We start from the raw sequence: 140,554 nt of genomic DNA, 5'->3' as shown, positions 1-140,554 counted from the left end.
AGAGATGTCATTTGTTTTTAGGAAACAAGAACAGGCAGTGGCTATAGAAGCGCCATTTTACACACATGCTTAGGAGCCCAGTTTGACAGCAGTCTCATTAATTTGCAGTGATATTCACACAGCCCATCATTGTGGAATATTGTGAGTAAGTAAAACAATATCCAAGCGCTCCCCATTGCAGCTGAGTAACTAATGGCCAGATAACTAATGACCACAACTGCTGTGACATCTTTAGCCTGCCCAGCACCAGGGTTTCACCCCCAAAATTCTAAGTGCTTTTAACAGCTCAACAAAACTCATTGAAAACACATTTGGAGCAGTGATATAGGCCAGGTTGCAGGCAGCCTGGACTATTTTAAACTGATTTAGGCCACCTGGAGCCTGCACTTCATTACAACACCAACCAGTTGCAAACTCAAATTAGCTGGCCTGGGAAAAGCCACTAAGAGTTTTTGGGAAAGTTCTCACAGCACAGATCAGCCTTCGGGTTTTTCCATATGAAGCCACAAGCCAAGGTCTCCAGAAGGGAGAGAGTATAATTTTCAAAAAAATGCAGAGTGCCCTCACACTGAAAATCAGACTCCTCTATGGCATCTCCAACTGGAACCTAAAATGTGAGGAACCCAAAAATTCCCACCCCCTTTTGACAGTCTTGGCTGTGGTATTTGTCACCTTAGCCCAGGGGTGGGAAATAATTTTTTGGGGGGGGGGGGGGTGGCACTCCAGGAATTTGGTAAGTGGTTGAGGGCCTCACCCTTCCACCATGTTAATGAAGAAGGTGTGGGAGGGAGGTTGGGTGCAGAAGGGCACCAGGACTTAGGGCAGTGAACTGGGGCACAGGGCAGGGTTCTCTCTAAGGTGTGTGCCAAAAATGTACCTCCCGCCCACTGCCTCAGAAGAGCCATGCAGAGGCTGCTCAGCTGCTCTGTGGTGGGGATATGCTGTGGGCGGCTGCCCCGCTCCAGGAACAGCAGGGCAGACGACATGTGGCCCTGGCCCTAACTTCAGCCCTTCCCCAGGGCTGGAGTTGCAGGCTGCTTCGTGGGCAGCTGCTACTCCGGCAGTCCCAGCCAGAGCCGCATGGCATGCAGCTGCTCCTCCAGCGGCCCCTGCCGGGACCAGAACTGGAGCCACGTGGTGGGCAGCACGACTTGAGCCAGGTCCAGAAACCATGTGGCAGTGGCAGCTGCTCCAACGGCCCTGGCTGGGGTGGGAATTGATCCTACCATGCTGGAGCGTCCCTGCCTGTGGCATGCCAGGCCCCATAGAGCCAGGGCAGCTCGCCAGTTGACCGTAAGCAGTAGCATCACCCAGTAAGGGTGATGTTAACCAGTCACATACCTATTTTGAATAGCAGGTTAACAGTTGTATGTTATTGGTTTAGATTGATTGTGTGCACACATGCGCTAGGTTGGTTTTTATTTGGTCTTTTTTGAGCTTTTAAAAGATTTTAAGTATATTTTGTATTTTATAGGAATACCTAGAATTATTTTTAAATTTTTATTTTAATGATAGTTTTTTTTCTTTTAGTTACTTTATTATTAACAAAGGGATTTGGGGTGTTTATTTTGGGTTTCTCTTTTTATTTTCACTTATTTTATGTTTAAAATTAATCATTTAAGGAAAAAAAAAGTTAAACTTTGTGAAAGCATCAGGACACCCGAAGAGTTAACTAACAAAGCGAAGGCTCTTCAGTAGATACTTGCTGCCGGATAAAGGGTAGCTGTCAGTTTTGCAACCTTGAATAAAGTCTTTGAAAAGATTTAGTGGAATTTTTAAAAAGCTGATTTTATATTTTGTAAAAAGTACTTTGAAAATTTGAGGTCCCTTGCTATGTTTATTATGACAGACTAAGTATTTTAAACTTTCTTGGCTTACCTTTTACTCACTGAAGTTCTGAACTTTTGTTTTTAAAATGATTTGAGACTTCCAAAGAGCTTTGAGCGTGGGGGTGTAAATTGCAAGTTATGAACAAATGACTCATTTAAGTTGCTTACATTTCTAAACTGCTATTCATTTTTATATTTAAGCTTTGACCAAGGTTGGTTTTTTTTCCCCAGCTGAGATCTTTTTTGGCCTGGGCTTTGATAACTTCAGTATTTTAGCAATGTGTAGTTCTATCTTCTCCTTCCATGTTTCAGCCATCTGATCTTAACTACATTTTTTAATAGTGAAAAAACTGAAATGGGATTGTTCTGAGCCTGAAAATAATGAATTGTGATGGTTGCAGCGGCACATTTGTTAGGAAACAGCCATTCTGAAGGAAATGGCTGCAAGGCCTTCTGTGGTAACAAGTCACGGTGTGGAAGGAGGGCGGGGTATCAATAAGCAGATTGCGGGACAAATACAGGACACTGGCACTTAGGATCTGCCATAATAAATCAGCACTTTCACCCACACATCTTTATTAACAGCTCTCTTTGGTCTTGGGGCGGGGAGAATATTCTTTCCTCCATTACATATATCAATCGATTGGTTAGGAATGGGTGGGTGCAATGGTGACACACATCCACACAACCTGAATATTGGTGCGCAAGACAAAACTCAATCCACTCCTGGATGGCAGATCTTGGGGGGAACCCTGGTGCAGGGTCTGGGAGGGGAGTGTGACCTAAGGAGGGGATGCATGGGGAAGAGGAATGGGAGCTGGAGCAGAGGTGCAGGTTTGGGTTACATGGGATGGCGGTGCAGGGAGGTTGGGGCTGAGATGCCAGAGGCAGGCTCTGACTGGGAGACCTTACCTGGGTGGCTCCCAGCCAACAGCCAAAAGTTCCTTAACTAGGGACCCTGCCTTTCACACCCCTGTGCTGCTCACAGCAGCTACAGGGGCCACGTGCAGCAAACACTGTGAGCTCAGGAGAAATGAGGGGGCACGTCACATGCTGCTTGTCCTGCAAACAGGAAGCTATTATTGCCCAGAAATACACCAATGGAAGCTACTGGGGATGGGAGCAGTGCAAGAAGCCTCTGGCTCCCTCCCCCAGGCTCTCAGCATTCACAGAAGCACATGGCCCTGCAGCTGGCTTTCCTGAGTGCTGAGCGGGGGCAGGAACCAGCTGAAGGTCTCGTGGGCCAGATGTGGCAGGTTGGTGGACTGGACGCGGCCCGCAAATCAGATTTTGCACAGCCCTGCCCTAGTCAGTGCTAGCAATTGACTATGCTCATAAAATGGAGCATGGGGTTTTAACAACATTTAATAAATGACTTCAACTTTTTCAGTGTAAGTTAAAGGAAAATTAGTTATCGTCACGCAATTTCCTCAAGATAAAACTTCCTGATATTAATATACTGTGTTATGTCCTTCCAATTTCCCCCCAAACTATCGAGGACTCTTGCCTTTTTGCATGTTTTCCCCATTTGTGTAACATGGGCAAATACAGGCAGTCCCCGGGTTACATGGATCCGACTTACATCGGATCCCTACTTACAAACGGGGTGAGGCAACCCCGCACTAGCTGCTTCCCCCAAGGAGACCAGGGAGACGTGAAGCTAGCGCTCCCCCCAGCATACCAGGGAGACACGGAGTGGCTTTTCTCAGCAGACACCTCAGCTTGAGAATAAAGGACTGAGGGAAGTGAGGTGTGGGAGAATAAAACTGAGCTCTGGAGAAATGTTTGGCTAGAGTTTCCCCTACAATATGTACCAGTTCCGACTTACATACAAATTCAACTTAAGAACAAACCTACAGTCCCTATCTTCTACATAACCCGGGGACTGCCTGTACTCATGTTGATGTTCTGTAGTACTGAAACCTCAGCAACCTCAATACAATATTCATAGCCCCTGAATTCTTGCTGAGAAGGGAGAACAGAACATACAGTGTGTGTGTGTGTGTGTGTGTGTGTGTGTGTGTGTGTGTGTGTGTGTGTGTGTGTGTGTGTGTGTGTGTGTGTGTGTGTGGGGGGGGGGGGGGGGGGGGCTGGGGGGGGGAAGATTGGTAAAATTCTCCTGGAACCAATATTCCCTGTAAGCTCTATACTTGTGAAGCCACACAGGAGAGTTTCAAACACCTCCCAGCTGATTAGCAGAGTACCCACAGCTAGTTTTTTTTTGTTTCTATTGGTGGTGCACAGTCACACATGCTTTGGTGCACATAAAATTGTGGCCATGAATGGAAAATATTAGAGGGAACATCATCTGGAGCATGTGTGGTATTTCTACAAAAGTGAAAACGCCAGTTATTAAATGCATAGTAAAGAAAAAAGCTAAAATGAATTGGTGATTTTAGTGACAAAGGTAATAATCCCAGGGGATTAATGAGCTTCATTAACCAAAATGTCATTGACTATACAGTACCAGGATTTCACAAACTAACACTGAAAGTAAAAAAAAAAAAATAGAAGCTGTTTAAGAGGTTCTACACTTTCCATAATTCAGTAATCATCTTATTTTGTATACATTAATTAATTATTATTAAGTGCACAGCAAAGATCCAGTAAAAAGCTGGACTGAACAAGCTACAAGAAAGCATGTATCTACTTACAAAGTATTTAGAGAGCAATCTTCAGCAATAACCACTTTTTGCACTTGGCTTATTTCTGTTTGTCTCCTTTTTGAAAGGTCAAGTTTGGTATTTTGTTGTGAATGATGCCAGCCCAGATATCAGCAAGATTCCCTGCACCCTACACTGGACACATTCTAATATGCTGTCTCCATTCCTTTAGGTCTGGCACATGCTTACTTTTGTGCATGTAAGAAGTCTAATTGTAGTTAGTGGGAAAAAAAAAAATCAGAGACATATAGGGCTGGAAGGGATCTTAAGTGGTCATCTAGTCCAGTCCCTTGTGCTGAGGCAGGACCAAGTAAACCCATGTAGGCAAAGTTAAATCTGAGTTTGCAAGGTCTGTTAAAATTTGATTACTTTCCTAACCGATTAGTTGACAGATTTTGTCGACTAGTCAATAAGGGGAGGCAGTCCCGGCACTCAGTCTGGCTTGTGCCTGATCACAGCATACCTCCCCAGCTGCTGCTCTGCATTGCACAGCCTAGGGAAGCCGCTGAGTCGGTCCCTGCTCCATGCGTTTCTTTCCATTCAGCCTGGTGTCTGTGCACTGACTCAGTGCCTTTGTGCGTGGTTTCTTTAGGCTGTGCAATGCAGAGAGTTGGTCAACAGGCCATCTAAAGTTTTGCAAGGCTGCTCTGGGATAAGCATAGCATGCCTGTGAATTAGCACGCTGGTTCATTCCTCTCTTGTGGTAGAACAGAAAACCAGCAACCCACATGCTAGGAATGAACTAGTGAGGTATGTCTTTATTCTCCTTCATCACACCGCCAGGACGCTGGCCTCAACTGGGCCTTTTAAAGTTTCCTCTTATCATTAGATAGGGAGGAAGGCTAGGATAATAAACAATGGAGAACGGACTTAGTTGCATTGCAACCATGCCAGCTGGTGGGTAGAGAAATGCAGGGCGAGTCGGAAGGGCCATGCATTGTACTCTGACTATGGAATGGAGGGGATATGCAGAAACACCTGCTGCTCAAACAAGGTCCAGGGTCATTTATGTCAAATCCCTGTCCCCACCCAGCTCTGGGAAGGTACCATCAGGAGCCTCAGAAGTGCATTTCCAAATAAAGCATCTGGAGCAGTGTCTGAAACTTACCTATAATGTTTGGGTGCTGAAGATCTTTCAGAATCTTGGCTTCTTCAGTCAGTCTCTGTTGATAGAGGTTCTGCTGCTTATTGTCACATTTGAGATTAATTTTCTTCACAGCCCATGGGGAACGAGACAAGCCTTTAGGAGATCTGAATGGAAAAAATTCACTCTCAGAGAATGCAGCAGCATCTGATGAAAGATCATCATAGGCCTCTATTGGCCAAGAGTGCCATTAATATCATGATGGTCATATGGTTAATTTGTGGAATTAAACAGCAAGCCTAAAACTATGACAGGGATTTTAAATATCTGTTAATTGATTAGTCAAGTGACCTCATGAATTCTTATTGGTTAGTGGACTATTTTATAGTCCACAGGGGCAGGGCCAGCAATCAGTGAGTTCTGGCTTCAATCCCAAGCCCCCTGCCACTCCACTCTGCTGCCTTTGTATCAGAGGCAGCAGCGCGGGGTGCCAGGTGGGAGCTGGTCCACAAGGAGAGCCAGTTTAAAAACCAGCTCCCCTCACAGACCAGCTGCCAGTGCTGCCGCCTCTGATAAATAGGGCTGCTGCCATCCCACGCTGCTGCCCTCTCTAGTGGGGGCCTGAACTCCTGGACCTGGCACAAACTAGAATTGAGCCAGGTTGCCTGCCCATCCAGCTCCTAATACACTTTAACTGCTGAGCTCCAGCAGGCATAGGTCCCGTCACAAGTCAGGACTAAGCCAGGCTGCTGGCCAGCCTGCTAAAAAAATGTACTGGCAAGGAGGGTGGGGGACTATAGCGTGTAGTCTGTAGCATTCACCTGTACACTTTTGCTTATCGGTTAATCGACTACACTATTACATCCCTAAACTATTAAACTAGATTTGCCAACTTACTAACAAATCATACACTGCACCAGCACGAAGTTTGAGTTCCTTCCATAGGGAGATAGAATAGTCAAGAGCAGAGGGACTCCGGCAGAATGGGGGTAATCCCAGCAAAGCCTCCAACAATTCATGAGCCATGAAAACTAAGTTAGCAGTGATGATGCCAATCTAGGTTCAAGGCATACTGATAAGGCCATATGAGGCATCTTGTACTGCCACTGCCCATGGATACATTTCAGTTTCCAAGACAGTCACCAGCATCTTTCATCAGCATAGAAGACTCCATTTAAAAATCTATTCTAGTGGTATGTGCTCTAAAGTCCCACGTAATGGCCACCCTATACAGGTTTAAGTTCTTACTCTTACCTTTTCATAAGGTAAACATTTACCCCAGTGCCATAACCAAGCTTCTGCATGAAAGGAGAGGCTGGAATAACTACAGAAGCCAATTGTCCGCATGCCCCGTTGTCTGAAAATAAAACACAAGAAAAAAAAATCATTTAGCCTCTCTAGCACTTCCCATCTGAAAAACTCAATGCTCTTTCTACAAGCATGCGAAGATGTGGGTTTGGGTTTTGTTTTTTTAAATAACTTGGAGCTTTGTAGGGAAGAGACATTGATGAGTTTTAGTTTTTCAAAAAAGCTCTTCAATATCCTTTTCTTTGATTAGACGTCAGGAAACCACTCAAAGACATTTGCGTCATGCCATCCTTGGTGTGCATATCACCCAATGAATTTAAAAAAAAGTTGGTGGGTATTTTATTTTCCCACCATACTTAACCAGGGGTCATATTTGAATTAGAGATGTTAACTAGCGACTAATTTACTAGTTGATTAGTGAATGGTTGATTAGTGAATGGAATTCCATTGACTACTTGATGTACATTTCAAAGGCAGATTGCAGAAGTGCCTAAGCGGGGCTCTTGTGCATTTCAAAGCTGGAACTTCGTGTGGAGCCCAGGGACAGCGGGAAATCCTGCTGCCTCTGGGCTCCAGGTGGGCGCTTCTGCTTTGAAATGCACAAGAGTCCCCGCTGGGGCTCTTGTGCATTATAAAGCCAGCATGCCTTATGGAGCCTGGGGGTCAACTGGGGAGTCTGCAGCTGATCCAAGGCTCCACCGGCATTTCGAAGAGGCAGGTTGATTTAGATGGGATTGGTCCTGCCTAGAGCGGAGGGCTGGACTTGACGACCTTCTGAGGTCTCTTCCAGTTCTGATTCTATGATAAGGGGATGGTTGGATGAAATAACATGATCTTGGTAACTAATTGACCATTCATTTCCAGTTGGAAATGGGTCAATGGAGGGATGATAGGAGTTGCTATAGGGAACTTTCTGGGTGTCTGGCTGGTGAGTCTTGCCCACATGCTCAGGGTTTAGCTGATCGCCATATTTGGGGTCAGGAAGGAATTTTCCTCCAGGGTAGATTGGCAGAGGCCCTGGAGGTTTTTCGCCTTCCTCTGTAGCATTGGGCACAGATCACAGCTGAAGGACTCTCTGCATGTTGGGGCCTTCAAAGTATTGGAAGGCTTCAATATCTGAGACATAGGTGAGAGGATTATTCTAAGAGGGGTGGGCGAGATTCTGTGGCCTGCACTGTGCAGGGGGTCAGACTAGATGATCATAATGGTCCCTTCTGACCTTAAAGTCTATGAGTCTATGAGTCTATGAATCAGCTGGGGACTCCCCGGCTGACCCTGGGCTCCACGTGGCGCTGCCTCTTTGAAACGCCGCTGGCTGCGGTGTCCCAGAGGGGCGGCACCCGCGCTGCACCGGGGTCTCAGAGGCCGGGAGGCGGGATGGGGAGCGACTAGGGGGCAGCGGACACACCCCCAGGCCAAGGCGACTCACCTGATCGCTTCTTGCAGGGAGTCTTGAAGCCGGACGCCGGCTCCATGGCCCAGGCCGGCCTGGCGCTGGGGGGACAAGAGCAGCAAGTGACGTCAGACCTCCGGCCCCGCCCCCAGCGCAGGCCCCGCCCCGCGTCCCCGGGCTGACCCCTCGTTGGGGGGGGGAGGAAAGGTTGCCGGGGTCAAGAGAATGGCAGTTACCAGCCCGCCTCCGGGGGGGAGGGGCAGGACTCCCAGGACCCCCCCCCCCCCGCAGGCTCAGGGGGGAGGGGCAGGACTCCCGGGACCCCCCCCCCCCCGCAGGCTCAGGGGGGAGGGGCAGGACTCCCGGGACCCCCCCCCCCCGCAGGCTCAGGGGGGAGGGGCGGGACTCCCGGGAACCCCCCCCCCCGCAGGCTCAGGGGGGAGGGGCGGGACTCCCGGGAACCCCCCCCCCCCGCAGGCTCAGGGGGGAGGGGCGGGACTCCCGGGACCCCCCCCCCGCAGGCTCAGGGGGGAGGGGCGGGACTCCCGGGACCCCCCCCCCGCAGGCTCAGGGGGGAGGGGCGGGACTCCCGGGACCCCCCCCCCCCCGCAGGCTCAGGGGGGAGGGGCGGGACTCCCGGGACCCCCCCCCCCCCCGCAGGCTCAGGGGGGAGGGGCGGGACTCCCGGGACCCCCCCCCCGCAGGCTCAGGGGGGAGGGGCGGGACTCCCGGGACCCCCCCCCCGCAGGCTCAGGGGGGAGGGGCGGGACTCCCGGGACCCCCCCCCCCCGCAGGCTCAGGGGGGAGGGGCGGGACTCCCGGGACCCCCCCCCCCCGCAGGCTCAGGGGGGAGGGGCGGGACTCCCGGGACCCCCCCCCCCCGCAGGCTCAGGGGGGAGGGGCGGGACTCCCGGGACCCCCCCCCCCCCGCAGGCTCAGGGGGGAGGGGCGGGACTCCCGGGACCCCCCCCCCGCAGGCTCAGGGGGGAGGGGCGGGACTCCCGGGACCCCCCCCCCGCAGGCTCAGGGGGGAGGGGCGGGACTCCCGGGACCCCCCCCCCCGCAGGCTCAGGGGGGAGGGGCGGGACTCCCGGGACCCCCCCCCCCGCAGGCTCAGGGGGGAGGGGCGGGACTCCCGGGACCCCCCCCCCCGCAGGCTCAGGGGGGGAGGGGCGGGACTCCCGGGACCCCCCCCCCCGCAGGCTCAGTAGGGGGGGAGGGGCGGGACTCCCGGGACCCCCCCCCCCGCAGGCTCAGTAGGGGGGGAGGGGCGGGACTCCCGGGACCCCCCCCCCCGCAGGCTCAGTAGGGGGGGAGGGGCGGGACTCCCGGGACCCCCCCCCCCGCAGGCTCAGTAGGGGGGGAGGGGCGGGACTCCCGGGACCCCCCCCCGCAGGCTCAGTAGGGGGGGAGGGGCAGGACTCCCGGGACCCCCCCCCGCAGGCTCAGTAGGGGGGGAGGGGCAGGACTCCCGGGACCCCCCCCCGCAGGCTCAGTAGGGGGGGAGGGGCAGGACTCCCGGGACCCCCCCCCCGCAGGCTCAGGGGGGAGGGGCAGGACTCCCGGGACCCCCCCCCCCCCGCAGGCTCAGGGGGGAGGGGCAGGACTCCCGGGACCCCCCCCCCCCCGCAGGCTCAGGGGGGAGGGGCAGGACTCCCGGGACCCCCCCCCCCCGCAGGCTCAGGGGGGAGGGGCAGGACTCCCGGGACCCCCCCCCCGCAGGCTCAGGGGGGAGGGGCAGGACTCCCGGGGGGAGCGGGGGGGTCCCGGCCCGTTACCTGCTGCGGGCCCGCTCGCTGCCAACCGCCGCCATTTGAATCCGCGCGCGCTGCTCCCAGCCCCGCCCGCGAGCGGCTGCGACACGGGGGGGGCGGGGCCGTGGGAGGGGCGGGGCCTGCGGCGGGGGCGGGGGCGGGGCCTTGAGGGGGCGGGGCCTGCGGCGGGGTCCATCCTCCCCCCTGGGTGGGGGGGCAGGGGCCCTCCGCGTCTCACCCACCCGGCTGTGAGCGTGGCTGGCCGGTGTCTCCTGGTCCCGGGGGGGGGCGGGCACAGGGGTGTCTCCTGGTCCCGGGGGGGGCACAGGGGTGTCTCCTGGTCCGGGGGGGGCGCAGGGGTGTCTCCTGGTCCCGGGGGGGGGTTCGGGGTGTCTCCTGGTCCCGGGGGGGGGTCCAGGGTGTCTCCTGGTCCGGGGGGGGCACAGGGGTGTCTCCTGGTCCCGGGGGGGGCCGGGGTGTCTCCTGGTCCCGGGGGGGCACAGGGGTGTCTCCTGGTCCCGGGGGGGGCCGGGGTGTCTCCTGGTCCGGGGGGGGCCGGGGTGTCTCCTGGTCCGGGGGGGTTCGGGGTGTCTCCTGGTCCCGGGGGGGGGGTCCAGGGTGTCTCCTGGTCCCGGGGGGGGCCGGGGTGTCTCCTGGTCCGGGGGGGGGGTCCAGGGTGTCTCCTGGTCCCGGGGGGGGGTCCAGGGTGTCTCCTGGTCCGGGGGGGCACAGGGGTGTCTCCTGGTCCGGGGGGGTTCGGGGTGTCTCCTGGTCCGGGGGGGGGTCCAGGGTGTCTCCTCGTCCGGGGGGGGTCCGGGGTGTCTCCTGGTCCGGGGGGGCCGGGCTGTCTGGGGCGGGTCTTTTCACCCCTTCTCTCGGGCTGTGTCGGGTGTCACAAGGCTGCGGGGAGCTGCAGAGCCGTTTCCACCCGACCCTGGGTCCACCCCTTTTCCTTTCCTCCCCCTCCCCCGCCGTCGCTTGCTTTGGGGGGATGAAACGGGGCCTGTTTTGTCGCAGCCCGGAGGGGCCTTTGGGGGCCAGTTCGACTCAGTGGGGCTCGCGCGACAAGCCAAGACCACGAGTAACTCACCCCCTGGGAGCAGCTGTTTTGGAGCCCTCTTGCTTTGTGGAAACACAGATTTTCTGGAAATTCTTCCAGATGCCAGGGAGGCAGTGTGACCTAGTGGATACGACTTGGGGCTGCCACCCAGGAGAGGTCAGATCAGTTCCCAGCTCTGCCACTGGCCTGTTGGGTGCCCTTGGGAAAGTCACTTCCCCGTACCTCGGTTTCCCCCTTGTTAAACTTGGGTAGCACTGTGTCCAGCGTTGCCCCCTTTGAGCCTTCTCATAGACTCAGAGTCCTGGAGTTTAAGGCCAGAAGTACCCACCGGACTGGATCGTCTATCTGTATAATAGGACACTGACCCCATCCAGGCCCTGGTCACTACACCCAGCAACTGAGCCTGCATCAAAGTTAATGAAACCAACCGGAGACTTGATACGTGACAGGGCACAAGGACCAAGGGCACAATGGCAGGGAAATGGTTAAGTGAGATACTCCCCGAATTCGGGGTGACCCCCAATCGGCTGGTCAATACCGAGGACTCTCCCAGTCAGTTGCGCTCTTGGGTGGTGGAATGGGGATGCCACGAAGGCCGACTCCCTTCTTGCCCTGGCCCCAGGCCGCCAGCTTACCCATGTGTGCAGCTGGGGGGCAGAAGAATCTCGTGAGGCCACTGCCCCCCTGCAGCTCCCATTGGCTGGGACCAGGGAACGGTGGCTAATGGGAACTGAGGGGGCAGTGTTGCAGAGAGGGGCAGCTCTCTGTCTTCTGCGTGGGTCCTCAGACCACTCTGATCTCTGTAGTACGCGAGCACTCGCTTTTCACCCCCTGCCATGTGCACGGGGATCTTCCACCACCTCCTCCCCCCTCCTCCCCCCGTCTCCTGCACCCACCGATGCCTGCCTGAAATAAGGGCTTCGGGACTTTGATCCCAATGAATCCCACGCGGTTGTACAGAACTGAGTTGGTTGGTTGCTCGTTTGTTCTTAACACCTCTCGGGGAACAGGGCTGGTCACTTTATTTGTATTTCAATCAAACCTGCCCTGCTCCCCCAAATCACATGATTCCAGGAGCTGGGACTGAAAGCGAAAACATCAAAATTGCTGAGATGTGCAGTAAAAATCCACACGCGCCGCCAGCACTTCACAAGAGACACTGCAGTCTCGAAGGTATGAAAAAACCCAGGCAGTTTCCTGTTCCTGCAGTACGGAAAAGCGGGCGATTCTGATCCCAGCTTATGTAACTGTGGTTAACATTCTGGTCCATAAAGAGGCCTCACCCTATTAAAACAAAAGGAAAAACTATGTATCACTTTAAAGACTAACAAGGTGGTTTAATAGCTGATGAGTTTTTGTGGGCCAGACCCATTTTCTCAGATCGTATCAACTGGGTCTGGCCCACGAAAGCTCATCACCTATTAAACCATCTTGTTAGTCTTTACAGTGCTACATAGTTTTTCCTTTTGTTTTAGCAAGATCAGACTAACACGGCTACCTCTCTATTACTAGTCACCCTATTAAAAACCTTGCTAAGCTCTTGGCCTCACTAATATCTTCCATCAGTGAGTTTCAGGGGTTGACTATACATGGTGTTAAAAAAACCCAAATAGCTAAGAGGCTGGTCTTTCAATAGTAAACATTTGACACTCTTGTATCTTCATTGAACTGGTCTTAATTCCAGGGCTGCCCACGGGGGGAAGGGGGAGGGGGGCAATTTGCTTCAGGCCCCGGGCCCCACAGGGGCCCCCACGAGAATGTCTGAGGTCTGAGACAGGGAGTGCCAGGAAGGGGTCCCCAAAATGGCTTTGCCCCAGGCCCCCTCAATCTTCTGGGCGGGCCTGCTTAATTCTATACAATGCCATTCAATAATGTCAACCTGTGGGACTCTTTGTCAGAGGATTTTCTGAAGGTCAAGACTATAACAGGGTAAAAAAAAACCATTCATGGAGGATAGGTCCATTAAAAACTATTGACAGGAACGGAGTCCCTGGCCTCAGTTTGTCACGGCTGGAAATGGGCCACAGGGGAGGGATCACAGGATGATTCCCTCCCTCTGGGGCACCTGGCATTGGCCGCAGTGGGCAGACAGGACTGGGGTGGACGGATTGTTTTAGGGCCGTTCTTCTGTCCTTCTTTGCAGTTCTGTGGGTTCCAGTTCCGAGCTCCGTTGAAATCGGAGGGTCTTTCCACTGACTGCAGTGGCCTTCGGATCAGGCCATAAGGGCGGAGACTGAGGGCTATTTTTAATTCTCCCAACATGCAGGAGGAATTCATTGTTCCTCGCGCAGTGGTTTGGAAGGAGCACGGCAGCCACGGAGGACGTCAGTATCGTTTGCTTATTTATTTGACAGGAATAACGTAAAAGAAACGTAAGTGGAAACACGGTGTTGAAATGTTCTCTTAGTCACTCTGTCACTGTCTGTCTCTCTGCCCCCCACATACATGCTGTGCAAAACCCTTCGGCAGTGAAATTCACCTCCTCGCTGGCATGGTGACCACATAGCTGATGGTGTAATCATGCACCCGCGAGGGGTACGCTGGAGGACTCAGCGCTTTTCCGAGGTCCAAGCTTTGGCCACCAGTGTCTTACTAGCCTGTCCTTCCCTTCTAGAGAAAGGCAAAGGCTCGGTTTAGTGTGCTGGGTGCATGAGGACCAGTGGGGATGAACCGCATGATGTGCCAAAAGAAATGTGTCTCTCTTTCTCTTCCATGGGAAGGCGGGGATGGGGGGAGGTGGTTTTCAGAGGAATCCCAAATCTGGAAAGGTCCTATCTCAGCTGTTGTGGGAGTTGGAACCGAATTTACAATGCAGTGCCCAAAACCATCTCTGATGACATCTCCATGTCTTCCTGTTGCACTTTGTTCTGTAGGGGTGGTGTTAGCCAGTGCTTTTTTTTGTAAAAAAAACAAAAACGGGGTGGGGCTGGTCCCTTTAAGACAGGTGACCCAGCTGACTGTCGGACATTTGTATACAGAGATGCCGGTACGCTTCCTTCTTTCCAGGTAAGCTCTGACTGGCGGTGCCAGTACTGCGTCTGGCGGTGCCGGTACTGCATACTGGGCAGTACCATCACAAAAAAGCATAGCTAACAGCTAAGTACTATCCTACTGGTAGTTACGCCCCCCCCCCCGCCCCCGTGGCAGACAGGCAGTGTGCAAAGTTCTACTGACACCCCAGGGTTGTGTCTCAGAGAGGGGCAGTGGCTTAGAGAGGAAATCAGAAAACTGTGGGTTTTTTAGGAACAGGAAAAGACCTTTGGATCCGGTCCCTCCCATCCCACTTGCTTGGACATTGTCCAGGGTACCCCACTATTTGCACCCCCCAATGCAGACCCTAAGATGATCCATCTGCCCACAGCATCTCCCCATTTCCCTTGTATTCAGTCCAGCCTGGCAGCTCTTTCCCCTTTGGGTTTTTGGAACAATCTCTGCAGTCGATGCTACACTGAGAGGCACTTAGGCCAGGTGTACACAGCCAGAGACAGTCGACCTAAGAGTCACAACTCCAGCTACGAGAACAGCGTCGCTGGAGCGGACACACCGTAAGCCAAATTTCTGCGGCATCCCCCCTGCGCAAGGTTGATGGAGGAAACTCTCCCCTTATTCCTCTTTACTGTGGGGAGTCCTGGGGTTGACGGGACACTGTCAGCGGTCCTATATTCATCGAGGAACGAAGGCTGCAGGCCATACTTACGGGGCTGGGGGCTCTATGTTGGGACGTAGAAGCTCTAGCAAAGGTTTGGAGGTCATGATGCATAATCAGCTGGCTGACAGCTCCCTGTGTGATGTTGTGGCCAAAAGGGCTCATGTGATCATCGGATCATAAACAGGGGAATCTTGATGAAGAGCGTGGAGATTATTTTCATAGAATCGTTGAATACTTGAAGTGGAAGGGACCTTGAGTCCAGTCCCCTGCCCTCACGGCAGGATCAAACACCATCTAGACCATCCCCAAAAGGTGTCTGTCCAATCTGCTCTGAAATATCTCCAGGGATGGAGATTCCATAACCCACCCCCCCCCAGGCAATTTATTCCAATATTTGACCACCCTGACACGTAGGAAGTTTTTCCTAATGTCCAACCTAAACCTCCCTTGCTGCAGTTGAAGCCCATTGCTTCTTGTCCTGTCCTCAGAAGTCAAGGAGAACAACTTTTCTCCTTCCTCCATTCTTTTTAGGTGACAAATCTGAGGAATTGTCCCAGATTGAGGTGTCTTTAGAGGAGGTTTTGGAACAAATTGATAAATGTAACAGTAACAAGTCACCGGGACCAGATGGCATTCACCCATAGGAAATTGCAGTACTATTAACTGTGGTTTGTAATCTGTCCTTTAAATCAGCTTCCGTATCTAACGGCTGGACAATAGCTAACATGATGCCAATATTTAAAAAGGGCTCTAGAGGTGATTCTGGCAGTTACAGACCTGTAAGTCTAATGTCAGTACCGGGGAAATTAGTTGAAACCATAGTAAAGAATAAAATTTTCAGACACATGGATGAAAATAATTTGCTGGGGGAAAGTCAACATGGTTTCTGTAAAGGGAAATCCTGCCTTACTAATCTGCTAGAGTTCTTTGAGAGGGTCAACAAACGTGGACATGTGGAATCTAGTGGCTATAGTGTACTTAGATTTCCAGAAAGCCTTTGACAAGGTCCCTCACCAAAGGCTCTCAAATATAGTAAGTTGTCATGGGATAAGAGGGAAGGCCCTTTCGTGGACTGATAACTAGTTAAAAGACAGGAAACAAAGGGCAGGAATAAATGGTCAGTTTTCTGAGTGGAGAGCGGTAACTAGTGGGTTCCCCCAAGGCTCTGTCCTGGGACCCACCCTATGCAACTTATTCATAAATGATCTGGAGAAAGGGGTAAACAGCGAGGTAGCAAAATGTGCAGATGATACCAAACTGCTCAAGATAGATAAGACCAAAGCAGACGGTGAAGAGCTTCAAAAAGATCTCACCAAACTATGGGTACGTCTAGACTACACCTCTCCATCGACAGAGAGATGTAGATTAGGCACATCGAAATTGCAAATGAAGTGGGGAATTCAATGTCTCATGCTTCATTAGCATAAACATGGCTGCCACTTTTTTTCAAAATGGAGCTTTTTTGAAAAAAAAACAACAAAAAATCTGAGCTGTCTACACTGGCCCTTTTGCGCAAAAGGGACTTTTGCCCGAACGGGAGCAGCATAGCATTTCCACAAGAAGCACTGATTTCAGACAGTAGGAAGTCAGTGCTGTTGCGGAAATTCAAGCGGCCAGTGTAGACAGCTGGCAAGTTTTTCCGCAAAAGCAGCTGACTTTGCAGAAAATCTTGCCAGTCTAGACACAGCCACTCAGTGTCCCCAAGGGAAGTTTCAGGGATGACACGATCCCCGTCTGTAAATATCTGCAGAGGGAACACAGATTTCATCATGGCTCTTCAATGGAGCAGGACAAGGCCGTGTTCGATCCAGCAGCTGGGAGCTGAGCCGGGCCCCTGCAGACGAGCAATGAGGCTCATGTCTGAACCGCAATGGGGAAATTAACCATTGGCCAAGGCATCTCATGAGCGTGTACATGGCATGGAGCAGTCCAGTGAGGATTGTCGTAGCTGCTGGAGGCCCCTGCTGGGCTCAGGGCCCATTAGGTCGGGCACTAAACAAAAACATAGAGGTAGCCCCCAAAGAATTTACCGTCAAAAGAGACGAAACAAAGCAACGGTAGGAAGGGAAACTGAGGCACGGAGTGGGGAACTGGTCCCCCAACCGGTCAGTTCCAAGCCTTTGACTGCACTCCCTGTCTAATAATGCTGCTGTTTGAACAGGCAGGGGATCCCAGCAGGCCTTCGGGGCTTACACGGCACGGGCAAACGCTTGGAATCCATCACCTGCTGTCTGCGAGACACCCTTGCTTAGGGGTGGGGCCGGGCTGGGAGCGCTGCGCTGGACGTCTTGCTCTCCAGCTGTCTCAGGAGCAGTCCAGAGTACTGTGCGGCCGCGCCCCGAGCCCTCTGTCTTGGCTGACTGTCGTTGGGGAAGCCAGTCGGTCGGGAGCCAACTCGACTGAGGTTTGGGATCCAAGTCACCCCGGCCCCTCCGCGGGGGAGGCCCTTCGGGATGAATGGGGTTGTGCTACGTGGATTGATGATTATTATCATTAGGTTGGAGGCAGTGGGGATTTCGTCTAGAGGAACGTTACAAGCCAGCCGGTGGGTTCCAGTGTGTAAGTAGCTGTGTTCAGAGCATCCGGGTCGTTTCTGCGCCTGGAGACCACAGGTGCAGCCTAGGGTCCAGCCTAGGCATGGAAGCGACTGCTTATGGGATCATCAGCTAGTGATGACTAGTCGCCCTGCCTCCTGCTGCCTCTATCAGAGATTGGCTGCAAGGGGGGAGCACGAACTGGTGCTGGAGGGAGCCAGCTTAAAAGCCGGTTCCCCCAGCACCGCCTCTGGAGAGGGCAGGGGAGGTCGAGAACAGCCTGCCAGCTTAAAAGCTGGTTCCCCCAGCACCGCCTCTGGAGGGGGCAGGGGAGGTCGAGAACAGCCTGCCAGCTTAAAAGCCGGTTCCCCCAGCACAGCCTCTGGAGGGGGCAGGGGAGGTCGAGGCGCAGCGGGAAACAGCGCAAGTGGGGACCGAAGCCGTCTCTGCTCGTGTCGGTTCCGCTGCGAGTCTGCTTTTGAAATGTACAAGAGCCCCAGTGGGGCTCTTGTACATTTCAAAAGCAGAATCCCCGCAGGCCCCGCGCTCCCGTCAACTAATCAACTATTCGATTAGTTAATTCATCTAAATTGAACAGCCCTGGTGCAGCCATTGGGTGGATCTTCAAACGGAGCTGGACTCTCAGCACATTTGGCTTCCTTGTCTCACCTTGTCACTGACACATGGGCCGGCGCTTTCAGCCCCCGGGGCAGTCCCCCAGCCACTTCTGATTCGCTGGCTCCTTTGATCCAGAGAGACTCCAAAACTGCTCCGTGAACGGCTTCAGAATCACTCCATGCATCCCTGAAAAAGCAGCTGCCTCTGGGGTGGATCAGAGACATCTGCCTGCAGCAACACATTGGGGAGGGAGGGGGAGGGAGGAAATTCCATAGTCAGTGACATGTGAGGCAGGCAGAATTTCATTTCCAGCAACGGAATTTGCTCACAGTGGGAGGGCCGTGCTCTGTAAAGTGTCCCGGCGCAACTGAAAGTCTTCAGCGCTGGCAACCCGGCACCCTGGCATGCGTCTCTAGTGAAGCAACCCACCTCGCAGCTCCTGTGGAGTTTCAGCTTTGTGTCTGTGGGGGAGAGTTTCTATTTTGTCGAGGGATACTGGAAAAACTCCGCCACGTCCAGGGAATGCGTCTGCTCTTCCGACACTGTTTGCAGAAGAGCAGACACGCTCTTTCGGAAACCCCGTCTTCCTTGTTTCACGAGGAAGAAAGGCTCTTCTGAAAGAGGAGGTTTTTCTGAAATTTGGCCCAGTGTAGCCGGGCCCAATTTCGGAAAAGCCTCTTCTGAAAAAACAATCGGAAAAAGGTACGCAAGTTGCGGAGCGCAATTTGCGTACCTTTTTCTGACAAAAAGCAGCAGTCTAGACACAGCCCGAATCTCTTACTTTAAGTGGAAGAAAACGTTTCAAGTGCTCTTTAAACAAGGAAAACAAACGGAGAACGGTTTCCTCGTGTTGCCAGCTCTTGTAATTTAATCGCAAGCTTACAGTGGGTTTTCCTTAAAGCCCTAACTCTTGGGGCCATGTGATTATGAGAATTTCAGCTTTCAATTAACCCCCTCTTCTATTTCTAGGCCTTGTGGTTGCAGAAAAAAAGCTGAAAAATGTGCCTGAAAGGCCCAGAAAACAGAGGACAAAGAAGGAAAAAGGGGGGAAAAAAAAAATAGCCCGCTCATGATTGAGTTGGGGCTGGCCCTGCTTGAACTTGGTGACCTCCTGACGCCTCTTCCAACCCTCATCTTTTACGATTCTGTGATTTTTAAGGCGCTCTCCTGATTTTGGGAGTTCTGAGGTTTGAACGCGGGGGGTTGGCGGTTCGAAAAGTTCCCCCAAGTTCCACCCTCCCTTAAAAACGACTTGCTTACAGAATAAGACCTAACATTACAAACACGGCACAGCCCACGCTTATTTAAAAATGGCTTCACTGACTTCGCTAGTGCTTTTTACGCTGCCCGTTGTAAAACTAGGCACTTCTGATGTGCCCCGGGAAGGCGTCTGTGAACCCCTAAGGAAACACGTCCCCTGGCTTTAGAATCGCTGGTGCAGTCACTAGAACTGGAACAAGGCAAGAGCTAGCTTCCCGTTGCAGCTTTGCTATAGACGAGAAGGATCTGTGAGGGTTGGATCACAGAAATCCCCTGGTGTGCTGATCAAAGCCACTGCCTTTCTGCCCTCTGGGACTCCCCGCCTCCCTGTCCTGCCGGGCCAGAAGCTCCGGTCTCCCCCAGCCGCGGCACAGAATTGGGGTTACCACCCTCCCTGGCAGAGCACCACGGACACCGAACCAGTTCAGCTCAGGGAGGACTCTGAGCACCCGTGCGCCCTCTAATTTTTCCCACCCTTGTGCGGAATAAATTTTATGTGCACTGAGCCACGTGCAGAGGTGCACCACCAGTAGAAAGACAGGCTGCCGGCTGTGGGTACTGGGCTTGATAAACCAAAGTGCTTTTATTAAGTATCACAAGTAAGATTTGAGTAGCTGCAAGTGGAAACAGACAGATCAAAGTAAGTTACTAAGTTAAAATAAACAAAAATGCCAACTGAGTCTAATATACTAAGAAACTTGTTACATGTAAATTCGTACCCTAAACAGTTAATCTTATCGCAGGTAAAATGCTTCAATCAGAGCTGATCGTTATTTGGGCCTGGATCTACCGTTTTTTTCCAGAGTTCTTTGTTGTGAGGTTTCTTCATCAGTACCCTCTTAGGGTGGGCAAGGCAGTTTCAAAGGCCAGCTGAAGACAAACACTGGATTGCTTCCCGTGCTTTAATTAGGCTTTTCCCCGCTAATGGTCCATCCCCTTTGTTTTGTGTCTCCATCCCCATGGAAAAATACCAGATTCAAGATGGAGTCCGATACCAGGTGACAGTCACATGTCTTTCTAGGGCCAGAGTGTGGACTCACATGTCGTATTTCTAACTTCACAGGCAAGAAAGACACATGCACAAAAATAGGCTGTACAGATTCAGTAGATTGTAACTGTAAAATTGATACGTTACACGATGCATTTTGCATAAACCGTCTTTGGCTCAGAAGCCAATTTTCATAAAGCTTGGGGGGGTCATGAAAGGGTCCTTGGCAGCGAATTCCCCCAAGCTCTGAGCACCAATGCGTCCTCTAATTTTTTTTTTCAAACTTGTGTGGAATAAATTTTATGTGCACTGAGTTGTGTGGAAGTGCACCACCAGTAGAAACACAGGCTGCTGGCTGCGGGCAGTTGTGGGCGCTCTGCTAATCAGCTGGGCGGCATATGAATCTCTCCTGGGGGGGCCTCCCAAGTGCACAGCTTGCAAGGAACGCTGGTGGGCCCCCAACATAGAACAAAGTCCAGGAATTAGGGTTGTTTTCTGTGCGAAGGCAGCCTTGCACTACTGCCCACCAGGCAGGAGCGACGGCCTCAGGGACAGAGCTCACTGGATGCCGACGAGCAATCCGCAGCATCTCTTCAAAGGCAGCCTGCCCCCAGCCCCGCTGAGGGTGGGTCCCTGCGGATCTCTTTGAAGCCCATGGCTCCTTAAGAGACTATGCTCTGGAAAACCTGGGGGTGCCATCAGCACCCCCCAGTGCCTCACGCCCGCTGGCAGCCCTGTGGATCCGCACAGTTCCACCCCCCAGCACCTCCCACCCGCTGTGGATCAGCTGGTTTGTGGTGCGCAGGAGGTGCTGGGGGGGGAGTGGGTGGGGCTACTGGGAGGTGGGAAGAGGCAGGATGGGCGCTGGGCAGGGGTGCGGGCTTGGAGGAAGGGGTGAGGAGGGGCAGGGTGAAGTTGGCCCCTGTGATTCTAAATCTGTCGATTTCGCTTCCTGAGGGTTATTCCGGGGAGCTGGCTGAGGCTTCCCGGTGGGAGCCGGGCGCCGTGGGGGACGTGCCCATGAGGCCCATTTCGCGGGCGCGGTGTCGACTGCGCTGGAAGCCTTGCGGCAAGCGGCGGCCACGCGTTCCGGGGGCAGAGGAAGCGGCGCAGGCCGGTGAGACCGAGCTGTGAGAGCTGCCTCCGCTGTGCCAGCAGGGCCGGAGACCATGGACGTGGGAAGGAGGCCGTTCTGCTCGGGTGGAAAGGGGATCGCCTGGGATTGTCCCGGACGTCTCCTCCCTCTCCAGGACGCGGCCAGCAGCGCCGGGGCAGGTTTTGGAGTGGGGAGGCTGAGCCGAGCCCCACACTTACCCCTGCCCACACCCCTCATTTGCCCCTAGCGCTGGGGCTGGTGGCAGGGCTGTGGCTCCGGGAGAGGGAGCCGTAGGCAGGGGGAAGGCGGCCCAGGATTCCAGCAAAGACCCGGATCGGGCCAGGAGTGGAGCCCGGCCATGGGGCCGGGAGCTGGGCTCAGCTGTCCACCCCCTTCTAGGCAGGCAGCTGCCGTTAGACTCCGGGGAACGAATCCGACTGAGCCAGGCCTCCCTCCCGCAGGGCGGTCCTGGCAGATCGCAGGCGTCCACCCGCAATGGGCGCCAGGCAGCCTTTCCATGCGGCTGGGAAGCTGCCGGGCCGCTCCCCGCCCCAGTGAGCGCCCATCTGGGCCCTCCCCCACTGCACAGCTCTGGCAGGGGAACAGGGCGGGGGCCGAGTGAGCCCCATAGCGGTTTACTAACCCATTCTGGGCAGTGTGGGGTTCGCTCCCTTCGACCTGGCTTATGGGCACAGTCGCGCCTGTATCCAGTGAAGGCAGGCAGGGCCCGTAACACGGTCGCCAGCTCTCCCGGAGCCTCCAGGAACTACAGATTGATCCACTGTGAAAGATGAGGTCATTTGCTGAAACCTCCAGGCGTACGCCCAGCTACTCCCGGCCACCCTCGGTCCCTGCGACAGCCAGCAGCTGAGAGCCAGTGCGTTGCCCCCAAGCGGGCAAGGCGGAGCAGAACACCCCAGTTGGTCCCCGCTAACGCCCACGCTCTCGGTGTCGGCTCGGCTGCCCAGGGGCGCTCTGCTCCGGGGCGGGGAGGTCAGGCTCTAGATGAGATGGAGCCTGGGGCTTTCAGGGCCCCGAGCCAAGGCTGGTGAGCGAGTCGAGTGTGGCTGTCGATTTCACAGCTCGTGGGATCGCCTGGCAAAATGGCGGCACCCCCATGGCAGGAGCAGCCCACCAGGGAGCTCAGGAGACGTGTACGCCCAGGGGCTGGAATCCCAGGGACATGTCTGCTCCTGTGGTGTTTGGGCCCAACCGGAGTCAGAAAACAGCCCCCTGCTGGTGGTGGAGTGTAAGGATGTGAACTATTGAGTAACTGACTAGTCGAGTAGTCGATGGAATTTCCATCGACTACCCGACTGGTCGATAGGCACTTCTGTGTTCCTCCCACGGGGGCTCTTGTACATTTCAAAGGAGGACGCAGCACTCTGCATGCAGCTGGGGGCCAGTGGGAAGTCCCCCAACTCCGGGCTGCCTGCGGATGCCAGCTTTGAAATGTACAAGAGTGCCCAGCAGGGGCTCTCGTGCATTTCAAAGCGGAAGCGCAGCATGGAGCCCGGGATCAGCGGGGGAGTCGTGGTCCACTGGGGTCTTCTGGGGAGTTCCCCCACTGATCCCGGGCTCCACACAAATGCCATGGTGGCGTTTCAAAGGGGCAGCGCCCTCGGGGCTCCATGCGGCACTGCCCCTTTGAAATGCCATCACAATGTACCCTCTCTTCCTCCCGCCTTTGCTGCCTCTATCTGATAGAGGGGAATCAACTAATCGACTGGTCCTTAACATCTTTAGTGCGGTGCACCTGCCAACCCTCTTCTGCCACCTCATGCCGAGAGAGAATCAAGGCCTTCGCACAGCTTATCTCGAAGCATTCTCTATGGCCAGACTAACAAAGACACTTGTGTAACCCACGCAGCTCGTGTGGTTCACTGTCTCATGCAGTAGTACTTAGACCACAGCCACAGATACGAACAAGTGACTTCTACAGCCTGGGCTGAGAGCCAGCTGGCTTTTAGCTGAAGTGGGAGAGCAGGGCTACTCAACATGTGGCCCACGGCCTATTGATTTGCGGCCCGTGGGGCAATTTGGGTTTACGCAGGGCTCAACACGCGGCCCGCGGGCGGGATCCTTTGAACGTGGCCTCCACTGGGACCACGCTCCACAACGGCGAGTCACTAGCATGGTCTGCTGTCGAGATGCGTTTTAGTCGTTCCATTCCTGGACTGTCATTGCTCATGAAAAGTGCAGGCCTGTGGGTGGAGATGGGTCACTATTGCGTTTTACGAATTCCCGCAGAACTGCCTTCCACGGGGCCTGCGTGGTGGGTAGCCTTGCCTTCATCTTTGTAGTCATGCCCATCAGTGGGAACAAAGCGATTTGCATAGATTTGCATCTAGATTTGCATATACATGCAACTGCACTGACATTACAGCCCCTCGGTTTGTGCTGTGAGCGCCATAGTGACCCCTAGGGGGCTTCCAAAGGCGAGTGGCCCTGTGGTAGCAGCTGCTACACTAAGCTCCGGAGGTCCCAGGTTCAAATGCAGCTGGTGGCAGTTACACTTGCTTTCCTATGCATTTGGGGGGCTGACAGACATGCCTGGCCCCCGGGCAAGGTGTGGAGTTAGGGATAGTGGGGTGCCTGTGGCCATTTAAATGTCTGGTAGCTGCCACCCCTAGCTCCCTGGTGGGCCTGTGTGTATAACATAATAGCAGCTACTCTGCCGTTTGCAGGATCCTATGGGGGGGAGGTGGGGTTCCCGGGGATGGAGTTGGGGGGTTCCTGGGGATGGGGGCAGGGGATAATTTTAGTCCTTGGCCTGGAAGGGATGGAATTTAAATCCCCCCCCCCTCCATCTCCTGAGCTCTGGCTCAGCTGGGTCTCCTTGGGCAGGGAGGTGAGAGCCGCTGGGGTGAGCGGCTGTCTGGGGGGCCCTACGCAGAGCACCAGAGGTGCAGTTGTTGCTGATGGGGCCTTTAGGGAGAAAACGACCAAGTGGGAGGCTTGGGGGAGGGGAGTTGCTCTCTACCGATGTGATATGTTCCACGTGACCTGCTCTGCTTTGGAGTTACGGTCCCTCAGAGCTGCCCAAGCTACGGGCTGACGGGGCTACCGCCTGGGGCGCCCCCATTGTAGGGGGCACCGTGTGGGACTGCTGGGCCGGGCGGGGGTGGCACCGCGCAGTCTCTGCACTCCGGGGAGCACGAATGGCTCGGGCCGGCCCTGGGTCCCTGAGAAATCATAATGAGCTGATTAATGGTTGTATATGAAAACCCGGTGCCTAATACTGAATAGAATCAGAACTGCCTATTGTGTGTCATAAGACCTATATGGCTCACATGTAGTGGAGATTCTCAGAATCACTGTAACAATTACAGACCTCCCCAGGGCACTGCGCGGAAGCCTCCACTCACCTCATCTCCCAGCAGATCAAACACTAGCGAATGACAACGCTAGGGTGATAACAGATACCCCCAGTCCATAAGCCATGGAGATAGACTCTGTGATCAGAACCTACAAAGTCCAGACGGTCCCGTGAAAAGCTTTGGGCTTCTTGTTAACAAGCAGCATTGAAAGAAAAGTCCCTGGAAGTTAAATCAGGTCTTTGAGGCAGGGCAAAGCACTTATCCCCATTACACAGATGGGAAACTGAGGCACGGCATAAGTGACTTGCCCAAGGTCACACAGGTAGTCTGTAGCAGAGTGGGGGGCTTGATGCCAAGTCTGCCATGATGCAGGCCAACGCCTTACCCATTGAACTGTCCTCCCTCTAAACAGCCCTCATAGAACTGTACCGAGGCTGGAAGGACCGGCCGTCACATTTAAGACCAGTGGTTTGGCACAGTTTGGGCATGGAGCAAATGCCACAAGTTGTATGTAGCCGGTAGAAATTCCAAATGATTTGTTTAGCCATAAAAAAATAGCTTCAGAGCCATTAAAAGCCCATAAACGCTGCCCTTGGCAACCAAACAAACAGCATGTTTCAAAATAGCCATGTTCTTCCCTGGTTTTTAAAAAATATAATTGAGCATGGAAGTGTTCCCTTCCCAGCGGCAATCCACGCCTGCCGTAAGGAATCACAGGCAGCAGAGGGAGCAGCTCCAGCTGTTTGTGCCACAGTCCTAATTTTTCAACCGCCCCCCTCACCCCCTTGGCTGGACCCCTCTGAGAGGTTTTGAAAATATTCCCCCCAGCCAAACACAGCATCACAGCCGGAGCTGCCTTCATGTCACAGCTGGGAGGAGTGGAGAGGGAGAAAGCGTTGATGTGTTGAATGGCTGCCCCAACAGCTCCGTTACTTTTTTTAACAATGGTTGAAAAATGGCAGGAGCTTTCTCCTCTCCCCCCGGCGCCTCCACATATACACAGGAATCGTAGACCCCTAGAACTGGAAGGGACCTCAAAAAGCCACCGAGCCAAGTCCCCTGCCCTCATGGCAGGACCAAGCACCGTCTAGAGCATCCCTGACAGGCGTCTGTCCAACCTGCTCTGAAATATCTCCAGGGATGGAGATTCCACAACCTCCCTGGGCAATTTATTCCAGTGTTTCACCACCCTGACAGGTAGGAAGTTTTTCTGAATGTCTGATCTCAACCTCCCTTGCTGCAGTTCAAGCCCATTGCTTCTTGTCCTGTCCTCAGAGGCCAAGGGGAACAATTTTTCTCCCTCCTCCCCGTGACGCCCTTTTAGGTACCTGAAAATGGCTCTCCTGTCCCCTCTCAGTCTGCTCCTTTCCAAACTAAACAAACCCAATTCCTTCAGCCTTCCCTCACAGCTCATGCCTGGGTATGACACGCCAGCTCCGAGCCCCATTTACAGCCAAAGGAAACCTGGCTGCAGAAAACAGTAATTTTTCTTCTGTGTGTGGACAAAAAACAACAACAAACTTTTGGTGTAACTGCTTCAAAGACCCTTTTCCTTTGTGCTGTGCATCAGGTCTTATCCCACGCTCACCACCACACCGGCCGGGCATTTCTTGTCGTGTGTTAGGCAGTGGGGCTACAGCTCTGCCCCATAGATTCCCAAGGGCGGGCAGAGACCTCAGGAGGCATCGAGTCCAGCCCCTGCCCAAAACAGGACCAACCCAACTCAATCAACCCAGCCAGGGATTTGTCCAGCCGGGACTTAAATACCTCTAGGGATGGAGATTCCACCCCTCCCCAGGGAACCCAGCCCAGGGCTTCCCCACCCGCCTAGGGAAATCGTTTTTCCTAATCTCCAACCTAGACCTTCCCCTCTGCAACGTGAGCCCATTGCTCCTTGTTCTGCCACCTGCCCCACTGAGACCAGCCTCTCTCCAGCCTCTTTGGACCCCCCTGCAGGGAGCTGCAGGCTGCTCTCAAATCCTCCCTCGCTCTTCTCTCCTGCAGACTAAACAAGCCCAAACCCCTCAGCCTCGCCTCCTAGGTCATGTGCTCCAGCCCCTGAATCATTTTGGTTGCCCCCCGTTGGACCCTCTCCAATGTGCCCACATCCTTTGTGTAGTGGGGGGCCCAGAACTGGACACAATACTCCAGATGTGGCCTCCCCAGCGCCGAAAAAAAGGCATGTTTGTGCAGGGCAGCATGTTTTGGGTGGGACTGGTTTGAACAGGCCAGCCACACGCAGGCTGTGCCGTGTTGTTCGAGAAGGCAGGCCAAAGATGCTCCAGGGTGGGCCTTCGTTCCGGGGGGTCGTTCATCACCCAGCCTGGGACCAGCCCCCAAGAAGGTTTTGTCTCCTGCCCCGGTGAACGATGTCCCGGGATAGAATTACCCCCCGGCGCATCCAGAGCAAAGAAGATGGCGCCGGATCCGATAGTTCGTTGGCTGGAATTCAGCTACCTCAATGCCGCGATGATGGAGCCCCCAGCTCCATCCTGTCTATGGCCAGATCTGTGTCTAGAGCCACCGCAGCGCCCGATGGATACTGACCTGGGCCCGGCGGATGTCTGAAGACAGCCAAGCGCTAATTCCACCGCGCAGGCCAACGCGTTCCTCGTCCGTGGGAAAGACGCGAACGCCGCCGAGCCAGCGGCTCAGAGGGGGGCCGATGTCGTCAGTCAGCGCTGGATGGCTCCTGACCAGCTCTCCTCTCCGTCCGCCACAGCTTCCGGGCTCCATGCGGGAAGCGCTTGGCAGCATCCAGCTTTGCTGAAGGTCACAGAGTTCCACGTGCCCAGGCCTTTGTGATCATCTGGTCTGGACGACACCGGCCAGAGACTTCCCGGCAGAAATCCCTAGAGCAGAGGAGCTTTCCGACAAGCATCCCCTCGTGATGTACAAATGGCCAGGGATGGAGAATTCAACGTGCCCTCTGGTAAACTAGGGAGGTGGTGGAATCGCCATCCCTGGAGATATTTCAGAGCAGGTTGGACAGACACCTGTCAGGGATGCTCTAGATGGCGCTTGGTCCTGCCGTGAGCACAGGGGACTGGATTTGATGACCTCTCAAGGGCCCTTCTACTTCTAGTGTTCTACCAAACTGGGAAGATTAAAGCGATGGTCAAGCTATGTAATCATCACGGTCCCTTCTCACCTGGTTATCTATGCCACCCGCTAAGGAGTTACAACACCGTACACCAGCCAAAGGGCTTTGTGCGAAAGTCATGGCACAGAACTCTTAGAATATAAGAACGGCCAGACGGGGTCAGACCCAGAGCCCTGTCTGCCCTCAGTGGCCAATGCCAGGTGCCCCAGAGGGAGGGAACAGAACAGGGAATCCTCACGTGATCCCTCCCCTGTCACCCATTTCTAGACAAATGTAGGCTAGGGACACCAGTCCTACCCATCGTGGCCAATAGCCATTGATGGACCTAACCTCCGTGAATGTATCTAGCTCTTTTTTGAACCCTGTTAAAGTTTTAGCCTTCACCACATCCTCTGGCGAGGAGTTCCACAAGTTGACTGTGCGCTGAGTGAAGAAAAACTTCCTTTTGTTAGTTTAACACATGCTGCCTATTCATTTGGTGACGCCTAGTTCTTATGTCATGGGAACAAGTAAGTAACTTTGCCCACGCCTGTCATGATTTTATAGACTTCTATCATACCCCCCCTTAGTCTCCTCTTTTCTAAGTTGAAAAGTCCCCATCTTTTTAAGCTCTCTTCCTGTGGGATCTGTTGCAAACCCCTCACCAGTTTTGTTGCCCTTTAACTCTTGTGGTTTAACTAATGCCACTTTAATGCCAGGAGGCAGAACCAAACCAAATCCAGGAGCATCTACCGCTTGAGCTACAAACCAGCTGGCTCCTAGCAAGCGCTGCAGAGCAAACTCATCCTCTCGCTGTCCGTGGTCTCTGCCGCTCCATGGGCCGGCGCCCCAGCCCAGCAGGCGTGTGGGTTACATGGGACAGAAGCAGAGGAGGAACAGCTGCTCCTTTTCTGTGCTGCCGTGTGGGCCCCGGCGGGGCAGGGGGAGGGGAGCTGGTGTCGACGCGGGGCGGTATCCCCCACCCCCAGGCTGTCCGCAGGGCCAGGTGCGGCGTTGCGGTGACCTCCGCCGGCGAGGAAGTCGCACAGCGTGGAATCCCGACTCCCTTTGCCGTCCCCGGCAAAGCGCCACTTGGCAGCAGCAGGGACACGGAAGGACTGTGGCAGACTCCGTCCTCACGCCTGCTCCGTGGCCTGAGCCTCCTCTGCCGCCTCGCTCCAAGGCTGAGCCGGGACACGCCTCGATAGAGCCCCACCCCCACCGGGCTTGGCATTGGCGGCTGCCAGAGACGGGTCCGTCCAGCTGGTCGAGCGGCCCTGTCTGGCCCGGAAGTCTCGGGCGCTCTGATCATTGGATGTCGGGTCCGTGTCTTGCTGCCTCTGTAGCCCTAGGAGGTCCAGGGGCCTAGGCACGTCGGACGCCTGACCCACAAGCCCACTGGAGCCAATGCGGGTCCTCCAAGGCCGAAGGGAATGAAGGTCTGGTCCAGTGATGCCCGTTTCTTAGGGACTGTGGCGCTGCCGGGAGGAGATCCCCAGAGCTAACGAGAGGCCACGGCACACCGCCCCCTAGTGGTGAAGCAGGGGAGGGAGGTTAGCGTGCCTGTGTGTTGTGTGGATGTGCGTGTGTGCGTGTGTGTGTATGTGTGAGAGGTGGGTGCTCCTGCTGCATCCAATGGTATTTGTAGCCTCGTTATCACAGGACACGAGGATACGGGGTCAAAATCGCCATTGAAGAGAACATAAGAAGAACAGGCGAACGGCCAAAGGTCCATCTGGCCCAGCGTCCTGTCTGCCCACAGGGGCCAATGCCAGGTGCCCCGGAGGGAGGGAACAGAACCGGGAATCCTCACGTGATCCCTCCCCTGTCACCCATTCCCCGCCTCCGACAAACTGAGGCCAGGGACAGCTCCCTGCGCAGCCTGGCTATGAGTCAGGCTGCCCTCCCCGCTCCAATTACAGACCGTGACTCACTGCAGGATATCAGCGTGTTCCCACCCTCTCACCCCGGCTCATTGCCTTGGGAAAGGCAAGACCCAGCAGCCCGCTCCAAGAGCGTGGGGGGCCCTTATGCCCGTGTGCTCGCCAGACCCCTTCCTGAGGCTGGGGGGGGGGGGGAGCGCGAAGAAGCCCTGGGCTTCCCCACCGCCAGCTGGGAGCAGAGACGCAATCTCGCGGGTTTGCCGTTCGCCCCTTTACGGGTAGGTCACAGGTTTGACTCCTCCCCTGCCGGCTAGCCCCGGTGTAAGTCATTGATGAAGAGATTGTGGAAGAAATGTTAATCTCAATTACTTGAGATTACTTGAGAGAGTGTGGAGAAATTGGAAAGGGTCCAGAGAAGAGCGACGAGAATGATTAAAGGTCTAGAGAACATGACCTATGAAGCCAGGCTTCATGAACTGCGCTTGTTTAGTTTGGAAAAAAGAAGATTAAGGGGGGACATGATAGCGGTTTTCAAATATCTAAAAGGGTGTCACAAGGAGGAAGGAGAAAATTTGTTCCTCTTGGTTTCTGAGGACAGGACAAGGAGTAATGGGCTTAAAGTGCAGCAGGGGAGGTTTAGATTGGACATTAGGAAAAAATTCCTAACTGTCAGGGTGGTCAAATATTGGAATAAATTGCCAAGGGAGGTGGTGGAATCTCCCTCTCTGGAGATATTTAAGAACAGGTTAGATAGACATCTGTCAGGGATGGTGTAGACAGAGCTTGGTCCTGCCTTGAGGGCGGGGGGCTGGACTCAATGACCTCTCGAGGTCCCTTCCAGTCCTATGATTCTATACTTGAACTGATGGAGCATGGTGATCTTGATTAAAAAGAAAATATTGATGGAAAAAAAAATTGTTGACAGCTGCTCTGGCAGCCGGCAGGAAAGCAGCGTGGCTGCCCTCCAGTTCCCACACGGAACCGCTGTCTCTTAAGACCTGTCTTCCCCCGCCGCCCCGCGGGTCTGGCGTGCCTGTGGGTCGGCCTCTCTCTGATTTCACAGCCCTGATTTCAAACTACGGGAACCACGTGGGGGTGAATCCGACCCAGCAGAGAGGCCACGGATTGACCAGGCTGGGAAGCCCAAACAGCCCCCTCCCCGGTAGCGGACGTTCCCTCTGAGCTCACAGCTGAAGCAGAGACCGTGGCTAAGGCTGGCTCGAGGCCGAGGCTCCAGGTTGCCCGAAGCGAGCGGTGCACAGGGTTCGGGGTCTTCCCAGGTGGCTGTTACTCTGAGCACGGTTCATCACAGCCACCGTGGAATGGGCCGTGAGATCCTCGCCAAGCGGCCTGCCCACTGCCCAGCCGTGGTGCGGCGCCCTCCTCTGAGCGCACACGGGCGCCCGTGGCCAGGAGGAAAGCAGAGCCGCAGCCGCGTGGCCAGCCGGGGCCGGGGCGCGTACGGTATTGACATGGGAATCGAATGCAGCCACGTGGTGCATATGAGCGTGTCTCCCCCTAGTGGCCGACTACAGCATTTGTAACAGCTGGCTGCTTGCAGCCACAGGATGGACCTCCCTGGTCCGGCACCCTTCGGGCCTGACTGGGTCCCAGATGCAGGATTTTGCCAGATTGGGGAGGTCGTTTCTGGCCCCCTCACTGTCTCGCCTAGTCTTGGCTTGGCCGCTGTTCTCCTGGGTGGCTCCCCACCTGCTGCTAACCCTACTGCCGCTGCGGCTCCCTGCTGGACAGACGTGTGCTGCGGTTCCAGGCCCTGATGGGCAGCCACGGGCCATGGCTCCTGGCCCCCCCGGGCCGCCGCCCCCATTGCCGCGGCTCCCAGCCCCACCAGGCAGCCACGTGCTGGGTCTCCCAGCCCCACTGCTGAATGCTGGGTGGCCCTGTCAGCAGCTCGCTACAGGCAGCCCTCTGCACTGCTGGCCCCGCAGGGCTCCCTGGTCCTCTGACATGCATGGCAGAGCACAGACGGTTCTGGACCAGGGAGTCCGGTTTAAAGAGTTCCCATCTGTAGCTGAGCTATACCCTTAGCTGAAACAACTCTGGGCTCTTCGTATCTGCGGCCACAACCAGCTATTGAAAAATCTAGCATGGAGAGAGCTGGCACTGGGCTTCCATCAGGCATCCGGCTGCACCCACTCGGTGCCGTGAGCTCGCAGCGCCGACGCCTAGTGACTCCCCGCGGGCCCCTGACGTCTGCCTGCAGCTCCCCGTGTCGGGCAACCGGGGGGCGCTCGAGAAGAGCAAAACAACGTTTATTTCTCTTATACAAGGAGGGAGGCGGCGCAGGCTGGGCTGGCGAGCTGGCTTGCTAAATTACACAGCCGGCTACGTCCGTCTCCGGCCAGTTGAAGTGCCGCGGAGTCTCTGAGAGCCAGGCACTGGCCTCACGGTCCGGTCCCGCTCGCCCGCGGCAAGATGAGGAGGCCCAGCTGCGGTGGGAACACCCAGGGGTGTTACCGGGCGGGGGAAAGGGGAGCGGTTATGGCTTTGCATCCTTAACTTTGGTCTAGAAGCGAGAGCCTGAGACAGACAAGGCAAGGGGGGGGTGTCTGCAGGAATAACTAACTTTACCCGGGACAGTGGGGCACACGGGACGGGAGTCCCAGCAGCTCTGCAGGTGGCGGCCTTGGCTGGGGCAAAAGGCAGCGGCGGAGAGGCCCAGGCGGCCAGGCTAAGGGTATATGGGTGGCCACGGCAACAGTTCCCGCAGTGCCCCTCTCTCTGGGCGCAGGCCCCTCTCCGGGGGACGCTCTGGCCTCTCGCCCGTGCGCTCATGGCGTGAGGCATTTGACTCCGGCATCCTCGGCGTGGCCGCAGTTGGTCTTCCCCCAGCTGGAGAAGCTGCACTGGAGCAGGCTGTCCTCCGTTCCCTTGCAGGCCACATCGTCCATCCAGATCCGCCCCGTACCTGGGGAAACACGGGGACAGCAAGGTTAGCTGCAGCGCCCGGCCGCCTCCTGCGGGGAGCCCCCTGCAGGCACCGCCTGCCCTTCCTTGGGGCTAAGGAATTCAAGCGCCGAACCCAGCGACGTGCCTTCTGCAGCCATCAAGGCACTTGGCGCACCGGGTCGGGCTGCCACGATCGTATCACCGCGTGGCACGTGACTGGGTTTTAAAGGGAGCGGGTAGGTCATTGCTGTGCCCGGGGGGGTGTTTGCCCCAAAGTCAGTGCAAAGGGGGCCGTGTGAGGTGTCAAATGAAAGCCTATGCTCTGCTGATTCTGTGTGTGCTGCCCGTGTGCGTGTGCGATGGTTGTACGTGGAGGTATGAATATGGGCTCTGTGCTGGTGCTGGCCGGTTCACTGCCTGAGACCGAGCAGTGGGCCTGGACTTCCTGTCCAGTGAATGACTGTGCTAATTAGCCCGGCTCCAGGGACAGCGGCTCTCAGGGTGGCCAGTACACACCTGAGGGATGCCTCTGGAAACCTGCAAACCAGCCAGGGCAGAACGGCGGCTGACATGGGAAACACAGACAGGTCACTTGGCCATGTGACCCGCTCCAGCGTGGGAGACACCAGGAATGGATATAAAGTGCCATGTGGCCGTCCCCGTCTTGTCTTCAGTCTTGCTCTTGCTTCCGGATGCAGCCTTGCGAGGGACCGAGAGCCGGGGCGGATTGCTGACCCGTCTGGATGTGCACCAGCTAGCAGTTTGTAACATCTCTGCTGAGAGCCTGCATCGAGAACTGGGAGATTCGATGCATGTCATGTATTCTCCTAAACAACCTCACTCTCGTGCTTTTCTTCCTTTTGTTAATAAACCTTTAGATGCTAAAGGATCGGCTCAGCGTGATCTTGTGAGTAAGATCCAGAGGGTAAATTGACCGAGGATCTGTGGCTGGTTCGTTGGGATCAGGAGGATCCGTTCAGGTGAGATTGGTCCTAGAACCCCTCACCGGTGTGTTAGGCCTGAGGCTGATTGGGGCTCAGGGAGAGCTGGGGTGTCTGAGGGGTTTTGTTCATGAAGCTTCCTGCTGGCCAGATTCCTGCGTTCCTCTTTGTGATTTGCTCTTGCTGGCGCCCGTATTAGGAAGGCGGGATAAAGGACCCGCTGAGTGCGGGGTAGGTTCTAGAGTGGCCGAGGGGATACAGCATTTGCCTGGGGTGTACAGGGTTGGGTGTTTGAGTCCCCCCCACCCTGGGAGCAGCCAGACATGCCACCCCCGGGACGGAGCTGGCTCCTGCATTAGGAGGGCAGGCTAAGGGACCCGCTGGAGATGGGGTGGACTACGGGATAGGGCGTCTGCCTCTGGAAATGGAGCACGCACTTGATCTCGGAGCAGGGAGACCCCCAGAAAGCCAGGCCCTGCCCATCCCATAGGCCCCTCATGTCCCTGCAGAGAAACGCACCTGAGGAAAGGTACGTGCTCCCCCGCTGCAGACGGATGCTGCCTCTTTAAAGGCACGAAGGCCTCCCACAGCTCCGGCCGCGGGAGCCGAGCCTGCTCAGATGCGACTGTTTGGCCGGCTCAGTGGGGCATTTCCTAGAATATGGGGCCCGGATCAGATTGTTCTTTTATTACAACCGATCGGGGGAGGGGGCACTGCCTTTGTTTTCTTTGTCATTGGTTTGTCCCCCCTGGCCGGGGAGGAGCCGCTGATCCATCCCAGTCCAGGGAAGGAAATGGACGGCGTTAACAGCAGAGATGTGTTACTCTTGGCCCCCGTCACCTCTGGGCTACGCCAACAGCTGGCGGGCGGCGCGGGGTCCTTCCGCGCCGCATGGGGCTTGGGGAGCATGCCAAGAGGAAAAATTCCCGGCGTGCCGCCATAAATCACCGTGAGTGCGGCCAGATGTTCGGGATTAGCTTCCCGCAGCCCGAGCGGATCGGGGCTGATGGGCGGAGGGGGGCGCTGTGGGGGGAAGCTGCAGGTGTGAAGGGGTCGGGGGAGAGGGGGAGGAAAAGGACGGCTGAAGCAAGATGCACATTGGGGGGGTAGGGTCTTCCGAGCTCTCCTCACATCGCGTGTTCTGTGGCTTTGGGTAGGTCGGAGGCCTTTGGATTTCAAGGGCGTTCGTGTCAGGACCCAGCTGTGAAATCAGGAAAACACTATTTCCTAAGGGTGCCAAATCCCACATCATTAGTTAACCGGTGATGGGTAAGCGGTAACCAGTATGGGTGATGCTTCCCGGTTACCTGGTTACTCATTCACACCCCTACTATTTACCTCTTTCCAGGGACTGGCGCACTCTGCTGCCATACACCAGCTTTGTGCGTGCGATGCTTTCTGGGCTCTACGTACAATTGACACAGCCTCATCTCTGTGGCTGATTCTGGGCTGCGTTAACAGGGGTGTGGCGAGCCACACGAGGAGTCGTTCTTCCGCTCTGCTCCGCGCCGATCAGCCCTCAGCTGGAGTCTTGTGTCCAGTTCTGGGCCCCACAGTTCAGCAAAGATGTGGAGAAATGGGAGCGGGTCCAGAGAAGAGCAACACAAATGATGCAAGCAGGAGTGGCTTGAGGCCGGCTGCGGCAGCTGGCGCCCCAGGTGGATGGCGCGATCGGTGTCCCTGCCTGCACGACCATCAATGGCCGTGATGTAATCACGGGGCCGCCCCTGAACGAAAGGTCTTAAGAACATGAGCAAAGACTGAAAGAATTGGGTTGGTTCAGTTTGGAAAGGAGAAGTCTGAGAGGGGACGTGATAATGTTTTTCAAGAACCTAAAAGAGTGTTACAAAGAGGAGGGAGAAAAATTGTTCCCCTTGGCCTCTGAGGACAGGACAAGAAGCAATGGGCTTAAACTGCAGCAAGGGAGGTTTAGGTTGGACGTTAGGAAAAACTTCCTACTTCTCAGGGTGGTGAAACACTGGAATAAGTTGCCTGGGGGGTTGTGGAATCTCCATCCCTGGAGATATTTCAGAGCAGGTTGGACAGACACCGGTCAGGGAGGGTCTGGATGGTGCTTGGCCCTGCCATGAGGGCAGGGGACTGGACGCGATGACCCCTCGAGATCCAGTTCTAGGATTCTATGACCCTTCCACTGGAGAGGGTGGTGCACTCTGTCACCCTATGCCAGCTTTGTGCATGGGATACGTTCTGGGTTCTCCGTACAATTGACACCCCCTCTTCTTTGTGGCTGACATCCCAAACAAAGAGCCCTGGGTCTGAGGCCGGAGGGAATTACGGACGGAAGGAATCCAGCCGCGCTTTCCCCTTTCCTAACTGATTTTTGAGCATCCCTTTTGTTGGGCCTTTTGCACCTGCACTTAGGCCGGGGTCGGCTGGGAGCAATAAGCAGGGGCTGGAGAGACCCTTTGTTCAGAAAAGGTTCAGAGAAGGGCAATAAAAATGAGGAGGGGTTTGGAAGGGTTTCCATATGGAGAGAGAGTCAAAAGACGGGGACTTTTTAGCTTAGAAAAGAGGAGCCTAAAGGGGGATAGGAGAGAGGTCTATAAAATCATGCCGGGGGTGGAGAAAGTGAATAAGGAAAAGTGATTGACTTGTTCCCATGACATAAGAACTAGGGGTCACCCAATGAAATGAACAGGCAGCAGGTTTCAAACAAACCAAAGGACGTTTTTCTTCACTCAGCGCACAGTCAACCTCTGGAACTCCTCGCCAGAGGATGTGGTGAAGACTAGGATTTTAACAGGGTTCAGAAAAGAAGGTAGATACATTCATGAAGGTGGCTATTAGCCAGGATGGGCATGGATGGTGTTTCTAGCCTCTCTTTGTTTGGAAATGGATGACAGGGGAGAGATCACGTGAGGATTCCCTGTTCTGTTGTCTCGTGCTGAGGCACCGGGCATTGGCCGCTGTGGGCAGACAGGACTGGGCTGGATGGGTCTTTGGTCTGACCCCGTCTGGCTGCTCTTATGTTCTTATGTGTGTGGGGCAAACTTCCATGATCGGTAGAAAGACTTTCACTGGCTTCCACACGCTCCGGATCCAGCCCAGCCCCGGAAAACAAGCCCAGCGCTCCCGGCAGTACTGCTGCAGGGGCACCTACAAGCTCCCGCTCAAAGCAAAGGCCCGGTGCTAGGAGCTGCAACCCCCCGCCCAAGCGAGGGACGGCCCTTGCCCTACATGGTTTCCCTTCTGAATAGGTGGGGTAGAAAGTGACTCAGTGGGGTCACACAACCGGCCAGAGCCAGCAATGACCGTCTCACGGGAGGAACAGCCTGGTGCCCTACCCAACCTGGTGCGCTGCCTCTCTGTGTGTTTTCCCCTCTGTCACTTCCTTTGTTCCGGAGCCTGCCGAGAGCGCCGCAGCCAGAGCAATCGAATACCCCGCTTCAGCCGGAGGTCTGAACGAGCCGGCTCTTGGATCGCGCCCTGGGACAACACTGACACAGGAGACAGCCAGGTGGCTGGCTCCCTCCAAACCAGCGCTGTGCCGTGGCCCTGGGGCCGGGCCAGACGCGCTCGGCGGCCAACAGACGGGGTGCCTGCCGGGCCGCGACATGCGGCACCCCTGTGTTTGTGGGTGCAGTGAGGGAGTTGGGGGCGGCGTACCGGGGTTGGGGCGTTGCGCAGCTGTGTCTAACAGGGTTGTGTTTCCGGTTGCGTGAGCGTGTGCTCACAGGCAGCTTGCCCAGTCCCTGTGTGAGGAAGCGGGGGAGCTGTGGGGGCGTTGCACGGAGAGGACTGGGGCGCAGTGACCCTGGCTATTACTAGGGGAGGAAGTTTGTTGCTACAGGGAGCAGCACAAAATGGAGACTCCAGTGCCCGCTGAGATGGCACCGGGGTCTGGCCAGAGGCCAACGGGCTGCAGAGGGAGACCCGGGCGACCGGCCCGGCTGCTCCAGGGGAGAGCAAAGGGGAGGAGCGGAGAGGCGGGGAAGAGGGGCCCTGAGTTCCTTGGCTGGAGACAAAGGCTGGAGAGGGGCTGCTGGGCGGGGGGAGATGGGAGGCTCAGCTGGAAGAGGGCGAGGGAACGGGACAGCGAGGGGCTCCGAGCCCACCCGGCCGCAGGGGAGACTCAGCCGAGCTGGGCTGAGGGGGGCCAGACCCACAGGCCTGAGGGCTCCTGCGCCGGGTTCAAAGCTCAACAGACCTTCCCGCGTGAGGCTGGCTGGGAGGCGCTCCGGCTGGAGCCCAGGACTGCGCTAGCCCCTCTGGGAGGGGGGTCTCCGGGGGTCCAGAGCGAGGGGCTCCCCGGGAGGACCCACGGCAGAGACAGGCTGAGGTGCCATCCCAGGAGGCGGCAGGGAGGGCCCCAGGAGAGAGCGAACCCGCCGCGAGGGGCTGTCGCACCGGAGGGGGTTCCACCCGGGGACCACGCGGGCCACGTGAGGCCGGGATACCCGGCCAGTGGAGGTTCAGAACAGGTTTGGCAAGCACCTGTCGGGAGGGGGGGGAGGGTCTGGATTCACTTGGTCCTGCCCCCGTCCCTTCTAGTTCTAGGAGTTAGGGGGCAGGGTCTGTGTACGGGCGGGGCCCGGGGCCCGGGAAGAGGGCAGGGATGTAAAATCCCAGTGAATTAGCTAGCTGGTTGGGTGCGTCTACACAGCAGGGCTACGTCAATTGCGGAGCGGCTTTCGGAACTGGGAGCGTTTACACTGCACCTGTTTCGCCATAGAGCCCTCCCCCCGCCTTCCCTCCCTCCTCGTACAACGCGGGGTCCCGGAGCCGGAGGAAGCTTTCCTCCAGCATGACAGGTTTTCGGCATTATTTCGAAATAGCTGCCTGCTGTGCAGACGCGGACGAAGCTATTTCGGAATAGTGTTGCCGTGTAGACGTATCCACCTAACCCGGCACCGATTTAACAGGGGAGGGGGCGGAGCTGCTCCAGCCCAGCAGTCAACCATAACCTAGTAGGTGGGGTCAGAATCTCTGTGTAGATGGGCTGTGCGTGAGCGTGTGTTGGGGGGTTGTGTCGGGTGTGGACGGTGGCGTGTTTGCAGAGGCTGTGGGCATACGGGGCTTCCGTGCATCGCCGCGTGAGCAGTTGCGTGGCTTGTGGGAGAGGAAGGGGACCCCCTAGGTTCAGTTCTTGAGGTGGCCTTGGGAAAAATCATAGTCCCTCTGTGCCTCAGTTTCCCCATTCACGGGGGTGGATCACAGCACTGCCCTGCCACGCCCCCTCACTGTGGGGGAACGTGCGTATGGACTGTGAGGTGCTCCGGTCCCTGGGTCATTTTCTTCACGTGTGCCTTCCTGCATGAGTGGGAACCAATGTGCCTGCGTCTCTTTCTACTCCTTCCCACCCCTCGGCTGCCGTGTCTGAGGACCACGGGGCCTCGTCTTGCAGGGTCATTGGTTGTGTCAGCTGTCACTCGACTCGACAAAGCTTCACTTCTTTGCTGCCAGGAGCGGGCGGAGCTGATTGGCCGACGGGCCCGTGCGCTAAGTCTGGGGTGGGGGGGGGGGGATCGGGTTCAAACAGGGCCTGGAGCAAAAGCATCCCAGGCCTGAGGTGGGTGAAGGGCTGCAAAGTCCAAACTGCGCCCGGTTTGGCCCGTCCCTGGCGCAGCGTTTTCCGGAGGCACACGTGCCTGTTTCCTTAGCTGGCGTGTGCTCCGGAGGGATGGGCAGGGTTTGCGGCTCGGCCCCTGGGAACCGCCGGCTCCTACTGCTCTGTGTTCCAGCAGACGGGGGTGTCTATGGAGACTGTCACCTGTGCACGGCCAGGCATTCAAAGGCAGGCGTCCGTCACCTCTGGGGTCTGCCAAAAATCCCCTGGCAGCGTCCCCCCCGCAAAGGGAACTGGACCATCAGCAAGGCTTGCTGCACAAAGACCATGTGAGCAGCGGCGCATCGGCCCCAGGGGGCTGATTTCAGAGCAAGAGCTCCCGCAGGAACCCTGGTCAATATCCCGGCGGGGCAGCTGATGCCAGGCTAAGTGATACTTCCTGCCCCAAGCCGAGGGCTGGATGGGATGGGATTACCCGCCAGACAGGATGTGGCTCGTCCCTAACGATCTGTGCCGAGCCGAGCGGGAGGCAGGAAGCAAGAAGCCGGGGGGATCGGCAGCCAGTATCGGCTTCCCCCCATCCTCCTCCTCCTCCCCCGGCCCGTTCAGAGCGGGGAACGTCTCAGGCGCACTTTTCCCAGGGCAGAGGGCTTGACAGGCAGGGTGAGGGCGTATGCAGGAGAGGCGCCGGGGGAAAGGGCTGGGCTGGAGACGAGCCAGGGATCTGTTTTCACATCATCCTTCAGGCAAAGGTCAAAATATTTGCAGACACCCAGGGGCTGGGATGAGGCAGGCGCGAGAGCCAGTCCCAGATGAAGGCTCCCAAGCCAGCGGAGCATCCTTTGGCGCACGCGCTGCGGATAATTGGCCGGGTTTTTCTGGAGGCAGGTTTGGTTTATTTTCTGCGCTGCTCCCTGCGTATCCCCCAGAGACATCTTGGATGGTGATGGGTTTCCCAATGCAGGGAGGGCAAAGCAAAGCCGCCTTGAGACTGATTGGCTCAGGAGATGGGGGGGATGTTCCTGCTAATCATTTTTATCCATATGTGTGGGTTTTTCCCCATCTGTGTGTGTGGGATAAATTTTGTTCGGTGCAACGGTGCATGAGCAGATGCGCACCACCACTAGAAACTCTTAACCGAGCTGTGGATGGCATTTGACTCTCTCCTGAGTGGCCGCACAAGCTCCCGGCTTACGGGGAATACTGGTGGGATGGGGGGGGGGGGGCTTTAGGCTGCCACTGGAAGTGAGTGACAGAAAGATTGGGCTGTGAGGTGAGCGAAGGAGCACAGCCCTGCACAGCTGAGAGCCACTGGCAGCCTCGGCAGAGAAGCCCAGGGCTGAATGGGTGGAGGGTGATTAAAGGCCCGGTCGTGGGTGGCTGCTGGTCAGGGGGATGCCGAGCAGCAGGGCCCATGGCGGCCCCTGGATTCTCGCTAAGACGGGCCCCCCGGTGAGTGGTGGGCAGCTTGCCGACTTACCTTGCCCGAACCTGGCCATCCTGTACACCTCCTCGGCGCCGCGGAACCCCAGCATCCGGCACGCCACGTCCCCGTCCTTTTTGTCCCAGCCGTCGTCGCACACCGTGCCCCAGCGCCGGTCGTAGAACACCTCCACCCGCCCCTCGTGGGGCGCGGAGCCGTTCACCAGCCGGAGCAGCGCCTCCTCAGCGCCGCCTGTCGGGGGCAGAGACGGGCACAGCACCGGGTGAGCATCAGCAATGGGGCCACCCCTCCCAAGCTCTCCCCTTTCCGGACACCCCCAGAGCAGAGTGACCCCCGACCTTCTGGCTGGGGGGCGAGCCGGCAGCATCCCTGCGGCTTACAGAGCCCAGCGTGCCAGTGAATTGCCCGGCACATCTTCCGCTGCCGGGCCCTCGCCTGCACCCACTGACGTCAACAACCGCGACCTCCATGGGGCATCCGTGGGGCTCGCCGGAATCGATCGGCAGTGGAATGCCGGCTCCGCACAAGTCAAAGGCAGAACTTCCAACGACTTTAATGGGAGTCAGGTTTCACCTGGAGCAGGACTTTTCCTTTCTCTGCTCCCTTCACTCCCTTTCTCCGGAGCCCTCCTCTCCCACTCCCGTTGGCTCAACTGCGGCCTAGTTGGCAGGGGACAGTCCCAGGACCACAGCAGAGAACTCCACCCAAGGAAAAGACCGTCTTAGGCAGAGCCTCCGCAGGGCTATGATAACCAGTTGAAATAAACACCCCCCCGATCCCATTATCTGGGGTTAGAAATGGATCTGATTTGAATGGCAGAGAAGAGGCTCCGGGCAGCCGGATTCTCTGGGGGACTCGCTCATCCACGTTTGATTCCATGGGCCCCGGAAAGTAGGAAACGGAGATTTTTTTTTCTTTTAAATTGCAGCTGGTCCACACTGTTTTCATGTGAATTTTTTTTTCCAATGGGGCTCTATCAAAACGGACACGTCTACAGGAAATGCTGACACCATTGGGGAGGGGGTACTAAAAAAGGTTGTGGTTTTTGTTTGTTTAAAAAAGTCATTTTTCAGCCAAAAACATTTTCAGATCCCAGACATTTTCTGTCAGACCAAACCATTTTGCCCAGCTGACCTCTGGTCAGAACCATGTCCCACCTGGTTTTCCTCTCACACCTTGACCTCAAGAAGGACTGCCCCTTTAAGAAATGCGATTAAAAGGCTTTTTGGGTTGGCCACGGCTGCTGCAATGGAATGCTAAACCCTATGACATAGTTTGGCCACTGGGAGGCACTGTGTGTAATGCTGGCAGAGCAGTAAAAGGACCTGATGATGAACAGCTCCAGTGTGTATAAGCAAGCTCTGCAGTCAGTCCTTATCTCGTACAGGAGCATGGCATGGTGTCAGGAGGAAACTAAGAACCAAAGCAGAAAGAAAACAGCAACACACGTTCACGTGCCACTTTTGAATGCCCCAGAGAACTTCAGCTTTGATAGACCTTCCGATGGACAGACTGGAAACAAGACTTTGCAAGATTTCTCGTTGCAAACAAGTTCCCCACAGAAAATGGAGAGATTCAGGTATCTTCTCTCATTTGTACTCGCTTTCCCACAGCACTCTTCTCTCATTTGTACTCGCTTTCCCACAGCACATCTTTAAATCCTTTTACTAAAGACAGTCACAAAGGCACTCTGAAAGGGTTCTGGCTATAAGAAATGGATTTATGGATGAGCATTTTTCACCAGAGAATTCAAGAACCGGGATAGGGGGTGGGAATGTTGAATATTTCATAAGAGCTCTGTATACCTTGGCTGAAAACTGTTTGTAGGAATGCAAAACATTAAAATATCAGAGACAGGCTGGCTGCTGGGTTCACAGATAGAAACCTTTCACAGCAACTACAACTGAAGACAGGGTTATCCTTAGCCACAGCTCTACGGACAGCACAGCAGTCAGGATCCATTAGTTGAACAAAAGTCAGGAGCAACTTGAAAAACTTGGAAGTAGCTTAGAAGTTTGAAACAGAGTTTTAAAAGTCCTTGTGGTAAAACTCCCAAGGCAAGGACACAGAGCTCCCAGGTTGAGGGAGACAAACTCCACCTGACATGAAGAAGGTTTGAAAAAAGTCACATCCCAAGCTATGATGCACATCCAGACAGAAGCGCATGGTGTGATACATGCACAAAATGTGGACATTCTGCAGTTGCTTGCTGCACCAAAGCAGCCAAGGAGTTGATTCAAACTGAGTCAAGTTCTTCTTCACACAGGGCACAGTCAACCTGTGGAACTCCTTGCCAGAGGATGTGGCGAAGAGCAGGACTTTAAAAGGCTCCAGAAAGAACTAGACAGATTCATGGAGGTTAGGTCCATCAATACTTATTAGCCACAATGGGTAGGAACAGTGTCCCTGGCCTCTGTTTGTCAGAGGCTGGAAATGATTGACAGGAGAGGGATCATGTGAGGATTTCCTGTTCTGACATTGGCCACTGGCATTGGTCGGAAGCCAGGGCACTGGACTAGATGGACCTTTGGTCTGGCCTGGTGTGGCCGTTCTTATGTTCCTGTTACCGCACTGGATACTAGAGTCATTGTTTCTGGAACCTGTCACCTGTGATGACGGATCCTGCCTACAGACTGAAATTGAACAGTCTTGGCAAGACTCTTGACTTTAAAACCGGCTGGGGTGCTGACGTCACAGTCACCTTAGAAGGGACTTACAATCCCCTTCAGGCCCTCCCACAGAGCCGAAGTCACCGGACACAGCCATGGGCCAGGATGTCAGAGAAACCCTGAAGCTTTGCATTCAGCATTCCTGCGACCAAAACCCCACAAACCCACAGCCTGTTCAGCCACAGCACGGCAGCCAGAAAGGGTCTAGTGGGGAAAGATGGAAGAACTGAATGGAACTTTTCAGCTTAGAAAAGAGGAGACCAAGGGGGAATATGATAGAGGTCTATAAAACCATGAGTGTTGTGGAAAAAGTGAATAAGAAAAAGCTATTCCCACGATATAAGAACTAGGGGTCACCCAATGAAATGAATAGGCAGCAGGTTTAAAACAAACCAAAGGAAGTTTTTCTTTACTCAGTTCACAGTCAACCTGTGGAACTCCTTGCTGGAGGATGTGGTGAAGACTAGGACTTTAAAAGGTTCAAAAAAGAGCTAGACAGATCGGGACTTTTTTGCGGAAAACAAATTTCAGCTGTCTACACTGGCCCTCTTGCGCAAAAGTTTTTCGGAAAAAGACTTTTGCCCGAACGGGAGCAGCATAGTATTTCTGCAAAAACACTGACAATCTTACATGAGATCGTCAGTGCTTTTGCGGAAATTCAAGCGGCCAGTGTAGACAGCTGGCAAGTTTTTCCGGAAAAGCGGCTGATTTTCCGGAAAAACTGGCCAGTCTAGACACAGCCGTCGTGTTCCTTCCCCCTGGGGCATCACGCATTGGCCACTGTGGGCAGACAGGACTCTAGGCCGGTTGGACCTTTGATCTGACCCAGTCTGGCTGCTCTTATGTTCTTATGGAACTGTTGATGATATTGGACTTTTGAGAGGGAACAAACCAGCTTATGACACAATGCTGCGTTGTACCATGTGCCAACACCCTTCCCAACCTTGAAAGAGAGGAGTTGCAGGTTTATGCAAATACAGAGGGCCTCATGACCTGGTGGTAGTAGACTATTTATCCAGGCATGCAGGAACAGTGTACTTGAACAATATAACATATCGCCGTGGTATTGGAAGAATGACGCACACTTCTGCCCACTGGGGTAGTCCAGAACAACGTCTGCTGGACAGCTGACCCACTCGTCCTTGGAGCCAAATTTCAGTCACCCCCCAGCAAACGGAGAGACTGAGACAGCTGGACAGACAGCCAAGAAAAATCCCACAGTGGGAAGATCCATTCCCGCTCTTCTGAGTCACGGCTTGACGCCGCTCGCGGCGACTGGATACCGTCCAACACAAATCCTGATGGGCAGGCGATTCCACATTTCTGTTCCGACTTCGGAAAAAATTCTCTCTCCAGAGTGGTCTGCGGTGCAAAGAGTCACCAGGTCAGAGAACAAGGCTACCAGAGAGAACACTTTTACAACCTGCGTCACTCAGAGGGCTGGAGATGGTGTTCCTAGGACCAGGGAACCATGTGCGTGCCCCGCAGGATGGAGAAAAAGGATGGGCCAATCCCAGCGGGCCTAACACCAAAGGATCTGGCTCCCGGATCATGTGTCATGGAGGCCAAGGGTGGAGAGTTCGTCAGAAACCAGCAACCTCTCCCGTTCGTTCCTCCGGAAGAACAAGCAACAACGCAAACTCCACCGATGGTGGAGATGGACCGCATGGACAGTCCGTTGTGGCAACGAATGGACAGCCATGGGCTCATGTGGCTGCATGGGGGGACACGAGAGCCATTTTCAGGTATCTAAAAAGGTGTCATAAGGAGGAGGGAGAAAACTTGGTCATCTTGGTCTCTGGGGATAGAACAAGAAGCAATGGGCTTAAACTGCAGCAAGGGGGGTTTAGGTTGGACGTTAGGAAAAAGTTCCTGTCAGGATGGTTAAACCCTGGAATAAATTGCCCAGGGAGGTTGTGGAATCCCCATCTCTGGAGATATTTCAGAGCAGGTTAGAGAAATGTCAGTCAGGGATGGTCTAGACAGTATTTGGTCTTGCCATGAGGGCAGGGGACTGGACTCGATGGCCTCTCGAGGTCCCTTCCGGTCCTAGTGTTCTATGATTCTATGTTCGGTTTGGGCAATTAGCAAAACAGGACGGTGCAGAGACATTTAACTGACCGGTCTTTACCGGGCTTCAAAGGCTCCGTGAGCGTGTAAATCCCTTACTTGAGCGAGCCTCCTCCTTGCCTGGCAGAGCATTAAAGGGTCTTATGATGAACACAGCTGGGGTGTATATGCTAACTCTCTGGCTAGTCATCACCTGTCACGCTCAAGGAGATCGGTGCTTCCCGGGGAAACCAGCGGGCGTCAGACATCTTGAAACCATTCGCGCTTCAGCTCTGAGGACACCCGGCGAGCTCGTGGTTCTGGGAGCACCGGCTGTAGGGCCTCGGGTCCTCTTGCGAAGCAGCTCTCAGCCCAAAAAGAGGATCGTTTCTCGCTGCATCTCCTCTGTGGCTCGCAGGCTTGTGCCTTTCGCTTGGGGCATCTCTTCACTCCCGGGCCACCGTCGCACGCCACCGATGGGGCAGCTGGGTTTCAACCCACAGCCCAGCTGGAGGGGTTTGGCATGTCCAGCGGCTGGGTGTGGCCACAGGCAGGCCGGGCCCCCGAATGCCGGGAGGCGCCCACTCGAATTGTCAAACGGAAGAGGAACGGGAAGCACGTTGCCGACCTTTGCGGTTGCAAAAGTGGCACGTGTCACCGGCCCGAGTAGGAGCCCCAGTGTGGCCGTGGGACTCGCATCGGCAGGGATGGCTTAGCCCTGGCTACGAGGTGCCCCTGTGCCTCCACTTCGGCTACAGGGGCTGCTCTGCTGTTGGTCCTTGGAATGGCTCGGCGGGAGCTGCCGTGAGTACGTGAGCAGGGGAGTCACCGGTGGGACAGACACAGCTCAAGTCGGCGGAGAGCCTGAAGCAACGGCTCCTAGAGGAGGGGACCTGCCCCGTGCACCTCAGTGGGGCGCAGGCCCCCAAACGCCAGAGCTCCAGGGCCCTGCACCAACAGCGGACTGGCAGGAGCAGAGGGCGGTCTGCCCGGCTCAGCCCATCAGCAGAAACATGCCAGCAGCTGGGGTCACCCCGGCTTCTCAGTGGGGCTGGGGCAGGCAAGCAGCTTGCTAGAGCCACAGGGCCCTGGCGTTGCAAGCCCAGGGCTCTCAAGAGCCATGGTCTGGCCTTAAGTGGGTTCTGCGCCTCCCAGGGGAGCAGGCTGGGTTCCATCCTGAATCCCTGACGGCCCCAGAAACGCACCCCTGGGGGCAAACAGGGATGGTCAGCGGGGGAGGGGAGCACCAGACATGGCCACTGCTACGCCCCTTCCCCGCCCCATAGCAGTGCAGGGATGAGCTCTCCTACCACTGCATGAGGTGCCAGGCGGGTGTCTCTCTGGTGGCTGGCTCCTCTCTCCCATGGGGAGGGGGCTATTACCAGCATTCCCTCTAAGCTGAGCACCTGCATGGCTGCGCACTAAATGTTTTAGGTCTGCCCACATCGTTTTCAGAGCCACACAGCAATGCTCACAGCTCCCCTTCCTGCTAGAAGGAGACTGGGGTGAGGCTGCCCTGGCTGGAAGGAGCCTCGTGCGGCTGCCACTTGACTCCAGCTGGAGCCGGAGTCGCCCGTGGGGACTGGGACCGGGGTACTAAAAATAGCACCACGGCCCCGGCTCCAGCCCTGCAAACTGCTTTCCATGTGGAAGGTAGAAAGTGAGGGAAAGGGCAGGGGGAGAACTAAGACGAAGGGGGGTGGGGAGAGGAAGGGGCTTGTGCTGAGGGGAGGTGGGGCAGGACAGGAGAAGAAAGGGGCAGGCACCAAGGGGCAAGGTGGAGGAGAGACAAATGCCAGGGGGCCAAGAGGAGACAATGAGAAAAAGGATGGGAGAGGGGAAGGGAGGGAAGGTCACTAAAGGGCTGAGGGGAGGGAGAAGGGCAGGAGCCAGGACAGCAGAGGAGGAGGACGGTGGGGGGGTAGCAGGCACCAGGGGAGCAGACGGGGGAAGGGTGGGCGGGAGATCTGGCAGCAGAAGGGGAGGTTTATAACTTGGGTGCCACCTGAACAAGCGCCCGTGGCCTCGATACTGGTGCACAAGCCCCGGCTCCCTCCGCTCGTGGGTGGAACGTCCTAGCGGGACCTGGGATTCGCTGGCACCGGCAGCCCGCGAGGGGGGCGCCCTGCATTGGGTGCGCCCTGCGCACCGGCCAGCCCCTGCCGTCCCCTGAAACCCCTCCCCAGTGCATGGGGCTTTGCTGTTTCCCTTCTGCACCAGGCCCAATAAAACCCCGAGAGCCCCCTTCCTTTCGCAGGCCTGTTTTCACGGCCCCAGGGATGCCTCAGCCCCGCCCCAACAGCCCCGCCAGGAGGGAAACCATAACGGAGAGAAAGAAACCCGAGTGGCTAGGACAGCAAGGGCCTGGCTCTCGGCAGCCGCCCCCAGAGCGCATCGCCTGCAGGCTGATGGGGCCCGTCTGCCTGGGAAGGAGGAGGACTGAAGAGGCCGCGCCCGCAAGGGGAAGACTTTCTGCGGCCATGCCTTGACTCCTCTGCCATTACGGTGCGCAGCTCACGGCTGGCTCTTGGGTGTGGCGCTCCAGGTGGCCAGGGGGCAGCCCCAGCCCAGAGCACGGGACAGCGCGGCCCGAAGCCCAGCAGCCCCGAGGCCCTGCGGGCGGCTGTCCGGTCCGGCCAGCCCCCCAGCCAGGGCAGAACGCTGGGAACGCGGGTGGCGGGGGAAGGCAGCCGAAGCTCCGCCCCTTCTGCCCAAAGCCACGCCCTTCTCCTGAGACCGTGCCCCATTCACAACCTTTCTCCTAGGTGCGGGCTCCAGCATCACCTTGGGCCAATTCGGCCCCGCTCCTTCCTGGGAACTCCCCCCCGTCCCCATCCACCCCCTTCCCTCTGTGCCTCAGTGGCACAGAATAGGCTGACCTCATTCTGCCGGCCTCCAAGGAACCGTGGCCCCTGCTGGCAGGGCAGGCCTCGAAGGGGGCTGTGTGGGCCTCAAAACCCGCAGTGCAGGCACCCGTAGTGCGTCTACACAGCAGGGCTTCACTCGAAAGAAGCTACACAAACTAAGCGACGTCAATTGTGTCTAGGGTTGCCAGATGGTTTAACCAAAAATACTGAACACCCTCCCACCCACAAAAAACCTCTGTTGAGAAAAAAAAGGGGGAGACCAGAGTTGTTGAGAAAAAAAGAAAAGAAAAAGGACCCCGAGAGTTATAAATAAAAAAAATAAAAACCCTAGCATGGCCCCTTTAAGAAATGCCTTTGAGGTTTTTTGGCCCTAACAGGCTGCGGGCAGCAGTACGACACCTTGTCTTTCTGTTCCAGGCCTGACAGCTCCCCTGTGGAACCAGGTAAGAACCCAGGATTTTCTCTTCCAACTTCCCTTATTCCTTGCACAATCAGGCTACGTCTACACTGGCATGATTTTCCGGAAATGCATTTTCGGAAAAGCACGTTTGGATTGGCAGGATGCTTTTCCGCAAAAGATCGTCAGTGTTCTTCCGGAAATTCAAGCAGCCAGTGTAGACAGCTGGCAAGTTTTTCTGCAAAATCACATGATTTTGCGGAAAAACTTGCCAGTCTAGACACAGCCTCAGGGTTCCTGGAGTCGGAGTAAGAACTCCTCCGGCTTGACAGCATTTTGACATTATTTTGAAATAGCTACCTCAAAAGAACACTAGTCACTTTGAAATAATCTTGCTGTGTAGATGTACCCTCCCATGTTAGGGGGAGAATAAAGAAGTAATTCCTCATGCCTGTACCCATAGCAGTATTTACAACAGAGCATCAACAGGGCCTACAGACCCGCCTTAGGAGAAGCACAGCAGGAATCAAGCCCTGGAGAGCGGCTGCTTACCTATTTCGCCACCTCGGTCTCCCTTCTCTCCTTTCTGGCCTCGATCACCTGGGAAACAAAAGAAAGATCCTATCAGGCAGCGATGGACTGAATGCCTCACAGTGCAAGAAAGCTGGTCAATTTCAGATCTAGTAAAATGCCTCCGGCTCAGAAACCCAACGGCTGTCAAAGCCAAAAGGCATTGGGGAGAGAACATTCAGGACATGATAATTTCTGGAGCCGTTTCCTGTTTGGCAACGAGTGTCAAATGGATAAAGCCTAGTGCTTCATTTCTTTCATCTCACGTGCACTCACACACACAAGTGTATATTTACCGATAACCCACGGAACTCACCGCTGCAGGATATGATGGACGCAAACAGGTCACACAAACTAAAAAGGCTTTGACGGTTGTATGGAGAAGAGCAGCCACAGAGGCTACAAATGCCAGCACATGGTACGAGGAGGTCCTAAACTGATTGCCAGCTAGGACGAGGAAGAGATTTCTCTCCATGATGCGGCATTGCACAGTTAGATGTCTGACCGGCATCCGCACCTGCCTCTCAAGTACGCCGGCTGGACCACTCTTGAAAGAGGGTCCTCAGTCATAATGCAGCATCTTTCCTCTCCAGGAACTTTTCAGCTACGTGCAAACAGCAGCCCCTGCAGGACCCAACAGTCCTGGGAGGAGCAATTTTGCCCTGCTGGAACACTGAGGCAAACCTAAATGCTTATAAAACATGCTAGGGGCTCCTTAAGGCAAAATGCTGAGAAAGGGTGAAATTCACCTTGATCGGGCCCGCTGGGGACCTGGCCTTCCTTGGACTCCTGCTACTTTCCTCAGTGTGAATTCCATCGTGGGCCGTGGTGCTCACTTGCCACGGGTCTGGGTTTCATGAGCACGTGCTACGGCCCAATGCGTATGCACATCAGCAGGGCCCGGGCACGCCAAAGGAGAACCCCGGGCCTCGTGCTAGGGAAAAGGGGTGGCGCTTACACTGGATCAAAGCTGGTGCAAAGCGGCAGGAGCTCAAAACCTTTCAGGATCTGGCCCAGTCAAGAGCGAGGGGCCCCGCTTAACTTCCTGGGAAGGAGAAAGGCCGGGCTAACCATGCTGAGCTTGCAACCTCTCGCCCTAGCGACCGTCCACACTGGGAATGTAACACTTAGGCTACGTCTACACTGGCATGAATTTCTGAAAGTGCTTTTTAACGGAAAAGTTTTCCGTTAAAAGCATTTTCGGAAAAGCACGTCTAGATTGGTAGGATGCTTTTCCACAAAAGCACTTTTTGCTGAAAAGCGTCCGTGGCCAATCTAGATGCGGTTTTCCGCAAAAAAGCCCCGATCGCCATTTTCGTGGTCGGGCCTTTTTTTGCGGAAAACACTACTGTGCTGTCTACATTGGCCCTTTCGCGCAAAAGTCTTTCAGAAAAAGACTTTTGCCCGAACGGGAGCAGCATAGTATTTCCGCAAAACCACTGATGATTTTACAGGAGATGGTCAGTGCTTTTGCGGAAATTCAAGCGGCCAGTGTAGACAGCTGGCAAGTTTTTCTGGAAAAGCGGCTGATTTTGCGGAAAAACTTGCCAGGCTAGACACAGCCTTAGTGCCTGCGCCATTAAGAATATCCTTTTCACCAGGGAACAGCTGTCAGCATCCTCACCCTGCTACCAGGTGGCTGCTGCCAATGATCGTCTCTGTCCCATGGAGAAGGCAGCAAGGCACAGCTACGTACGCCTGGGTGGGCCGGTGTGATTTCACCGCCGCAGAAACGTTGGGGAGAAAGGAAGGCAGAGCGAACAGGGGGCACTTCTCCAAGGGGTGGTCAGTATTTAGTTATCATCTTGGACCTCTCCCGGCCCCAGGGGACCACAAGCAACATGAGTCACTAGTGCGATGCTGCTGCAGAAACAGCAAACCTGATTCTGGGCGGCGTTAACAGGCGTGTGGTGAGCCAGACCCGAGGAGTCGTTCTTCCGCTCTGCTCTGCGCCGATGAGGCCTCAGCTGGAGGATTGTGTCCAGTTCTGGGCCCCACGTTTCAGGAAAGAGGTGGAGAAATTGGAGAAGGGCCAGAGAAGAGCAACAAGAATATGAAAGGTCTAGAGAACATGAGCTCTGAGGGGAGGCTGAAGGAATTGGGCTTGTTTTCTTAAGAAAAGAGCAGACTGAGAGGGGACAGGGTAGCAGTTTTCAAGGACCTAAAAGGGTGTTACGAGGAGGGAGAAAAATTGTTCTCCTTGGCCTCTGAGGACAGGGCTTGAACTGCAGTAAGGGCGGTTTAAGTAGGACATTAGGCAAAACTAAACTAACTAACTAAAATATCATAGAATCGTAGCTGTATCGTCTAGTTCCTGTGGTGCTGAGCTGTGTGTCGTATCTGTCTGGGGGTTGGGCTGCCCTCCTTCAGCAACCATGTCCTCACACTGCCGTTTGACCCCCTTCCCTGTGCCCGTGGGGACGGACAGGCTGCGTCCCCTTCTCTCTGTGCAGCGGGACACCCCAGAACGCCTTATCCCTTGTGCTGCTGCTGCTGCTCTTTCTCCAGGCTTGTCCCCAGGGCTCCTCCAGAGGCACGATGGGACGGCTGCCCAGGGTTCTCCCAGCTTGCTCCCATGGTGGGGGTGTGGATCCATAAACACAGATGACGCAGGGCAGCGGGCTGGGGGAAGGGTGCCAGGTCATGCAGCCCATCTGTGCTGTTGCCAGTGGGTCAGAGAAGAGTGTCACAACTCGGCTGACACAACACAGCTGTGGCGAACGGTGGGAGGGAGGCTTGCATGCGGAGCAGCCTGCTGACGCATGGGGCTGCTGGTGCCTGGCAGAGGTGTGGCAGAGGGCGAGGCGGAGCAGGGTCAGACCCCTCTTCCCATGCCTTCTAGGGATGTGACCTTGCGCTGGAACAACTAATCGACTAGTCGGTGGAATTTCCGTGGGCCAGTCGATTAGCCGAGAAGCGGGGGACACTGTGGAGCCGCAGCGGGGCTAGGTCCCGGCCCCAGGAGCTAACCCCGCTGCGGCTCTGTCTTTTAACCGTACTAAGAGCTGGCAGGCTCTTCAGACGTGTAAGGGGCTGGTGTGCAGTGGGGGGGAGGAACAGCAGATTCCCAGCTCGCGCCTGGTCCCTCCCGCTGCGCTTCTGCTTGTTCAACGTCGTCGGGGCGATGGTGATCCCGCCTCTGGGTGTCGTGTGTGCGCACCTGGAGCAATAGACAAGCATGTTTTCTTGGGGAGGCCGGGTTTTGTCCTGCAAGTCAGGACCTTCATCCGTGGGCAGCTGGAAGGAGCAGCCCCCGCCCCGCCCCGCTTCTGGACTGGCCCCGCAGTGCGTAGGATGCAGCGTCGCTGGGAGGTTCCAGGGCAGCACGGGGAATTGACGGGACTGTATTAGGGATGTAAGTGACCAGGCGACTATCCCATAAACACAGGGGTGGGCAATGTTTTTTTGCTGGGGGCCACTTTGAAAATTTTTGGAGTGGCCCCGAGCTGCATAGGAAGGGGCGGGGCATCAAGCAGAAGAGGCGGGGTCAACATATTTCCGGGTTCCCCACCCCAGACAGGGATTGGTCTGGGGGTGAGGGAGCGCCTTTGCCCCCACCCCACGTTCCCCCCAGGCCCCCGTGCCCCTGGCATGGGAGGAGACTTCCCCCGCTCCCCTGCCCCATGGCCAATCAGCGCCTGGGGGCGGGGGAACACGCAAAACTTCCTCCCGCCTTGCCAGGAGCACACGGCGCTTTGAAGACCGCGAGCTGCTCGCAGGGCGGGGGCGGAGCGGAGAAGGCTTCACGCGCTCCCCTCCCCCCCTCTCCGCAAGGCCTAATTGGCCTGGGGGCGGGGAAGCAGCAGGGCCTCCGCGGGCCGGATTGGTGGGCTGGTTTGGTGGGCCGGATTGGTGGGCCGGATTGGTGGGCCGGTTTGGTGGGCCGGATTGGTGGGCCGGTTTGGTGGGCCGGATTGGTGGGCCGGTTTGGTGGGCGGGCCGGTTTGGTGGGCCGGATTGGTGGGCCGGTTTGGTGGGCCGGATTGGTGGGCCGGTTTGGTGGGCGGGCCGGTTTGGTGGGCCGGATTGGTGGGCCGGTTTGGTGGGCCGGATTGGTGGGCCGGTTTGGTGGGCCCCGGATTGGTGGGCCGGATTGGTGGGCCGGTTTGGTGGGCCGGATTGGTGGGCCGGTTTGGTGGGCCCCGGATTGGTGGGCCCCGGATTGGTGGGCCGGTTTGGTGGGCCGGATTGGTGGGCCGGTTTGGTGGGCCGGATTGGTGGGCCGGTTTGGTGGGCCCCGGATTGGTGGGCCCCGGATTGGTGGGCCGGATTGGTGGGCCGGTTTGGTGGGCCGGATTGGTGGGCCGGTTTGGTGGGCCGGATTGGTGGGCCGGATTGGTGGGCCGGTTTGGTGGGCCCCGGATTGGTGGGCCGGATTGGTGGGCCGGTTTGGTGGGCCGGATTGGTGGGCCGGTTTGGTGGGCTGGATTGGTGGGCCGGTTTGGTGGGCCGGATTGGTGGGCCGGATTGGCCCACAGAGGCCCTTTTGCCGACCCCGGTTAAGCATAAGCTTATCAGACAGTCGCGCAGTGACTCCACTAGTTGCTTCCCCCCTCTTGCTGCGTCTATCAGAGGCAGCAAGGGGGCGGGGGACAGGAGCTGGTGCTGGGGGACCTGGCTTGAAAGTATAATGAGGGACCAGGCACGAGCCGGGAGCCAACCACTGCCCTGTTTTTAAATGCATACGTTGCATCATACACGCTCCAGAAGCGGGGCGGGGGCTGTTCCTTCCCGCTGCCCGCGGATGAAGGTCCTGACTTGCAGAAAAAACCCAGCATCCCCAAGATGCACTGAAAACGTGCTTGTCTATTGCTCTAAGTGCGCACACATGACACCCAGGCTGTGTCTACACTGGCCCCCTTTTCCGGAAAAGGGATGCAGATGAGACAAGTCGGAATTGCAAAGGCAGCGGGGATTTAAATTTTCCCCGCTTCGTTTGCATGAACATGGCTGCTGCTTTTTTCCGGCTCGGGACTTTGCTGGAAAAAAGTGCCAGTTTAGATGGGGATCTTATGGAAAATAAAGCCTTTTCCGAAAGGTCCCTTATTCCTGATTTTAAGAGGAATAAGGGATCTTTCAGAAAAGGCTTTATTTTCTGAAAGATCCCCGTCTAGACTGGCGCTTTTTGCCGGCAAAACCCCGAGCCGGAAAAAAGCAGCAGCCATGTTCATGCAAACGAAGTGGGGAAAATTTAAATCCCCGCTGCCTTTGCAATTCCGACTTGTCTCATCTGCATCCCTTTTCCGGAAAAGGGGGCCAGTGTAGACACACCCAAGGTATGTCTACACTGCAGAGTTTTTCCAGAAAAACAGCCGTTTTTGCGAAAAAACCACACATGTCCACACTGCAATTGCATTCGTTCAACGGAACATTGGAAGAACGTAGGGGTTTTGCTGACAGCGGTAAACCTTTCTATGAGGAAGAAGCCTTTCCCCAAAAGAGCTCTTTTGGAAAAAGGCATATGTGGATGGGGAAGAGGTTTTTTTTTTTTCTTCGAAAGAAGCGGCCTCCAGGAAAAAGCACAGATGCCCTGGTGGTCACTCCCTCCACAGCAGTCAGAACTTAAATGCGAGATAGCGTCCAGTGAGTGTGGACATCTCTGGTTGTATCTAGACTACAGGGATTTTTCGAAAAAAAGTGGCCTTTTTTCAAAAAATCTTTACCTGCATCTAGACTGCTGCCACGTTCTTTGGGAAGTAAATCGAAAGAACACGGCAGTGTTTTTGATCGCGGTAAACAAGGAAGAACGCCTTCCATTTTACAAGGAAGAATGCCTTTTTTTGAAAGTACTCTTTTGAAAAAAGGTGCTATGGAATGCAAACTGTGCTTTTTCGAAAGAGAGCATCCAGACTGCCTGGATGATCTCTTTCAAAAAGGCGGCTCGCTTTTTCGAAAGTACTGGTTGTAGTCTAGATGCTCTTTTTCGAAAGAGGCTTTTTCGAAAGTATCTTTCGAAAAACCTCTTTCGAAAGAAGCTTGTCGTCTAGACATACTCTCTTTCAAAAAAGCACATCGCGTTCTCGTACTTTTGCTGCGTGGACCCTTTCTTTCGGAAGAAATTTTTTCGGAAGATCTCTTCCGGAAAAAGCTTCTTCCGAAAGAAACCTGCAGTCTAGACATATCCCCAGAGACAGGATCACAATATTCCCTATTAAACTCCTCCCCTACTCTGCCCCTCCTACCAGCTGGCAGGTGACGGTGGGCATGTCTACACTGGGGAGTTATTCTGAAATAACACAGCGAGCGTCCCCGCGACCAAGCCCACTATTTTGAAATAAGGGGCTTGTTATTTCGAAACACAAACTCCTGCTTGTGAAGAGGAATAGGCTAATTTTGAAGTGGTTATCTCGGGAGTTATGATTTCGAAATAACCTGGTGGGGTAGCCATCACCAGGAAGAGGAGGAGCAAGAGGAACGAAAATGTCCCACCAAACTTCTTGGTACTTGCCACAAACTACAGTAAAACTCCAATTGTCCGGCATCCAGTGGTCTGGCACTCCCAGTAGTCCGGCACCAACTGGAACCCGGAAGTGCTCCGGCCAGCCGGACAATTGGAGCTGCTCCGCTCCGCCGCTTGTCCGCCACTCGTCAGTTCCAGCAGCGGCAGCGGCTGACTTGGGGAAGCGGCAGAGTAGAGCCGCTGGGGTGCTGCCGGGTTGGTCCCGCAGCGCCGCCCCTCATGCCCCTGCTCAGCAATAACGACTGCAGTCTGGGGGGTGGGGCGCCCGCTCCGCTCCCGGAAACTCTCGGTGGCAGTGCGGGGCTTCCCCCACCTTCCTGCAAAATAGTGGAGGGTTCGCCTCTCACCGTGCCGTTCCCCGCCCATCTCCCGGATCCAGTGCGGGTCCCGGCAGACCCATCACAGCCCCCCGCTGGAGTACTTCCGATACTCTGGCATATCCGATAATCTGGCACCACCTAGGTCCCAAAGGTGCCGGATTATCGGAAGTCTACTGAACCTAGCTTTGGACCGAGGCCTGGGCCCGTCAGCACCGATGCTGCTGGTGGTTTTCAGGCCCGTCTTTGACACGTCCTTCTATTTGGTCTCGGTGTGATCACAACAAACAAAACAGATGAGCTGCAATGAAAACCCCCCGTTAGCTGGGAGGCGCTGGGAAGGCGATCGCTCCCAGGGGCTGCCTCAGCTGCATCCGACACGAGAAAGCTGCGTGAAGCCTGCTCTGCTGATGAAAAGCAGATGAGCGCGGAATGGAGAACGGCAGGAGAGAGGCCTGCGACGCCGCTAGTCAGCATGGAATGTGTGTTACTGGGACGCTGACGGCGGGTTACAGACCGAAATCCACAGGCGGATTCTCTGTCATCCCAGGTCTCTGGCTCCTTCGCATTTCAGGGTTGTGGGGGAGAGGGATAGAATCCTAGACCACTACAACTGGAAGGGACCTTGAGAGGTCATCGAGTCCGGTCCCCAGCCCTCACGGCAGGACCAAGCACCAGCTAAACCATCCCTCACAAATGTCTGTCCAACCTGCTCTGAAATATCTCCACTGATGGAGATTCCAAACTCCCCAGGCAACTCATTCCAGTGTTTCACCACCCTGACAGGTAGGAAGTTTTTCCTAATGTCCAACCTAAACCTCCCTTGCTGCAGTTTCAGCCCCTTGCTTCTTGTCCTGTCCTCAGAGGCCAAGGAGAACAATTTTTCTCCCTCCTCTTTTTAGATACTTGAAAGCTGCTCTCATGTCCCCTCTCAATCTTCTCTTTCCCAAACGAAACAAGCCCAATTCTTTCAGCCTCGCCTCCTAGCTCATGTTCTCTAGACCTTTACTCATCTTTGTTGCTCTTCTCTGGGCCGTCTCCAATTTCTCCACATCATTCCTGAAGTGTGGTGCCTAGAACTGGACACAATACTACGGTTGAGGCCTAATCAGTACAGAGCAGAGCGGAAGAATGACTTCTCGTGTCTGGCTCACAACACCCCTGTTCATGCCTCCTAGAATCAGGTTAGCTTTTTTTTGTAGCAGCGTCCCCCTGTTGACTCATACTCTGACCCCTAGACCCCTTTCTGCAGGGCTCCTCCCTAGACAGTCGCTTCCCGTTCTGTATGTGTGAAACTGATTGGTCCTTCCTAAGTGGAGCACTTTGTATTTGTCCTTATGAAACTTCATCCTATTGACCTCAGCCCATTTCTCCAGTTTGTCCAGACCATTTTGAATTCTGACCCTCTCCTCCAAAGCACTTGCAACCCCTCCCAGCTTGGGATCATCTGCAAACTTAATAAGCATCCTCTCTATGCCAACAACTAAATCGTCGATGAAGAGATTGAACAGAGCCGGTCCCAGAACAGATCCCTGCGGAACCCCACTTGCTAAACCCATTGAAAGCTTCCTGGCCTGAAGAAACCAGTGCTTTGATTGACCCTCATTGGACCCTCATCACAGGACAGCCTCTCTGTTACTCCAACACTGAACACACTTTTCTGCAGCACCTCACATGCTTCCTGTATATACGTTAGAGCAGGTTCATATTTTTCCATTGAAACCTTATTTTTTGGACAAAAGCCATCCTTTTTAGTTAAACTATTGTCAGTTCCTTCAAAATGTCCAGGTTTGGGTTAATAAATAAATAGATCCGTAGATAAATAACCGCCCCCCGCCATTTATTTTTGAGAATGGCCTCTGAGGATAGAACAAGAAGCAATGGGCTTAAAGTGCAGCAAGGGAGGTTTAGGTTGGACAGTAGGGAAAAGTTCCTAAATGTTAGAGTGGTCAAACACTGGAATAAATTGCCCAGGGAGGTTGTGGAATCTCCATCTCTGGAGATATTTAAGAGTAGGTTAGAGAAATGTCTAGAGTTTAGACGGTATTTGGTCCTGTCGTGAGGGCAGGGGAGTGGACTCGATGACCTCTCGAGGTCCCTTCCAGTCCTAGTATACTATGATCCTATGTCCATTGTTTTGATTCTTTCTCATTTTTTACATGCTGCTCTCTAAGCAGGGCTGGTATAGTGCCCCTCCGGAGAAGGAACCCAGCAGCTGGTTAACAGTGTGCAAGAATGCAATGCAAGAGGTTAGCCGGATGACAGCTGGGGTCCGTTAGCAGCACCTCCTGCAAGGATTCGAAGGGTAACACACCAAGGAGGCGGAGAAGCGTTTCGATGAATTCGAGGAAAAGGAACTAGAAGCAACGGGGGGACCCAAACTGCATCTCAGGAAATGTTTTCAAAGACTGAGATCTACTCCCAAGTGGGAAGAGAAAAGTCTGTTCCGGGGGAGACAGGCACCCCAATTGGCTATGGAATTTAAAATGAGACGATATAAAGTCCAGGGAGAAATAGCACATTTGGAAGAGGATCGATAAAATAACCTAATTAAGTCTTTTTTTTCAACTAACTAAAATTCAGCCATTACCAATCACTCCAGGAAATAGTCATAGAGCTTGGTCTTCACACAGAGTTGTCCAGTTTCAAAGACCTGTTCAAATGCTCACTGACTAATTAATCCTCCCAACACCCCTAAGAGATAATATTAGAAACGCCAATTTAAGGTGGGAGAAATTGAGCCACGGGGATGGGGGAGTAACTTACTCTCCTCAAATTCCCCTTGAAGTTTCAAGTAGATATAATAATCTCCTCTCCTTGCTCTCAATTGCTTGGTAGTGCTGCTGTGCACTGTTAGAAAGGTTGTGGTGTTCCACCCCAGAGGTGGCTGCATTTAAACGTAGGGTGATCTACCAGTCAGCTAAAAAGTGATACGTTTTCTAAGTGTTTATCTACCGATGCTAGAAGTAAAATAATAAGGTGGGTGAACTAGAGTGCCTCATATCGAACGAGGCTATTGATACAATAGACAGCACAGAAACTTGGTGGAATGAAGAGAATCAATGGGACCCAGTCATACCAGGGTACGAAATAGAGCGGAAGGACAGAACGGGTCATGCCGGTGGGGGAGTGGCACTATGTGTGAAAGAAAGCGTAGAAACAAATGAGTAAAAATCTTTAATGAACCAAAGTGTACCATAGAATCTCACTGGAGAGTTACTCCACGCTTTCATAATAAGAATATAGCCATAGGGATATGTGACCAGCATTGCTAAAGATATTTTGGCCTTGGAAAGGGTTCAGAAAAGGACAACTAAAATGATTAGGGGTTTGGAATGGGTCCCATATGAGGAGAGGCTAAAGAGACTGGGACTTTTCAGTTTAGAAAAGAGGATACCGAGGGGGGATATGATAGAGATCTATAAAATCATGAGTGGTGTGGAGAGGGTGAATAAAGAAAAGTTATTTATTAGTTCCCATAATAGAAGGACTAGAGGACACCAAATGAAATTAATGGGTAGCAAAGTTTGAACCTAATAAGCAAAAGTTCTTCTTCACACAGCGTGTAGTCAACCTGTGGAACTCCTTGCCAGAGGAGGCTGTGAAGGCTAGGACTATAATAGAGTTTAAAGAGAAGCTAGATAATTTCCTGGAGGTTAGGTCCATAAAAGGCTATTAGCCAGGGGATAAAATGGTGTCCTTGGCCTCTGTTTGTCAGAGGCTGGAGAGAGATGGCAGGAGACAAATCGCTTGATCATTGTCTTCGGTCCACCCTCTCTGGGGCACCTGGCGTTGGCCACTGTCAGCAGACAGGCTACTGGGCTGGATGGACCTTTGGTCTGACCCAGTACGGCCGTTCTTATGTTCTTATGTCATTAGAGAGGTTATTAAAATTAAAACCCCTCAGTGCTAGCGGGGAATTTCAACTATCCCCACATTGACTGGGCACACGTAACCCAGGACGGGATGCATAGATAAAGTTTTGTGACACCTCAAATGGCTGCTTCTTGGAGCAGCTGGTTCTGAGAGGAGAGGCATAAGAGGAGAGGCAAGTCTTGATTTTGTCCTAAGTGGAGCGCCTCTCATCAAAGAAGAGAATATAGTTGGACCACAGCATCCCTGTGGCAGGAAAAACACCACAGCAGCCCAGCACTTGGCATTTAATTTCAGAAAGGGGAACTACACACAAATGAGTTAGACAGAAATTACCCGGCACCAGGCCAAAAGTAAAATCCCTGCAAGCTGCATGGGAACTTTTCAAAGACACCGCAATAGAGGCTCAACTTAAACGCACACCCCAATTAAAAAATACAATAAGCAAACCAAAACAGTGTCACCGTGACTAAAGAACCAAGCAAAAGAAGCAGCGAGAGACAAAAAGGCATCGTTTAGAAAGTGGAAGTTAATTCCTTAATGAAGAAAATAGAAAGGAGCATAAACTCAGTCAAATGAAGTGAAAAAATATAATTAGGAAGGTCAAAAAGGAGGTTGAAGAGCAGCTAGCCAAAAAATCAAAAAGGAACAGCAAGAAGTTTTTAAAGTCTCAGAAGTAGGAAGCTGGCTAAACAACCGGTGGAGCCCTGCACGATCGAGATGCTAAAGGAGCACTCAAAGATGATACGGTCATTGTGGCGGAACTAAATGAATTCTTTGCTTTGGTCTTAACGGCTGAGGATGTTGGGGAGATTCCCATCTGGAGCCATTCCTTTTAGGTGACAAATCTTGGGAATTGTCCCAGATTGAGGTGCCATTAGAGGAGGTTTGGGAACAAATTGATAAATTCAACAGTCACAAGTCCCCGGGACCAGATGGCATTCACCCAAGAGTTCTGAAAGAACTCAAATGGGAAATTGCAAAAATACGAACCTCAGGCTGTAACCTATCAGAGTCTGTACCGAATGATTGGAGGATAGCGAATGTGATGCCAATTTTCAAAAAGGGCTCTAGAGGTGATCCCGGCAATTACAGGCCATTAAACCTGACTTCAGTAGTGGGCAAACCGATTGAAATTATAGTGAACAACAGAATTGCCAGACACATAACAATTTGCTGGGGAAGAGTCAACATAGTTTCTGCAAAGGGGAAATCATACCTCGCTAATCTACTAGAGTTCTTTGAGAAAGTCAACAAGCATGTGGACAAGGGGGATCTAGTGGATATAGTATACAGCCGGTCCCCAAGTTACGAACGCATCAACTTACAACTGTTCGTATTTACGACCAACCTCCTATACAGCTGGAACCCGAGTTACGAACAAAATGTGCACTTACGAACAGCGCGGCTATACGTAAGTGAACGTAATCCAACTTACAAACAGATTGAGTTACGACCCAGCGTTTGGTATGTAACTCGTTCGTAAGTCGGCGACTGGCTGTACTTAGATTCAGAGCCCCTGCACGGATACAAAATTTGTATCCGTATCCGTATCTATATCCGCAAAAATGAGCTGCAGATACAAAGTGGATAGCCGTGTATTTGCAGGGCCCTGTTTATATTTTCAGAGTCTTTGACAAGGTCCCTCACCAAAGGCTCTTCAGCAAAGTAAGTTGTCATGGGATAGGAGGGAAGGTCCTTTCATGGACTGGTCACTGGTTAAAAGACAAGAAAACAAAGGGCAGGAATAAAAGGTCGGTTTTCAGAATGGAGAGAGGTAACTAGCGGGGTCCTCCAGGGACTTGTTCTGGGCCCAACCCTGTTCAACCTATTCATAAATGACCTGGAGAAAGGGGTAAACAGGGAGGCGGCCAAATTTGCAGATGGTACAAAATACTCTTGAATCCCAGGCAGGCGGCACATATAGAAGGATGGGGAGTAAATTAGCTGTTGCCACTTAGGAGGGAGAGCGTGGCGTCCCTGTGGCTAGTTCTCTCCGTGTGCGGCTGCGGTCACAAAAGCACGCAGCGTGCTGGAAATCTCTACGCAGGGGATAGCTAAGAGGAGAGAGGGTCCCTGTCAGCGCTCCCTCTCCTTTGTTGTGTCCGTCAGTCCGGTGCACAGAAGCCCCCACCCGAGCAGGGAGGGCGCCGAGCGGAATCCCAGATTGCCACGGATTTCAGTGGGCTTTGGATTCTCGGTGCTTTGGGGATGGCTACGTCTGGGGCCAAGCTCAGTTTGCTGGCTGCTGAGTCCCCCCCGCTTCCGGCAGCGTGCAGCTGGGCTCCTCCCCCCCCCACCTTGTCCAGGGGGCACCCTGGCTACAGCGCAAGTCAGTGCTGCCTGGTCTGTCGAATTCGTCCGGGAGGTCTGAGCCAGTCCTACGGTGGCTGTGGACCCACAGTATCTCTCGCAGGCCATCGCTGACCCCTGCCTGCGTGGGGCTGCCGGCCCTGGACTTGCTGAGTCTGAGAGACGTGCTGCCATCGTTACTTCGGCCCTGAGGGCTGGGGAGGCCTGGCCCGGTCCGGGCGTGCTGAGGGCTGGCTGGGAGTAGGGTTGCCAGGTGTCTGGTATTCAACCAAACAGTCCGGTTTTTGGGCCCTTTGTCCGGTAAAAAAATCGAGAAAATTCCAGACACGTGCAATATCCGGTATTTTCTGGTTTTCTGGCAGGGCGCCCGATGGAAGCCTGGCGGGGGCGGGGGGAGTGGCTGGGAGGGGGCGCGATCGGCGCCGGGAGCCTCTGGTTGTGTGTGATGTGGGGTGATGCCTTGGGGAGGAGGAGAAGCCCCGTCCCTGCTCCTGAGCAAGCGCGTGGTGGAGCCGTAACTGGACTACTCGCGCTTCGCCGGGACCGTGCGTGGGACGGGCAGTGCCCTGGGATCTGCATGCGCCCGGGTCAGTTCCACTCTCTGTCGGCTGATTCTCTCCCCCCGACTCTGCCCCCGGCCAGCCCCACTGCCCCCGACCCCCTCCCGGCCAGCCCTGCGTCCTGCCGGCCGGTTCTCCTCCTCCCGATCTCCCCTGGCCAGCCCCACTGCCCCCGACCCCCTCCCGGCCAGCCCTGTGTCCTGCCAGCCAGTTCTCCTCCTCCCGATCTCCCCTGGCCAGCCCCGCTGCCCCCGACCCCCTCCCGGCCAGCCCTGCGTCCTGCCGGCCAGTTCTCCTCCTCTCGATCTCCCCTGGCCAGCCCCACTGCCCCCGACCCCCTCCTGGCCAGCCCTGCGTCCTGCCGGCCAGTTCTCCTCCTCTCGATCTCCCCTGGCCAGCCCCACTGCCCCCGACCCCCTCCCGGCCAGCCCTGCGTCCTGCCGGCCAGTTCTCCTCCTCCCGATCTCCCCTGGCCAGCCCCACTGCCCCCGACCCCCTCCCGGCCAGCCCTGCATCCTGCTGGCCAGTTCTCCTCCCAATCTCCCCTGGCCAGGCCCGCCCCCGACCCCCTCCCGGCCAGCCCTGCGTCCTGCTGGCCAGTTCTCCTCCTCTTGATCTCCCCTGGCCAGCCCCACTGCCCCCGACCCCCTCCCGGCCAGCCCTGCATCCTGCCGGCCAGTTCTCCTCCTCTCGATCTCCCCTGGCCAGCCCCACTGCCCCCGACCCCCTCCCGGCCAGCCCTGCGTCCTGCCGGCCGGTTCTCCTCCTCTCGATCTCCCCTGGCCAGCCCCACTGCCCCCGACCCCCTCCCGGCCAGCCCTGCGTCCTGCCGGCCGGTTCTCCTCCTCCCGATCTCCCCTGGCCAGCCCCACTGCCCCCGACCCCCTCCCGGCCAGCCCTGCGTCCTGCCGGCCGGTTCTCCTCCTCTCGATCTCCCCTGGCCAGCCCCACTGCCCCCAACCCCCTCCCGGCCAGCCCTGCGTCCTGCCGGCCGGTTCTCCTCCTCTCGATCTCCCCTGGCCAGCCCCACTGCCCCCGACCCCCTCCTGGCCAGCCCTGCGTCCTGCCGGCCAGTTCTCCTCCTCCTGATCTCCCCTGGCCAGCCCCACTGCCCCCGACCCCCTCCCGGCCAGCCCTGCGTCCTGCTGGCCAGTTCTCCTCCTCCCGATCTCCCCTGGCCAGCCCCACTGCCCCCGACCCCCTCCCGGCCATCCCTGCTTCCCGTCCCTCCCCCCCCGGCCAGCCCTGCTCCCCTCCTGGCTGCTCCCTTCCTGTCCCTCCACTGACCCCCTGATCAAGTGTGTCCAGTATTTTTTCTGAAGCTACCTGGTAACCCTAGCTGGGGGAGGCCTGGCCGGTCTGGGAGGTGCCCCGGGGGCTGGCTGGGGGAGGCGCGGCATTATCTAGGTGTTACTGAGGGCTGGCTGCCCCTGGCCCCGCTCCTTCCGCCCAAGGCCCTGCCAAGCCCCTATCCAGGGCCCGGCGCAGTCTGCCGCCAGCCCTGCATCCCACCAAGCCTGGCTTAGGAGGGTTTGGCCGAGAGGTCAGGTGACAGACTATGGCTCTGCCCCACATAAAGGGTCGGAGGGGCTAGATCCTTAGACTGCTTGTAGCTCCGCCTCGTCTAAGGCCCTGAGCCCCTCGACTGCTGTAGCTTTGTCCTGTATGAAGCTCCAGGCTGTCCACACTGACTCTGGCCATTAGGCCACACAGCCCTGAGGGAAAGCACAGCCATATTGGCTGTGACCCTGAGGCCACACCACCCTGAGGGGTTGAATGGACTTATCCGCAGGTCTGGAATGACCCCTACGTTATCCCAAATAGGGGCAGGAATGCCTAATGACATGCTGGAGCTGAGAGTGTTGCCGCACCCCCGGGCGTGAAGCGGTCATAACAAACACCAAACACACGGTTTCCATCATCCGACCCCCACTATACACGTTGCTCCGGCCCCCCGGCAGGAGAGGTGGTAGGGGGTGATCTGCGGATTCACCCACGGGCGTTCTGAGAGGGGTGGCTCGGGTGGACTTGGGCTGGGATAGATATTGTGGCCTTGTTGCTGGCAGGGAGTGGATGTCGGGGCTTTGCAGGCCGGCCTCCCGCTGGGGCGGAAACCCAGGACGTGGGTTTGGGCATATTCCTCGTGCAGCCTGTTTCTTTACCAGTCCTGGAGCAGAGGTGGTCCCAAAGGACATGCACACAGGCCCCTCTGTCAGCCCACAATGCCGCCCAGCGCCTTAACTCGCTGCTGCTTGCCAGCTGCAACACTCCCGTCCTTGGACGTGCACTACAATGCGATCCACAACGCAGCCCTTCTTCAAAGACTGACCACCGCACCCTGCCAAGAACAACAGCGTGCCAGACTTTGGATAACAACACCCTATGGTGGCCCCGGCCAGAACCAGCTCACGTTTCTGTTTGCTGACATTCCTAAGTCAAAAACTCAGAATGAGTTCTAGTAACAGCTGCCAAACTCCTGCACTTGTTAGCGTTTCCATCCAATTCCTCCACGTGGGACAGGCTGTGGAGGGGGCGTTTTTTTATGAGACCTTAAAGGCAAGGTCTTATCTGTGCTGTGTAGTTACTCAAAGACCCGGTGGTGCTACTAGTAAGAGAAGGGATTTGTCCCAGTGATCTCAGCTAAATTTCCCCTCCCCAGTGCAGAGTAGGGAGTCCTGGCTGACAGTGTTCCACCCCAGAGGTGGCTGCATTTCAGCAGTGACATGACTTTCTTATGAAAAGACACAGAGGAAAAGCATCGAGTTCCGTGAAAGGTTACTTGTGCAAAACACGAGCCCTGCTCACCGGAAGGTGGAACGGCATTCGTGCCTCACCAGGCCTGCTTCTTCTGAGTTCCAGCGATGCCTCCAAAGAACAACAATTCCCGCCAGCCCGCGTGGTCGTTGATTGGCGGTGCGGCTGGACCCGTTCCCCAGAGCTGAACGCCCCAGAGCTGAATGCTGAAAGCCAGCCGTGGAAGCTGGGGCCTGCTTCGGCCACCTCTGAGCCTGAATCTCTCGGAGGGACCATTGGGGGGTGACAAGCAGAAAGGGCCCCTGTGTGAGGACTTGGGGGGGTCCGGTCGGTTTGTTCCATGATGGGTACAGCGGGGTGGGTTTGGTGCTGCAGTGATACACATCTGGAGGCCCCCAGGACAGCTAATGCACAAGGAGCAGCGGGGCGCCCCACCCCATACCGTCATAGCCACACCTTCTATGGGTAACAGGCCAATTCGGACTCTATGGCCTTTTCAGCCGCTCCTCCCGGCCGGCCAATGGCATGCAGTGAAACTAGGAAGGAGGAGGGGTTTGGCTCTGGCTTTTTAGGGCATGTGCCATGTGTGCCGGAGTGTGGGGGAGTCCCTGGGCCCTGCACCTCCATCCTCAGGCAGAGGGGACTCTCAGGCGGCAGGTAGAAGAGAAGGTTCATTCCTTGTCAGGGACACAGCGTAGCACAGAAGTGATGTTACTACAGGAACCAGAAGCAGATGGTACAATCGACTTGGGGAGAGGGGACCCTAAGCCAGCCCAGAGTAACTCACACACTCCTCAGGCCAGTCCCAGCCCTGCAGGCAGCCCCGCCTGCTCTCCCTCAGTGAGAGCCACTCCCGTCATTCCCATCCCCCGCCGGGCACCGGTGCAGTGCCCAGGGAAACTGAGGCACACACCTGAGGTTACAACAGAGCAGCACAGGACAGTAGGCTCCGTGTACAATATAACACACGAGCTGAGGGACTACAATCCCCACTTTGTCACACCCTGCCTTCTGGAGCTGCCCATCGCGAACGGGAAAGTTGCTCCGTCCCCCGACCCATTGAGACAGAGGGTGAGGTAGTCCTGGTCACGCATCCTCCATCCCCGGCCTGCACGTGGGTCCGTGACCCCTGCAGGGGACCAGGCGGCTGGCTGAATGGCAGACAACACCATCTAACCGCCGGAACAGCACATCAAAGATGGCAACGTTCACCTAACGTCAGCCGGCCTCTTCTAGGGGCCGGATCAGATGAAAGAGACTAAGCCCAGGGCAGCAAGACGCCATTGACCACAGAGGCCCCAGGAGGCCAAATTTTCCAGCAGCCCAGGACAATCAGAGACCAGATCCAGGTGAATTTAACCTAATCGCTTACTCCCCACTGGGCAAAGTGCTGTTTTGCCCCTACAGACTGTGGGTGTGCTGGCCAAGCGACAAATCCCCCCTGCATCTGACAGCCCATTAGCCCCTCATAAACCCAGCACCCAGACTCTAAGATGGGGCGGACAAGATCTGTCCACATCCGGCCCACCAAGTCTTTTAATCTGGCTTATGGCCTGCCTTTGCCGCACGGAGCCACACTGCTCAAAGTGGCCGGCTGCTCCCTGTGGCTCTCTGCACCGCAGGGAAGGGGGAGGCTTCATGTGCTGCCTCCGCCCCCAGCAAAATCTCTCAGCTCCTGTTGGTTGGAAACCGGCCAATGGGAGCTGAGAGATTTTGCTGGATGTGGGGTCAGTGCAGCACAATTTCTCAGCTCCCATTGACCAGTTTATGGCCAATAGGAGCTGAGAGGTTTTGCTGGGGGCAGGAGTAGCGCAGCACAATGTTTCAGCTCCCATAGGCCAATTTCTGGCCAATAGGAGGTGAAAGATTTTGCTAGGAGCGGGGTTAGTGCCTCCCCATCCCCCACCCACCACAACACAGGGAGCCACGTGGAACAGAGCATCTGGAGCTGCTGGCAGGCAGGGGAGCCTGCCTGGGAGAGCCGCTGGCTGGGAGCTGCTTAGGTAAGCGCCTCCCAGCCAGAGCCTGCCTCTGGCACCCCACCCTTCCCACACCCCAACTCCCTCCCTGATACAGCCCCCCCTCCTATGCCCCTCCCCCAGGCCAGAAACCTTCTCCTGCACCCGGACCCCTTCCTGGATCCCGCACCTCAAGCCCTTTCTCCAGATCACAACCCCCCCCTTCACCCAACCTCCCTCTCACACCCCACACTCCCTCCTGCACCCAGTCCCCTACCCTGAGCTCCCTTCTGCACCCAACTTCCCTCCCCTTCCCTAGAAAAGTCTGGTCCTTGACCACTTACCAAAATCTTGGAGCACCCCCCCCCCGCCAAAAATGATTGCCGACCCCTGATCTAAGAACATAAGAACGGCCGTACTGGGTCAGACCAGTGATCAAAGCCAGGTGCCGTGGAGGGTATGAACTGATCAGGTGATGTTTGAGTGATCCATCCCGTCTCCTGTTCCCAGCATCTGTACCAGGATGAAGATCCCACAAATAGCTGGGTGGAGGGGCAAGCAGATCTGTGCAGTGCAGGGTTCGTGCACGTTTCCTGCCCTGACAACCACGGCTGAAATCCAAATGATCCTTGGAAAAAGTCCCCTTCCTGTCCCCAGCCCCACACGCGACCCTTGGCGAGAGCCGGCCAGGGTCTAAGATGCATTTGGCAGGTAAATCAGCATCTCTCAAGCCAATCCTCGTCCTGCTATCTCTGCACGAAGGAGGCAGATTCCTAATCGCCCGGCCCTCACATGCACAAAGACAGTCGACTTCCCAGCAGGCAGACTTGGCCCGCACAATGTGGGTCCCTGCTCAGGCCTGTAGCAGTGACTACGGACCGGTTTAAGGAAACGGAATGGCCCCTGTAACACAGCCGGAGACGGCGGGGCATGGGCCGAGGCGCTCTTTCTCCCGGAGGAGGAGGAGGGGAAGGGCAGGCCCTCCACCAGGAGCGACCTCTGGAAGGAGTTTCTCAAACCTTGTCTTGAGCACACAGAGCTTAGCCTGCTGTGAGAAAAACAAACCCCGTCTGGCTTGGCAGCCTTCCCGGATCATAGGCTGCGATTCCCAGGGTAGTGCTTCCCGACAGGCCCACGCTGAAGTCGTTAAGTCACATACGGGACAGTTTGATGTGTTTGTTTTATGTGCGCAGGTTCAAACCACAACGCTAATCCTGTTGTCCCATCCACAGGCTGCGATTACTCATTGGACTCCAGTCTTGGAAAGCAAAGCCGCTCCTTCCGCTGGGCAAACTCCGTGTTCACACAGATTCTGGCTTTGAATGGTCTATCAACTTGGACAAACATTTACAAGGCCGAGGACTCAAAAACTGACACACACACAAACTGCCTCTCTCTCTCTCTCACACACACACAAACTGCCCCTCTCTCTCTCTCTCTCTCTCTCTCTCTCTCTCTCTCTCTCTCTCATACACACACACACACACAAAACTGCCTCTCTCTCTCTCTTTCTCTCTCTCACACACATACACACACAAACTGTCTCTCTCTCTCACACACCACAAACTGCCTCTCTCTGTCTTTCACACACACACACACACACACACACACAACTGCCTCTCTCTCTCTCTCTCTCTCTCTCTCACACACACACACCACAAACTGCCTCTCTTTCTCTCTCTCTCTCTCTCACACACACACACACACCACAAACTGCCTCTCTCTCTCTCTCTCTCTCTCTCTCTCTCTCTCACACACACACACACACAACTGCCTCTCTCTCTCTCACACACACACACACCACAAACTGCCTCTTTCACTCTCTCTCTCTCACACACACATACACACACAAACTGCCTCTCTCTCTCTCTCACACACACACACATACACACACAACTGCCTCTCTCTCTCTCACACACACACACACACACACACCACAAACTGCCTCTTTCACTCTCTCTCTCTCACACACACATACACATACAAACTGCCTCTCTCTCTCTCTCTCACACACACACACACACTCTGGCAGGGGTGTGCAGGAAACATGTGCCTTTAATAACATACCCCAGAGCCCGGGGGGGGGGGGGGGGGGGTGCGAGCCTGGGACTGAAAGGAAAGTTAATTCAGCTTTGCTTCTCGATTCCCTTTGCCTGTGGAGCCAATGAGAAAAACCGACCATCCCTCGTCCCAGAAAGGAGAGGAAACCGCAGCCCAGAGCCATCGTGCGGCTTGCTGGGAGAGGCCGAAAAGCGGTTTGTGCGGTCGGCTTCCGGCCGTGCCACCCCATCCCACCCCACCCCGTCGCCAGCACCTTTCGCCACACTGAACGCTGAAGCCCCCGGGAGTGGCAGCGCTGTGGGAAGAGGCGCGGGCTGCGGCGATCGGCCCACCCACCGCAGGCGAGTGGCCGAGGGTTCCTGCTTCGAGCCGAGCGCAGGCCGAGAAGGCAGCCAGCTGTGTCCGCACAGCCCAGTGCTGGCTCCGTCCGGCCTCACACAGACACACTGGGGCTTACGGACTTGTGGTTCCTTTCGCACGAGGAAAGCTCACGCTGCCCAGCCCAGCCTCGCACAGACACACTGGGGCTTACGGACTTGTGGTTCCTTTCGCACGAGGAAAGCTCACGCTGCCCAGCCCGGCCTCGCACAGACACACTGGGGCTTACGGACTTGTGGTTCCTTTCGCACGAGGAAAGCTCACGCTGCCCAGCCCGGCCTCGCACAGACACACTGGGGCTTACGGACTTGTGGTTCCTTTCGCACGAGGAAAGCTCACGCTGCCCAGCCTGGCTTCGCACCACGGGCGAGGCGAAGCGCCAACGTGGCCCGAGAAGCGCAGGCGTCCTGGGAAGGCGAGAGGACGCTGAGCAGAGGCGGTCGGGGTGGCAAGGCAGAGAACTTGTCAAACCGGGCTGGGACCTGGTACGTGGTTGCCACGCCCAGGTGTCGAGGGGTAGCAGGCGGCTGGTGCACCGCACCCGTATGCCCCGCCAACGTTCTAATGGCTAGCTGGGTGCCCCCACACGCCCCCTGCCTGTCCCTCGGGGCGGCCTTTCGTGCCCCAGTCACCAGAGATGCCAAAGCCACCGCTGTGATGGGGTGAGGGGTGGCCACCTGTTCCACTTTCTATAGGAAGGACAGTCCTGGATGCGGAGGGTCATGATCTGAGCCTCCTGAAATCTCTCCGGGGCTGGAGCAGACACTGAGTTGTGACACGGTTGGAACAAGGCAAAATCGTGGTGCCCCGGATCTTCCTGGAAGAGTCAGGAGGCCCTCTGCTTGCTTGCCTGTTGCATGCACTGCCCTTCTGGCCTGCAAGCCCACCTCTCCTCACAGGTTGGCAGGACGCTGAGTCTCCAATATCTCCCCTGCCATGCCGCAATGCATCGTGGGGGCCACGAAACGTGCACGGTGCTACTCAGTCAAGGGGGCATTCCATGCGGCTACACAAAGTTCTGTCCCTCCAGCCTGATGCATCTCACCCATCAAAGCCCAGGGCTCCTGCATGGCCAAATACCCACAATGATCCCACCGCAGGCACCAGCTCAGATGCACACGTGCAAGAGGACTCCAGCTGATGGAGAATTTCTCTCAGCTGCAGTCGTATTAGTGCTTATCTCCTCTATGGGCCAGGAGAGGGTGACACCAGCAAACCGGCAGAACCCTCTTGCCTGTGCTAAGCCCATTGATGACAGCTGAATATTTCCCCGGCCAGCAAAGCCCCGGCTGCTTCGCCACCACATGCTGAGTGACTGGCAGGTGAGGGGCTGGTTCCATCTGCAGCCTGTCACCAGCTCTGACATGCTCAGAGGGAGGTCCTGGAGACTTTTCTCCACGCCTTCCCTGGCTGGAAAACAGCCAGCCCCGAGGAATTCTTCCCTCCCTCTTCTAGAGAGACTCAGAGCTGGAGAGGAAGTCGTCAGTGGCATCTATTGCAATCCCGTCTGCTCTTCTTTGGTCGTCTTTGGACATTGACACGAGTATCCTCTGCAGGAAAAGCTCAAAATGTGCGAGGCCTCTCAGCTCTCCTGTTTCATAGTATAAACTCAGGGTCTCTGGGGTCAGGAAGAATTTCTCCTCAGGGCAGGTTATTCCATAAGTGGCCACTAGAGGGCGTCTTTCACCTTCCTGGCTTCTCTTACCCCGATCCCCACGGGGGATACGGTCGAACGAAGATTCGCAACGTCAGCGACGTTACTTGCGCAGCTGAAGTCGAAGCAGCGTAAGTCGAGTTTTGGCGCCGCCCACACGGCGGGAAGTCGATGGGAGCGCACTCTCCCTCCGCCTTCCCTTACTCCTCGTGGACGCAGGGTGACCGGCATCGACGGAGCGCCCGTCTCCGCCCGAATTCGCCTGTCCTCACTGGACCCGCCCATTCGAAGCCCGGAAGATCGGCAGCGGCCAGCTTCTCTGTTGTGTGGGCGTGGCCTTAGAGACGAGACTAAACGGTACTGTGGCCATTGCTCGGTTTCGGCCTATTTGTGTGAGAGGTGTGTACTGCGTGTCCTCAGTGTGGGCGTCGGGTATGTAAGGCAGGGGAAGGCTCCGCCTCCCCAAACCGCCAGGCATGGCCCCGCCCACGCTCCGCCCCCAGAGCGCCTGCAGAGTGTTGCTACCCCCAACGCTTGCCTTCCCCGTGTTCTGGGGCTGGAGAGGCAGGGCCAGGCCAGGCCACGTGGCGCGCCCTCTTCCGGGGCTGGGGAGGCTGGGGCAAGTGCGCAGCTCCCCTCCTTTCCCCATGGGGGGCAGGGCCTCAGAAGAAGGGGCGGGGCTGGAGGTGGGGCTGAGGGGCTCGCCTCCCCCAGCCGTGCCTTCACCAACCGCCCGTGCTTCTGATCCCCGCCTGGCCCCGTCTCCCAAAGCAGGAAATAACAGGTCTCCCTGGGACCTTTCTGTGGGTGCCTTTGGCTTGAAACGAGGACACTTGTGCGCCTCTAAGCGCGGCGCCTACCTGCAAACGCAGCAGCCATGTTGGGTTTTAGGGCTGCAGTACGGGGTTACACAGAAACACGCGCACTGGGAGACTTGACTTTTGTTCTTTCTTGGCTTCCATAAGCTAACAGAAATACCCCTGGAAGCCGAGAGGGCATGTTTTGGAAACGTACCAGTGTCTTACGGGTGTTTTTCAAGTTGACGGAGTGTCAATTTTCAGACAGGCTACCTACTCATTTCCTCTGCTAAAACGGGACCATAAATGCTAGTTCAGCCATGGCAGCAAAATAACGGTTTCGGCTCCGTGAGCTCACACCTGGGTTTAACCTGGGATAGAGCGAGCTTCTTCCAAACCGCAAGGGACCAAAAAAAGAGCCCCAGGCCGAGGTTAACGAGGAAGTGTGCTCGTGAGAATGCCCCTCCCCTCCCCTCCCGTCCCGAGGGATGTGTAAAAAGCCTGATGCCGTTCCAGGTGGGAAAGCCGGCTCTGTGCTACCAGGCCCCGAGGGAGCACACTGGTCCGTGGGTATCTGGTGTAGACAGCACTGGGGGCCAGCAAGTCCCCCAGAACCGCTGGCGCTAAAAGGTCCCTGCGTAGCGGGCGGTGTGAGCTAGCCATCAGAACGGGGGTGCAGGGGGATGCTGGGGGCTTCCTCCAGAGAGGCTCTCCCCACCCCCTCCTCCGTTCATCCTCGCTGACGGCTCCGCTCCCAAAGCAAACAGCAGCCCCCGGCTCCTCCCTTTTTAGGGTCCCTCCCCCTTCGATGGCACAAGGGGCCCCTCGGAGTCCAGCCCCGCTGGCTCCCCCTGCAGTGAGGGGAGACCCCCGTTACCCCTTCTCTGGCAAAGGAGTTTAACCCTCTCCCTGCCAAACTCCAGACCAGAGCAATTCGCCTTCTGGATTTCGCGACTCGGGGTTTCTGAGCTCAGCCCCTGGCGTACACGGAGGGTGGTGAGGGCTGCCTGGGATAACCCGAGGCTGGGGCCCTGACGCAGCAGTGAGAAACCAAAGCGCCTTTGGGGACTGGCGGGGGAGGATTATTCAGGATCTGGGAGCAGGGAGGAGGCAGAAGGCCAGGGTGGGGTAGATCAGGAAGTCCATGTCAGTGCTGGTGCCGGAGCATCCCCGGAAGGCAGTGGTGTTTTATGGGAACGCAGAATCGGGCAGATCCTGGCCTGGATTTGGCCTCATTCAGCCCAGGTTTTACTGGCCTGATGCTCAGCACTCCCAGTTCCCACCGAAGCTAAGGGCGAGCAGCAGGTGTTCAGCCCCTCTACTAATCAGGCCTTAGGAGGGGTGCACGGAGCTATCGTCTCTTCTGCGTTTGGCCAGCAGGGGTCGCTAGAGCTGATACGTCTTGGACAGAACCAGACCCTCTGCTGCGCCCGGAGCATGATCCCTGAACGGTGCGTTTAGCCAGCAGGGGTCACCAAAGCCAACACGTCTTGGACAGAATCAGACCCTTTGCTGTGCGGCTGGAGCATGACCCCTGAACGGTGCGTTTGGCCAGCAAGGGTCACCAAAGCCAACACGTCTTGGACAGAACCAGACCCTCTGCTGCGCCCGGAGCATGACCTGTGAATGGTGCGTTTAGCCAGCAGGGGTCGCCAAAGCAGACACGTCTTGGACTGAACCAGACCCTTTGCTGTGCGGCTGGAGCATGACCCCTGAACAGTGCGTTTGGCCAGCAGGGGTCGCCAAAGCCAACACGTCTTGCTGCCCAGAACCCCCCTGCTGCACGGCTGGACCATGACCCCCGAACGGTACCTTTGAAGCCCCGCATCCCAGTGGGGCCAGATGGGCCAAGGTCTCCCTGGTCTCCTTTCAGGCCGGGCGGTCCCAGAGGCCCTCTCTCTCCAGGGAGCCCTGAATCGGGAAAGAACAACAGGCAAGGTGTTGGAAGCCGAGCCGGCGAGAGCAGGAATCCCGCAGGCCGCACGCTAAGCGGCTCTGCTGAGCCCAGCGACAGTGCACCCACTCACCCCATCGTCCTGCTCACCCAAATGCCCTCGCTGGCCCTGGTGGGGCAGAACTGCCCACGGGCTTGTGCTACAAAGCCCATGTGCAGCCCCTATTCCCTCAGCATGCTGTGGGGATCTGCAGCCAGGCTTCTAATCAGAGCCTCTGGGGCGGGGCCTGCAGGTACGTCTCCAGCCCCAGGCGCGACATTTCAGCGTCCTTCCTGGAGGTGTGGCTCGGGGCAGAGCCCCCAGCCTAATGAGATGGGGCAGCCTCCCCTCAGCCCCCCGCAGTGTGTGGTGCTACCGACTCCAGAATCCACAGGCGGCCCCAATCTCCCGGCTCCCTCCCACAGCCTCCCTAGAGAGCCCCTAAAGAGCCGTGTCCCGCTCCAGGTGATGTGTTCCTGGCTCCTTGCAGACAGCCGGTGCCTGGGAACCGGGGTGTCTCATCCCCCCCTGCATGCCTGTGTCCCGGTGGGCTGAGGGACCCGGCAGCTCTCGGGGTGGTGGACGGCCCCCGCACAGGGCTAGCACAAGGACAATGCACCCTCTGCGGGTGTCCGTGGGATTTAAGCATTGCCTGAGCCTTGTGCTAACCCTCCGCACGGGAGAATTTAACCCTCAGGGCCTAGGACTACGGCCAGGGAAGTCTCATAGATGTAAGGTCAGGAGGGACCCGCAGGATCGCCTAGCCTGGTACCTGCTGCACATCGCAGGCAGCAGAACCTCACCCACCCGCTCCAGGAGGAGGCCTTGGGCGGGGGGTGTAGCTACTGCCTGGGGAGGCAAACTCCCTAGCCTGTGGCCCCGCCCAGACTCCACCCCTATTCTGCCTGGCCCCACCCCTCCCCACTGCCCCACCCCCTCCTCACTGTCTCCCTCTTCTCCCTGCTCACCCCTTCCAGCCGCATCCTTGAACCCATATGTAGCAAACGAGATGGGGGAGGGAGACCCCCACACCTTTAAAATGTCGTTCTAAAGAAAATGGACCCTGTTTTCCTCTGCATGCCAGACTGTGCTGACTGGACTTGCAGAAGGTGCCTGATCAAAAGCCCCAAATTTGGGAATAAAAAAATGCCAGCCCCAGGTTTTCTGATATACCCTGAAATTTGTCTGAGATTTATTTGCGAAAAGTTTGTAGTAAGGGCAAGTCAGTTGTCCGTCTGAGTACAACATTAAATATTAGGACATACACCAGGGCTGGGCAAGATACCTCTCGGCAGACCTGGCCCGCCAAGCCAGAACTGGGATGACCCAAAACACCTGGATACGTTTGTACCCAGCCAGGCCGGTCGCTCAACGGGGCTCCGAACCGCTCTGGTCTGATTCAGTTTGGTTCTGGAGATGCAGGAGTTCTGGGCTCTCTGTTTCAGCCCCGATGGCTCTCAACCTTCCCGCCAACACACAGACATCTACTTAGATGGAAAAACAGGTTTTCCTTTTGGCTGTGGCTGAATTTCCCTTGGTTTACATTTAAATTAAGGGGGAAGGATGTTCCCTGAAACTTGAAAAAGTTCCATGTAACCCCTAAGAAAGGCCCAGATTTCCAAGACCCCCATGATCCCAAATTCCCCTTCCTCAGCCCTCCGGCACCCCATGTGCGGCTGGTTCCCACTGCCTTTGGTTTTCTCCTCCCTCAAACTCTTTGTTTCCTGCCTGTGCACCCGCTGTTTAGTAGTTAGTGGCTGTGGGCTGCAAACCCCAATTGCGCAGGCCTGTCCGGCACGTGGCAAGCGGATGCTAGTTTGTGTACCCGACGTTGCTCCTCCAGGGAATCAAGGCGGCGTGGGAGGAGATCAAAGGGCCACGCCGGCAGACGGGCAGATGAAGGCTCCCCCGGGGTGTCTCTGGGCATGGGGGAGGGGTGCCTATGGCGACACAGAGAAGCGGGAGTTTGTTTAGCTCTGCTCCCAACTCAGCGTGGCCACTGGCAGAGGCGTGGCGGCATTGAACGGCGGTGATTGGCTGATGGTGACTGACACGCTCCTCCCCTTCCGCTCTGGAATCGGCAGTTCCAGAAGCGGCTTTAAGACGGGGCACCCTCCCTCCCTGGGATGCCTGTGGGGACGGCTGACGGCCCCGGGAGCCTGCCCTGTATGCGCCAGCTCTAACTGAGTGCCCACGCTGTGGGGCAGTGCACGTGGTGCACCCAAAGGCGTGCCCCCCCCCCATTACCTGGCTCAAAGGAAGAAGAAAAGGGAGGGGACTAAGGAGGGGAATGTGCCCACGAGCTAATATGGCCCTGATTTTCCCAGGTGGCGATCTCTGAACGCCAGCCTCGCAGCACCCCATGGCTCAAGAATGGGATTGTTGCTCCTAAGTTTGTGGAAGGATGCAAATGAGGGGGAGAGGAGGCGTCTAGGGTGGCACAGCTAGGAGTAATAATTAGCCCTCATGTAATGTTTCTTTTTTCCCCTAGGCGGGCTGGCAGCTATACCCTGAGTCTTACAAGTGGGGAAACTGAGGCACAGTAAGGGGCAGCGAGTCGCCCAGGTCACCTGGCCAATCAATGGCAGAGCTGGGAATAAAGTCCCTTGATGGCCAGTGCAGCTTCTAGGTCACACAGCAAGGCCACTTGCTCGGGCTGGGGCTCTGCAAACCCACCCAACGGTTGTTACAGCCTTGTCTTCACTCTGCGGAAGATCAATGCTGCCGCGATCGAGCTTCTGGAGTTTGATTTATCTGGTCTAGTTAAGACCCACTAAATCAAACTCAGAGTGCACATCCCTCCCACCCCTGCTGGGGGCCGGTACTCCTGCTCTCGCGAGGAGGAAGGGAAGCCAACGGGAATGTTTGTTCCTGTCGGCCTCTCGCCATTTTGTGTTACCGGGATTTATGACTTGTGTAGTGCTAACAGCATCCCACAGCCCATCGAAATTGATGGGCGTTTCCTGGAGGCCTTTTGTACATGGTCTCTTACCTCTCAGTCCAGGTAAACCAGGGACTCCCGGTTCGCCTTCCATTCCTTCATTGCCTTGGTCTCCTTTCGGTCCTGGAGGCCCTGAAATATGACACACAAACATGGTTAGCGGCTTCCTTGAGACAGAGCCGTGGCTTCGGCAGAGGGATGCAAGTACAGGTCCGTCCTTAGCTATCAATTATTATTTAGCAAATGCCCAACAGTGCAGGAGGTGCGGAGAGGACATGGAATAAAACATACAAGTGCAGTAGCTGAGATGAGTTTACCATGTGCCTTCTTCCCCGATTCAAAGATATTAAGGCCATGAGCATCTCATCTGACTTTCTGAATTGCCCAGGCCACAGAATTTCGCCTACCCTGTCTGAGATGCCTTTTCAGAGATGGTCAAAGTTCAGAATTCCAGTGCCAGAAGTACTTGTGACATGGCAAAATTTATTTTCACCCGAATTGGAATGAAAAGTCACAATGTCATCATTTTCTGAAAAAATATCTGGCCAAATTTGTTTCGGAACTATTTAAACCTCCGACGCAGGGGAATCCTCTCTTCAATTTCATCGTAACAGCTACGGAGGAATTGGTCACGGAAACGAAAACGAGCCATAGTTTAGGTACAAGTGATCACAACTGGATCACATTTGTTACATGCGAACAGAATAAAGCCCCACTGTATAGCTGGTGATATAAAAAGCAGCAATTTCACAAAGATGAGAACAATTATGAGCCAAATCAGTTGAGAGAAAGAATTTGAACAGAAAAAATGGGCATGATCATTAGGAACTGTTTAAGAATATTTTACACGTCCCCAAAAGTCACAGTTCCACAGTAGACAAGGAAGGTACTGCATAAAACTAACTAACTAACTAACTAACTAACTAACTAACTAACTAACTAACTAACTAACTAACTAACTAACGAGACTTAGAAGCAGAATGAAGTGAAAGTTGCTGCAATTACTTTTCATAAAAATCTTATATAACAAATGGAAGAAATGGCAGTTGACAGTAATGACTCTAATAAGAAACTAGGATTAGGAGCAAATTGATAAGGAAAGCAAAGAGATACAAGGAGACATCTATAGTCAATAGAATTAAGGACAATAATGAGTTTTTAAAGTATATTAGGAACCAGAGGAATCCTAGCCATGGGATTGCTGGATGAAAGTGACAGACCTGACAATAATAAAGCTAGAAGAGTTCAATAAATATTTCTGGTCTCTATTTGGACAAAAGCCAGGTGATATTTTTAGCTCAAACCATGATCTGCTTTTCATTCCAACAGCAACCAAGGAGGAGGTTAAGCATCACACACTAAAACTCAATCTTTTAAAATCGGCATGTCCAGGTAGCTTGCATCCAAGAGTTGTAAAAGAGCTGGCCGAGATGTTCTCCCGCTCATTTGCATGGATTTTCAGTATGTCTTGGAACACTGGGGAAGTTCCTGAAGGTGGCAAGAAAGTGAAGATTGTGCCTTTCTTTAAAACAGGGTAAATGGGACCCAGGGTAAATGGGACTTATTGGTGTGCCGCACTTGGGATAAGAGTTACATGGATTCAACTAATAAAGAATGAAAGGAAGGTAATGTAATTGGTGCCAATCAACATGGGCACCTGGAAAACAGATGCTGTCAGACTAACTCGTTACCTTTTATCGATGAGATTGCTAAGTTGGGTGCTAAAGGTCACAGAGAGGCAATAAGGCACTTAGAGTTCCATCAGGCCTTTGACTTGGTACCATAAGACACATTGATTAAGGAATTAGAGTGATATAAACCCAACTAGGTGCATTTCCAGTGGCTGAAGAACTGGCTAATGGATAGGTCTCAAAATGTGCCTGTAAACAGGGAATCAGCTTTGAGCAGGGATCTTGATGCACACCTGTTTTTGGCCATGCATTAACATAGAGAAGTGGAAAAATTCTATTACCTGACCAGGGACTTGAACCCTGGACTCTCAGAGTAAGAGTCTGATGTACTACCAACTGAGCTTGCCAGGCTCACCTGTTTACTAATTATCTGGGAGGAGACATCACGGATGGAGTTTGCAGACACTACAAAGCTGAGATCAGTGATAAATAATGGAAATAACAGGCCGGTGAGGCAGACCAGCCTGGATCCGGTGGTTGGCTGGGTAGGAGCAAATGAGGCATGTTTTAGTAGAGCCAAATGTAGACGTATGGAGCTTGGCTATACTTAGCAGATGGGCTACTCTGGCCTCGGAAAGAGGCATTCTGCAAAGGACTTGGGGGTCATGGCGGATCCTCAGCGGAACATGGGGTGTCTGTGTGATGCAACGGCCGAAAAGGATCCTTGGGTTCCTAAACAGGGGAGTTGTGATTAGGAAGGTTATACTGGCGCGGCACTGGGCATTGCTAGCGAAATGGGGAGGAGGCAAAGGTTTAACGGGCTCCGCTGGCTGGAAGATGAAGGTGGGCAAATTCAGAGTGGAAATAAGGAGATGCAACTTTGAACACCGGGGATGGTCCAGCACGGGAGCAACTTACCAAGGGCCACAGTGGAGTCTGCATCACTAACCCATGAAGACGGAACATTGTTTCTGAGAGATCCGCTCTACTTCAAGCAGGAAATAACTCGGGGACGTTCTCCGGCGTGGGAATCCCTGTGAGGAGCGCGCCCGCACAGCCGCGCACAAAACAGGCTCTGCCTGCCCAGCTCCGTTGCAGAGCTGTGCGGCAGGAAGGTGCGTGGTCCGGCAGGTGGCTGCTCCAGGCTGGGGCCGGCTGAGGCGGTGTGTGTGGGGGGAAGGTTACATGATGACGGGGGGCCGCTCAGGGGACCAGCTCTAGCTCTTCCCCAGGGCTGGAGCCGTGGCCAGGGCCCAACCGCGTGGCAGAGGCCCATAGCTGGAGTCAGGCTCTGGGGTGGCTGTGCCTGGGGCTGGGGCACCCTGCATCTCTTCTCCCCCCCCACCCCTCTCTTTTGTCCCGCAGAGCCCCCTGTTTCCCCAACCCTCTGTTGCACCTCCCCACCCCCAGCACCTCAGTCCCCGCAAACCCTGGGCGCTGGCAGCAGCTTCCCTCTGCCCGAGGTGGAGCAGCCTGGGGCAGTCTCTGCCCACACAGGCTGCCCTGGGAGTAGCGCTTCCTGGGGGGGGGGGGGGGGCAGTGCTACCTGGGAGCAGGGTATTGAAGGGGAAGGGGAAGGGGAAGGGGAAGGGGAAGGGCAGAGCTATGCAGATATTAAAGGGGAAGGGCGGAGCTATGCCAGTATTAAAGGGGAAGAGGAAGGGCAGAGCTGTGCCAGGTATTAAAGGGGAAGAGGAAAGGCAGAGCTATGCTAGGTATTAAAGGGGATGGGCGGAGCTATGCCAGGTATTAAAGGGGAAGGGCCAAGCTATGCAGATATTAAAGGGGAAGGGTGGAGCTCTGTAAATATTAAAGGGCAAGAGGAGGGGCGGAGCTATGCCAGATATTAAAGGGGAAGGGTGGAGCTATGCCAGATATTAAAGGGGAAGGGGAAGGGCGGAGCTATGCAGGTATTAAAGGGGAAGGGCGGAGCTATGTAAGTATTAAAGGGGAAGAGGAAGGGCGGAGCTATGCCAGATATTAAAGGGGAAGGGGAAGGGCCAGGCTATGCAGATATTAAAGGGGAAGGGCGGAGCTATGCAAGTATTAGAGGGGAAGGGGAAGGGCGGAGCTATGCAGGTATTAAAGGGGAAGGGCGGAGCTATGTAAGTATTAAAGGGGAAGAGGAAGGGCGGAGCTATGCCAGATATTAAAGGGGAAGGGGAAGGGCCAGGCTATGCAGATATTAAAGGGGAAGGGCAGAGCTATGCAAGTATTAAAGGGGAAGGGGAAGGGCGGAGTTGTGCAAGTATTAAAGGGGAAGGGGAAGGGAGGTGCTGTGCCAGGTATTAAAGGGGAAGGGCGGAGCTATGTAAGTAATAAAGAGGAAGAGGAAGGGCGGAACTATGCCAGATATTAAAGGGGAAGGGGAAGGGGAAGGGCCGAGCTATGCAGATATTAAAGGGGAAGGGCGGAGCTATGCAAGTATTAAAGGGGAAGGGGAAGGGCGGAGTTGTGCAAGTATTAAAGGGGAAGGGGAAGGGAGGTGCTGTGCCAGGTATTAAAGGGGAAGGGCGGAGCTATGCCAGGTATTAAAGGGGAAGGGCCAAGCTATGCAGATATTAAAGGGAAAAGGTGGAGCTATGTAAATATTAAAGGGCAAGAGGAGGGGCGGAGCTATGCCAGATATTAAAGGGGAAGGGTGGAGCTATGCCAGATATTAAAGGGGAAGGGGAAGGGCGGAGCTATGCCAGATATTAAAGGGGAAGGGGAAGGGCCAGGCTATGCAGATATTAAAGGGGAAGGGCGGAGCTATGCAAGTATTAGAGGGGAAGGGGAAGGGCGGAGTTGTGCAAGTATTAAAGGGGAAGGGGAAGGGAGGTGCTGTGCCAGGTATTAAAGGGGAAGGGCGGAGCTATGCAGGTATTAAAGGGGAAGGGCGGAACTATGCCAGGTATTAAAGGGGAAGGGGAAGGGCCGAGCTATGCAGATATTAAAGGGGAAGGGTGGAGCTATGCAAGTATTAAAGGGGAAGGGGAAGGGCAGAGTTGTGCAAGTATTAAGGGGGAAGGGGAAGGGAAGTGCTGTGCCAGGTATTAAAGGGGAAGGGGAAGGGAGGTGCTGTGCCAGGTATTAAAGGGGAAGGGGAAGGGCGGAGCTATGCCAGGTATTAAAGGGGAGGATGATGAGCATTTCAGCGAGGTGGAGAAACAGCGGCTCGGAAGGCAGGACCTCTGCTTGCTCTGTGCTGCGTCAAAGTTCTCGGCGAGGGGAGATTCTCCGTGGGCACAGCTCGGCCGACACCCCTCAGTCCTGGCCTGGAGACCCCCTTTCTCTCTGCGGTTCCAGCCCTGTGAGTCAGAGACTCCTCCCCGCTGCTCTGGTTTGTGGTCGGGGTCTCGCTCCCGTTCTCCCACGCTAGCCCCGGGGAGCCGGGTCTGGGCTGCCAAAGCTGCCGGGGACCAGTCGTTTGCGTAACCCAGGATCTCGTCCCGGGGTTCACAAACTAGATCCAGGCGTGGGAATCCCTCCGTTGGCTTGTGGAGCTCGAAACAAGGAGCCGTCACAGAGCCGGTCACTGGACCCAGATTTGATCCGGCCTGCCTGTCTCTTTGCGCCCTGGGGTCCCCACACCGGGTCTGGAGCCAGGAAATACCTAGTGAGGAGGCTCAGAACCGTCCCCACGGCTGAAGCGCTCTCTCTCTCTCTCTCTCTCTCTGCACTCTGCCGGCTCCGGCGTGGCTGGCTCCAACGTCCCTCGTGCAGCAGCGGCTCCATAAAGTTCCACATGGCCTCGCATTACAGGAGAGCTGGGAATGAACCCCGGGCCCTGCCCGACTTCCGTGAGGCTGGAGAGACACGTCTGGGCTTCTCCCCAGCGGCACCTCGAAGCGGATGTGTGCTTCTCCTTTCATGCTAGACCCTGTCACAGGTCCCAACCTCCCTTCCGCTCCCCGGTTCCCCCCGGCGATCTCACGCCCAAGCTCCCCATGCTGCGAACAGGGGCCGGGGGGACAGGACGGTTTGGTTAAAGGCGGATTCCATGTGTTCAGAGCCAGCGTCTTGCTTTCATTCTAGTCCAGACCCTCCCCGGGGGCGAGAATCCAAGTAACTGAGATGAAATGGACAGGGTCTCAGAAAATTACAGGATTCAGATGTGGGGGGGGGGGGGGGGGGAAGGAAGCACCCCACTCCCCGTCTGCTCCTCCCCAAGGCAGGAGTTGGTCTTTAGACCACACTCTGGTGCCCCCCTATTGTGGTGGGGCTAAAAGAAGACAGTGGACAGGACGAGGGCAGATGGAGGCCCTTGGAGGGGGGCAGGAGGGATGCCCCAAAGCGCTGGAATGAGTCCTTGACTGCTAGGCTGCCCACAAAGGGACCCCTCAGCAGGGGTAGAATGCAAAGCCTCCTGCTCCAACAGTCACCCAAAGGGAAATCTCCTATTCTCGCCAGCTGCACAGGGTCTTTGACACAGGGGTGGGCAGTTCTGACTTCATCCAGTAGAGGGCGCATGCACACCTGCCCATGCCTCTGCAGGCACAAGGACGTCGTAAAGGGGGAGGCGAGGCAGGGAATGGGGATAAGGAATTTCAGACCGATATCGTCAGCCGTCTAGAAGCATTTGCCGGCGTACGCAAAAGCAAGTCTGCCTAAACTCCTGGCAGGTCACCACCACACACACGGGCTATTTCAGGAGAGAGACATGCCCAGATGTACCCCTGAAGGAGGCTGAGCTAGCCAACCGCCGTCTAGGACACCGGGCCTGCGGTAAATGGCAGCCCACGAGGAGTGGACACGTCACATTATTAGGGTGGCGCAGACACGGACCACGGAGACCAAACATCCTTGCGAAGAACCATAGAGGCCACGGAAAATTTCCAGAAAAACGACACTTAAGTCCACACTGCAATTGTGTTCTTTCCACAGAATGTCGGAAAAACAGAAGGGTTTTTCCGACAGCTACGAGGAAGAAGCCTTTTTGTGAAAGAGCTCTTTTGGAAAAGGCGTGTGGATGGGGAAGAGGGAGTTCTTTCGCAAGAAGAGGAAAGAGGAAAAAGCACAGGTGCCCCGGTGGCCGCTCCGTCCATCGCAATCACAACTAAAATCATAGAATCATAGAACCACAGAGCTGGAAGAGACCTCAGAAGGTCATCGAGTCCAGCCCCTTGCCCAAGGCAGGACCAATTCCAATTAAGTCAACTCAGCCAGGGTTTTGTCAAGCCGAGACTTAAAAATTTCTTGGGATGGAGACTCCACTACTTCCCTAGGGAACCCATCCCAGTGCTTCCCCACCCTCCTAGTGAAATAGTATTTCCTAATATCCAACCTGGACCTCTCCCACCACAACTTGAGACCATCGCTCCCTGTTCTGCCATCTGTCACTACTGAGAACAGCCTCTCTCCATCCTCTTTGGAACCTCCCTTCAGGAAGTTGCAGGCTGCTCTCAAATCCCCCCTCACTCTTCGCTTCTGCAGACTAAACAGACCCAAGTCCCTCAGGCTCTCCTCATAAGTCATATGCTCCAGCCCCCTCATCATATTGGTTGCCCTCCACTGGACCCTCTCCAATGCGTCCACATCCTTTTTGTAGTCAGGGGCCCAGAACTGGACACAATATTCCAGATGCGGCCTCACCAGAGCCGAATAAAGGGGAATGATGACATCTCTGTATCTGCTGGCAATGCTCCTCCTAATGCAACCTAAATGCCATTAGCCTTCTTGGCTACAAGGACGCCCTGTTGACTCATCTCCAGCTTCTCATCCACTGTAACCCCCAGGTCCTTTTCTGCAGAACTGCTACTTAACGGATTGGTCCCCAGCCTGTACCAATGCTTGGGATTCTTCCGTCCCAAGTGCAGGACTCTGCACTTGTCCTTGTTGAACCTCATGAGATTTCTTGTGGCCCAATCCTCCAATTTGTCTAGGTCACTCTGGACCCTATCTCTGCCCTCAACGTATCTACCTCTCCCTCTAGCTTAGTGTCATCTGCAGACTTGCTGAGGGTGCAACCCATCCCCTCATCCAGATCATTCATAAAGATATTGAACAAAACCGGCCCTAGAACCGAACCTGTGAGCGAGCATCCATTCAGTGCGGACGCTGTTGAAAAAGCAGATCATTTTTCCGTGGCACTATGGCAGTGTGGATGTTCTCTTCGAGAAGAAGTTTTTTCCGGATGATCTCTTCCGGAAAAGCTTCTTCCGAAAGAAGGCTGCAGTCTGGACATGGCCAAACATGCTCTGCTAATTGGCTAACGAGGCCGTTGCGGGGGAACGTCTCCGCCCGCTGAGCGAAAGACGTTGCCCCGCCAGCTGGCAGGGGCCGGAGGTTGCTCCCTCCCTGTGGTGCCGGGGGCGTGGGGGGCGCGCCCTTACCCCGGATCACGGAGAGGTTGCGCAGGGCGATGGCGTGCTCCCAGTCCTTCAGCCGCAGGTCCTCGGTCACGTTGTTGAGGATGGCCAGCTCGTGCTTCAGCTGCCGCTCCATGGCGATGTGGATCTGCCGCATCTGCCGGGCGTCCTCCGTGGCGTTGCTGATGCGCACCTGCAGGTCCTGGAGGCGGGCGTGGTGGACGCCCACGTCGTAGGAGAAGGTCCGGTTGAGGGTGCCCACCGCCCCGCCCACCTCGCTCAGTTGCTCGCCCAGGCTTTCCACTCGGGTGGCCAGGTGCGCCAGGAGGCTGCTGTGGTGCTCCAGAAGCAGCCGGCTGCTGTTGCCCTCCACCGAGAGCCTGTACGTCTCCATCTGGGCCACGTCGCCCTGCTGGGTCAAGCTGTCCCGCAGGCCGGCCACGGCCTTGTCCGTCTGGCCGGCCTGGGCCTGCAGGCTCCACAGGAAGCCCTCCAGCTTCTGCAGGGAGCCCGTCATCAGGAAGAGGGAGTCCGAGTGGTTCTGCAGCAGGTCCTGGAGCCGCCAGACGTGCTCCAGCACCTCCCCCTTGAGCGGCAGCTGCAGCAGCTTGAGTTGCACGTCCCGGAGGCTCTCGTTCAGGCGGTTCACGTGCCCCGTCAGCGCCTTGAGGTCCTCGGGGGAGCTCTGCGGCCTGGACACTGCAGGAGAGAGAGAGGAGCCGGGCGTCAGAGCGGGCCGGGCGTCGGAGGGGGGCACGCGGCCAGCTGCTGGGAATGGCAGCCCCGTCCCCTGGGGGCAGGAGCTGTGGGTCGCACACTGGCCAGCCCCGAGGCACCTGGCTGCGGGGGAACCCATGACAAGTTGGGGGGGGCTAAGGCAGATTCCTGCCCCCCCGGGACCACATCCTGGAAGTGGCCGGCTCCTAGGTGGGGGGCCCCTGGGGTTCCATGCGCTGTCCCCGCCCTGAGCACTGGCTCCACACTCCCATTGGCTAATTTCCAGCCAATGGGAGCTGAGGGGCGGGTCTGGGCCTGCAGGCAGGCTGCTTGTATGCCTCCTCCGGGAGCCGGACCTGCAGCCTGGTCCGTGGGGCCAGGAGAGGCAGGAAGCTGCCTTGCCCCCCCTCCCCCCCGCCCCACTGCACGGGACCCGCTGGAAGTGAGCCCCTGCCCAACCACAAGCACCGCTCCCTGCCCCAGCCCTGAGCCCCCCAATGCAGAGCCCCCTCCTGCACCCCAGACCTGCCATTCCTCCCCCTTCCCCCGAGCCCGCACTCTGGGCAAAAGACACAATCCTGCTGGGTCGCGGCAGCAGCAATTTCCTCCAGCTGGGGCGTGAGAAAAACCCGCTGGGCTGGGAACACAAAGTACCAGGCAGCGGCCGCTCCGCAATATGCCCACTGGTCTGCCAGGCCCCAGGACACAGGGGCCCCCAACACGGCTCTTCCTCACCTCCCTGCTGCAAATCCACCCGGATCTAGGAGTGTGCAGGGGACCCTCAGCGCCTGGACCTACCCCTCCCACCTGTGCCTGGACCTACCCCTCCCACCTGTGCCTGGACCTACCCCTCCCACCTGTGCCTGGACCTACCCCCTCCCACCTGTGCCTGGACCTACCCCCTCCCACCTGTGCCTAAACCTACCCCCTCCCACCTGTGTCTGGACCTACCCCCTCCCACCTGTGACTACCCTCTCCCACCTGTGCCTGGACCTACCCCTCCCACCTGTGCCTGGACCTACCCCCTCCCACCTGTGCCTGGACCTACCCTCTCCCACCTGTGTCTGGACCTACCCCCTCCCACCTGTGCCTGGACCTACCCCCTCCCACCTGTGCCTGGACCTACCCCTCCCATCTGTGCCTGGACCTACCCCCTCCCACCTGTGCCTACCCCCTCCCACCTGTGCCCTCCCACCCATGCCTAGATCTACCCCCTCTCATCTGTGCCTAACCCTACTCCCTCCCATCTGAGCACAGACCTACCCCCATCGGCCACAGTCCCTCTTCCCTAGACCCCCGAGGGTTGACGATCGGGATGAGGGGGGACTGGGTGGGAAATGCACGTGATCTCCTTCGGCCATATGGGACTTGCCTGGGAATGCCCTGGCGTCTGGCTGGCGACCCACACGTCGCTGTAGGTCTCAGCTGAGAGCCTGGAACCGCCCCGGGCTTGGGGCAAGGCTCCATGCTGCATGTGCCTGGCAGCCAGCCTTGCCAGACAGCGGGGGGCGGGGGAATGGGGAGGGTGTGGATGCTTTTGGGCGGCAGAGCACAGCTGGATCTGGATTTAGTTTTCCTGCATTGAACCTTCTGGCTCTAAACCCACCGTTTCCTCTCCCCCAACGGCGCTATAAACGGCCCGGCCTGGCCCTTTGTTTTTGGCCTTTAATTGCCGCACAGTCGGGTTCCCTGGCCGGCCAGGAAACCGGGACCGGGACTGAGAGCTGCGCTCTGTGATCGACACCAGCAGCTGGCTCCGAGGCCCGGGGAGCGGAGTGTGGGGCGCCCCGGGAGCAGCCACCCCTTGCCACCGGAAGCAGAAGAGCTGTCAAGGTGAACGCGCCCACTTGGGATGTGAGGGTTTCAATCCAGCCCTTCTGGGGCGAGTCCTTGGCTTTCCCCTGCAGGCCTCTCGCATCCTGGCGGCAGCTCACTGGCTGCAAGAGGAGAAGGATCGAGAGGTGAGGCCTCTTTCTTCTGCAGCGGGAGAACTTAACACAAGAACATAAGAACAGCCAGACGGGGTCAGACCAAGGGTCCATCCAGCCCAGTCCTGTCTGCCCACAATAGCCAATGCCAGGAGCCCCAGAGGGAGGGAACACAACAGGTATTCCTCCCCTGTCATCCACCTCCAGACAAACAGAGGCTAGGGACACCATTCCTACCCACCCTGGCTCTCAGCACTTGATGGACCTAACCTCCATGAATCTATCTAACTCTTTTTTGAACCCTGTTAAAGTTCTAGGCTTCACCACATCCTCTGGCGAGGAGTTCCACAGTTCTCTGTGAAGAAAAACTTCCTTTGATTTGTTTTAAACCTGCTGCCTATTAAACGCCAGTTCAGTCCCATACAAGTGCCAGGCATGTGTAGTCAAAGTCAGAGATGCCCTGACCTCACCCAGCGAAACACCGCTTGGGCCAGATTTACAGCAGCCGAGCCCTCTGGCGCCCAAGGTGGGATGCGCCAGGGGTCCAAATGCGTGTAAGTCGGAGCAGTCCAGGGCTGCTCTAATGCCTGCAGCTGCCCCAGGACTCTGCCTCGCACCACATGCTCAGAGCTGCTCCGCTCGGGAGCATCTTGGAGTGGTACCATCGTCCCTGAGGGTGGCAGCTGGCATCTGCACCGGGGCGGGCAATAAGCCTGAAGCAGCTGGCCAGGGTTAGCCCTTGGTGGGCCACTTTTTTCCGAAAAAACCCTGTCGTCTGGATACACCCCCAGCTGTCTAATTGCACACACAAGAATGACACACGCACCGACACAAGTTAAACAGAGCCAGCGGGTTGCGACATGGAGATTGACAGGGGACAGGAAGTAATTTGCTCAACACACCTTTGAGCAATGGACATAAACGTCCAGGGCTCGACAAACTATAGAATCTACTTGCCCGTGGCGAGTAGATGGCTCTTGAGCCTGCGCAGTGCGGGGCTGGCGAGCGGCTTTCGCCGCCGTTTGTCAAGCCCTGTAAATGTCCATCAGTCCATTTCGTAAAGCCTGGGGTGGGGGTTGAGCCATCAGAGGGGATTGCAAAGAGGCTGGCGAGAGGCTGTTCTCAGGGGTGATGGGTGGCAGAACGAGGAGCAACGGTCTCACGTTGCAGAGGGGGAGGTCTAGGTTGGAGATTAGCACAAACCATTTCCCTAGGCGGGTGGGGAAGCGCTGGGCCGGGTTCCCTAGGGAAGGGTGGAATCTCCATCCCTAGAGGTGTGTAAGTCCCGGCTGGACAAATCCCTGGCTGGGTTGATTGAGTTGGGTTGGTCCTGCTCTGGGCAGGGGGCTGGACTCGATGGCTCCTGAGGCCTCTGCCAGCCCTGGGGTTCTAAGATGGCCTGATGGCCTGAAACAGAAAACCAGCGAAAGGAGCCGTTCTGCGCCGCCATCGCGGGCTCTCCCAGGGCAGGGCCCCCGGAGGAGAGGCAGGCTCTTCTTTCCAGCTCTGTGAGCCCGCGCTGGATCCTGCCTGCCCAGGGGCCGTATTTTGAGGGGGAGATCCCACGACAGGGAGCCAAGAGCGTACACGTGTCTCCGACCGGCTGCAGAGTAAAGGGGGAACAAAATGGCTCGGCGTGCGGGTGTGAAGTGAGAGTGAGCTGCCAGGGAGATGGGCTGCGGGGCGGGGCAGAGGGCAGGGGACACAGTCTAGGGGTCAGGAGGGACTTTTTTGCCCCGGTCCGAATGGCGGAGTCTGAGGGGGAAAGTTGCCTTCCCCTGCAGGGCGGGGGCCAGGTCACTTGCAGGTTTGAACTCGTGTCGGCGGCGGAGTCTCTGCAACTCCAAGTCTTGCCATCAAGATTGGAGGGCGTCAGTAACTCAGCCAGCGCTCGGGGCCTCGCACAGACGTGGGCGGGTGAGGTTCGGGGGCCATGACAAGCAGGAGGCCGGACTTCGCGATCATGAGGGTCCCTTCTGGCTTGAAAGTCTCAGAGTCCAGAAGACAGCGTGGGAACCGGGCTGCATGTGCTAAGCAGGCACGTGAAGCCTCTGTGGGTGGGGGCGTGGGGAACCCACACCATGCTCCCTGAAGGGGCGGGGCTAAGTGTGGAAGGGGCAGGGCTTGGTGAAAGAGCAGGGCTCGGCGTGGAAGGGCAGCGCTTTGTGTGGAAGGGGAGGGGCTTGGTGTGGAAGGGGCAGAGCTTAGTGTAGAGGGGGTGGGGCTTGGTGTGGAAGAGGCGGGACTTGGTGTGGAAGAGGCGGAGCTTTGTGTGGAGGGGGTGGGGCTTTGTGTGGAAGAGCGGGACTCGGTGTAGAAAAGGCAGGGCTTGGTGCGGAAGGGGAGGGGCTTGGTGTGGAAAGGGCGGGGCTTGGTGCGGAAGGGGCGGAGCTTTGTGTGGAGGGGGTGGGACTTACATAAGAACATAAGAACGGCTGTACTGGGTCAGACCAAAGGTCCTTCTAGCCCAGTAGCCTGTCTGCCGACAGTGGCCAGCACCAGGTACCCCAGAGAGGGTGGACCGAAGACAATGATCAAGCGATTTGTCTCCTGCCATCTCTCTCCAGCCTCTGACAAACAGAGGCCAAGGACACCATTTTATCCCCTGGCTAATAGCCTTTTATGGACCTAACCTCCATGAAATTATCTAGCTTCTCTTTAAACTCGGTTAGGGTATGTCTACACTACCACCCTAGTTCGAACTAGGGTAGTAATGTAGGCAACCGGAGTTGCAAATGAAGCCCGAGATTTGAATTTCCCGGGCTTCATTTGCATGTTGCCGGGCGCCGCCATTTTTAAATGTCCGCTAGTTCGGACTCCGTGCCCCGCGGCTACCCGCGGCACGGACTAGGTAGTTCGGATTAGGCTTCCTATTCCGAACTACCGGTACACCTCATTCCACGAGGAGGAATGCCTACACTAACCACCCTAGTTCGAACTACGGTGGTAGTGTAGACATACCCTTATAGTCCTAGCCTTCACAGCCTCCTCTGGCAAGGAGTTCCACAGGTTGACTACATGCTGTGTGAAGAAGAACTTTATTTTATTAGTTTTAAACCTGCTACCCATTAATTTCATTTGGTGTCCTCTAGTTCTTCTATTTAGGGAACTAATAAATAACTTTTCTTTATCCGCCCTCTCCACACCACTCATGATTTTATAGACCTCTATCATATCCCCCCTCAGTCTCCTCTTTTCTAAACTGAAAAGTCCCAGTCGCTTTAACCTCTCCTCATATGGGACCCGTTCCAAACCCCTAATCATTTTAGTTGCCCTTTTCTGAACCCTTTCCAAGGCCAAAATATCTTTTTTGAGGTGAGGAGACCACATCTGTACACAGTATTCAAGATGTGGGCGTACCATAGTTTTATACAGGGGCAGTAAGATATTCTGGGTCTTATTTTCTATCCCTTTCCTAATAATTCCTAGGAACGAGGAGTACAGGTAGTTCGGAATAGGAAGCCTAATCCGAACTACCTAGTCCGTGCCGCGGGTAGCCGCGGGGCACGGAGTCCGAACTAGCGGACATTTAAAAATGGCGGTGCCCGGCAACATGCAAATGAAGCCCGGGAAATTCAAATCCCGGGCTTCATTTGCAACTCTGGTTGCCTACATTAACCACCCTAGTTCGAACTAGGGTGGCAGTGTAGACATACTCTAATAGATTAGTAAGACAGGATTTCCCTTTACAGAAACCATGTCGACTTTTGTCCAACAAATTATGTTCTTCTACATGCTTCACAATTTTAAGGGGTGGGGCTTTGTGTGGAGGGGGTGGAGCTTTGTGTGGAAGAGCGGGACTCGGTGTAGAAGAGGCAGGGCTTGGTGTGGAAGGGGTGGGGCTTGGTGTGGAAGGGGTGGAGCTTTGTGTGGAGGGGGTGGAGCTTTGTGTGGAAGAGCGGGACTTGGTGTGGAAGGGCAGGGCTTGGTGTGGAAGGGGCAGGGTGGGGCAGCCAGACCTGCCGGACTGCGGCGTGCCCCCTCCCCAGCCCTCACAGCCATGCAGTGCTCTGGCAGAGATTTAAAGGGCCCGTTGAGTAGCAGGAGCCCCTGAATTGCCAGGCCCTGGGGCACCTGCCCCCTTTGCTCACCCCTGTGGGCAGGCCTGGGCACATGTTACCCAAGGCTCCCGCGGAAGCCGGGGAGAAGAGCAGTGCTCTGCCCTCTGAGAGCGGGCCCTGCCTGCCTCCACAGGGGCGGTGCTGCACGGCAGGAGCAGCGGAAGCAGGGAAGCTGGTGATTCCGGAGCCTGGGCGCGAGTCGGGCAGGAAGGGGGTCGACCCCTTGCTCTAGACCCAGGCTCGGGATTTTGTGCCTTGCTCTCCAATTCTATTTCTCGTGCCTGGCGCGGGAGGGATCCAAACCAAACCTCCCCCGTACAAACATCCAACCTTTCCCTGGGATTCGCCTGGCCGGGAGCCACGGGGCCTGGGAACTGCTTAGCAACTCGCCCGCGTGTTTATAAAAAGGAAGCAAAACGAAATGAGGACATTTGGTTCAAATTACAGAGTGGGGCCTAGCCATAGAGAGGCTATGTTTGTGTGTACACACACAGACACACACACACAGATGGATTTCCAGGGTTCTGGCTTGGAGCCACCCCCGGCCAACACCCTGGGTGAAACTCACAAACATTTGGAAGGTTAATAGGGGAAGGGATTTATTGACTAGGATATTGTCTGCAATATGATGGATGGGTTTTAGACAATACTTAGCAACGGAAGTGCGTGTGCGTGTGCGTGTGCGTGTGCATGTGTGGGGGGGGGCAGAGTGCCTGCTGAAATTCTAGCTGCCAGCTAGAATTTCTGGATGGTCTTCTGGCCGGTTCTTGGGGAGGAGCCCCCGTGTTTACAAGTCCGTGAGGGGAAGGCTGTTGCCATAACAGAAAGGAGTCATGTATCTTCCCAGGCAGCAGCACAATGGGGAAAAAAAAGCTTTTTCGTTCATCATCCGCTCTCCTGGCCACTGCAGGGTTCTCCCTTAAGGGATGCTCTGGTGTTGTTTGTGCAGTCCGGTCTGACACGTGCCAAGTCATGAGACTTCTCCAGGGAGACCGTGCTGAATGCCGAGATCTTGCTGTGATGAGAATCCTTGTCTCTAGCTGAATCAGAGGGCACGGTTACTGTGTCAGCCCGGGTGTGACCAGTGGCGGGCTGGAGAGGGTGTTTTCTGGTTAGCTGAGATAAGTGTGAAGACCCGGACCTGATAAGCTTCAAATGTAGATAAGACGAAGAGCTTAGTGACTGGGCCTGCCTGACATCATCTGCAAAGCCACTGGTCCTTACATGTTCCATACGATGGCCAAACCAATTGTGTCCCAGAAGTAAAGACATTAGTAACGAGGGAAAATGCATATACTGTAAACCCATCCAAGATCCACCTTTGACACGGGACGAGGGGAAGCAGTAGACGTGCTATCCCTCCACTTTAATAAGGTTTTAGATATTGTGGGAGTTGGAAAAAGTCATTGCAGAGCCTTTGGCCATTATCTTTGGAGATCAGGAGAGATCCTGGATGATTGGAAAAAGACAAATGTAGTGCCCATCTTTAGAAAAGAGAAGAAGGACAATCCAGGGAACTACAGACCAGTCAGCCTTACCTCAGTTCCTGGGAAAATGGAGGGGATCCTTAAGGAATCCATCCTGGATGCACTTGGAAGAGGGGAAGGTGATCAGGAATAGTCAACGTGGATTCACAAAGAGCAAGTCCTGCCTGACCAATCTGATTAGCTTCTGTGGACATGGGGAAGTCGGTGGATGTGATACATCTTGACTTTAGCAAAGCTTTTGATACGGTCTCCCACAATATTCTTACCAGCAAGTTAAGGAAGTATGGATTGGATAAACGGACTGTAAGATGGCTAGAAAGGTGGCTAGATTGTCAGGCCCAACAGGTAGTGATCAACGGCTTGATGTCAGGTTGGTAGACAGTTTCAAGTGGAGTGCCCCAAGGATTAGTTTTAGGGCTGGTTTTGTTCAACATTTTATGAATGACCTGAATGAGGCATGGATTGCACCCTCAGCAAGTTTGCGGATGACACTAAGCTAGGGGAAGAGGTAGACAGGCTAGAGGGCAGGGATAAGATTCAGCATGACCTAGAAAAATGGGAGGATTGGGCCAAAAGAAATCTGATGAGGTTCAAAAAGGACAAGTGCAGAGTTCTATCCTTGGGACGGAAGAATCCCAAGCATTGGTACAGGCTGGGAACCAACTGGCTAAGCAGCAGTTCTGCAGAAAAGGACCTGGGGGTTACAGTGGACGAGAAGCAGGATGTGAGTCAACAGGGCGCCCTTGTAGCCAAGAAGGCGAACGGAATATTAGATTGCAGTAGAAGGAGCATTGCCAGCAGATCCAGAGAAGTGATTATTCCCCTTTATTCAGCGCTGGTGAGGCCACATCTGGAGTATTGTGTCCAGTTCTGGGGCCCCCTCTACAAAAAGGATGTGGACACATTGGAGAGGGTCCAGCGGGGGGCAACCAAAATGATTAGGGGGCTGGAGCACATGACCTATGAGGAGAGGCTGAGGGACTTGGGTATATTTAGTCTGCAGAAGAGCAGAGCGAGGGGGGATTTGAGAGCAGCCTGCAACTCCCTACAGGGGGGTTCCAGAGAAGATGGAGAGAGGCTGGTCTCAGTGGGGGCAGATGCAGAATGAGGTGCAATGGTCTCATGTTGCAGCGGGGGAGGGTCTAGGAGGGTGTGGAAGCCCTGGGCTGGGTTCCCTAGGGCGGGGGTGGAATCTCCATCCCTAGAGGTGTTTGAGTCCCGGCTGGACAAAGCCCTGGCCGGGTTGATTGAGTTGGGCTGGTCCTGCCTTGGGCAGGGGGCTGGACTCGATGGCTCCTGAGGCCTCTGCCCGCCCTGGGGTCTGTGACGCTAAGACTGTCACATGCAGCCTCCTCATTAGCAAACTAGGCACTTACAACCTAGATGAACCCACTGTAGGGTGGATCCACAACTGCTTGGAAAACTGTTCTCCGTGCGTAGCCACCAGTGGTTTACAGTCAGGCTAGACGGGACGGGCCAGAGGGATCGGTCCCACCTCTGCTTCCACTCAGTATCCTTATCACCGATTTGGATGACAGCGTAGAGAGTGCATGTACAAAGTTTGCTGATACCCATCTGGGAGGGGTGGCAAAGGCTTTGGAGGACAGGGTCATCATTCCAAATGAACTGGACCAACTGGAGGAATGGTTGGAAATACACGGGATGAAACTGCACAAGGAGAAATGCAAAGTACAGCCCTTAGGAAGGAGGGAGGGTGCAGTCGCACAAACAGCTGCCTAGGAAGGAGGGCTGCAGCAAGCGGTCTGGGGGTGAAGGCAGGCCACAAACTACAGAGGAGCCAGCCACGTCAGGGTGTGGCAGAAGCAGCGGGAGCGTGGTGAGAAAGACAGAAGTCCTTCTTCCGCTCTCCTCTGTGCTGATAACACTTTGGCCGCAGCGTCGTGTCCGGGTCTGGACACTGCACTTTGAGACAGACGTGGGCGAACGGGAGGGTGTCCAGAGGACAGCAAGAAAGATGGCTGAAGGTCCAGGGACCAGGACCTCTGAAGAAAGACTGAAAAAGTCCGGAGAAGAGAAGGCTGGAGGGGACATGCTAACAAGCCGACCGTTATCATGAAGAGACAAGCGATTCATTCTCTGCGTATCCAGGGAGCACAGGACAGGAAGGACTCGCCTTCGACTGAAGCAAGACCAATGTAGGTGGGACATTAGGAAGAACTTCTTCACTGTCTGGGTGGTTAAATGCTGGAGCAGATGATCTCGGGAGGTTGTGGAATCTCCATCCCTGGAGATATTTCAGAGCAGGTTGGACAGACACCGGTCAGGGATGGTCTAGATGGTGCTTGGTCCTGCCGTGAGGGCAGGGGACTGGACTCGATGGCCTCTCGAGGTCTCTTCCACTCCTACATTCGTATGATTTGACAAGACATGTAGAGTGTGTCGTTGTATCTCCCGGTAGCTAAACCCCTGGGCCCAGCCCAGAGCTGCTACACACCTAATAACGAAACGTCACAATGGTCAGATCAGGTCAAACCAGAGGCCCATCTAGCTCAGTATCTTCTGACAGTGGCCAAAGCCAGATGCCCCAGAGGCAGGGAACAGAACAGGGAATCCTCATGTGATCCCTCTCCCGTCTCCCATTTCCAGACAAACAGAGGCAGGGGACACCATCCCGACCCATCCTGGCTAATAGCCATTGCTGGACCTAACCTCCGTGAATCTATCTAGCTCTTTTTTGAACCCTGTTAAAGTCCTGGCCTTCACCACATCCCCTGGCAAGGAGTTCCACAGGTTGGCTGTGCACTACATGAAGAAAAACTTCCTTTGGTTTGTTTGAAACCTGCTGCCTATTCATTTCATTGGGTGGCCCCTAGTGCTTATATCGTGGGAACAAGTCAATAACTTCTCCTTATTCACTTTCCTCACACACACTTTTATAGACCTCCATCCTTCCCCCCCCCCTTCGTCTCCTCTCTACTAAGCTGAAGAGTCCAAGTCTTTTTAATCTCTCTTCACATGGGACTTGTAGGGTAAACTGAGGCAGTCCATGGTATTTTGCTAAGTACCCCGATTCAATCCTAAATTTGAGGCAGGCCTGGGAACACACAGCACAGGCCTGTAACATGACCCTGGTCGCCTTGGCAACCACATTCCAAGAGGGCCTCACTTGGAAAAGATACTGGCTGGTACCAAAACAAACTTTGTTAAGGTTAACGAGTTGATTTGTGCTCACTGCCTTCCTTTAATCCTGGATAATGGGACCAAGGACCACGCCAACGCGAGGCAGTATCCTCCCGCAGTCGACGCATCATACTCCAGTAGACAAAGTTGCTATTGAAATGTCTGTCTTGTTTATGTTGGCTTCTTTAGCTTGCTGGGAATAACTACTTGTATTAATGATAAGATGTTTAATTGGCGATGGGCGGAGATGTTATGTAATCTTCATAGGTTAATGGCTTACATGCTCATTTCGTCTTGCAGCTAGAACCAATCAACTTGCTTCTCCTCCGTCCATCTGCTGCCTATATAATCTATTGTAATGTTTTGTTTCACCTGTGTTCACCAGGTTAACCCCTGGCTGTCACTCCACCAGCGCTGGGTGTGTAATAAATCCTCTGACTTGTTTTCACCTGCATCCAGAGTTGTCCAGACTTATTCCCTACAGGACTTGTTGCAAATCCCTCATCATTTTTGCTGTCCTTTTCTGAACGTCTTTCAATTCCAAGATAGCTTTTTTTGCAACGGAGCGACCTCATTTGCACGCAGGATCCAAGCTGTGGGCGTCTATGGATTGAGAGAGAGGCAGTAAGATAGTCTCTGTCTTGTTGATTCCTTTTCGAAATGAATGAACGGAGGTTTCTGGAGCCCAGAGAACTGGATGAAGTTTTCTCCCGGAACTTGGAGAGCTGAGTGGGGAAGAAGGGGAGGGAATCCCCAAGATTTACTGCCCTCTGCTTATCGTCCTGGCCGAGGCGTGGACACCATGGACTCTGGTTCTATGGAGACCCAGTCTGAGTTTCTCCTGAGATTCAGTGGCGCTATGATCACATTGACGCCAGCAGCAGTGAGGGCTGCCCGTCCACACCCAGAGCGATACGTACAGCTCTGCCCGGGCAGGATAGTCGGAGGAGGGTGCTTCACTCCTATTGCACAGGGAAGGCACAACTGGAAATCTTGGGATCAAGCAAAGTCTGGGATGGAGAGGTTGGGTATCTGAAATTTGAAAGAGCATCAATTCTGCATGAGCTGGAATCTTGGGATGAAGGGGGTGGGTGTTTGAGATTTGAAAGAGCCTCGATTCCGCATTAGAAACGAGCCTCCGTCTGTCCGTCCGTCCGTCTTGCTGGCTCTCAGTCCCCCAACTGGCCCATGTGTCTCTCTGAGACCCCGGGAATGATTGCCCCGGGAAAGACAACAAAGTAAAACTGGGCGGCGTGTCCTCCCCACCCCAAAACCCGCCGAAGGCCAACAGGCTGAAACAGACAGGGAGGTGCCAGGCCCGGCCCTTGCGAGGCGAGGACCAGCCAAAAACACATTGGGAAGCTTTCAAGAAATTAAAACACCTCATGGCTCCCTTCCCCTCCCCCTCTCAAAACAACAACTCTCATATCTCCCAAATGCCTTGTCTCATTTGCCTCAGACTTTCCACAAAACATGTCCCCTGGCATGGGACCATGCATGAGACGTTACAGATGGATTGATTTAGTTTGGGCTGAATCAGAAGGAAGTGCGGGGGGGGGGGGGAGGGAAGCTGACCACAACTGGGTTTCTGTGGCAGAGCGAGGTAACCCACTGGCAAAATGTGCCCCTTTGGAGGCTGGTCTGTTGCAGGATAATAGCCAACTGCCACTAGCTAGCAGGGCAATTCCTGTAGTTTGAGGATGGAGATCCTGGCTTCAGACCCTGAAGAGGGACATCACGCTGGTTTTTTATCCTTGCCATGGGGAGCTTAGCACCTCACCGCAGCACCTGCGGTTCCTCAGGCTGGGATAAATTACAGAGGCTTCGAATCCTTATTCTTCAGAGCAGGAGACCAGCAAGGGGGTCAGGAAGGAATGCCTCCTGCCTGGCCGTTCCTCCTGAAATCAGCGCCCAGAATCCCACTGGCTTTGGATCGGGACCGAGGAACCGCTCTGCGGGACTGGAGGAGCCCCCCATTTCTAGCCGTGAGGACTTCCCAAGCACACGCGTGGGGAGGGAAGGTCGGGGGATCTACCGCAGAGAAAGGACCTGCTCTTCTGAGCTGTGACGGCCAATCCTCCGGCTCCAACAAAATTAAAGAGCAAGCAAATACATCTGGAGTATTGCGAACAATTCTGCTCCTCCCCCCGTTACAGAAAGGATGTGGGCGCATTGGAGAGGGTCCAGCGGAGGACAACCCGAATGACTCGGGGGCTGGAGCACACGACCTACGAGGAGAGGCTGAGGGATTTGGGCTTGTTTAGTCTGCAGAAGAGAAGAGCGAGGGGGGATTTGAGAGCAGCCTGCAACTCTCTGTGGGGGGTTCCAAAGAGGCTGGAGAGAGGCTGGTCTCAGTGGGGGCAGGTGGCAGAACAAGGAGCGATGGGCTCACGTTGCAGTGGGGAGATCTAGGTTGGATGTTAGGAGAAACTATGGTGAAGCACTGGGATGTGTTCCCTAGGGAGGGGTGGAATCTCCATCCCTAGAGGTGTTTCAGTCCCGGCTGCACAAAGCTCTGGCTGGGATGATGGAGTTGGGCTGGTCCTGCTCTGGGCAGGGGCCTGGACTCGATGCCTCCTGAGGTCTCTGCCCGCCCTGGGATTCTGGGATTCAAAGTTCACAGCAGAGCAGAGAACTCCCAGGAAAAGGGTTTGTAGCGGGAAGACGGGTCGATCCCGCAGGGCGGAGGAGCTGGACAGAGGCACGGAAAGCACCAGGCCCACAGACACAAGCCGGCGGCTTGGAGACAGCACCAAGATGCATCACGTGGCCAGACGGGAAGACAGCGTGTGCGAGGCAGCCCCCGGCTCAGTTGCAATGAGGGCGCGTGGGCCCTGCACTTCATCAGGCACTAAGCAGGGTTTGGTCCTGGTTGGTACTTGGGTGGGAGACAGCTCCAGGAAAAATAAACAGGGGTAGTGGTGACTCACTAGGGGGCACTCCGCCCCCCAGGTCTGTTTCCTGGGGGATAAGTAATGCCGAGTTGGGGGGATGTGATTTACGAGGTTTACCGGAGGCTTCCTTTGTCGACCGCGCCGCGTCTAGACTGCCGCGCTGTGCCGACAATCAGCTGATCCGGCACAGCGTGGCGGCCATTTTTATTTTAATGCAGCTGGGGATATTTAAATCCCTGCTTCTTTGACTATGCCGAATAAACTATTTTCCATGGCTCCATCGACAGAGCCACGTAGCCTGAGAGGAGTATGAGAGGGGTCAGATGGGATCAGACCAAAGGCCCATCCAGCCCAGTCCTGTCTGCCCACAGGGGCCAATGCCAGGTGCCCCAGAGGGAGGGAACAGAACCGGGAATCAGCCAGTGATCCCTCCCCTGTCATCCACTTTCAGAGAAACGGAGGCTGGAGACGCCATCCCTATCCACCCTGGCTCACAGCCACTGATGGACCTAACCTCCTTGGATCTATCTAGCTCGTTTTTGATTCTTTAAAGTCCTAGACTTCCCCACATCCTCTAGCAAGGAGTTCCACAGGTTGACTGTGCGCTGAGTGAAGAAAAACTTCCTTTGGTTTGTTTGAAACCTACTCCCTATTCATTTCATTGGGTGACCCCTAGTTCTTATGTGATGGGAATAAATAAATAACTTTTCTTTATTCACTTTTTCTATACCAGCCATGATTTCATAGACCTCTGTCCTATCCCCCCTTAGTCTCCTCTTTTCTAAGCTGAAAAGTCCCCGTCTCTTTAATCTCTCTTCGTATGGGACCCGTTCCAAACCCCTCATTGTTTTTGTTGCCCTTTTCTGAACCTTTTTCAATGGCCAACAGATCCCTTCTGAGATGAAGCAACCTCATCTGTACGCAGTACTCACGATGTGGGCGTCCCGTGGTTTTATACAGAGATGAGATATTCTCTGTCCCTTTTGGAATGACTCCTACCACGCCGCTTGCTGGTTTGCTGCCGCTGCCCACGGCGTGGCTGTTTTCGGAGAACTCTCCACCGTGACTCCAAGATCTCGCTCTCGAGTAGTTTGTCGGGCAGCAGCCCGGCCACGACTCCCCGAGCGCCGGTGGGGCTGTGCTGGTTCCGTGCGTGGGCGTCTTCCAGCCCTGCGCTGGAATGGAAGGTGCTATAGAAAGAGCCGACCTCCCCTGTTTCAGTATGCCACTCTGCTTGCCCTGGCACGGCCCATCATGCCCGCCTGGGGCCGGACACTGAGAACCCTCATCTCCCCGGCAAGTCCATGGCTTGAGGACACCGTGGGGCTGCCCCATAGGTGCTCAGCCCCCTGCAGGGCCATTCTGCTTCTTGACAGTCACCAGCTAAGCCAAGATTTGAACCCGGGTCTCTCAGGGCAGAAGGGGAAGAGAAGTCGTACCACCTCCAGATGGGGGCGAGGTTGCCGACAGCGGAGGCAGGTGGAACAAACCCTGATGGAAGGAGTAGCCCCTGCTTAGCTGGGCAGCCGTCTGTACCCCCCTGGGCACAGGGGGGCTGCAGAAAATGAAACAACTAGAGCCCAGCATGGCCACTTGCCTTTCGGGGCTGTCTCTGCAGGCCCCGCTGGGGAGGAAGGACACCCAGCCCGCTGGTGGGGCAGGGGAGACCGTGCGTCTGCACGCCACGACCACAGCAACTTCAGCGCGAAAACGCCCTGGTGATGGGGGGACTAGAACTCAGAACCGTCCGGCTTCCACAGGCCAGGCCAGGCCAGGCCAGGCCCCTGCCCCGCCACTGGGCAGCGCCGCCTGAGGCCGTGGTCCCCCGGCCCGCACGTTACCACGTGTTCCGCGGCAGAGCGTGGGCGAGACAAGCCTTTGGGACGAGAGGAAGGTGCCTGCGGGGGTCTTCTGCGGTTTGGAGGGGAGGCCGGGACACAGCATCTCCTCAGCGCCCGTTCGTGCACACACCGCAGTGGCGGCGCGCAGCACGGAGTCACTAATTCGGCTGCCACGCCTCCTAGGGAGCGCTGCCCAGGCCCATCGGAGCCCTGCAAAGCGGCCCGGCCCAGGCGACGACAGGCGCAGAGCAGCGGCAGGTCCCCAGCCCGGCTCGTAATTCCATTAGGCTAACGTGCCACATGGCCCGGTTCAGCGCATCCCGCCCAGAGAGCTGCTTTGATCTCTCTGGAGCCAGCCGCAGAGCCGGGCGCCAGCGCGGAGCAACAGGCGGCGAGGCAGCCTGGCGGCCGGCGGGACACGCTCTGCCAGCGAAGCGAGCCAAGCCTGGGGCTGAGAGCCTCGCCCGGACCTCCCATCCGGAGAGCTCCCAGCCGGGACACAGGGACAGCCCAACGCCGGGGCAGGACGGGGGCGGGCAGCTGAGCCTGCGGAGAGAGCAGGGGGGAAGCGCGGCAGGGCACAGGGGGAACCAGGGACACCCCCAGTGCAAAGGCGGGGAACTGAAGCCCTGGGGACCCCGGATGCAGCCCTTTGCCACCCCGTCCCGGCCAGACTCCCCAGCCGCGCTCAGACCCCGCACTCCCACTCCGCTCCTGCACCCCCCTTTCTATCTGACCCCGCACTCCCACTCCGCTCCTGCACCCCCCTTTCTATCTGACCCCGCACTCCCACTCCGCTCCCGCACCCCCCTTTCTGCCTGACCCTGCCCCCCACTCCGCTCCTGCACCCCCCTTTCTGCCCGCCCCTGCCCCCCACTCCGCTCCTGCACCCCCCTTTCTGCCCGCCCCTGCCGCCCACTCCGCTCCTGCACCCCCCTTTCTGCCTGACCCTGCCCCCCACTCCGCTCCCCCGCTCCCCTTTCCACCCAGACCCTGCCCCCACTCCATTCCCGCACCCCCCTTTCCGCCTGACCCTGCCCCCCACTCCGCTCCTGCACCCCCCTTTCCACCTGCCCCTGCCCCCCACTCCGCTCCTGCACCCCCCTTTCCGCCTGACTCTGCCCCCCACTCCGCTCCTGCACCCCCCTTTCCACCTGCCTCTGCCCCCCACTCCGCTCCTGCACCCCCCTTTCTGCCTGACCCTGCCCCCCACTCCGCTCCTGCACTCCCCTTTCTGCCTGACCCTGCCCCCCACTCCGCTCCTGCACCCCCCTTTCTGCCTGACCCTGCCGCCCACTCCGCTCCTGCACCCCCCTTTCCACCTGACCCTGCCCCCCACTCCGCTCCCCCGCTCCCCCTTCCACCCAGACCCTGCCCCCACTCCATTCCCGCACCCCCCTTTCCGCCTGACCCTGCCCCCCACTCCGCTCCTGCACTCCCCTTTCTGCCTGACCCTGCCCCCCACTCCGCTCCTGCACTCCCCTTTCTGCCTGACCCTGCCGCCCACTCCGCTCCTGCACCCCCCTTTCTGCCTGACCCTGCCGCCCACTCCGCTCCCCCGCTCCCCTTTCCACCCAGACCCTGCCCCCACTCCATTCCCGCACCCCCCTTTCCGCCTGACCCTGCCCCCCACTCCGCTCCTGCACCCCCCTTTCCACCTGACCCTGCCCCCCACTCCGCTCCCCCGCTCCCCCTTCCACCCAGACCCTGCCCCCACTCCATTCCCGCACCCCCCTTTCCGCCTGACCCTGCCCCCCACTCCGCTCCTGCACCCCCCTTTCCACCTGCCCCTGCCCCCCACTCCGCTCCTGCACCCCCCTTTCCGCCTGACCCTGCCCCCCACTCCGCTCCCACACCCCCCTTTCCGCCTGACCCTGCCCCCCACTCCGCTCCCGCACCCCCCTTTCCGCCTGACCCTGACCCCCACTCCGCTCCTGCACCCCCCTTTCTGCCTGACCCTGACCCCCACTCCGCTCCTGCACCCCCCTTTCCACCTGCCCCTGCCCCCCACTCCGCTCCTGCACCCCCCTTTCCGCCTGACCCTGCCCCCCACTCTGCTCCCACACCCCCCTTTCCGCCTGACCCTGCCCCCCACTCCGCTCCCGCACCCCCCTTTCTGCCTGACCCTGCCCCCCACTCCGCTCCTGCACCCCCCTTTCCACCTGACCCTGCCCCCCACTCCGCTCCTGCACCCCCCTTTCCGCCTGACCCTGCCCCCCACTCCGCTCCCACACACCCCTTTCCACCTGACCCTGCCCCCCACTCCGCTCCCGCACCCCCCTTTCCGCCTGACCCTGACCCCCACTCCGCTCCTGCACCCCCCTTTCTGCCTGACCCTGCCCCCACTCCGCTCCTGCACCCCCCTTTCTGCCTGACCCTGCCTCCACTCCGCTCCTGCACCCCCCTTTCTGCCTGACCCTGCCCCCCACTCCGCTTCTGCACCCCCCTTTCTGCCTGACCCTGCCTCCACTCCGCTCCTGCACCCCCCTTTCTGCCTGACCCTGCCCCCCACTCTGCTCCTGCACCCCCCTTTCCGCCTGCCCCTGCCCCCAACTCCGCTCCCACGCTCCCCCTTCCACCCAGACCCTGCCGTCCATTCCGCTCCCGCACCCCCCTTTCCGCCTGACCCTGCCCCCAACTCCGCTCCCATGCTCCCCCTTTCACCCAGACCCTGCCCCCCACTCCATTCCCGCACCCCCCTTTCCGCCTGACCCTGCCCCCAACTCCGCTCCCATGCTCCCCCTTCCACCCAGACCCTGCCCCCCACTCCGCTTCTGCACCCCCCTTTCCGCCTGATCCTGGACTCCCACACTGCTCCCGTGCCCCCCTTCCCGCCTGACCCTGGACTCCCACACTGCTCTCGCGACCCCCTTCCATCCAGACCCTGCCCCCCACTCTGCTCCCGCACCCCCCTTCCCGCCCAGACCCCACCCCCCACTCCGCTTCTCGCTTGTTTTCCTCCAGTCGGCCCCTCGTATTTCAGCTGAGTCCTTTCCCCACCGGCCCTCGGGATGCTGCCCTCGCCAGGCGGGTCTGCGAAAGCAGGTGCTTCGAGGGGCCGAGGGTTTGGCGCATTTAGACCCCGGCGTTTGCTTGGGGCACTGGACTCAGCGCCCATGTGTCTCTGTCAGGCCCTGTGGTTCGCCCGTCTTCCTCCCCCCTCTTTGGGGAGCAGCACTAGCCCCGTTCGGAGGCGGTGCTGGCACAGCCCCTGTCCGAAGCAGACTTAAAAGCTGGGTCCCTGCAGCCCCGTCTCCGCAGGGGGCAGGGGAGGTCGAGGCGCAGCGGGAAACGGCGCGAGCGAGGACTGAAGCCGACTCGGCTCACACCGGCTCTGCTGCCGTTCTGCTTTTTGACTAATCGAATCGGTGCTGGAAATCCCATCGACTTCGATTCACTCATCGAACAATTTCACAGCCCCCGTCCACAGCCGTACACCTGCTCTGGGATCAGGCTGGGACGGCCAAGAGCTCGGGGAAGCTCTCCCCAGGGGCAGGAGCTACCCTGAAAGCCGCTGCCTGCCCAGTCGGGCTGGGAGACAGGACACAAGGGGGCCAGGTACCTTCCCACTTGCAGCCCTGCCTCTCCTGCCCTGGGATTCCTTTTCTGGGAGGGCTGCACCTCTGATTGGAGGGTATCCAGCCCCCCCCCCCCCCCGCCCCCCAGCCGGGCTGCTCCAGCGACGAAAGGAACGTCCGTTTGGACCAAGAGGCGAGAATCGGATTGATCCCCCGGACAGGGTGCCTGGAAGGAGGGACCCTCCCACAACGAGGGGCGGGAAGCAATGTTGTTCATCTGCAAGCCGGCAGGAGACGTTATTCTCTTTGCAAGGCGCTGGCACCTCCGAACCCCCCTGAATCCTTCGCCGCTGATCTCACTCGTCCTGCCGAGGTCCGAGCCGGTTGGCTGCTTGGAGGAGACTTCGCCTCGCCCCCGGGGAACTCGGATGGTCCGGGGGGAGTTTACGCACACGTCAGTCATGTGCTGCTCAGAGGTGGGGTGGTCCCCTCTGTGTGTTCTTGGGCCCGGCCCGTCTCCTTCTGGTCTGGCTATGGAGACTGAAAACTCTCTTAGCAGGGCCTGCTTCTCCGGGTGTGCACAGAGCTCTGGGCTAGGCACTGGTCACACGCTGCCCTGCATGGTGCTTAGCGCTGTGAGTTTAGCACACCGCGTTGTCCTGGTAAATTCACAGAGGGTAGGTCCATCAATGCTTATTAGCCAGGCCGGGTAGGGATGGTTCCCGGTGCTGTTCCCTCCCTCTGGGGCGCCTGGCACTGGCCGCTGTGGGCAGACAGGACCCGGGCGGGTGGCCCTTTGGTCTGACCCCGCCTGGCCGCTCGCAGGTTCACATCTCAGGGGTGGGCGAGTGTCCTCTCGCTACACGTTCTAGGTGTTTTAGGAAAAACGGCGGTGGGGCTTGGAGCTATTATTGTGATTAACCCTGCGTGGGATTCTGCACCCGGAGACGCTGGCCCCCTTCTCAAGGAAGCTGCGCTAACGGGCTGCGTCAAAAGGACCGAGGTTCCAAGGCCACGAGAGGAGGCCGGGTGAACTTCCCTGAAGGTGGCGTTCGCCTCCAAAGATACCCTGGCCACTTGGAGATGCGCCGTCTGTCAGCTGCCGGCCAGCGAACGCTGCTCCCCATCGGTTCTCGCAGGCCACCTTCCGCCACGGACCTCATTGCTCTTTGGGGACAGCCTTTGCCACGCGCAGGCCACGAGTTCCAACGGGTGCCCCCTGTGGTCGTTGGCCCATCAAGAAGAGAAGAGCCTTCTACTGCTGCCAGCTAATGGAGTTACTCCTTCCAAAGACGTGGCTGAGGTCTGTGATTTCAGCGCTGACAGTCTCAGGCCCTATCCCCGCTGAATGTGGAGAGGGAGTTGCTCTGGGCAGTGCGGGGGAATTCCCTCGGGGGATGGTATTCTGGTAGGCGGAAAGCAGGCAAACCCTTCCCCAAACCCTTTGAGATAGGCTGGGGCATGGGGGGGAAGCCGTGGGCCAGAGGTGCCCAAGAGAACAAGGCTGCATGTCGCGTGGTAGGTCCGTGGCGGTTTGGGGTGGAACGCGGAGTCCAGATGTTCAGCTCCGTCTCTTAACAAGACCCTCCGTGGGGTCAGACCCGGGGGGGGGGGGGGGGGGATTTCCAATTCTAGAGGCCTTGTTAGTCTGGCAGACAAAGGCAGAACAAGACCCCCTGGCCGGAGCTGGGAACGAATCAAGCAGGAAAAACGTCGATTTGTCCCCGCATGAGCGGCCGCCCACGGCTGTGCCGGATTCCCCCACGCTTAGAGTCATTCCACCGAGGCAGACGTCACCCTAACAGACTCCCCCACGAGCGGGGCTAGCCGCAGGAACCAGCGAGCGGGCTCAGGAGGTCGGCGCGGACAATGACTCCCCCCGAGCCCTAAGTCTCTGGACCCTGCTGTGCCGATCTGACTCACTCTTCTCCTTCTCTGCCGTTTTACGAGTCCCTCGCTCGCCTCTCCGCAGACCCACACAGATGGGCTATGGCGTGCCCAGAAAGGAACTAGCCTCGAGAGGCCTGCAAAACAGGAGAGTAAAAGCCGGCCAAATGTAAAAGCAGCCTAACTCGCCCGCCTCTTGCATCCTGTTTTGCAAAGCTCCGAATGGAGCCGGGATATTTTTAGCAGTTTGCTCATGCGCCTGTCCCATTACCCGGCGCGTCTGGAGAGTCACAAGGGCCAGGCTCGTGCCAGGTCCAGAACGGGGCCCTCCCCCACGGGGAATCGGCAGCATGTGCCTGAAAACACCAGGGAGCCAGCGTGGGTTTGCGTAATTCACGCTGCTGTTATTTACGAGGTGGATTTTCACTACAATGAAACAGCCGAGCCGAGAGCCCCACAAGCAGCTACAGACGGAGCCTCGGTTGCTTGGCAAGGCCACACCCCCGCTTTTCGGAGTGGGTGTCTCGCTGAGTGAGAAACGTCCGCCCAGGGAAGAGCGGGCCGGAGCCCTCTGGCTCCCTAGACCAGCGATTTGCAAAGTGTGATCCGTGGGTCACTAATGCGCCACAACTGGCTTGCAGGTGGGCCTGGGGCTTGGGGCTTCCCTCCTCACCCCTGCCCCACACTGGTGCTCCAGCTCTACCCCCCTCCCTCCACAAGGTTGATGCACCAGCTGTGTGTGGGGAGAAGCCTCAGATCTGACTTGTGGGGAGAGGAAGGGGCCACGCTCCCTGCGGGGTTTCCTTTTGAAATGTACAAAAACCCCTTGGGGCCCTTGTACATTTCACAGGCTCCGACGCTGCAGGGAGCGCGGGCCAGCGCCCCGCTGGGCTTCCGTTTTTCAGCTGTAGCAAGAGCCCGGCAAGAGCTCAGGAAATCCCATCGAGTGTCCGATGAGTCAACTGAACTGGAGCAAGAGCCTGCCCTTCGCCATTCAGATAATGGAAACTGCGCGGATGAGACCTCGGCTGGAGTCTTGTGTCCAGTTCTGGGCACCACATTGCAGGAAAGATGGGGAGAAATGGGAGAAGGTCCAGAGAAGAGCCACAAAAGGTCTAGAGAACAGGAGCTCTGAGGGGAGGCTGAAGGAATTGGGCTTGTTTAGTTAGGAAAGGAGAAGTCTGAGAGGGCACATGAGAGCAGCTTTCAAGTATCTAAAAGGGTGTCACAAGGAGGAGGGAGAAAAATGGTTCTCCTTGGGTGCTGAGGACAGGACAAGGAGCAATGGGCTTAAACTGCAGCAAGGGAGGTTTAGGTTGGACTTTAGGAAAAACTTCCTGCCTGTCAGGGTGGTCAAACACTGGACTAAATTGCCCAGGGGGGTTGTGGAATCTCCATCCCTGGAGATATTTCAGAGCAGGCTGGACAGACACCTGTCAGGGATGGTCTAGATGGTGCTTGGTCCTGCCGTGAAGTCATGGGGCTGGATTCAGTGACTTTGAGGTCCTCCCAGTTCTGGTGCAGGCACAAAGAGATGGCAGCCGAGTCCGCGCCCGGGGCAGGTGCCTGGCCTTTGCAGCGGCAGGAGGCAATCAAGCGGGTTTTTCTCAGTGCTGTAATTCGAAAAGGCCGCTCTCGGCCGGCTCGGGGAACGGGTCAGCGGGAGAGCGATCGCCACGCTTGAAAGCGCCGCGGATGAAAAGCCCCAGTGAAACACGCCAAGCCCTTCGCGAAGGAAGGGCCCGTTGCTTTCCTGGAAGGCCGGGAGACGCAGCGAGCGGACACAGCTGCGGGAGGACAAACAAGAGGGGCTGGCGCGTTGCCACCGGAACTGGAAGGTTGCGCCGGGCAGGGAATGGGACGGAAGGCCTGGGGAGAGGGTTACCGGGGTGACCCAGAAGACCCAGGGACAGGATGTTTTCTTGGAGGATCTCGTCTCCGCGTGAAGACTCCGTCCCTGCTGGGATCTGAGCCCGGGGCCGGCTCCAGCGTCTAGTCAGGTCTCCGCTGAGACCGTGCCCAGAGAGACCGTCTAGGACCGTTTTCACTGCGAGGCTGCTTTCGGCAAGCTGGGCACCTGCTCCCCGGAGGCACCGTGTCCCCCCGCGTCGATCCCCAGCAAGCTGGGCAGGATGCAAGCGCCTGGCCAATGGCGCTCTCGCCTCCTCCTAGGCCCCCTCCGGGCCATCTGCTTCCCTTGGCTTGCAGGGGTGACTCCCAGCCAAGATCGTAAATGCTCTGGTATTAGCGGCCGTGAGCTCGGCAGCAGGGTCCCGGCCAGGCAGGGGCTCTGACCCTCCACGTTGGCCAAGAGGCTGATGTCAGCCAAAGAGGGCAGAAGGGCCCGTGGGCCCATCGGAAGGAGAATGCCTTTCCCAGAGAAACGGCCACACCCACCAGACCCCAGAGGATTAGTGTTTGCCGACCTGCGTAGGACCAGGTGGGACCAGCCTGCCAGCCCCACACGCCATCCTTTCATGCTTGCAAACCTCCCCTATTTACTTACCTGCTCTAGAAGAGAGGCTCCCAGATGGATTTTTGCAGCTTCCTCTCTACAGCCAAAGGGTTTCCTTTGGCCCAGGATTTTTCCTTTGCTATCTCCAGAGTCCCCCAGAAACTTTCAGGAGAAGGGGAAGTGATTTGCTTGTTCCCATAACACAAGAACTAAGGGTCCCCCAATGAAATGAATAGGGAGCAGGTTTCAAACACACCAAAGGACGTTTTTCATCATGCAGTGCACAGCCAACCTGTGGAACTCCTTGCCAGAGGATGTTGTACAGCCAGGACCTTAAGGGTGTGTCTACCCAGCACCCAAAATAAGATACGCAATTGGCACTACACAAATTGCATAGCTCATTTTAAGTCCATTATTTTGTCATTTGGCACAGTCTACACAGCGCCAAATTTCAGAATAAAGTGCTATTTCGAGCCGTCCCGTACTCCTCGTACAAAGAGGTTTGCAGGGATGGCGAAATAGCACGTCTGCTACCTTTCAAAAGACACGGGGTAGCTATTTCTGAACGCCGCTCATATCCCGAAATGGCTCTGCTGTGTAGACATAGCCTAACGGGGTTCAAAGAAGAGCTAGATGAATTCCCGGAGGACAGAGCCCTCCCACGTATTCGCCTGGGAGGGTGTCCCTGGCCCCCGTCTGGCAGAGGCTGGGAATGGGCGCCAGGGGAGAGATCACACGAGGATTCCCGGTTCTGTTCGCTCCCTCTGGGGCGCCCGGCACTGGCCACTGTGGGCAGACAGGACATGGGGCTGGATGCACCTTTGGCCTGACCCTGTCTGGCTGCTTTTAAGTTCTTAATCTTGATCATCTGGTCTGGCCTGTGCACCGCCAGCCACGAGCCTCGCCCCCCCCACTCCCGTGGCAGGCCCCCGACCCCCGGCCGAGTGACCGAGTCCCTCAAATCTTGATTTAAACACCTCACCTTCCAGGGAATCCACCCTGGCTCTTGCTCAAAGCAGCCAGCGGCCCAGGCTCCAGAGACAGGCCAACCTCCCCCGCCGCCCGCCCCGGCATGGGGCAAAATTCCTTCCTGTCGCCTCGCCCTCACAGCCCCTCCCTTCCACCCCCAGTAGGGCCTTTCCCTGAGTCGCGCTTGGGGGCTTGTCACAGGGCGCTCCCTCCCCCGGGGCTGCTGCCTCCTGGCCTGACACCCCCCCTTGAGGTCACTCTCTCGCCACCTCTGTGGGACTCAGTCCTCCAGCCAGGTCACAATGGGGCTTCCCCCTCTGAGTCTCACTGGACCCTTCGTCCAGGCAATGCCACCCCATAGGGGGTCAGGGGGACCCAGGCTCACCCACTCTCCGGCGTGCAGCCAGGGATTGCTTGGCCATAATAACCCCTCATGGGGTGCTTATCTCACTAACTGGACCCTTACGCAGCCTCTTTCATTCTTTCCAGGATGGGGTGGCATGAATATCCCATTGTTCCTGACAAGGTCCAGTCCCTGGTAAACACGGGACAGAAGGCTGGAACTCAAGCTGTGCAGAAGCCTGTTTGTTTGCACCTGTCATTTTGGTAGGTGTTTTCATTAATTCAGTAAAAGCTCCTGCTGGAGATGGATTGATTCCATATAGCATGGCAGAGACAGGGTATATATATATTTATTAAAAAAATCTAATGATTTCTCTCTTCCCTTCCATCTGCTTGCTCTGTCTCTCTCACTCTCCTTTTGCTTCTTTAGCAAACTGATGTCAGTTCCTTTAGGCTTCTGCTGTTTGGTTGTGCTCACTAGGGGTAAAATTCACCTTTTACACACAGAGCCAGCACCATGCCCTATTCTGGGAAGCCAACACTCCTGCATTTTGTTTTGCTGCGTGGCTGGGGCCAAGTGTTCAAAGACAGCCTGTAATTTTGAAGGCCCAAATTCAGACAGAAGGAGGCAGGCAGCTTTTTAAAGTTGCTTAAGTAACACCTTCACCATGTTTGAACTCACGACGTTCTGTGCCAAAGCACAGGTCTCTACCACTTGAGCTAAAGGAGAGCCTCCATTTGTAGTCAACAAAAGTTGGCTTTTCTCTGCTATGCAAACCAGCCACTCTAGCAGGGCACAATACATACCTTGCCGGTATGTGACACGGAGCACTCCCCTGGTGAATGCAGTGGGTGTGGGAGAGCACTCTGCAATTTTGAAAGCCTAGTTCCTGCGGATAAGTGTCTTTGGTAAACAGCAATCACCAAAATTAGAAGCCACCTTTAAAAACGGGAGTTTTAATCTCGTGATCCCCAGTTCACTGGCCTTCTGGGCAGGTTGTGAGAATGAATTCATCTGTCTGAAGAGCACTTGGAGAGCCTCAAATGAAAGGTCTTAATTAGGTGTTTTAATTAATGTAGGACACAAATTCAGTCCGGCCAATTCCAAATATTTAGAACACAGGCCTCAGTTCCCCCAAAACCACAGCTTGAGTTAAAAATCAAGAGCTTATCAAATAAATCAATTGGGAGCCTTTTCGTCTGTCTCCCAGTTTCTGAGGGTATGTCTAAACTGCAGAGTTTTTTCGGAAAAATGAAAAAAACCTTCACTTACGTCCACACTGCAATCGTGTTCTTTTGAAAAAAAAAATCGAAAGGACGGAAGGGTTTTTCCGACATTGGTAAACCTCTTTCTACAAGGAAGAAGCCTTTTGGCAAAAGAGCTCTTTCGGGAAAAGGCGTGTGTGGACGGGGAAGAGGGATTTTTTTAGAAAGAAGAGGAAAGAGGAAAAAGTACAGGTGCCCTGGTGGCCATTCCACCCATGGTAATCACAGCTGAAATGCGAGAGAGCGTCCATTCAGTGTGGACGCTATCTGTCCAAAAAGCAGATCGCTTTTTCGATGTGCTTTGGCAGCGTGGACGTGCTCTTTCGGAAGAAGTTTTTTTGGGAAGATCTCTTCTGGGAAAGCTTCTTCCGAAAGAAGCCTGCAGTCTAGACGTAGCCTGAGTTACATTTACAAGTTCTTCTCTGCCACCATGAAGGATAGAAACACCCTTTGTATTTTGTTTTCTCTACGTGAAAGCGAAGGATCTCACATTATCATCTGACGCCAGGAGCCGGGGCTTTAAAGAAAAGTGCTAGTGATCATGACAGAATTGTGAGCGTGCGTGGTGGCGTCATCCGTCCCCTTCAGGGAAGTGCTGCCTACTGGTCAGCCCACCTTACCACCTGGCACGGCTCTTTAAGAGTTGAAAGGGCTGATTATAGATATAAGGACCGGGGAGATATTGGGAGAGAGCGACGAAGAGTCCTGTGGCACCTTATAGACTAACTGAAGTGTTGGAGCATAAGCTTTCGTGGGCAAAGACCCACTTCGTCAGATGCATGTAGTGGAAATTTCCAGAGGCAGGTATAAATATGCAGGCCAGAATCAGTCTGAAGATGACGAGGTGGATCCAATCAGGGAGGATGAGGCCCACTTCTAGCAGCTGATCTGGAGGTGTGAATTCCAAGAGAGCAGAAGCTGCTTTTGTAGTTAGCGAGCCATTCACAGTCTTTGTTTAATCCTGAGTTGATTGTGTCAAACTTGAAGATGAACTGTAGCTCAGCAGTTTCTCTTTGAAGTCTGATCCTGAAGTTTTTTTGCTGCAGGATGGCTACCTTTAGATTTGCAATTGTGTGTCCAGGGAGATTGAAGTGTTCCCCTAGCAGTGGTCTCCAACCATTTTACACCCAAGATCACTTTTTAAGTCTCAGAACAGGCGAAGATCTACCGCCCTGCCCCTACCTTGAAGCCCCACCCTCTCTATTCTCCTGTCCATCGCTTGCTATCGCCAGTCCTTATACACTCTGCTAAACAGTTTATTTTTAAATGATGCAATATATAAAATTAAAATCACATGTTTATAGTTATGAAATAAATGGTCTGTTTTTAATTCATGCTATTTAAATGTCAAATGAAGCATTTACAATTATACATTTTGTTTTCTGCTATTTTGTAAATCTAAAATCAAGTCTTGATAATTAGATATTTTTCTTCTAATAACAAAGTCTCAGTGTGACACCTGTGACTGAACAGTATCTGCCACAGTCAGCTGGCTGGGGTGTTTCAGCCTCCCCACCTCCCAGCTCCCACCATTCCTCGCAGCTACTCACCTGAGTTGTTGCTCGGTGAGTAGCTGCTCCACAAATGAGGAAATCTAATGTAAATGTACTGTGCAGGCGCGCAGTTCAGAGAGGGCTCAAGAGCTACTCTTAGAGCCCCTGAGATCGACCGGTAGATCGCGATCTACTGGTTGGTGACCACGGCCCTACAGGTTTTTATATGTTGCCATTCCTAATATGTGATTTGTGTCCATTGATTCTTTTACGTAGGGAGAGAGGAAACCTTTCCGGGAACACAAAGGTTTGGAAAGGAAACCCTGTTTCCCTGTTCTCCAAGGGGACTGAGAGCCCTGTAGAGACTGGCTTAAATGCAGCCCTGTCCCCCCGCAACATGGAAAACTGAGAGAGCCGTGAGGGAACGGGGGACCCAGCGTAAGGCGCAGGCTTCGGAGGAAACCCGGCATATCTTTTGTTTCATTGGCACTTTTCAATCAGGGCCCTTTTGCACGAGCTTTTCTACTAAGCAACCCCAAGGAGGAAATCTGGGCCTGAAGGCGCCTGAACAGAGCCAGTGGCTTTCTGAGAAGGGAAACTGAGGCAGGGAGCCCATGCAGTGCCACTCTAACTCGGCAGGGGGCGTGGAAGGGCAGATTTCAGGGGTTGCCTGTCTATTGGGGCCACACTGGGGCTAAAGCCACCTGGAAGAAGGGGGCCTTGCACATCCCATGGCATGACAAAGGGCAGCAGTAGCAGGAGGGGTGGCGGAAGGCCAGCGCTAGCTGGCCCACTCCTGCACCTGTCTGACCCCAGGTAGCTGCTCCTTCAGACTGCAACAGAGGCAGCATGCGGCCTTGGGGGCTCTGGCCCAGTCCCAAGGACCAAAGCAATCCCAGGGAAGGGGCTCGGCCGAGGCTGCTTCCCCGCCAGTGTGGAAGAGGGGTCAGTGTTTTCCTAGGCACCCAGCCTCATGGGTGTTTGCGTTGTGGGGGCCGGACTTGGGGATGCGCCTCCGTTCACACGAGCTGTCGGCTCACTTGAAACTCCTCCCAGCGGGGACTGAATTAAAACCACGCACATGACTGGCATGCGGCCCCCCCGCCTTCCACGAGTCCCCTCTCCATCCCAGCATCCCGTGCAGACTTTGACAGCAGGCAGACCCCCCCCCCCCCCCGCAGGCCGCCTTGCTCTCCTCTTGTCAGCACTGAGAAAGCAAAGCTTATTTGGAAGGCAGAAGGGTGCAGCATGGACTTGGGAGGTGAGCTATAAGCAGAGCTGTGCTTGCACGCCAGTCTAGGGATTTTGTTCCCATCCATGTGCGGAATAATTTTATACACACCACACCATGTGCGAATGTGCACCACCAGCAGAAACAAAGCCTAGCTGTGGGCGCTCTGCTAACCAGCTGGGCAGCATTTGGATTTCTCCTGAGCCACCGCACAAGCACCCAGCTTACAGGGAACCCTGGGTCGCCACCCAAACAGTCTCTTAAGTCATGCTCTGGTCGGGGGAGGCTGTGAACAGAGGACGGAAGGAAGATATGGGTTGGATTTGTTCAGAAACTACTGAAGGACGCATGCTCTATCTCTGCTTCCATTTAAGTACCAAGTGTGTGAGCTGGACCCTCTTTGGACCGAATGAAACTGACGCAGACGTGTGTGTCAGTGAACCTATACTGTGACCGGCCAATGGAGATTCTCCTTGGGCTGAGGAGATCTGGGATTCCCAGTTGCTTTCCCCCTGGCCCAAGCTAGTCCTAGCAGCAAGGCCTCAGCCCAGACCCCGCACTGCCCCGCAGAGCCGTGAGGGGCTGCCTTCCCCACGGAGGCCATTTCCCGCTTGCTATCCTCCGAGACGTGTGTGGCCACAGGCCAGACCAACGGCCTCGCAGTGACCCCGCATGATGCCCCTTGGCAGAGCTGAGGGCAGGCATGTGCTCGTGATACCTGCTGGCACAGGTGCCAGGCTGCTAGAGGGGTAACAACCTACTGCCCACCAGCCCGGCGGATGGAGCTCCTCCTGAGGTAGTGGTCAGGTTAGCGGTGCGGCTCATGCCTCAGGCTGACAAATGGGGTTGGCACAAGCCAAAGGAAAGTGCCCCCTACGGTTTGACCCCCCCGGGTTTTCTCTGGAGCTTCTGAGCCCAGTGCTGGGCAGACTTGGTCCTTGCTTGTGCCCCGTAGCCCTGTGGCTCCGAGTCGCGGGCGAGGCAGCTGAAAGGCACCCCGAGATCTCTCTGCCGGTGACCAGTCCTGCTTCTTACGGGGGCGCTGTCCAAACCCACCACAGCGAGGCCCAGCCCGGGCGCTTCTCCAGAGCCGGGCGGAGTCGGAGCTCGATTTCCGTGGCGCCGGGGTTGGGAGGCCCCGCGGCTCTTGGCAGAAGGCCCCTCCAAGCGAGGCCTGTCTTCCAAGGGTCAGCGTGAAATCAAAGGCTCAGACCTCCAAGGGCTGCCTGAGAATTTGGCTCGGGGGACCGGGACAGGTCAAGGCTGCTCATTAACCCCCCCTTGGCATGCCCCGGCCTGAGGCGACACGGCCCACCCAAGCCAAGCATGACTCACGCTGGGCCTGGGTGGACACTGTGTACGGTTACGGCCACGCTGCCAAGCCCTGGAGGGACCGCAGGCCCCGGGAGACATGAGGCGGGGGAGATTAAGGGCTTTCGGAGGGAAACCGCTGAGGTGCTCCTGGAGGGGAAAGTCCAGCATGGCTGGGAGGTCAGGAACGTGGCCACAGAGACGCCAAGGAGGGAGGCAGCCTTTAGCTGGTGAAGCCGCCTTTGAAGTCAGCCGGCGCGGAGGGAGTTCAGCTCCCTGCAGGTTTTGGGGGCTCCAGCCCTCAGTAAGGACGTGGCCCACCCGTTGTGTCCTGCCTGGCTCCAGCGCCAGACGATCCCAAAGCACTTGACGAGTGTGGCGGCGTCGGGGTCCCCGCCTCCTGCACCCCATAATGGCACCAACAGACTCCCCCAGCCAGTAGAATAGAGGTGGTTTATTGCTTCTCCAGGATACAGCACAGCACAGATGTAATCTGGTTCCAGGGCAGGCCTAGGATGCCTCAGCCCCCTTGAGATGGGGGAGCCTGGGCCCCTAAATCCCAGCCCCTTCCCTAGGCTGCTTCCTGTATGATTCCAGACACACAACTCCCAAACTCTCTTCCAGCCCTGCCCCCCAGCCAGGTGCTGGTCTCGCCCTCCTCCCTTTGTCTCCCTCCCTGGGAGGCTGAGCCGGGGTGTCTGGGTTAATCCACATTTGGGAGAGTCAGTGAGAATCTCCCATCCCAGCGCAGGGAGACCCGGGTCACAGAGCAGACAGCCCCCCACTACGTCACAACGAGCAGTAACTGACCCAGGCTCTCAAGGGCTGTGGGAGGGAGAGATTATCGGTATCCCCTGCAGAGGAAGATGGGGAAACTGAGGCAAATGGCGACCTCTTTTTTTTTTCAAAGTGATGAGCCCAAGAGGAGGCAGCCAGCCAGGGGTAGGGTCAGCAATCGCCCCTAGTTGTCAGCAGCCCGTCACCCGACCAGGCCCAGGTGTGGTCGCGAAAGGCAGGGCCCAGGTGTGGGGGCCGAGGGCTGCCCCGTGTGACGATGCAGCGGGAGAGAGACACACGGAGGGCAGCCCCCGCTGGGTACTGGTGTCAGAGGGACCCGGGACTTGGTGTGTGTGAGATTCCCAATCACAGACTCATAGCTCACTAGCACTGGAAGGACCCTCGCGAGGTCATCGAATCCAGCCCCCTGCCCTCACGTCAGGACCAAGCACCGGCTAGAGCAGTGTGTCTCATCCAGTGGTACGAGTCCCTTAGGGGTACTGGAGAGAAGTCTGGGGGGTGCGTCAACACAACTGAAATTTGGAGAAAACGGAATGTTTGTTTTAAGTTTTACAGCGCTTTATTATTTTTGTAATTTTGACACCCAAAAATTTCATCACCCGCCTGGCTACGATTAAGTTGTTTAAACAAATGTGTTGCAATGGTAGAAAAAATTGTTTTGTATCTGAAAACTGTAGGTACTGGGGGTACATTTTTTTTAAACGGGGTACTTTATAAAAAAAAAGGTTGAGAAACACTGCTCTAGACATCCCTGGCAGGTGTTTGTCCAAACTGCTGTTCAATATCTCCAGGGATGGAGGTTCCACAACCGCCCCAGGCAACTTATTCCAGTGCTTCACCACCCTGACAGCAGGAAGTTTTTTCTAAGGTCCAATCTCAGTTTAAGCCCATTGCTTCTTGTCCTATCCTCAGAGGCCAAGGAGAACAATTTGTCTCCCTCCTCCTTGTGGCACCCTTTAAAATGCTTGGATCTTAAATAATAAAGCGCTCTCATGTCCCCTCTCGGTCTTCTCTTTTCCAAACTAAACAACCCAATTCTTTCAGCCTTACCTCATTGCTCATGTTCTCTAGACCTTTCATCATGTTTGTTGCTCTTCTCTGGACCCTCTCCAATTTCTCCACATCTTTCTTGAAATGTGGTGCCCAGAACTCCACATAATACTCCAACTGAGGCCCGATCAGTGCAAAGTAGAGTGGAAGAATGACTTCTCGGGTGCGTCTACACTACACCCTAAGCTTGGAATAAGCTTCAAAATTATGGGGACGGTGACCAAAACCCTGAGGGGAGTGGGAAAGTCAGATACCGGGAAGAAATGCAGAGAGGAAGGAGCGAGAAAGGAGGTCCCCAGTTTTGAATGGAGAAGATAGTGCAATCAACTGGTTACCTGAAGTGTTTGTACACTAATGCGAGAAGCCTGGGCAACAAGCAGGAAGAACTGGAGGCCCTGGCCCAGGCCAAGAAATATGATTTAATTGGGATAACAGAGACTTGGTGGGATGACTCGCATGACTGGAGCGCTGTCATGGAAGGGTATAGATTGTTCAGGAAGAATAGGCAGGGGAGAAAAGGAGGAGGAGTTGCACTATATGTAAGAGAGCACTATGATTGCTCTGAACTCCAGTATAAAGAGGGAGAAAAACTTGTTGAAAGTCTATGGGTCAGGTTTAAAGGAGCAAACAGCAGTGATGTTGTGGTTGGTGTCTGCTACAGGCCACCGAACCAGGTGGATGAGGTAGATGAGGCTTTCTTCGAACAACTGAGCGAAGCTTCCAGATCGCAGGCCCTGGTTCTCATGGGGGACTTTAATCACCCTGACATCTGTTGGGAAACCAATACGGCAGTACACAAGCAATCCAGGAAGTTTTTGGAGAATGTTGGGGATAACTTCTTGGTACAAGTGCTGAAGGATCCGACCAGGGGCCGTGCGCAGCTTGACCTTCTCCTCACAAACAGGGAGGAACTAATAGGGGACGTAGAGGTGGGTGACAACCTGGGAAGCAGTGATCATGAGATGGTAGATTTCAGGATCCTGACCAAAGGAAGAAAAGAGAGTAGTAAAATACACACCTTGGACTTCAAAAAAGCAGATTTTGACTCCCTCAGAGATCTGATGGAAAGAATCCCCTGGGATGTTAACATGAAGGGGAAAGGAGTCCAGGACAGCTGGCAGTATTTTAAAGAAGCCTTATTGAAGGCACAGAAAGAAACCATCCCGACGCGTAGCAAGAGAGGCAAACCTGGTAGGAGACCGGATTGGCTTACAGGGGAAATCCTTGGTGTACTTAAGCACAAAAAGGAAGCTTACAGAAAGTGGAAACTTGGACAAATGACTAGGGAGGAGTTTAAATGTATAGTTCGAGAATGCCGGGGGGTTATCAGGAAGGCGAAAGCGCAAATGGAGTTGCGACTGGCTAAGGATGTGAAGGATAACAAAAAAGGTTTCTACAGGCATGTCAACAAAAAGAAGGTGATCAGAGAGGGTGTGCAGTCCCTAATGGATGAAGGAGGTAACCTAGTGACAGAGGATGTGGGGAAAGCTGAAGTACTCAATGCTTTCTTTGCCTCTGTATTCACGGACAAGGTCGGCTCCTGGACTCCTGTGCTAAGCGACGCAAGATGGGAAGAAGATGGACAGCCCTTGGTGGGTAAAGAACAGGTTAGGAACTATTTAGAAAAACTAAACGTACATAAATCCATGGGTCCAGACTTAATGCACCCAAGGGTACTGAAGGAGTTGGCAAATGTCATTGAGGAGCCTTTGGCCATTATCTTTGAAAAGTCGTGGAGATCGGGAGAAATCCCGGATGATTGGAAAAAGGCAAATGTAGTGCCCATCTTCAAAAAAGGGAAGAAGGACGATCCAGGGAACTATAGGCCGGTCAGTCTTACCTCGGTTCCTGGAAAAATCATGGAAGGGATCCTAAAGGAATCCATTTTGAGACACTTGAATGAGAGGAAAGTGATCAGGAATAGTCAGCATGGATTCACAAAGGGCAAGTCGTGCTTGACCAATCTGATTAGCTTCTATGATGAGGTAACTGGCTCAGTGGACATGGGAAAGTCAGTGGATGTTATATACCTTGACTTTAGCAAGGCTTTTGATACGGTCTCCCACAATATTCTTGCCAGCAAGTTAAGGGAATGTGGATTGGATAAATGGACGGTAAGATGGCTAGAAGGCCGGGCCCAGCGGGTAGTGATCAACGGTTCGATGTCAGGATGGCGGTCGGTTTCTAGTGGAGTGCCCCAAGGTTCGGTTCTAGGACCGGTTTTGTTCAATATCTTTATTAATGACCTGGATGAGGGGATGGATTGCACCCTCAGCAAGTTTGCAGATGACACTAAGCTAGGGGGAGAGGTAGATACGCTTAAGGGCAGAGATAGGGTCCAGAGTGACTTAGACAAATTGGAGGATTGGGCCACTAGAAATCTCATGAGATTCAACAAAGACAAGTGCAGAGTCCTGCACTTGGGACGGAAGAATCCCAAGCATAGTTACAGGCTGGGGACCAACCAGTTAAGTAGTAGTTCTGCAGAAAAGGACCTGGGGGTTACAGTGGATGAGAAGCTAGATATGAGTCAACAGTGTGCCCTTGTAGCCAAGAAGGCTAATGGCATATTAGGATGCATTAAGAGGAGCATTGCCAGCAGATCCAGAGATGTCATTATTCCCCTTTATTCGGCTTTGGTGAGGCCACATCTGGAGTACTGTGTCCAGTTCTGGGCCCCCTACAAAAAGGGCCCCCTACAAAAAGGATGCGGACGCATTGGAGAGGGTCCAGCGGAGGGCAACCAAAATGATTAGGGGTCTGGAGCATATGACCTACGAGGAGAGGCTGAGGGACTTGGGTCTGTTTAGTCTGCAGAAGCGAAGAGTGAGGGGGGACTTGATAGCAGCCTTCAACTTCCTGAAGGGAGGTTCCAAAGAGGATGGAGAGAGGCTGTTCTCAGTAGTGACAGATGGCAGAACAAGGAGCAATGGTCTCAAGTTGTGGTGGGAGAGGTCCAGATTGGATATTAGGAAAAACTATTTTACTAGGAGGGTAGTGAAGCATTGGAATGGGTTCCCTAGGGAAGTAGTGGAGTCTCCATCCCTAGAGGTGTTTAAGTCTCGACTTGACAAAGCCCTGGCCGGGTTGATTTAGATGGGATTGGTCCTGCCTAGAGCGGAGGGCTGGACTTGACGACCTTCTGAGGTCTCTTCCAGTTCTGATTCTATGATAAGGGGATGGTTGGATGAAATAACATGATCTTGGTAACTAATTGACCATTCATTTCCAGGTCAATGGAGGGATGATAGGAGTTGCTATAGGGAACTTTCTGGGTGTCTGGCTGGTGAGTTTTGCCCACATGCTCAGGGGTTAGCTGATCGCCATATTTGGGGTCAGGAAGGAATTTTCCTCCAGGGTAGATTGGCAGAGGCCCTGAAGGTTTTTCGCCTTCCTCTGTAGCATTGGGCACAGATCACAGCTGAAGGACTCTCTGCATGTTGGGGCCTTCAAAGTATTTGAAGGCTTCAGTATCTGAGACATAGGTGAGAGGATTATTCTAAGAGGGGTGGGTGAGATTCTGTGGCCTGCACTGTGCAGGGGGTCAGACTAGATGATCATAATGGTCCCTTCTGACCTTAAAGTCTATGAGTCTATGAGTCTATGAGCTTATTTTGTAATTTGGTGCCGTCTACAAAGCACCAAATTTCGAAATAACCCGCTCTTCGAAAACGTCCTTTACTCCTTGTGGAATGAGGCTTACAGGGATGAAACAAAGGGCTTATCAGAAGACGCGGAATATCTATTTCAGGATACTGGAAGTATTGCAAAATAGGACCGCAGTGTAGACTTACCCTTCGTGTCTTGCTCACAACATTCCTGTTACTGCCTTCCAGAATCACGTGGGTTTTTTTTTTTTTTTTTTTGCAAGGATCACACTGTTGGCTCATATTTAGCTTGGGGTCCACTCTGACCCTCGATCCCTTTCTGCAGGACTCCTTCCTAGACAGTCGCTTCCCGTTGGTTTAAGTTTTCCCAGTTTCGGAGGTTGGAACTTAACGGCTACGTCTACACTGGCCCCTTTTCCGGAAGGGGCATGTAAATTTCAAAGTAGGAATAAGATCCTCTGGAAAAGGGCACTTTTTCCAGAGGATCGGGGCCAGTGTAGACGCTCTTTTCCGGCTTTTTTAAAAGCCGGAAAAAAGCGTCGGACATTTTTATTTTATTTAAATGCCGCGGGGGATATTTAAATCCCCCGCGCATTTCCCTACTACGACTCATGAAATTTACATGCCCCTTCCGGAAAAGGGGCCAGTGTAGACGTAGCCAACTTGATTTACAAGTTTGATTCTTATCAGGGAGGAATAAATAGAGATATCAACTGGTTCCCACAGGACCTTCCACGTCCTAATGACTTAACCAACCAACCAAGCAATAGGTACTTATAGAGGCGCAAATTGTTCTTATTGGCCTCTTGTAACATGAACAATCCAATTCACTATTTTTTTCTCTTTTCCCCCCTTCCCCCCACTCCCTCCCCACCTTCCCTTATTTATTCTTGGATCTGGACTTCTAATACTCTAGTCATCTGAAGCAGTGGGCTGTGCCCGCGAAAGCTCATGAGACCAGCTACATGTCTTGTTAGTCTTTAAGGTGCTGCAGGGCTATTTGTTGGTTTTTAAGTTTTTCCAGCTACAGACGAACCCGGCTGCCCCCTGAAGCTTCCCTCTGTGTATGTGTGAAGGCACCCCGGTGCTCCTCCTATCCCATCCTGGTCCCGGTCCTGCTCCTGGAAAAGTCCCTGTTTGAGCCGGAGCCTGGCTTTTAGAACCTCCCTCACGCTGCTGTGAGCTCAGGCAGACGGTACCCAACCATGAGCCGCTTCGGGAGCTGCATCCCCATCCCCTCCCCGGAGAGGGAGCCGGGCGAGCGGCGCCGTTACCTGCCAGGATGAAAACGCCGACGAGGATCAGGAACACCAGCAAGTAGAGTCCGACCACCGCGTACCTCAGCGCCGCGATGGAGCCCAGCCGCCCACAGCGCCCCAGCGCCCTTCTCCTTCCGCCTGGACCTGGGGGGGGATACAAAGACCTGTGAGGGACAGAATCCTCCGCCTCTCTGCTCACCCGGCCCCGAATAACGGACAGTCTGGGCGAAAACCGGACTCCTGGCAACCCTACTCGGAGCGGGGTGGGGTGGAGGTGGAGCAGAGACTGTGGCAGGGGTGCGGCCTGAGTCCCACGCTTAGGACCCTGGGGGATGTTGCTAGGCCCTGGACCCCCCCTCGGGCTTTCAACCCGGCCAAGCCCCCAGTGCGACTAGGCACCTGATAGACGGACTTTGCACCGTTGTACGGCTGCGGCCGCTTTCCCGTTGCGCTGCTCTCCCCCAGGTGGCTCGTCTCTGTCTGCCAGGGGCTGGGGGGGCCTCTTCTGGGCCGTGGGGCCGCTGACCCACAGACAAAGCAGTCGGGGGCCGCACACAAGTAAGAAAAAAAATCCCCACTGATGTGGCCGCTCCCCACATCGGGACCTGGGGGCGGGGGACACGTGAAGTCTCCCGCCCTGTTAGGGCAATGCCTGGAGGGATCCGCCCACCGTTTTGACTCCCGATTGGCCGGGGGCGGAGGAGGGCAGCGTGGGCCGGGGGCTGGACCAAATGGCTTGGTGGGCCCGGCCTGTTATCTTGCACCCTCGCCATAGTGTCTAGGAGACGGGCCAGGGCCTGTTGCGCTAGGCGCTGTACGAACGGGACAAAAAGACAAGCCCTTCCCCAGAGAGCGTACGCCCCACAGAGCCACAAGGCACCACAAATGGGGGGGAAAGGGGGGACCGTCTCATTACGTTGCACCTTCCGTCCTTCAGTGTAGCAGGGACTGGACTTATCCCCGGGTCAAGAATTCCCCCATCACTGTGGTCACCATGACAACACCCGGCTCTGACCTAGCGCCGGCGCTCGTAGGTCTGAAAGCTCTGTGCACGGGCGCCTGCCACCCCATTGTACAGAGGGGGAAACTGAGGCACAGGACGGTGACACGACTTGCCCAATGCCACCCCAGTGGTGCAAAGGGGACTGCAGCCCTGCTCTCCAAACTCTCATCCGGAGCTCCTGAGGCCTCCCCGCAAGCCACCCCAGCCATTCGCTAGCCCCTTGCAAACGCCCCGAGCAGCCTCACGCCAGGGACACGCAGCGGGAGGGCCCATTACGCAGGCCAGTCCTACCCAGTGCTACCCCTCCCCCGTCGGGCTGTGGCCGGATTCGGCAGACGTGCCGGGGTGCCCCCCAATCCCGCCGGCTGCTGCGCTAGCGGGCAGGGCTTGTGCCTGGGGAGAGCAGGTGTCTGGTTTTCACCTGGAAAGTCCACTCAGAAGGGGGTCGGGCCCCCAAAGTGCGGTTACTGCAGCCCGGGGAGGCGCTGGGACAGCCCCTCCCCAGCCCCTCCTTGGCCGGGGCCACCTCCTGCCGGCGTCGGGTCGCTGCAGTGCCCGGCGCTGACACAGCAGCCGGGTCCCGCCTGTGCCTGGGACTAGCACGGGCCAGGCCAGGGGGGCGGCTGGGGGAGAGGGTCAGGATTTAGCCCTGACGGAGCAGTTCTGTGGGCAAGGAGGGGTGAGCTGGGCCGAGCCGAGCGGTGCTTTCTGGCCTTGGAGTCATCGAATCCCTGGGCTGGCTGAGACCTCAGGAGGCACCGAGTCCAGCCCCTGCCCGAAGCAGGACCAACCCAACTCAACCATCATTGTCTTGGCATGTGTCCGACTCAGGGCTCCCCCTCATGCTGGCAGGCCGCCCCACTGAGCAAGCAATCAGACCCCCTGCCACACACAGTCTTCCCCCACCCCCGTCCAAATCACAGCCACCAGCACATCTGCTTTCCTGGGCTCCCGGCAGCGGCCGGAGGTTCTCCCCAACGGCAAATGTTCACCTAATCGAGCAAGCCAAGGAGTTAGGCTGAATCGCGGCTCCGATCCGACCCTCTGCTCCTCTGGCTGGGACGGTCCCGGGGTCCCAGGATCCCTGGGATCAAAGTGGCTCTGAAGCCGGCGAGAGATTTATTTCCCTTCAACTGCTCCTCAGAGTAAAGAGCAAGGGAAGGAGGGAGGCAGCCAACAAGCTCTCAGCTGATCTGTGTAGGTCTGTGATTTGTACCCTCTGAGGATCCAGCACCATCGTTTCAGATGACAGCAGAACGAGGAGCGATGGGCTCACGTTGCGGTGGGAGAGGTCCAGGTTGGATATTAGGAAAAACTATTTCACTAGGAGGGTGGTGAAGCCCTGGGATGGGTTCCCTAGGGAAGTAGTGGAGTCTCCATCCCTAGAGGTGTTTAAGTCTCGGCTTGACAAAGCCCTGGCCGGGTTGATCTAGTTGGGATTGGTCCTGCCTTGGGCAGGGGGCTGGACTTGACCTTCTGGGGTCTCTTCCAGCTCTGTGGTTCTTTGATGAAGCCTGTAAGCCGGTGGGACTCGCCTGGCTCCAGGGGGCTCGCCTGGACTGGAGACTCACACTGAATTCTGCAGGCAGCCGGGCCAGGCCGTGGTCGCGGATGGAAAAGTCATTGGGGGCGGGTTTATAGGGGAGCTCACTTTCACTTTCGTTAAAGGTGGGGCCAACTCAGCCCCGCCCTCCACTCCCGCCCAGTGGGGCCACTCTCTCTCCGAAATTTGAGACTAAACAGCTCTGCTCCAATCAGGGGCGACGGATTCTTCCTAAAAGTGGGAGGGCCCATGAGGCCCCGCCCACTCGGTGGCTCCTCCCCTTCTCCTAAGGCCCCGCCCCCAGCTATGCCAGAAGATGGAGCGGGTGGGGAGCCTGAGTCTTGCCATCTGCATAGGGTGGAGGGGCCCCGGAGCAGCCCCCAGCCCGTGTCCTCGAGGATCCCCGCTCTTACCCAGCACGGCTCTTATGGCACCCAGCCTGGCCTGGGGGCAGGGCCTTGGGGAAGAGCTGTCCAGGCAGTTGTGGGGAGCTCAAACCCTCCATTTGCCAGGGGTGGGGGACTCAGGGGCCAGGGACATGGGCCAGGTGTCCCCTCAGTCCGGGGCAGGTGCAGGGTCTGCAGCTCCCCACTGCTCCCCAAGTTTTTTGGATGCCCTTAGCCAAGCTGGGCTCCAGCTTCTGGCCTGGCCAGGGTGGGGCTTTGTGGGAGGGCCGGGCCTGCGTTGAAAAGTGGGAGAGCCCTGCCCCCCATTCGGGCCCACTGGCTCTGACCATCCCGCTGCACGCGGAGGCGTGTGAAATCCAAACCTCGGTTTGCAGGTTGGGGGCAGGTGCAGCCTTGCCGGAGAGCCGCACTGGGGTGACCGGATTCCTTTCTCCTCTGGCCTCAAGAGCCAACGAGGGGCCATAAAGCCCCCCCCTTTCGCATCAGAGCGGGAGGGGGGAGAGAAGCCAACCCAGAACTGTCCTCGATACGCGAGGACAAAGGGCCACCCTGGCTGGAGCAGCCTGAGGGGCCAGTCCCACAGACAGGACTTACCAGGCGCCGTTGGGTCGCGTTTCGCGCTTGGGAGCTCATGGCCAGGCCTCCGTGGCCGGAACGGCCCGGCCCTCCTGCCCGGGCTCCCCAAGGGTCTCCCAAGCACTTGTGCGACGTCCTCGCCCCGGCCCAGCCGCCGAACACGCACACGAGAGACGGGGAGAAAGGCAAGGCCCGGGAACCGCAAGGGTGGGCTGGGTCCTACGGTAACGTCGGGCGCCTGCCCCCCCCCGCAGAGCCCCTTGTGCTGGGCACCCCAAGGAGACTGTCCTGGGCTGAAGAGAGGACACTAAGAATGGGAGAGCCTGGCAGAGGGCGGGAGGAAGGAAACAGGTGGAGGCCGGAGGGGGAGGGAGATTGACTGGCTTCCCCAGCCAGGGGGTCACGTGTGGAACCCCACGCCTGCTGGGTGGGGTGCACTGTACCATGGAGCGGTGCTGAGACCACTGACAGCAAGAGGAGGATTTTGCGCTGCACCCTTAGTTGAGAGCCAGCTGGCCTGTATCTGTGGAACTCCTTGCCTGAGGATGTTGTAAAGGCTAGGACTGCAACAGGGTTTAAAAGAGAACTAGATACATTCATGGAGGTTAAGTCCATTAATGGGTATTAGCCAGGCTGGGTAAGGAATGGTGTCCCCAGCCTTTGTTTGTCAGAGGGTGGAGATGGATGGCAGGAGAGAGATCGCTTGAGCATTACCTGTTTGATTCATTCCCTCTGGGTCACCTGGCATTGGCTGCTGTGGGCAGACAGGACACTGGGCTGGATGGATCTTTGGTCTGATCCTGTCTGGCTGCTCTTCTGTTCAAGCTTAGAGGCTCCTGCACTGAGTACAAGAGGTCCCCGGTTCGGTTCCTCCTGCCGGCGTTACAGGGCGCTCTCTGGGTTCTGCACTGTCCTGTGTTTGCTTTTATATTCACCCTTAGTGCTTGTCCTCTGGCGGGGGGCTGACAAGCTCCCAGCTGAGGAATTGCCCGCGGCCTGCCCAACCCCATGTCAGAGCACGGCTGTTCCCTCGAGGCAGGAGCTGCCACCTCCGGGCTGCGGCGGGCAGGCTAATGAGAGCCCTGGGTGTATTTTAGTCCTGCCGGAACGGAAATCACAGCCCAACCCTTCCGCTGCCGCTACACTCGTAGCTCCATAAGAGATGGTGCTTTCCATTCGAGCATGAGAGCAGCCAGACCGGGTCTGTCTAGCCCAGGACCCTGTCCTCCGACAGCGGCCAACGCCTGGGACCCGCAGAGGGAGGGAGCAGAACCGGGAATCGTCTCATGCTCCCTCCCCTATTGCCCCTTCCCAGCGTCGCACAGAGGCCAGGCTGCATAACGGCTCCAGCCAGGTATACAGTATGTCAGAGCCAGATGTAATCCCCTAAAACCAGGAAGGAAGAAGCAGCAGCGAGTGTCCAATTCCTGCAACTGTGTCAACAGGCAAATTAAAACTGCCCAGGGTGAAGCTTCACCCATCTTATCCCACCTCCCTGTGAGTTGCAGATTCCACGTCTCCATAGATGGTTTAACAAAAAATATCAAATACTCCCCCCCTCCAAAATCTGTTGAGAAAAAAAAAGGGGGGGGGAGGAGACCAAAGTTATTGAGCAAAAATAGCCGGTATTTTCTGGTTTCTTTACCGGATGGGGGAACCGAATAATGGACAGTCCAGGCTAAAACTGGACACCTGGCAGTCCTACATCACCATTACACAGCACATCCATGCAGCGGCCGCAATCGATCTCCCGGAGTTCGATGGAGCGGGTCTAGATAATCCAACTCAGAGGGAATTCCCATCCATGCTGCTACTCCTGCTCCCGTCCGGGAAAGGGAAACCCTTGGGAGCGTTCGCTTCCGTCGGCCTCCCGCTGTGGCCATAGCGGGGAAACTCGAATGAGGGCAGGTCGAGTCCAGCTGCATAGTTAACAGAGCTGGAGTTGCGTATCTAATTCGACCTTCCAGGTAAATATAGACAAGATCCAAGGCACCAAGATACCATCGTGTCTGAGCCCCGTAGAACACAGGCCAGAAGATGTCATAAGAACATACGAGTGGCCAGACGGGGTCAGACCAAAGGTCCATCCAGCCGAGGGTCCTGTCTGCCCACAGTGGCCAGTGCCAGGTGCCCCAGAGGGAGGGAACAGACCAGGGAATCCTCACGTGATCCCTCCCGTCGCCCATTCCCAGCTTCTGACAAACAGAGGCTAAAGGCGCCACTCCTACCCCTCCTGGCTAATAGCCATCGATGGGCCTAACCTCCATGACTCTATGTGGCTCTTTTTTGAACCCTGTTACAGTTTTGGTCTTCACAGCATCCTCTGGCGAGGAGTTCCACAGGTTCCCTCAGTGCCCCTGTTGGAACTGGAGTGGCTATATTAGCAAAACATCCCATCTTGATTAGGGATGTACCAAGTTAACGGTTAACTGGTAGGGCTGGAGCAGGTAACTGCTTCCCCGGATGAGGCTGCCCCAGCCTGGCGGGGCTCACCAGAGCAGCCCGTCTGTATGTCCGGGGCCGAGCTGCAGTGAGATTCTGACACCTGCACGGCACCCATTGAGCATAAAGGGGTGTCCAGCACCCTCTGAAAGGCAGGCCAGTTGGAGCGCACGGAGCAGGCCTGACCAGACGAGCCAGCATCGGCCCCCGTGTGCTGTCTGGCTACAGATGCAAAGGCCCGAGCCTGCAAAGGGTTACGCTGGGTGTAGAGCCGCGAGGGGCTGCAGCCGGCGTATGAGCTGATCCAGCGCTGAGGTCACTCCCTGGCCGGGGCGGGGCCGGCTCCCGGGGGAAACGTTGCTGCGAGAGGCGGTTCGGAGCAGGGAGGAAGCCGTGAAAAGCAGCAGCCCCAGCTCTCCCGCGTGTGTCAATCTGCGATTCATTAGCTGCATGCGGTTCCCATTTGCTGGGCCCAGCACCATGTCCCTGGCCAAACAGATGGAGCCGGGGGTTCAGCATGAGGATAGCTGCGGTCGTTTCTCTGACATTCACACTTAGATCAGGGCCCGCAAGGGGCTGGCCTCAGCCCTCCAGCCGCCCACTCGCTCTCCACGTGGAGAAAGAGTCGCCGCTGTGGAAACGGGGCTTCCACGCCCTCATGGCGCAGGGTTTGCTCTCCGCAATCCCCAAGGGGAGCAGCGTGCGTTACCAAATTCCGCCCCGCTTCTGCCCAACGGGTTTTACAATCTAGCCAGCCCCCGGGGGCACCCCGAGCAACCAGCCGTGCCCAGAACGGCTGCTCCCCCATTGGCCCGCGATTGCTTTGCAACCAGCAGGTGGGTGTGTCCGTCTTTGTGCCGCCGCCCTCTGCGGGATGGCATCAGCCCGGCTCAACTGTGTGTCAGGCGCCTTATACTGCAACATGGATAATGGGGATTCTCTGTTAGCTCACGTGGCTCAGGCCGGCCTTTTGGGGGCCCAGTTCCATCCTTCCACCTGCTGGGAAGTTCTGAGCATTTAGGGATAGTGAGGACGACCATACTTTAGCTCTGGTATTTCAGCATTTTGTTGACGTGTTTACGGTTCCCGCCGTCAAGGTGCTCTTTGTGCAACCTCGAGAGGCCTCGGTAAGGGCGAAGGGGGGACCCCCCCATGGCACCCCATGAATTAATTTGCTGAATCTCCCCCCCCCCCCCGCTCTTCTCTTCTGTAGACTAAACAAGCCCAAATCCCTCAGCCTCTCCTCCTCAGTGAAGTGCTCCAGCCCCCGAGTCATTCTGGTTGCCCCCCTCTGGACCCCCTCCAGCCCAGCAGGCAGACTTCACCCCCAAGGAGGACAGGCCCCTCAGCCCCCTTGTCTTCCAGCTGCTCCCCCCGCCCCATGGGACCAGTGCGTCTGTGCAGCGTTCCACCAGCAGGCCCATCGCCCTGGCCTCAAAGCTGCGCTCTGGGGCCGCTGGCCACAGGCTCAAAAGCTCCCGCCGAGGGGGAGGCGTCCCCCAATGCAGAGGGACAGAGCGATCGCGGGCTTGGCCCTGCTGCCGCGGCGCAGGGGCAGCTCCCGGACAGCCTGCTCGTGGGGCTCAGAATGCAGTCCCCCACCTCTGAGCGTCCCCCCCAGACCAGCCTTCTGCTCCGGCTGCCCACCCCCCGGGAGTGACACGGAGGCGTCCTAGCCCAGGGAGCTGTGCGAGGCCCCCGAGCACGGAACCGGGCCCGTCAGCTTGTCTGCGGGGGAGCGATCGCTCGGCGGCCAGCGCGTCTCTCCCACACAGCGCCGCTGCACAGGCCAAGGCCCCGTGGGGGGCAGCAGACCCCCCCCGCAGGGAACGCCCTCAGGCCGGCATGTGGGACAGAGCTCTGAGCCCTTTGCCTGCCAGCAGCCAGGCCGAACGAAAACCCGAGGCCCACAGCACCCCGGCGACGGAGCCACTGCCCGGAAGACAGGGCCAGATTCGGGCCCAAGCCACAGCGCGGGCCTCGCGTGAGGCAGGGCCGCTAATCCCGAACAAGGACTAGCATGTTGCTGCCGCCGCACTGGCCTGGCTGCCCTTGGAAACCCGCACGGCTGCTCCGTTCGACGTCCTTTCTGATAGAACAAGGCCCGTTCGGGGGGCAATGCTACGGGGGCCTCTTCAATGTGACATCTTGCAAGGCCTCAACGTGTGTGAGCCCGGCCCTGCCGCCAGGAGCCGCAGCGGCCACACCGCTCCATTTGAAATACAGCTCCGAAGACAGGCGAAGGCGCGAGGCAGCGTGGCCTAAGGGGCGGAGCGCTGCCCGTCAGCCCACTTCCCTTCTCTGCTACTGCTCTGCCCCGGGCAAGTCCTTCCCCGCTCGGAACCACGATGCTGCCGGCGCGTGTTGTGGGGGTGGCAGCCTGGGGCGCTGGAAGAGGCAACGGTGGCCTTGTCCTGGCCTCGGGAGGTGCCTCTCCCACGCTGGTCACCGCGGTCTCTGGGCGCCTGGCAGCCCCGTGGGAAGCACAGCAACTGGCGTTGGGCTCCAAACCCGGCGGAAGCTCCAACGAAAAAGCCCTGGAGCTGGAGGACGGCAGCTGCCTTCGGGCGACGCGCGGGAGGGGTGGAGCCTCCTCTGCAAACGGACACGCAGCGACACGCCAGGCACGCGACGCATTGTGGGCAACTGCCCCGTTCGGGTCTACAGCGGCGGCACAAGGGGGGGAGCCACCCTGGGCGGTGGGTTGCCTCCCCCAGCCTCCGGCCCTGCCCCAGCCCTGCCCCTTCTGCCCAGGACCCGCCCCCCACAGGAGCCAAACCTTGCCCCACTCCCCCCACACGGAAGTGGAGTGGCACCACCCCGGAGCTCAGGGAGGGTGCTGGGGACAGCAAGACTCGGCCCTCAGTACACTTAGAGCAGGCATCCTGGGGGCAGGGTCTGGAGCGGAGCCAGGCTAGCAGTGTGGGAAGGCACTTGCCTATCATACCCAGCGCCCATAGGGGCCATGTGGCTACCCCAGAAGCATTAGCATGGCTTTAGACTCACTATTCCGCTACATCCCAGCCCGTTGCTTTTCTAAGGCCTTCGGGCAGAAGGAAGAGGCTGGCTAAACCGGTTTGGTCTCTCCCCCTCTGCCCAGGGGAGAAGTACATGCAGGAGACAGCCTGGATTTGGACTGGAGTCACAGACAGACAGATGGTGCTCTAGGTTTCTAGAGAAGACAGGTTAAAGGACCGTGGGAAGGACTGAGAGTTTGGTCAAACTTTGGCATGTCGGTGAGGAAGGGGGAAGGAAGTAAAGGAGATTCCACTCCCCAAAGCAGAAATAACCATTTTCACATCAACAGCTACGAACGGGACACCCCAGCCCACTTCATTAGCCTCCTTAACACTGCTCCTACAAACGACAGGTACTTCTTCTGCTGTTCTATTTCTCTGGGTTTCTGTTATTTCCCCTCCAACACCTCTGAGGAAGTGGGTTTTACCCATGAACACTCATGGCTCTCTCTATTTTGGATAGTCTCTAAGGATGCATCTTGACAGCGGCGCGATTTCAGGATACTTCTGGTATCCCGAAACGATTTCCACGTCCTGCCAGCGTGCCCGTTAGCTCAAAATATAACGGGCACGCTACTCCGCCGTCCCTGTAAGCCGCATTCCATGAGGCATAAGGGACGTTTCAGAACAGCGCTCGATTGCGAAATACGCGCGAAAGAAGCTACGCAAGTTGCATCGCTTATTCCAAGCTCAGGGTGCCGTGAGGACGCACCCCGAACTGCCCCAGGGCCCCTCGTTTTCCCCAGTGCACTGGTGTTCCTAATAGGGAGGGGGCTGGGGGCTGGCTCCCCAGCACCGCGCTGGCACCGGACTCACAGAACTCGAGCCCTCGCTGGCGGAGTTCTCCGTCCGTTCTAGGCCACCTTGGCATGGTGCGGCCCAGCAGTGGGGCTCTTGGCGCGCGGTGCACGATGCAGGGCCCCTTGCGAGGCAGGAGCAACACCCACTCCCCACGGGGGCCTGGCCGCACCTGCAGGATGCGGCCGACTGGCTGAGCTCCAGCGTTGCCGTGCGAGCCCGTGGTGAGAGCGCCGCCCCGTGCTCTCAACCTAGACCACACAGGCCTTGCGACAGGTTCGGACAGCGCCAGTGGAACGCCCAGCTTGGCAGCCGATGTGCAGCCCAGTCCCATGCCCGGGGGGGCGGGGAGGGGAACACCCGTTTCACTGGCCACAGCAACTCCTAGGGGAACCCCTGGGAGAGCAGCTGGTGCCTGGGCAGTGCAGCGCGCGGTGCCAAGGTGGGCGGGGCGCAGTGATGATGGAGCTGCCAGAAGAAACATTCCCTGGGTGGTGCAGTGTTACTGGAACGGGGTGGGGGCGACTCGGGGGGCGGGACAGGCCCTGGAGTGCGGGAGGCTGGCAGGCCGGGCTGTTAAGCCAGAATGCTCATTGGGAGACCCGCCGGCTTGCGACACAGTGAATTCCACACCCTGCGGACAGCGCCACATCAGAGGCAGCAGCGTGGGGTGTCAGGGAGCTCCCCAAGAGTGGGGTCTGGAGTGCAGTGGCTGTCCGCCCCGGCCCTGGGGACCATCAAATAATCATGTAACTGGCAAGATTTTGTAGAGTTACATGATTATTCAATTAAACCACCTCTAACACCTTTAACACAAACAAGAGGAAAGATTCCCCCTCCCCCCCGGCACAACATACAGTTAACCTGTGGAACTCCTTGCCAGGGGATGCTGTGAAGGCCAAGACTATAAACAGGTCCTGAAAAGAACTAGATAAATTCATGGAGTGTAGGTCCATCAATGGCTGTAAGGAAGGGCAGGGAGGCAACCCCCTGCTCTGTGTCCTGAAGCCTCTGACTGCCAGGCACTGGGACCGGACAACAGGGGGTTAGCCAGCCCATAACTGTCTGTTCTGTTCACTCCCTCTGGGGCACCAGCCACTGTCAACTGACAGGACAGGGGCCTAGACGGACCAGTGGTCTGACCTGTTATGGTGGCTTTTATGTTCTTAGTCTCATGCACTGGGACAGCCCAGGGGTCTCTCTGAACCCAGCTCACCCAGGCTCTGGACCTGTGGACGCGACAAAGCCGTCCCCTGAAGCAAACTATTCTCACACGCGAGCCCTCACGGGGCCTTTTATAAACACTCCCCCACTGGAGGCGGGGCTAGAGCGAGCTTGTGTGACTCCGCCCCCTGAGGAAGGCTTAAAAACGGAGCTCCCTGCAGCAAGGCCAGCAGTCCTGCCCTGTCCCCCGCCAGGACAGCCTGTCATGGCAGCCCCCTTTCCCTCGGCTACCACGGCAACCAGGGGCCGGTCTGTCAGCCCCAGCCCACCCACGAGCATCCAGTCGGCGCTGTCTAAAATCTCCGCGTTACCACCCGCCACAGGGGTGGGGCGGGGTTGGGAGTTCAAGCGACGCTAAGCGAGGACGTTGGCTCCCTGTGTTTGTCGGCTCTTGACGTCTCCTCAGAGGCTGCCACCCAGGGGCTAGCCCGTGCCCATCACAGGGGGGGGTTTCCCCCCAACGGGGGCTTGTCCACTGAGGAGCCTCCCCAAACTCACCCGCCAAGGCTGAAATGGCCGCCCTGTCCCTTCCAGAGCACAGGCGGGGTGGGCGGGGAAGGAGGGGCGGGCGGGGAGTCGGCGCAGGAGAACGAGGAGGCGACGGGGACCTGGCGGGATCCATGCCCACCCCCGCCGAGGCCGGGCTGTGGAAATCTGGTTTCGCACAATGCAAGGCTGGTTTGGGGTGCTGGCTGGTCACCATGGAAACGCACTCAACCCTGACTCTTTCTTGACCGAGGGAGGTTTATGGCATCACGTTTGCCTCGGGCTCAAAGCCCCCAGGGCCCGCGAACAAGGCTCCCCCTCCCCCTCGCGTGTACAGTCGCTCGGCTCGGCGCTCTCACGGCCTCGGGTCAGACCAGCGGACGCGTGAAAACACCACCCGGCTCTCATGGGCGATGGTTTCCCAGCCCTGCCGAGCCCCCCGGGAGCGAAGAGTCAAGCTGGGTCTTTCCCTTGCCCTGCATTCGCCCAGCCAGAATGATTTGGCTGGGCCCGGAGGCCCTCGGCTGCACCTGCAGAGCCTGTGCATCAGACAGCAGCAGGCAGCAATGGGTCTCCCTCGCAAGGCCCGGGCCGGAGGGCTGCAGCCCCAGCCAACCCTGGCCGGGAGCACGCAGACCCGAGCGCGGCAGCTGGAAGGCTGGGCCGGAGTCCCCTGTTCAGCTGTGGGACTCCCCACGCCCATCTGGCCACACTACCAGATGGAGAAGCAAGACCCAGCCCCACCCCACTTCCGCTCCACCCGCCCTGGGCAGCTGTATGCGCTCCAGCTGGCCCAGCTCTAGCAAGGCAGGCTAGCCTCTATAAAGCTAACCCAAAGCATCCCCACGGCATGGTCCCTGAGCCTGGCCTGCAGGGAGCCCCCACCTGGAATATGTCAGGCAATGCAGCCTGTTCTGGGGAGTGGCGGCTGGCCTGAGCCAGGCTCCACATGTCCGGGCTGTAGATGCCAAGACTTTCCCCAGCCCGATGCCACCTAGGCCTGGGGCGCGTACTGGTCCAGATTTTCATAATGGCCCGGCAAGCCTGCTTCTGAAATCGGTGCCCGGCTCCAAGCCTGGAGGGGTTGCAAGCACGTTAGGGGGCAGGTTAGAATTCTAAACCGCCCTTGAGACATGAGAAAATTGGGCTGAGATCAACAAGACGACACTCAACACGGGGGCAAAACACGTCATGGGGGGAGGCCACATGACACCCGCCCCTGCAGAGGGGACTCTGGCCAGGGGAGCGGGCTGCCGGGAAACACCCCGGTAGGGGAGGGGGAATCACCGTTTGATCGCGCGGTGACTTCGGGGGGCCAGAGAGGGGAGGGGGCTGCCCCACCCTGCCCTGCGAGGCCTCCACGGCAGCCCAGTGGCCACGTCTGGACACGGCCCTTGAAGAAAAGGGGGGGGACCCGGTAGGGAGAGTCCAAGAGCCACTCCGACGATCCAAGGTTTGGGAAACCGGACCCGTGAGAAAGGTTAAAACTCCCGGGTGTGTTGGGTGTGAAGAGGAGAAGATTGAGAGGGGACCCGAAAAGAGTCTTCACATACGGCCCCCGCTGCTATGGGGAGTGCGCCACCCCACTGCTCTCCACGGCCACGGGCGGCCAGGGAGAGTGAGGTTCAATATTGGCAAACACTGGTTAGCTCTAAGGCAGGGGTGGGGAATGCCGGATGTGGGGCCCGGCTTGCTTGGATCCAGCCCCTGAGGCTTGGGGCTCCCTCCCAGTATTGGGGAGCCCTGTGCTGGTGCTCCACTCCCCCGCAGGACTGGAACACACAAAATCTACCAGCCTGGGCCCCCCAAGGGGAAGGTGGGGAGGGAAATGTGGGGAGTGTCTTTCTCCTCTTTAGTCGGGGGGCCACGTCACTGAGGGGTTTGGGTTTTTTTTGCTTCTCTCTTGTGTGTGGCCCCCGACTGATTTTTCTGTGGGTCAGCAGCCCCGGACCCAAAAAGAGGTCCTCACCCCTGCCCCTACGGGGCGCTAAACTCTGGAGCAAGGAGAGTATGGAGTCCCCACCCTGGGAGGTTTCCTAGAGCAGGTTGGACAATCCCGCCAGGGCTGCTCTGGTTGTATGTGTCCCTCCCTCCGGAGGTCCCTTCCAGCCCGACCTCGCTTGGACAGGTCCCTGCAACGCTCTGCTCGTTGAGCCCGCAGAGAAACCGCCACAGGGCAGGGGACTCGAGAGGCCCTGGCAGCCCTGCCTAGCCTGGGAGTTTTACTGTTCGATCCAGCCAGAAACATCTGCGGCAATATGGGTAGGACTCCGGGGCCTTCGACGCCAGCCTCCATTGGGCCTCGTGGGTGCGGTCTTGGCCGCGCCCTCACCCCCTTGGGCCCCACCACTCGGCCCCTAACAACAGTTGCCTCGGAAACTGGTGCCCCGTTTGCCGTGGTGGGTTTTGGGGTGACCATCCCCAGGGCCTGAAATCCCAGGCAGGACAAGTGCCCTGCTCAGGCACCTCATCTCTCCGCTGGGGTGAGGGGAAATTCGCTCGCCACACGTCCCGGCCTTGGCCCACGTGAGATGCAGAGAACACCTTCCCGGCGGGGGCTCTGCCGCCTGCCCATGCCTACGGCCGCGGCACAGCCCTTGCAGCTGCCCCACCCCACCCCGGCTCGGGCTGGGGGTGGGGACGGTGCCCGTTTTCCATGGCAAAGAGTCCGCAAGGAGCCTCGCTCGGGGAGGCTGCCCTCCCCCCCCCCTCTTTTTCCCCCGACTTACTGTCCTCACAGAGGTTCAGCTTGGACAGGTTCCTTCCCTCAAACGACTCCTCGAAGACGGAGCCGTTCTCCCGCTCGCTGAAGGTGTGCAGGTACATGGCCTTGCTCTCCATCCTCCACTGCCGGGGAGAGAACACGCCGGTGAGACTGCGCCGGGCAGATGGGGAGGCAGACGCCGGAGAACGCAGGGGCAGAAACCGGGCGCATCCCAGCCCCCGTAACCAGCCACTGGAGGCCATCAAAGCATAACCCGGACCCACGCCTGGGTCAGAAAGACCCCCCCTCGCGCCATTACCCAGCATACCCAGGGGCCTGCACGTCCAGCCACATGCACTGGCGCCCTCTAGTGGCTGCACCATATGGAGGATAAAGCACCTACTACCGCCACCAGCCGGTGGAGCGCCCTGCTCGCTCTCGCAGGAGAGGCCTGCGGGTTCAGTGCCAAAGGAGCCTGGCTTTCGCCCTGGCTCTGCGGGGCTGGGAGGCGATGCGTGGGCTGTCTCAGCACGTGGACACTTCGCCCTGACAGCCCAGCCAGCCCAGCCAGGGACCGGGAAGGCCGTGTACCTGGTTGTCTCCCTGAGCCTCGGCAGCTTCCCGGAGAGGCCATGGGTAGGAAGGTGACTCCCCCATAGTCAGGTCTTTGGGTGTCCCAGTGGGAAGATGCAGAAATTTCACCCCAAGCAGTTTTGGCTGAGAGCCCATGGAAGGCGCCGAAACGCACCCACAAAGCACCCGTGGGCGTCTCCCCTGGACTCCGGCGCCACAACGCGCTCGAACAGCGCTCAGCAGCAGGGACGGGGCTTCTCCCCCTCCCCAAAGCGTCACTCCCCCTCGGACGCCCTCAGCGGAGAGCTCCCGGCGCCGATCGCGCCCCGCCTCCCAGCCACTCCCCCCACCCCCGCCAGGCTTCCATCAGGCGCCCAGCCGGAAAACCAGGAAATACGGGATATTGCACATGTCTGGTATTTTCTGATTTTTTTTACTGGACAGAGATAAAAACCGGACTGTCCAGTAGAATACCAGACACCTGGCAACCCTACCTGGCCCTGTGGTGTCATGGCGACGGCGGAGCCAGGCGGCCCCTCTTGTGGGCCAGTGGGGCCGATCCCACAGACCTTCCCCAGGGGGCAGGGGGGGTTGAGGCTGGCTCACAAAGAGGTCTACTAGGGTGAGAGAGGGGGAATCGGCCCCCCCAGCTGCTCCTGGCTGGGAATGGGGGTGTCACACCTGCCAGGCCTGGGGGAGGGATGCGGCAGGCCAAGGAGAGCCAGGCCAGGCCCTGTGCGGAGGGGGGTAATACGGGGTTGCTGCCGTCTGAGCTGAGCCTGCCAGGTGAAAAGTGCTGCAGGTCCCCAAGCTCCCCACACATGTGCCCCGTGGGGGAAGGGCCCACTCATGGTAGGGCTGGGGGAGGCAAGCCCCTAGCCCTGCCCACCCTGCAGAGGCCCCGCCCCTCCTGCTGAGGCCCCGCCCCCACTGAGTCGTCCCCCCCCCTCACTGCTTCCAGCTCCCAGATCTAACTACTAGACCAGTGGTCTCCAACCTTTTTACACCCAAGATCACTTTTTAAGTCTCAGAACAGGCGAAGATCTACCGCCCCGCCCCTTCCTTGAAGCCCCGCCCTCTCTATTCTCCTGTCCATCACTTGCTATCCCCACTTGCTGGCTCCTTATACACTCTGTTAAACAGTTTATTTTTAAATGATGCAATATATAAAATTAAAATCACGTGTTTATAGTTATGAAATAAATGCTGTTTTTAATTCATGCTATTTAAATGTCAAATGAAGCATTTACAATTCTACATTTTGTTCTCTGCTATTTTGTAAATCTAAAATCAAGTATTGATCATTATATATTTTTTCTTCCAATAACAGAGTCTCAGTGTGACACCTGTGACTGAACAATATCTGCCAGTGTCTTGACGTCTGGGTTGTAGTCTGAGATTGCTAGTCATATACAGTCCATCAGATGGGCATCTGTGACCCTGCGCTCAGCCTGGGAAGCTTGCTCCAGCACAGCCGGAGCTAGACGCAGCCTCCCTGGGCTGAGCGCAGGGCAGCCGGGCTGGAGGGAAGCAAAGTGTCTGCCCGGCCAGCTGGCCATGGCGCTCAGCCAGGGTGCACCAAGCTCCACGTGGGCAGGTGCAGAGGAGAAGCCGCCGATTAGCTGGAGTGCGGGGCAGCCTCTTTCAGCTAAAAGCCACAGCCAGCTGGCTGGGGTGTTTCAGCCCTCCCCACCTCCCAGCTCTCACCATTCCTCGCAGCTACTCACCTGTGTTGTTGCTGGGTGAGTAGCTGCTCCTCGAATGAGGAAATCTAATGTAAATGCACTGTGCAGGCGCGCAGTTCAGAGAGGGCTCAAGAGCTACTCTTAGAGTCCCTGAGATCTACCGGTAGGTGACCACGGTACTAGACTGTACACCCAGTCACAGAACCCCAGAGTCCTGGCTCCCAACCCCCACCTGCTCTACCCACTACACCCTACTGCCAGTCACCCCAGAGTCCTGGCTACAAGCCCCGGGCTCTAACCACTACACCCTACAGCCAGTCACAGAACACCAGAGCCCTGGCTCCGAGCCCCGGGCTCTAACCACTACACCCTACAGCCAGTCACAGAACCCCAGTGTCCTGGCTCCAAGCCCCGGGCTCTAACCACTACACCCTACAGCCAGTCACAGAACACCAGAGCCCTGGCTCCGAGCCCCGGGCTCTAACCACTACACCCTACAGCCAGTCACAGAACACCAGAGCCCTGGCTCCGAGCCCCGGGCTCTAACCACTACACCCTACAGCCAGTCACAGAACCCAGCCCCTCCCACCCCCCGTTGTACCTACCACACCCTACAACCCATCATAGGATCCCATGCCCTGGCTCCCAGCGCCTCCTGCTCTACCCACTACACCACATGACCAGAGCTACAAACCCAGACGCCCACTCCCCTGCTCTAACCACTAGACCCTACAACTGGTGCGAGCTCAAGAGTCCCGTCTCCCGCCCCCCTGCTCTACCCACTACCCCTGACAGCCCCCCCCTCCCCCAGAGCTGGCACTCCACAGACCTGCCCCCGCCGCCGGTACAAGCACTTCGGGTCCCTCGAGTCCCCGTGACCGTCACGGGCGCCCCAGGAGCAGCCCAAGAGCCCCGAGTCCCCGCGCCGGTGGGGAAGATGCCGCGAAGGGACCCGGCGGGCGGGGGGCAGCCCGACCCTCTCCGGGCACCCGGGACTCACCTGCAGCCCGGGTCCCGCGGCTGGAAGGCGGCGCGCTGCTTAGCCCCGCCGAGGCAGCATGGCCCAGCCGGGGCAGGACTCCCCGCGCCCCCAGACTCAGCGAGGGGGTCCCTAGGCGGCGCCTTCCATAGCCGGGGGGCAGAGCGTCCCCGGCTCCTTCCCGGGGGGCAGGGCGCTAGGGGGGACCCCGGCAGGGCCAGCCAGGGGCGCGGGGCTGCGGGCGCCGAGGGATGCTGCGCGGAGCCGGAGGCAGCTGCCGGGCTGGGCTGCTCTGAACCGAAGCGGCTCCCTGGCCGCGGAGTTTTGTAGCGCTCGGAGGAGTTGCCGGGAGTGAGGTGGGGGCCGGGCGCCCTCCCGTGGCCGAGAGGCCCCCGTGCGGGCGGAGCTGCCGGCCCGCCAGCCCTGGGCCAGCCCTAGCCACGGTGGCTCACCCGCTCTGTATTCCCCCAGCCGGGGAAGGGCTGTGAGCCGCCGTGGGGAAACTGAGGCACGGCGGGACTAAGTGACACAGGGCGTCCGCAGCAGGGCGGGGCACAGAAGCCAGGTCGGGGCTAGTGCCTGGAATACTGGCCGGCCTTCCCCGCGCAACCAGGGCAGCCACGGACTCTGGTCGGGGTGAAGCTGGCCCTGGCCGGAGCCCTGGTCTGGCTTTGAGCTCAGGACTCCAGTGCAGGAGCCTAAGGGGGAGCTCCATTCACAGGAGCAGTAGTAGGCTGGTATCCCCTACTGAGCAGCCTGTGTGTGTGTGTCCATCTGCCCCGCTTGGACTCAGGGGGCTCCACACCCCATTCCTAGGGTGCACACCCCACTGCCCCTTCTCCTCCCAGGAGCTGAGCCCCTCTTGTGCCAGGAAGCTGCCCCCCAGCCAGCCAGGGAGCCTTTGCCCTTCCCAGCTTCCCTCGGCTCCTCCCCAAGCCAGCCCCCCCCCCCCCAGCTTGGCAGGGCTTCTGGTGGGGGGCAAAGCAGGCCATCCCCACAAGGGGAGTCACTTCCCCCAACCCCTGGTGGTGGCCTGGCCCGCAGC

General features: G+C 56.6%; 2 protein-coding genes across 2 annotated transcripts in view; both read right to left on the bottom strand.

Moving 5' to 3' along the window:
* Window positions 1-10,166, bottom strand: part of PBK (PDZ binding kinase) — a 20,716-nt gene extending 10,550 nt beyond the window's left edge. The window contains exons 1-4 of the mRNA XM_075925967.1: window positions 10,056-10,166; window positions 8,314-8,378; window positions 6,831-6,933; window positions 5,601-5,743 (exon numbers count right to left, since the gene is read on the bottom strand). Of these exons, the coding sequence (XP_075782082.1) occupies window positions 5,601-5,743; window positions 6,831-6,933; window positions 8,314-8,378; window positions 10,056-10,090 (346 nt within the window). The 5' untranslated portion in view covers window positions 10,091-10,166. The remainder of the gene's footprint in view (window positions 1-5,600; window positions 5,744-6,830; window positions 6,934-8,313; window positions 8,379-10,055) is intronic.
* A 14,982-nt stretch (window positions 10,167-25,148) lies between these two features.
* On the bottom strand, window positions 25,149-139,825 carry SCARA5 (scavenger receptor class A member 5). The gene is made up of 9 exons (XM_075925959.1): window positions 139,531-139,825; window positions 136,298-136,415; window positions 122,088-122,216; window positions 84,841-85,515; window positions 76,947-77,027; window positions 73,833-73,931; window positions 48,878-48,925; window positions 40,380-40,574; window positions 25,149-32,450 (listed from the first exon to the last, which is right to left on the bottom strand). Exons 2-9 carry the CDS (start codon window positions 136,407-136,409, stop codon window positions 32,314-32,316), a joined length of 1,476 nt encoding a protein of 491 aa, XP_075782074.1. The 5' UTR covers window positions 136,410-136,415; window positions 139,531-139,825; the 3' UTR covers window positions 25,149-32,313.
* Between the last annotated feature and the right edge of the window lie 729 nt (window positions 139,826-140,554).

Source organism: Pelodiscus sinensis, chromosome 3, assembly GCF_049634645.1.
Source record: "Pelodiscus sinensis isolate JC-2024 chromosome 3, ASM4963464v1, whole genome shotgun sequence".
In the NCBI taxonomy this organism is placed as follows: Eukaryota; Metazoa; Chordata; order Testudines; family Trionychidae; genus Pelodiscus; species Pelodiscus sinensis.
This window is presented reverse-complemented; position numbering and strand designations above follow the sequence as displayed.

Coding starts and splice junctions, on each gene's coding strand:
- SCARA5 (XM_075925959.1), bottom strand. CDS start 136,409: ATGGAGAGCAAGGCCATGTACCTGCACACCTTCAGCGAGCGGGAGAAC. Junction 73,932..76,946: donor TGGTTTACCTGGACTGAGAG/GTAAGAGACCAT, acceptor TTCCCGATTCAG/GGCTCCCTGGAGAGAGAGGG. Junction 48,926..73,832: donor TGGGATGCGGGGCTTCAAAG/GTACCGTTCGGG, acceptor TTTGTTTCCCAG/GTGATCGAGGCCAGAAAGGA.